Genomic DNA, 144,179 nt, shown 5'->3' with positions numbered 1-144,179 from the left:
TGAAAATTTAGTTTTTCCATGTAACAGAACATGTTCACAGACTCTAGGGATTAGATTGTGGAACTCCTTGAGGTTGGAGGCAGGGGTTGACATTATTCTGCCTACCACAAAATATAGCTCCGAACAAAAACTCTCAGTGCCTCTGATCATAAGACATACAGAAATATGAGAAACCCATGGAGAATTATCTCCTAACACTCTACGGAAGGAAAAAAAGTCACCAAAGCAAGCATTTTGAATGGAACAAGTTGAAAAGAAGAATCAGAAAAGAGTAGTACAACTGGGAGATGGGGAGGGGTGGGAAGTAGATATTTAAAACCAGTGCAAGTGTCAAAAGCTACATCTACATATGTTTAGATAATAGATATTTGTGCATCCATTAGATTTAGTAATTCAAAAGTAATTAGTGACTGTTCAAAACCAGTTTCAGCATAGTTGTGGAGATGTATGCCAATTGCATTGGGGATTGGAGTAAGTATTTAGTGAAGAAGAGATGTCACTATGCATATTACTCTTTGGAGAAGCTTATTAGTGATGTAAAGAAGACAGCAAAAGTTTGAAGCTACCGCATGTAAGTGAGATCATGTAGTATTGGTCTTTCTGTGACTAGGTTATTTCACTTAGCATAATATCCTCCAGGTTTATACCAGGTTCATCCAAACAATACGATTTCCTTCTTAATGTATTGCACACTTGAAATCTGCTAAGAGAGTAGATCTTAGGTATTCTCACCACACACACACAAAAAAGCTGACTCTGTGAGGTGATGGATATATTAATTAGCTTCATTATGGTAATCATTTCACAATGTATATATGTTTAAGAACATTGCATTGTACACCTTGAATATATACACTTTTTATGTGTCAATATACCTCAATAAAGCTGAAAAAATGTTGGAAGCTGGAAGTGGAGTCAATGGTGGGTTTCCTTGGTAGGGGTGTATGTGTGGGGGGGTTGGGTATATTTATGGGTGAGATGAATGATCCGTACACAGGTAAAATCAAAGTTGATAAATAGCAATGAGACATTGATGGAATAAAGTTCCAAAGAGACAGTAGTGGATTGAATAAGAATCACAACTATATTAAAAAGAAGGTAGAAATGATTAATGAGATGGATATACATTTATGGGGGAGTATGAGAGATCAAGTAAATAGCCCTCATGCCTGAATTTTATGTTTTAAAGGAAATGCAAGAAAGAAATTCATTGAATGAAGACACAGGTATAAAGATCGACTTTGACCTTGCACTTAAGAGTGAGTGAAATAAAAACATTGATGAGATACAAATAAGTTTATGGGAATTTGTAGAGCATGAGTTAAGAGTATTCATGCATGAACTTCCTGGTGGTATAAAGGAGGTAAGGGATGATAATAACATGTGCCAAAATTAAAGGAGGTGGAGGCTTGAAAGGAATATTATAAAGAGTTTTGATGATTATGGCTAATCACTGCAGGGGATGAGAGAAAAGGTTAAAAGACAAGGAAAAGTACTGTGAATCAGCATACAAGTTCAGTGAAAGAGTAGGCTATATATTTGAATTTTCAGCATTTAACATGGTTTTCTTCAAAAAATGCACAATACCTACTCCAAATCTCAGTTCATAAAGCATTTTGGGCTATATTTTCGATTTGTGAAGGAAAAAGAAACCTACTTCAGGCTAATAGAAATTGAAAAGATAAATCCTAGATCACAAATAATATTGGAGCTCAAAGAGTTAACCACAGGCTTAGAAAGGCCCAGCAAGTGGCAAAGTGATTGTAGAGTGGAAGCAAAGAGAATGTCTGACTTTTCCAGTTCCAGCTGGAAAAATATGTACATAATACCGTTATAGTCTATGGAAACCTATGATCATGCCAATGTTCTAACATAGTAATTTGGTGCTTCATATGAATAAAAATGCCAAACAAAGCAATTAGATGAATAAAGCATCAGAATTGGTATGCCCTTTTAACCTAGAAGCAGAAATGCAAATCGTACCTGAAGAAATAACTTCTGAATACAAACCCTTTAGTATGTCAAGAAAAAAAATCAGCCAAATGTTAACTCATAGTAAAAATTACCAAACACACAAGAAATAAAGCTACCATTAATGCAAGGTATCAGAAAAACACAAAGAACAAATTTGACTTTCAATTTTAAGTTTTTTCTTAATTGTATATATTACTAAAAGCCAGATGTCTTTTAAAATATATAACCACAGTATTATCATTGTGTCTAAAACAATTTTTTAATTATACTTTCAGTTCTAGGGTACATTTGCACAACATGCAGGTTTGTTACATATGTACACATGTGCCATGTTGGTTTGCTGCACCCATTAACTCATCATTTATATTAGGTATTTCTCCTAATGCTATGCCTTCCCCCTCCCCCTACCCCATGACAGGCCCCGGTGTGTGAAGTTCTCCGCCCTGTGTCCAAGTGTTCTTACTATTTACAAATAGCTAGTCAGTACTCAACATTTTCTGATGGCCTTATACTTGATTTTCTTGGGTCTACTCAAATTCCAGATAAACATTATAGTACAATTCATATGTCTCTTAATCCTTTTTTTTTAATTTGTAGGTTACCCACCCTATCTCTATCATGTTTCAATCTTGCTATTTATTTGTTGAAGAAGCTAGATTGCTTGCTCGACCTAACTGAAATTGAGAAAGATTGTATTGTAACATTGTGTTATATCATGTTTTTTTGACTCTTGTGTTTCCTATAACCTGGCAATCAAATCTACATGATTGAGCTGACTTGGAATTAATTATTATTATCATTTTATTTAATTTTTTGGCAAGAACACTGCAAGGATTGTAGTGTGTTCTCTCATCAGAAAGCATCTACTCTCTGATTGTTTCTTTTTGCTAATAGCTTGGATTTTTTATTTTGATAATAGTTGCAAAATAGCAAAATTATAATTTTATATTGTCTTTCTTATTTATTAGCTGAATTATATTTATACAGGTTGTTCCTTTAAAGGGAAAACATCCTTTCTTCCACAACTTGCTTGGGCTGTTTCACAGCATACAAAGGGAGGGAGGAATAAATGCATCTTTGTTTTATTTAATGAGAAATTAAAATGATGAGTTAATTGTCCTGCATTATCTAAAAGTGACCAGAGTGTTTTTTTTTCTTTTAGCCATTAGAAAACCATAGATTTAAACATAGTTGATATATTTCCTTCTATTGTAGTTTTTGTTTGTTTTTTCTTTGATGCTTATGTTATAGCATTTTTTGACAGTGGGAGCTACTTAAAGGTGGCCACTAAATCTTTTCAATATGACAAGTAGATTTTGATAGGTTTTTGCTTTTTATGACAAAGTTGTTTTAGGCCTATCTTGTACTTTTTCTGCTCAGATCTGAAATTTGTCATTTTTTCAAAGAATCGTTGCTCCTTTTGAGAGAGGAAGACAGGATTTAATGACCATCTTTTCAGCACTATAGCTTCTCATTGTTTCTGACTATCTTAGCTTTCACTGCCTGCCACCACAAAATACCAGAGACTGGGTGGCTTAAACAAAAAAAGATTTACTGTTTCACAATTTTGGAGGCTAGAAGTCCAAGATCAAGGTGCCAGTAGAGTCGGTTTCTTCTGAGACCTCTCTCCTTGGCTTCCAGATGGTCGCTCTCTTACTGCTTCTTCACATGTCTGTCTCTCCGCACTCATACCCCTGGTGTCCCTGTGTCCAAATTTCCTCTTATAAGGACACCAGTCAGACTGAATTAGGGCCCAGCCATATGACTTTATTTAAACATAATTATCTCTCCAAGGCCCCATTTCAAAATACACTCACATTTTGAGACAGTGGGGTTTAGTATTTCAACACGAATTTTGAGGGGACATAATTTAACCCAGAACACTATTTATTATTTTTAAGTTTTCTTAGTGGATACGGTGAGAGCAAATGTTATTCTAAAATATATAGTAAATAAGTTATTTTATATTTGTATATCTTCATTTTTTCTTGGTCTCTTAGTAGCTAAATGTTATCACTGGAAATACTTTAAGCATTTTTACATTTTTTTTCCTATCCTTGGATGTAACCCACAAGAGAACTGCCATCACATGTCTAGATCTACAATTAATTGAAATAATTTTTCTTTGTTATTTGCCATGGACTATACATACATTTGTTGTAATCTGCTTTAGATTTTAGGAGTTTCAATTTTGTTTTATGTTGTTAGCATGTCAAACATTTGTATGTTTCCAATGTCAAATTCATGAATGGTTTCTGTGAATGCCCCTCTCAATTCAGTTGCTCCTATCAGACAGGCCTACCTGTCAGCCTATCTGATAGGGCTTCTATCAGAAGACCCCTCTCAATGCACTTGCTCCTATCAGAGGGGTTTCATGCAGAGTATGAACCCCTCTTTTTAAGGATGAATTATTGTTGTGTTAAATTTCTGGATTCTCAGTTCCTGGGGCCATCAAATTTTCCTTTATTTCTTTCCTCTCACCTGATCACTGATATTACCACAGTTGGATTGCTGTTGGTAATTTGACAGATTTCACTTATAATTTGAGCCCCTCCACTTTGTAACTGTGGGATGTTTGTATGAGATAGAATTTTTTAAAGAGATCTGCATCAGTATACATCACATCTAGTAATATACTGGTAAATGTTTAACAACTGACTATGTGCATGAGGTGGAGGTATAGCGTTTGTTTCATTTGTCAATTTTTATGATGTAAGTACTGCCACCATGCTTATTTCGAGATGTCAATGTGATGCCACTGAAGGCAGATTTGAGAAGTAATGCTAACCACCCACCCTTGTGAGTCAGCTCCAGGATGTACTGATCCCACCCCACATGTTCTTCTTTTACAGTAATATTTACATTCCTCTATTGAGTTGTGAGAATTATATCCATTCTCATTGAACCTAAGAAAATTCTAATAACATCAACCAACAAATTGCAGCAGAAGTGCTGTTATATGACTTCTACATCTGTCATAAAAAACAACACAGCTTTCTTTTTTCAAAGCATGTACCTTAGGAGCCCTCATCCACAATGTTAGTAGTCCAGCTACCCTGAAGCTTCCATGATGAAGAGAGTATACGGAGTGACCAAATAGTGGTGGAGTGAGATTTCTTCAGCTGTTTGTTTTTTCTTCAGAGTGGGCAAATGTCCTGGCCTCCAGATGACTCCATCTCCAGCCAACATCCTCTGACTGAAACTGCGTGAGAAACCTCAACCAGGAAATACTTAGTTAAGCCCAATCCACTCTATGTCCTGTGAAAGATAATAGCAAATTACTATTATTATTATTAGTATAGCTTATTTACAAATAATTTTAGGCTTACATAAAGTTGCAAATATAGTACAAAGTATACCATTCAACCAATTTCCTCAAGGTTTCACAACTATCCTTTTTAGAGTTCAGGAATGTTTTAGTTCATTTGGGCAGCAATAACAAAATAATGTAAAATGGTTGGCTCATAAACCACAGATATTTATTTCGTACAGTTCTGGAGGCTCAGAAGTTTAAGATCAAGGAGTCAGCAGATTTGATATTTGATGAGGGCCCCTTTCCTGGTACCTTCTCACTGTGTACTCACTCATAGTGGAAAGGGTGAGACAGCTCTCTAAGCCTCTTTAATAAAAACACTTATCCTATCCATGAGAGAATGACCTAATCATTCCCAAAGACCCCACCTTCTAATACCATCACATTGCTGATTACACTATAACATAGGAACTTGAGGGAAGGGAGAGGGGACACAAATACTAAGACTATAGCAAGGATCCAACCCAGGAACCTGAATTATGATGCTTTTGTTTTCATCCCCTAAGTTTGAGGTTGATATTTTACATGCGGTTGTAGCATCTGAAACATCACTTCCAAGTTTAGGTCAATATGAGTTCCATTATGTTGATATCTGTTACAGATACCTTCTGTTTTAGACCCTAGATCCTCTCTCTGTGCCTCTTTCTCAACTGTTTCTTTGTCCCAACAAAGAAAAAGTGCCTCTTTCTCAACTTTTTCTTTGTCCCAACAACTGACATAATTATTACTCATAAAGCAGCTTCCTTGTCCTTACATTTGAAATTAAGTTCAACTGATCACAATGCCAGCAAGACACTGGAGAGAAGTAAGAGGGTATGATATTGTATATATTTCCCCTGTCTAATTCAATGTTTTAAGGTCAACATGAGCTATCTGCATCTCCTGAATAAAATCACAGCCACTAGAAGTTAACATCTACCCAAAGTTTCTGTTTCAAATTTCTGCATGTGTCCTTTCCTTTTGTTCTTTCAGGTTCCAGAATAACAGCCTAATTATTGTCATTCAGTAGTATTTGTGTTTTCCTTTCACACTGCTCATATCTTTGTAAATTGTTTCTTCATTAAACCCTACTCAAATGGCCTGATTTGAATATGCCATCTGGTTTTTTCTTAAGACACTGAATGAGTGTGTGTTTGATACTGACATCTGTCTAAGAATGCAGACCATGAAGATGGGGTTTTAAGATTTGGTGGCTTATTTGAGAAGTGCGTGGATAAATTTATGTCTTTTAGTCTTGGGTCGTCCATAGTATGTTGTTTTTTTTAACTTTAAATCAAGTGGTGATGGGATGCAATGGTGTAGGGATTGTAATAGCTATCATTCTAAATTATTACGGAGAAAGGAGAGATTATAAAACTGTGGGATTATAAGTTTCATAAGTAAGGGCTAACTCAGCTCTCCTTTATTGTGCTCATTTCAATTTACATTTTTTTTTTTCTTACACTCGAAGCATGTGAGGACTTTACCCCATTTTGCTGGCCAATCTTCACGTTTCTTTTTAGGGTACCGTTTTTTTTTTATTAATTTTATTGTTTGTTACCAGAGCTTGTATGTAGGTACTTACCCTCACTTTCGTCTCTTCCCCACTACAAAATGGCTAACTTTTTTGTAGTTCATTATGTCTTTCATTTTTTAAATTATAAATAATGCTTTAACCCCAAAACTCACACATGCAGGAAGTAGGTTTTAAAGGATTATAGGCTCATGCCTATAACCCCAGTGCTTTGAGTCGCCGAAATGGGCAAATCAGTTGAGGTCAGGAGTTTGAGACCACCCTGGCAAAAATGGAGAAACCTGTCTCTACTGAAAATACGAAAATTAGCTGGGGGGTGGTGGCAGGTGCCTGTAATCCCAGCTACTCGGGAGGCTGAGGCAGGAGAATTGCTTGAACCCTCGAGATTGCGCACAATTGCACTCCAGTCTGGGTGACAGAGTGAGACTCTGTCTCAAAAAAAAAATAAATAGATAAAAATAAAAAATAAAATAAAATGCAGACACCTACAAGAAGGAAATACATACCAGGGTCCTCTTTAGATGTAGCAATAGGGGAAGCAGAGGTGACAAAAAAACAATGGATAAGAGAGTTTGTCCCAAAGCTACAATTAAGGTCTGAGCAAGAAAATTTCCCCACTGCCAGCTTATGGAATATCATAAGTGAAACAGATAATATCATAAGTGAAACAGATAATGAAGCATGTGTGTCTCTTGTTTGTCTCTTGTCTGAATGAAATTGTTCATTTAAGTAATATTTTTTCCTATTACAATATCACAGAATGTATATATAGTGCATATTTTTATTAAGACACCAGGCCATAAGGACCCTTATTGAAACTTAATGGAGAAAACTAGTTACCATAAAGAGATCTTAGATTTGGGCTAAATCCAGGGATTAGATTGGATTCACGTCCCTTGCTAAGAGGTTAGTGATTACATGTGTAGTAGGAAGAGTGATATGGACATTTAGTGACAAAATGTGTGTTTACTCACCTTCAACAATTCTTATGACAGTTTAAAAGCATTGGCTTTACATTAGAGTGAACTTTCTTCCTTATTTTGTTGAATGCTTTAAGTTTTTGAATTTGCTAAAGAGTAATCACCTCTGAATCACTTTTGAATAGGATGGATTTCATTTTAAGTCACATTATGCTTCTTTACAAGAATCACAAAGACTGTTGCAACTAGAAATGCACATGGAAATAATTGTAATGAAATTAATAAAGTATTTCAATATTTCACATAACAAGTTTTAATAACTTCCATGTCAAATTTCTCATAATATATTCATGATTATTTACTCTTTCAAAGTAACTATAGACTATATTGTATACATAAATACTAATACTACATTTCCTTTAATATGATTTATAATATCTTTTTCTTAATAATGTCTGCTGTGCTTTTCATTGGATTGAGTATCTGCTATTAAGGTTTTTTATTAGTTTGTTTTTTTCCCTGAGAAACTTCCCCCTTGACATAACCTGAAGAATTCCATCACCATTGACTCTCCAACCTTGGATCAATATTTACCCCACCTTTCATTTTGAAATTCTGCTCATGCTTGGATTCAATGACACTGTTTTTTTGCTTTCTAGCTCTAAAATTGTACACTTTTCCCACTAGTATCTTTTGAAACGTTTTATTTCTTTTAAACATCAGGGAAACTAATTTAACAGACAGTATATTTATTTGAAGATTTAGGATCCATTATTTAAAAATGAAATTGAAATGGACATTTTATCAAATTTAACAATTTGTCATTTTGGTGCATCACATCAGGTATTTGTCAATTCTCCTTTACTTTCTTAAAGATGGTATTTTTTATATTCCTTTGTCTTCCTGCTCTAGTCAAAGGCTGCTTTACAACGAGTTTTCAGAACATGTATTTATTAATCCTCTTGACATTTTCATTTGCCTTTTATCCTGAATTTGATCTATAATTTTTGTTTGTTGCTTTTTAAAAATAGACACTGCATTTTTTTTTTCATTTTGGGTTAATCCTTTTTTCTTTAAATATATCCTTAAACAACTTCCCAAGAAAGAAAATATGCATGACAGATAGTATTTTTAAAAGGTGACATGTGGCTGGGTGTGGTGGCTCATCCCTATATCCCCCCACCACTTTGGGAGACTGAGATAGACAGATCACTTGAGGTCAGGAGTTCGAGACCAGCCTGGCCAACATGCGAAACCCTGTCTCTACTGAGATTACAAAAATTAGCCGGGCATAGTAGCACGTGTCTGTAGTTCCAGCTACTTGGGAAGCTGAGGCAGGAGAATCCTTTGAACGAGGTGGGCAAGGGTTGCAGTGAGCCGAGATGGCGCCACCACGCTCCAGCCTGGGCGACAGAGAGACCCTGTCTCAAAATAAAATAATTTTTAAAAAGATGATATATCTAAAAACGTAATTTTTTCTACCACATCCTTAATTAATAATTTAACAATATATTTTAAGCCGTATTTTTCTCCAGAAGGTTGAGAATTAAATATATATATTTATTCCTTTTACTTTCAATCATTAAAACTGACATATTCTTATTCTTAACTTTTTACTTTATCTCAGAATAAATGTATTATTTTCTCCTAATTTCAAAATGAAATTACATGTCATGATCCTTCTTTCATTCATTGTTCTGATTACTCAATTTAGTAAGACTTTTCTATATATTCATTAGTTCTGGAAAATTTAATTTTAATTAATATCTTTCCAATTTCTTCTGTTCTCTCTTAGTAGATATTTGTTATTAGTCCTTTATGCTTTTTTGTAACTTTTTAATCCTTATTTTCATAAATTATATTTTTATGCAGTCAAATTTTTGAGAGAATTTATCAACATTTCTTTCCACATTTTAATTATTTTATTAGTGTTATTATATTTTTTTACTTCTCAGAAACACTTTCATGTTTTCTAAATGTTATACTTTAATGATAAATTATTTACCCCTTAAATGCACCTACCTCTCATCTCTCTGGATTGTGTTTAGAGTTTGATTTCTTTCTGCCATTTTATCTGTTTTTTGTTTTTCCTTTCTGTTTGTTTTGTTCTTTACTTTTCATGTTGCAGCCTTCCCTCACACATTGTATATTGAAAAAATAAAGCAATAGCTTCTGGCAAAGTATTTTTACGATGTTTCCAAACAAATTCTCATTGACAATTAAGAAAAAAAAAATCTGGAAAAAAATGTCGAAGTCTTAGTTTGAATGTATCACACAAAAGTAAATAATTACAGGGCCAAAATCTAGGGAATGAGGAATCCAGAGTGACATGTCAGATCTACCTTACTGTTTTCCTCTTAATGTGACTGACAGTTTTTTTAAGTGGAGAATGACAAGCTAAGCAATGCTTTCAACAAATACTAGAGTTCATAATTGATGAAAGGAGGTCCCTGGTATCCCTCTAGTCTTTGTGTTGGAGTCCCAGAGGCCTACAATTTAGGGAAAAACGTGAATAGGAGATAGATAAACACCTATGATTGCAGCCAAATATGAATTCTCTAAATCTCTGAATGGAATAAGTAGATTTGTTATTTCTAGCACCTCTACCCTAGCCCATTACAAAAGTAAATTTTATCCAAGGAAGATAACATTATCGTTAAGTATATTACATACTGTATAATCTTTCGTGCTTAAGATATAGCATTTAGTTAAAAAAAAAAGCTAAATGAGACAGTGTCACTTTAGTTAAATAGCAGTAACAGCAACAACCAAACTCAACTAACAGATGCTAACCTTTAGGTTTACTATTAAAATAATATTACAAATATATAACTAAATTTGATGACAGATAAAATTGATACAGATCAAACTTGTCTTACAATCATTAAGGGACTCAAATCTATACTTAATAGCCCAGCCACAAAGAAAACATTAAACCTAGATGAGCCCATTAGTGAAGTTTACTAAACAATTAAGTAATAATGTGAACATTATCAAAATTCTTCCCAAGAATGGAGACTAAGTAATATCTCCCACTGAATCTTAGAAGGCCTGTGTAATGTTAACACTTAAACTTAAAAAGAATGTTATAAGAAAAGAAAAAATGCAGGAAAATAATTTTCATAATCACTTACGTAAATTAAGTACATTTATAATAAACTGAATCTAAAGTGACTATTGTATAAATAGCCAGATGTTATCAAATATATGTTTTGTTTGATTAATGTTTGAAAGACAAAAATATTTTTTACACATACTATGGAAGATTATCCAGGATTATAGCTCACAGTCTATTTCTCTTTGGAGGAAATAGCAAAAAGATAAAGATATTCAGACATAAACATTGCAGAAAACTTTCTGTAAGCTATGTGATATGGTTTGGCTCTGTGTCCCCACCCAAATCTTATCTCGATTTGTAATCTCCATACTTCCCACGTGTCCAAGGAGGAAACTGGTGGCAGGTGATTGGATCATGGAGCAGTTTCCCCATGCTGTTCTCATGATAATGAATGAGGTCTCACAAGATCTGATGGTTTTATAAGTGTTTGACAGTTCCTTCTTCACACACTCACTCTCTCCTGCTGCCATGTAAGAGAGGTGACTGCTTTCCCTTCTGCCATGACTGTAAGTTTCCTGAGGCCTGTCCAGCCATGCAGGACTTGAGTCCATTAAATCTCTTTCTTGTGTTAATCACTCAGTCTCAGGTATTTCTTTACAGCAGTGTGAGAACGAACTAATACACCATGTTGCTGATTTCACTTTTCTCAATCTTGACAAAAAAGTCTTTGCTTAATAAAACGCATGTATCTGACAGACGACATTTTTACTGCCAAGATAAATGACTAGAACTCTAGGTAACAATGAGGAAATGTGTCACCTGATTAGTTTTCTCAACTTATGTGCTTGCTGCCTTTTTTCTTTTATTTCAGTATATCTGTCTTTTCTATAGCATTTTTAACTCTTCCCAAGCTAAAACCTGCTACACTGAAACTTTGTGGAATATCTAAGAAAATAAAAAACAACAACAGTAATAATGCAACTGACATGACATACTTTTATGACTGCTTATCTTATCTTGTGGTGAAGAAACTACAAAGTAGTAACATTGTTTATTATGGTGGTAAAACAAAATGAAATAATATACAAATGCATTTTTTAGTAGCAGACTCATTTGGAACCTATAATTTAACCAGAGCAAGACCACTTATATTGAATACAAAAGATCTGAAGGGAAATCATTATGAGTTCAAATTCAATAAGGGGGAAAACTCTTAGAATTTTTTCCAGTATCATGAAGAAGTTCTCTGGGACTTCATGGAACACTAGATGGAGAGGAGTTTCACAGGATACTACTGATCCTCAGGAATTATGTAGGGTTAATACCACATGGGAGCATAAATGTTAGATTAACTGGAAAGTGTCTGTGCAGAATAAATGAATTTCAAATAAATACAAAAATTTAATTTCCTAACTGTGGATTTTTCCTTTGGATTTTTACATTTAAATTATATTTAAGAGTTGGGATAAATAAATAGAAATATACTTGTGTGTTAGTTACTGCATATTTTATGTATCAGACATTTTTAGCAATATGTTAGGCTTTGGCGTGTTTTATAACAAATTAAAATATATGATGTCTTCCCTTGAACAGGTTGTACTTTAAAGGAAAACTACATATTTTTCAGATAATGTATTTTAGACCTTTCTAACTTTATTATGCCTTCCACTGTATACTTGCTCATGTTGACAAACAAATTGTTTGATAATATTGACACAATGTGGTAGGAACTCACCTTTCATTCTCTGTCATAAATTCAGTGGCACCTTTACTACCCTTTTATCCTTTTCCTTGATCTCGGAAAGGTACCATTTCTTCTTTCCAAGGCAATGTACTCTGATGAGAGTCAGAAGCTATCTGCGTTTTGAAGAATTTTGCTTCTTGTATCATATTCTTGTTGGCATTTCATTACTTTCCTCTCTATTAAAATTTTCCACTTACTCTTCCACTTATTTAAATGTTTTCTATCCTAATAAAATCTCTTAGTCAACTGTGCAACCATCCACTTCCTTTGAGTCATTAAACTTGAAAAATCAGTCTATATTTACTGCTCCCGCTTTATTACTATACACTCATCTTTACTTCTTCCACAATAATGCTTTGCCTTTCATTCCTGTATTTTTAACTTCTCTTCATAGGACAGAGATTCAAAGTACTAACAACTTTTCTGCTATCTAGTACTGAAAAACCACTTGCAATCAGTTGTCATTTCTTTCTCTGCCATAGCTTTTATTTTTCTTGCACGGGTCTTCTCCAACTTATCATAGTTTCTAACAGCCTAGTTTAAATCTTTATTCCTCACACCTAAAGAATCAAAATTGCTTACTAACTTTGGGACTATCTTTGCTCTGTATGTCTTCCGATTTATTATATGCACAGTTGCTAAATGCACCTTTCTGAAACATTGACCTGATAAATATTGTAGTGTTGAATATCTCTGCTGAATTCTCATTGTCTACAGAATAAAGAGAAAAGAACTGGTTTGTTTTCCAGCACTCCATGACCTGACTCTAAATCACCTTTCTGATATTACTTTCCACTCTTTCCTTTTATGATCACTATAGTCCTGCTCATAATCTTTGCCTGTGTTCATACATTTGCTCCCATTTTTCAAATATCAAACCTTTGTCTATGCTTTATGGTACATTTCCAATTTTTCTTTCTTCATCAATCTTTCTTTGATGCTTTCAGCAGAAAATATTCTCCCTTTTTAACTTCCATCATATTTTATATATACATTTCTTTTTTGTAAAGATATTTTATTATTTATAAAACATAACAGGGTTAATAGTAGTGCATGAGAAACAACATAAACAAGAATTGCAAGAAGTAACATTTCTGTGTCATATTTTAAAGCCAATAATAACATTTTATTAATGTAATACCTTGGTTAAACATAAAATTTTTCTGTCTTCATTTTCTGCAAATTCATTGATTAGGTTTTCAAAATACATAATTAACCAACTTTATTTTCAATTTATACAAATAAAAATAATACTAGGCACGCTTGGCAAATGCAAGATCATGAATAAAATTTTGATATTTTTGAATCTGAGAAGAAACGTTGTGGTAAAACATTCTAATTGGATTTTTAAAACTTGTATTTTGAATTTAAAAATTTCCATGTAAATTCTAGATTCAAATCCTTTATCAGATATCCATAAAAAATAATAAGTTGGATTTTATAAAAATAAAAATATTTTTCTCTGTGAAAGACCTTGTTAGGAGAATGAAAATAAAAACTACATATTGTAAGAAAATATATTCAAACCACAGGTAATTTTTTTTTTATATCCAGCTCTTCCAGCACCATTTTTTGAAAAGACTATTCTTCCTACTTTTTATTACTTTTCTGCCATTGTAGAAAATCAGTTATCTATACTTGTGTGTGGCTGTTTCTGTGCTGTGTTGCATTGATACATATGTCTGCATATCCACCAGTACCACACATTCTTCATTGCTATAGCTGTATAAAAATCCTAAAAACAGGTAGAGTGATTCATTCATTCCGTTATTATTTTCCTAAAGTTATTTTAGCTATTCTAGTTAACTTTCCTACATTAAATTTAGAATAATTTCGTCAATGGATAACCTTGCTAAATTTTTTTTTCAGGATGAATTTACATCTTCATTATTTTGAGCCTTTTAATCAAGGAACATAGTGTGTTTCCTTGTTTATTTAGGTCATCTTTGACTTCTTTCACTAGCTTTTTGTCACGTTCGGCCTACAGATCCTATACATGAGTTTTCTTATATTTGTTTATAAGTATTTCATTGTCTTTGAATTAGGTAAATAATATTGTAACTTTAGTTTACATTTCTATGTTTTTATTGCAGTACATACACAATTGATTTTGTTTGCTGATGCTGTATACTGCAACCTTGATTAACTTAATTATTACTTCTAAGGGTTATTTTGAGTTTCTTTAGAATTGTCTACATAATCAATCATGTCATCTGCACATACTTTACCTATGTATTTATATTTATGTTAGTACTTATATGTCTCTTTGCAGTACTAGATACAGTTTTGGGAGCTGTATCATTTATTTCCAATATTAATATTAAAAATGTGTAAGAACAGAATTTTTTAGTGTTGCACATTAATAATTCTCAGTCAATAATTTTGAATGAATTGGGTGAAATTCTTCAACTTCTTATTTATTGAATTCATAATACTATAGCATATGTACTATAGAGTGAAATATAAATTAAATTATTATTTTATTAACATATGACATGTAAAATCAGAATATGTGGAAATTTTCTCAGCATATGTAAAATGATGCCTACACCAGAATCTGTGAATTTCTTAATATTAATAGGACAACCACAATTTATTATGAATGAGTCTTATTTATTAGACCTCGATTCTGTTATTTGCCAGTGATCCTTGTGATAATCGGGGAACACTCAAAATGACCAAAGGACCTTAACAACTTCTAAAAATGTAAAGTTCATGTTTCATATTATTTTTTACTGACATATAATAATTGCACACATTTATTGAGTAAAATGTGATGTTTTGATACATGTTTATTTCATGTAATGACTAAATCATAGGGTTACATTAAGCTACAAATACTATAAAATTGCATGGAGATGAATACACAAACACACACGTGCTCAGTGTTATGTGTAACTGGTGAAATCAGATTAGTTGTCAAGACTGTAACAATGTTATTTTTCCTGGTTTTGATTGTATTGTGGTGATGAAAGGTGTTGATATTAGGAGAGGTTCCGTGAAGGGTACATGCAACCTTCCTGTTCATTTCTTTGAAACTTCCTATAAATTACAATTATTTCAAAAAATAAAGCGAACTATGAAAAGGAAATTCCCAGGTTACTTTTATGCAGCCTCTTCACTCTGCTCTGACTGACATCTGGGAATCCTTGCATAGAAAACTTTTGGGAAAATTCATATGACTGTTACATAAACACTTCTTCCATTTGTGGCAAGAACATTATAATACTATTATTAAAAATATCATTCTTAGTTGGAGTGTTTTTGAAAAGCACAGAATCTCTATCAGGCGTATGTTAGAAACATACCGCTTAATTTAAAATTAATCCTTCCATCATTTTTTGTTCTACATTTGCCTGCCCAGACCTTTTATTATGGTGATAAAAGATAAAATGAATCTCTAACTCCCTACACTGGTACATAATATACCCAGGGTAAGTAATAGTTGTTAGTCATTTCATTACTGAGGAAGGTCACTGAATTTGCATGATTCTTCTTTTATTGTGAATGTATAATTCACATTTGATCCTGAAGTGATGTCTTTGGTTCTCTGGTTCATAATCCCAATTGTAGCTATTCATTAGCAGTGGGTAATAAGATGAACTAACAAGATGAACATGAGTGCACAATGTCATTTCTTAGTTATTAAAAACTGCAATACTGGGATTCATGGTGAGAAGAAGAATGTGTTGATACCGTGAGATAAATCTCCTATTATACTCAGCATCTCAACATGGTTAAAACCTTTCATGGGTACCACATTTAGTTTTGGCTCTGCAACTTAAAAGGGAACTTACAGAGGATTAAAAGAGAGTACCATAAATGATTAAAGGATTAAAAATATGACCTCTGAAAGAAGGTTAAAGGGACTGTAATTGTTTAGCCTGGAGACTAGAAAGGCAAGAGATAAGTTAGAATTATAGGCTAAGAATATAACAGACGGCAGACAATTATACAGAGAATGCTGTATTGTATTATCTAAGTCTTCTGACTATGTCTGAAACAACCGAACATAAATTGCAACATAAGGGAGTTCGGTTATATTTTAATGAAATTTCAAAAAATTAGTTTTTTTAGATATTTAAAGTTATTATCTATAGATGTTATAGCAATTCCATAGATGCAATCAAAATGTATCTAATTGAATTGACCTACTTGAAATAATACTAGAGATGGAGTGAGTCCTCTGTCATAGAATCCCCTTAGCAAGAATTGCTCTAAATGAAGTCAGTCATATTAAAAACAACAACAATCAAAGGCATTTATATAAATCATAAAAGCAGATGTGCTTTTGTGTAACAGTGGAAATAAAACACTTCCTGGCACTAAATGATGGTACAGAGAGTCAATCTTAAGTAAAATGATGCTCTCCACCTGCCAAGTTTGCTATCTTTCCTCACCTCTTGTATGGCATATTTTCCCTCTTTGTATTTTACAGGTTCAATGCATTCCTACTCTTCCCTCCTATTCTCCTATCCTCATAAATCATTCATTTCTGTATTTATTCTTCATATATTTACTAAGTTTCAAATATGCTACAGGAATGATGTTGGCTGATAATAATACAGTGGAAAAGAAATAAAAAGGAACAAATGTTGTCACTATAGAGTTAACAGCCTAGTAGGAATATAGAGAAGTAAACATGCATTGCAGTACAGGATGCTCACTTTGGTAGTGTGGCAATTATGATAACCTAACATGCCAGTAACCAAAGAAATGTAGATCCCACTTTGTGGGATGGCAGAGTAACTTAATTTTGCTTACTAACATTATCTAGCAGTTGCTTCTAATTTTGGTAGTTTCTGTTCAGATTACAGTAGTGATTTTAAGGTAGCTACTCAGTCTTTCTTAATATTAATATTTTCATCTTTTTCTTTCTCAGATGAAAAGTGCTCATTATATCTGCCTGACAAAGGGAGTGGAGTCTGGAATATTCACAATGAGTTTGTGCTACTCCTTGGGCCCCTGAGTGACTCTCAGATGAAGGTTTTCCTTGGCCATCTATTGCTCATGGGTCTCTGCCCTTGAAATCTGCAGCTGTTGAACACATGGACTACACTCTTTTATCTTGATCTGAGCCTGGAGTCCTCCTGGATGGCTCTATCCTATTTCGTTTTTCATGTATTCCCCTGATACCTGGCTGTGATTCCCATTTGATTTCTCATCTGGCTGAGGTCACACTAGGCTGCACTCATAGTCCCATTTAGTCCATTCCAAGACAAACTTCTGAAACACTGACAAGCCAGCATCATCAGCTACATTTTTATCTTGCCAAGGGTTATTCACAATCTTAACAGCTGGCTCCTTACGCTGGTAAATCAACAGCCAAAAAAGTGGCTTGCTGTATTTGCTGGTTTAAATGATTTTGATGACCAGGGGAAAATCAGATTGCTACTCCACAGTGGGGGTGAGGAGTATCTCAGAAGTGCAAAAGATCCCCTGGGGCATCCCTTAGTACTGTTCCTGTGCTATAATTAAAAAGGTAAAATTACAAGCCAATACAGGCAAATCTGCTAATGACCCACGCACATTAAGAGTAAAGTTTGGAATGAGCTTACCCCATGAAAAAAATAAACAATCGAAGATACCCACTGAAAATAAAAGAATATAAACTTCAAGAAAGCAGTTTTAAATACTAGTTGCAACCATGTGACTACTTGATATACACAGTTCTTCCTAGTTTTGATATAAATACATCCGTAACATTTCTTTTTCATTCCTATATATATATATTTGTATTTATTAATCAGGGTTTTCCAGAGGGACAGAACTAATGGGATATATTTATATATGAAAGAGAGTTTATTAAGGAGAATTGACTCACATGATCACAATGTAAAGTCCCACGATAGGCCATCTGCAAGCTGAGGAGCAAGGAAGGCAGAGTGGGTCAGTCGAAGTCCCAAAGCCACAAAAGTAGGGAAGTCAACACTGCAGCCTTCAGTCTGTGGCCGAAGGCCCGAGAGCCCTTCGCAAACCGCCGGTGTAAGTCCAAGAGTCTAAAGGCTGAAAAACCTGCAGTCTGATGTTCATGGGCAGGAAGCATCCAACACAGGAGAAAGATGAAGGCTGGAAGGCTCAGCAAGCCAGCTTCTTCCACCTTGTTCACCTGCTTTTTCTAGCCACTCTGGCAGTGGATTGGATGGTGCCCACCCACATTGAGGGTGGGTCTTCCTCTCCCAGTCCACTGATCCAAATTTCAATATCCTTTGGCAACACCCTCACAGATAGACCCAGAAACAATCCTTTGCGTCCTTAAATCCAAGTTCACACTTAATATTAACCATCACAATATAGCATTAAAATTATAATATATTTAGATGGTAATGTAATTTCTTATATATTATATATTGTTTATATATACAATAAAGGCTTTGTTATAGAAATTTGAACTTATCCAATTATAAGAGCTAATTAAGCAGTCTACTTTCTACCACTAACATAAGGCTGCTAGTAGTTCTACTTGCTGATGATCAAATCCTGACTGATACATGTGAATATTAATGTGATAGTAATAAGTAACATGTGGATAATAAGAGTAACTAATAGGATAGTTGTTAAAATTACATATATTAATAACTTACTCATAGAATTAATGTAGCAATTAGGTAATTATGTTAAACAGTCCTTCGAACACTCCTGGCCTAACAAACACTATTCATAGTATGATATTATTACAATTATTAATAGTATTATCCCAATTTTAATAAGCATTCTTATTCTTTCTTAAAAGTCTAACGATTTTTGTATTTATCTCTCAGTTGTATATTGTTTTAGTTTATCTGCTTTTGAAATTACATAAATTGAATTGTACTGCATGTATTTGTTTCTGATTTACTTACTTTCTGCAATAACATGTTGTCACTGCTACACTGTCCTCCCTTTCCTAAACACATATTTATTTATGTGAAAATATTACAATTAGCATCATGTATTAATATATAACATAACAAAATATTTAAACATATATTATACTTTACAGGCTTCATAGAAATTATCTAAAATTAAAAAATATTTATACATGTATATAAAATTCAAAAGAAATATGTACAGTAGGTGGTCACATGGTTACAACTAATGTTTATAACTACTTCCTTTTACTCGTTCTAGATTCTTCTTATGCTCAGCAATCATCTTGGCTTGGTTGATGCCTTCTGGGGTGAGCTGACCAAAACTTCATCCCTGAAGTATGTGGGTCACTCTCAGATCTGCTTATATTAGCTTGCTGTTATTTTACTTTGTTAATCACAGGGCAGGGCAGGACGGCACTAAGAATTGCCCCAGGGGCCAGGAGCGGTGGCTCACGCCTGTAATCCCAGCACTTTGGGAGGCCGAGGAGGGTGGATCACGAGGTCAGGAGATCGAGACAATCTTAGTTAACTGGGTGAAACCCCGTCTCTATTAAAAATACAAAATTTAGCTGGGTGTGGTGGCGGGCGCCTGTAGTCCCAGCTACTCGGGAGGCTGAGGCAGGAGAATGGCAGGAACCTGGGAGGCGGAGCTTGCAGTGAGCCGAGATGGCGCCACTGCACTCCAGCCTGGGCGACAGAGCAAGACTCCGTCTCAAAAAAAAAAAAAAGAAAAGAAAAAGAAAAAGCATTGCCCCAGGATATCTTTGGCATTCTAGAGAAACTCCTCACTTCCATTGTTTAGTAACAATCCAACTTTGTCTTGATCATCAATTTTCTACTGAAAATACCAGGTTATTTTTAGTTTTTCTGTATTACGGAAAATGTTGTTAAAAATTTATCAGTTATCTATTACAGGGTAACAAATTACCCCATAACTTGATAGTTAAAACAATAATCATTTATTTACTCATGATTCTTTAGGTTAGAAATTTAGGCTGGGTTTAGCCAGAACGATTAACCTTCTCTTTGTATAATGTTTGCTAGGAGCAAACGAATGTCTGGGGGCTCAGCTAGGATGACCGAGATGGCTGGACCTTTTCCTCCCTAAGGTCTTGCAAGGTGGAATTTCAGGCTTGTTCCTGTGAGGGAAAGAGCTGTAAGGTTTCTCAAGCCTGAGCCTTGGATCAGAGACAGAATAATGTCCACTGCATTTTATTAGTCAAGCAAGTCACACATCCAGCTTAGATTTAAATTCTAGGAAAATAGACTCCACATTTTGATGGGCGGAGTTACAAATAATTTTAAGTCACAACGTGTTCTCAGTGCTTCTTACATTAAAATAGCTCTACTTTCATGCCAAGATTACCAAAAGTTTTCTCCAGTTATAATATTTGGCTTAAAATCTATTCTGTCTTCATCTGTTTTTGGTCTAGATGTGGGTAAGACACTTGGGATGCAGTTTCTCCTCTTCAAAAGACCTGCGACTGAAAAAAATAAAGTATAATTCTCCCTCAAACTTATTACACAGTCAAGACACCATGCAAGACAACAGCAATACATCCTGCCAATCTAAAAGGGAAATAATAAACTATATCTAGAAGTCACTGATTCATAGCAATTTTTAAATCCCTTCAAGCACAATTGACAACTCCTCCCTGATTCCGGGGGCTTAAAGGAGTTTTTGACTAGCACCTCTTTCTGCAATCTGAGAGTGGTTTTCTAATTACTTTTTTTTTCCTCTACTTGTGAGACCCGTCATCTGGGTTCTTGGGTCTAGCTCTGAGGTATTGATCTTTTACATAAGAAATTGTTTCTGTTTTCATCAGTGTAGCATTTTTATCTTGCTTCTTTTCTAAAAAAGTAAATTTTCCAGAGGCTTGTTTTTGTGTTTTTACAGTTTTTGCACTTTTTTTGTTTTTATTCCCTTTTGTGGTTCTACAATTTCTATTCTCTTTAGGGTAGGTGGTGCTTTTGTTGGTACAACTCCCTTAAAGTTAGTATGGGTTTCCCCTGCATCTTTAGTCTACAGCATTTTACAAAAATGAAATCAACACTTTTTTTAAAAAACAAGCTTTATTCTGTTTAGATCCATGTGTCAGTCTATTCTGGCATGGTGTGCTTAAGATTCTTAGAAGTGTTTTCTTATATCATTTTTTAATATAATGATTACTTGGGCAAGTGATTCAAAAATTCCAAATATGTATATTTTCTATTAAACATTTTCATAATAATTGATTTGATTATCTGTTAATTATCTGTTATAGGTTTAAGGACTGTGTGCTCTACTGTTTTTGGGTGTAGCATTCTATATTTGTTTATTAGGTGATGTATATTAATGATATTATTCAAATATTCTGTAATATCAAGAGGTAAAATTCTGACAATATATTTTGATATGACTGTCAGCTTGTTTATTTCCTTCATTAGTTCTGTAAATAAAGTTTTATGTTCTAAGGCTATTTTAAATATTACCTAAATCAAAACTTCTTTTTTAGTTATTGGACTCCCTTTGACCTATTTTTTTCTTAACTAGATGTGAAACTCCTCTACTAATATTTTTTTAAGCACATAGTCATCCTGCCAAAGACACTTTCAGTCTAGAATGATAAATCCTGTGACCATGCTAGTCTTCAAATAAACCTTGGCTTTCAGTATTCTATAAACAAGAAGTGGGCTGAGAATGTCATGTTGTTTCCAGGGAGAAAGAATATTACCTAATAATGAGTTTAGCTACAACAAAGGAAAATGAAACTCTTGGAGAATAGGTAAGCAAACTTCTTTTATAAAGCGCCCAGTAGTATTTTAGGCTTTACGAGCCACACAATCTCCATTGCAGCTACTCAATTCTCACACAAAAATAGCTGTAAAAATATTTAAATCAATATTTGTGGCTATGCTCCAATAAATTTACAAACACATTTGGCTAAAGTTCAGATTTGACCCTAATACTCTGGTTTGTAACTTCTGCTCTAGAAGTTGAGCCAAGAGTCATTGAAAAAAAATTGTACAAGGGTTACTTCCCAAACAATACAAGTAGAATTTACTAAGGATTCAGGATAGCGGGTTGACATATAATTTAAAAATATATTCTCTCAGCCTGTTGATAAAGTAATTTCACATTAATAGTTATTGAGGGCATTTTTTTGTAAATATAAAATTTTTATCTTTATTTTGTGATTCTATTGAGACCTATAACACACTTTATGTTTTCTATTGTATGCCTATGTGCTGATGTATGTTTAATTTAATTTAATTTAATTTTTATTTATTTATTTTTTGGGGGGTGGGGTCTCACTCTGTCACCCATGCTGGAGTGCAATGGTGCAATTTCGGCTCACAGCAACCTCCGCCTTTCAAGTTCAAATTATTCTCCTGCCTCAGCCTCCCAAGCAGCTGGGATTACAGGCACATGCCACCACACCCAGCTGATTTTGTAATTTTAGTAGAGATGAGGTTTCACCATGTTAGCCAGGATGATTTCGAACTCCCGACCTCAGAAGATCCACTTGCCTTTGCCTCCCAAAGTGTTGGGATTACAGGCGTGAGCCTCTGTGCCCAGATGGTTGTCTGTTTAATTTAATCTAATTGAGATTTGTTGCTTTTCTTGAATTTCTGGGTTGTCATCCTTTGTAATTCCATAGAACTGTCACAACAATATTTTCCTCTGAAAAATTCTCTCATTCATCTCTTACAATAATCATGAAGAGACTGAAGATTTTCTCATATATTACTTCATATCACTTAAACTATCTTTCAGACATTAAGTCTTTTTTGTTTTTCCTCCGTAGGCCATGCTGTGGAAAATCACTTCTAATATTTATTCATCTTTAATCTTATCCATATATTTTTAATTTGAATTACTATGAACTCAATGATTGCAATGTCTATTACTGTTTCTAAACTATCTACCTGGTTATTTTAAACAAATTCTTTGTAATATAAAGATAGACTATATTTAGAGCAGTTTTAGGTTCACACCAAAATTGAGAAGTACAGAGATTTCACATATACCAACAATCTATACACAAGCATAGCCTCTCCCATTATCAACATTCCCCCACAGAGTGATACATTTGTTATAACTGATGAACTTACACTGACTTGTCTTTGTCACTAAAAGTCCATAATTTACATTAAAGTTCATTCTCAGTGTTGTACATTGTATAGATTCAAATAAATACATAATGACATATATAATATGTATAATATATATTATATGTATATAATATATATATTACATGTATATTATATATATTATATATATATACCATTAGAGGATTATACAGATTAGTGTAACTACATTAAACCTCCTCAATGCTCCACCTATTTATTCTTCCCTCCCTCCTCCCCTGAACAGCCACTTACCTCGTTACTATATTCACAGTTTTGCCTCTTCCAGAATGTCATATAGTTGAAGCCAAACAGCATATAGCATTTTCAGACTGCCTTTTTTCATTTAGTAATATGCAATTAAGTTTCATCTATGTTTTTTTATTTTTTCATAGATTGATAGCTAATTGGTTTCAGTCCTACATAATTTTTTATTATTTAGTTGTATCACAGATTATTTATCAATTTACCTACTGTTGCTTCCAAACTTTAGCAATTATGGGTAAAACTGCTATCATCATCTTTGTGTAGAGTTTTTTGTGAACATATGTTTTTAACTTTTAGGGGTGAATACCAAGAGGCACAGTTGCTAGATGACATAATAATATCATATTTTCTTTTGAAAAAAAAAAAAAAACCCTGCCAAACTATCTTCCAAACTGGCTGTACCTTTCTATATTCTCACCAATAATGAATGAGAATTTCTCTCACTAGCATTTGATGTTATCAGTGTTATGGATTCTGGCCATTCTAAGATGTGTGTAGTGTTGCCTTGTTTTAATTTGCATTTCCCTGATTATATATGATGTGGAGCATCTTCTCATAGGGTATTTGACATCTGTATACCTTCTTTGGTGAAGTGTTTCCTAAATTCTTTGGCCCATTTTTAATTAGGGTGTTTGTTTTCTTATAGTTGAGTTTTAAGAAGTCATTGTATATTTTGGATAACACTTGTTTATCAGATATGTCATTTGCCAATAGTTTCTTCCAGTTCAAAGCTTGTCTTTGCATTCTGCTGACATTATCTTTCACAGAGCAGACATTTTTAACTTTAATTAAGATCAGTTTATTAATTTGTTCTTTTTAAAATTTTGCCTTTGGTGTTGTATCTAAAATGTCAGTATCAAACCAAAAATCATGTATATTTTCTGCTGTGTTATCTTCTAGGTGTTTTATAGTTCACATTTTACATTTAGGTCTGTGATCCATTTTAAATAAGATTTTGTAAAGGGTATATATTATCCGTATCTAGATTCTTCTTTTTGTTGGCTTATGGATGTCTAGTTGTTCTAGCATCATTTGTTGAAAAAAGACTGTATTTGTTTCATTGAATTGCCATTGCTCCTTTATCAAGATCAATTGAGCATATTCACGTGGTTATTTGGGTTTTTTATCTTTCCATATAAACTTTAGAATTATTGGTGGCTTGTATGTCTTCTTTTGAGAAGTGTCTGTGTATACACTTTGCACATTTTTATTTTTTTTATTTTGGCTTGTTAATTTGCTTAACTGAACAAAATTAATATGCAAAAGCCCATCAATAAGATAAATGAAACCAGGAGACAACTCTTTAAAAGAATAAGCAAGGTTGGTTGACTGCTAGCTGGATAAATAAAAGAGAGAAGAGCCAAATAAGTGCAATCAGAAATGACAAAGATGATAGTGCAATGATCCCACAGAAATAAAATATCCTCAGAGACTATTATGAACACTTCTATGGACACAAATTAGAAAATCTGGAGGAAGTGGGTAAATTCCTAAAAACACACAACCTCCCATGACTGAACCATAAGGAAACTAAAAACATCAACATACCAATAACAAGTTCAGAAATTAAATTAGTAATAAGAAAGCCTTACCAACCAAATAAAGCCCTGGACTAGATGGCTTCCCAGCCAAATTCTAGAGGCATGCAGTGAAGAAATGATATGAATCCTACCACAACCACTCCAAAAAATAAAAAAAAAAAGAAAGAAAGAAAGAAAAGGGGATTCCCTCTAGCTCATTTTGTGAATCTAGTATCTTCCTGATACCAAAATCTGGCAGAGGCTCCATGAAAAAAGAAAATTTTCAGATTAATACCCCTGGTGAACATGGATACAAAATTTCTCAGCAAAATACTAGAACACCAAATCCAGCAGCACCTCAAAACTTAATTCACCATCAAGTAGGCTTTATTCTTGGGATGCAAGTTTGGTTCAACATATGCAAATCAATAAGTGGGATTCACCACAAACAGAATAAAAAAGAAAAAACAATGATTATCTCAAAAGACACAAACAAAAAACCTTAGAGAAAATTCAACGTTCCTTCAAGATTAAAACCTTTAGCTGACTAGACATTGAGAGAATATATCTCAAAATGATAAGAGCCTTTTAGGACAAGCCCATAGCCAACATCCTGCTGAACAGGCAAAAGCTAGAGCCATCAGACAACTGGAACAAGACAAGGATGCTCTTTCTTACTATTACTATTAAAAATAGTACTGGAAGTCCCAGACAGAACAGTCAGTCAAGACGAAGAAATAAAAGGCATTCAAACAGAAAAATAAGAATTTAAACTATCTTTCTTTGCTGATGATACGATTCTATAGGCACAAAACCCTGAAGACTCCACCAAAAGGATCCTAGAACTAATAAATGAGTTTAGTAAAGTTTAAGGATATAAAATCAATATTATACAAAAATCGGTAGCATTTCTAAACACCAAAATAATGTTCTAGCTAAGAAACAAATCAAGAACAATATCCCATTTACAATAACCACACACACAAATGAAATACCTAGGAATTCATCTCACCATGAAGAGAATTATAAAACATTGCTGAAAGTAATCAGAAGTGACACAGATAAATGGAAAAATATTCCATGCTCATAGGTTGGAAGAATCAATATTGTTAAAATGGCCATACGGCCCTAAGCACGAACAACAAACTGGAGGCATCACGTGACCCAACTTCAACCTATAATATAAAGCTACAGAAACTATAGCAGCATGGTACTTGCACAAAAACAGACATATAGGCCAATGGGATAGAATAGAGAAAGAGAAATAAACTCACACACTTACAGCCATCTGACCTTCAATAAAATTAACAAAAATAAGCAGTAATGAGAGGACATTTTGTTTAATAAATGGTACTGAGATGACTGACTAGCCATATGCAGAGAATGAAACTGGACCCCTGTCTGTCACCACACACAAGAATTCAAAGAGCTAAAAATAGAACTACCATTTGATCCAGCAATCTTGCTATTTGGTATCTACCCAAAGGAAAAGAAATCATTGTATCTAAAAGGCACCTGCATTCATATGTTTATCACAGCAGCATTCACAAGAGCAGTCATATATGATATCATATTTTCTTTATCCCATCTTTATCCCAAGATGTATTAAAAACTTTAATATCATACCTCAAACTACAAAAATCCTAGAAGAAAAACCTAGGAAATACCTTCTCAACAACAGCTTTGAGAAACAATTTATGGCTATGTCCCCCAAAACAATCACAACCAACACAAAATTGACAAATGGGACCTAATTAAACCAAAGAGCTTCTACAAATCAAATGAAATTACCAACAGAATAAACAGCCTAACAACTTCTGTCTCTGAAGACTCCTCTGTCTGAAATTAATATAGCTACTCTTGCTTTCTTTTGATTAGTGTAAGCATGCTATATCTTTCTCCATCAGATTAGTTCTTAAAAATATTTTACAGATTTACGTGATACAAATACAGTTGTATTACACAGATATATTGCATAGTGTTGAATTCCGGGCCCTCAGTGTAGTGATCACCCAAATAGTGTACATTGTAAAAAAAAGATAGTATTGTATTCTTCACCTTCTCTCACCCCTCTATCTTTTGTAATCTCCAACATCTATTATTCCACTTTTTATCAGTGTGTATTCATTTCTTAGCTCCCACTTATAACTGAGGACATGTAGTTTCTAATTTTCTGTTTCCGAGTCATTTCACTTAGAATAATGGTCTCCAGTTCCATCATGTTGCTACAAAAGACATGATTTTATTTTCTTTTGTGCTTGAGCAATATTCCATGTGTATATATATGTATACCTATGTATATGTGTGTGTATATATATATGTATATATACATGTATACGCATATGCAAATGTCTATCAGTGGAAGAGGGGATAAAGAAAAGATGATATCATATTTTTAGTAACAGTCATTCTGACTGGTGTAAGATGTATCTAATTGTGTTTTAATGTGCATTTATCTGATGATTAGTGATGTTGAGCATTTTCTCATGTGTTCTTTGCTTATATGTATTCTTTTGAGAAATGTCTGTTCATGTTTTTAGTCTCCCTTCTAAATTTTTTTTTCTTGTTGAGTTCTTTGAGTTTCTTGCGGATTCTGAATATTAGCTCCTTGTTACATGCATAATTTGTGAATATTTTCTCCCATATTGTAGGTTCTCATGTTACTCTATTAATCATTTATTTTGTTGTGAAGAAGCTTTTTAGTTTAATTAAGTTCAATTTGTCTATTTTTGTTTCTATTGTGTTTACTTTGGAAGACATAGTCATAAATTCTTTGCCTAGACCAGTGTCCAGAATAGTTTTTCCAAGTTTTGGTTTATAATTTTATAGTTTTAGGTCTTACATTGCAGTACTGTATTCTTCTTGTGTTAGTTTTTGTATATCATGAGAAAGATGAGTATAGGTTTATTTTTCTGCATATGGCTATCCATTTTTTTCCAGCACCATTTATTGAATAGATTTTCATCTCCCTGGTGTGTGTGTGTGTGTGTGTATGTGTGTGTGTGTGTGTGTGTGTGTATTTTTTTTTTGAGATGGAGTCTCACTGTGTTGCCCAGGCTGGAGTGCAGTAGCACAATCTCAGCTCACTGCAACCTCCACCTCCCAGGTACATGAGATTCTCCTGCCTCAGCCTCCCAAGGAGCTGGGATTACAGGCGCCCGCCACCACGCCTGGCTAATTTTTTGTATTTTTAGTAGAGACAGGATTTCACTGTATTAGCCAGGATGATCTCAAACTCCTGACTTTGTGATCCTCCAGTCTCGGTCTCCCAAAGTGCCGGGATTATAGGCATGAACCACGGATCCTGGCCTCCCTTGTGTATATTTTTGTCAGCTTGGTCAAAGTTTGGTTGCTTTTAGGTGTGTGGCTTTATTTTGGGGTCCTCTATTCTGTTCCACTGATATATGTATGTTTTTATACCAGCACCATGCTGTGTGGTTATTAGAGCCTTGTTGTATGTTTTGTTGTCAGGTAATGTGATACCTCCAGCTTTATTCTTTTTGCTTAGGATTGCTTTGGCTATTCAGGATATTCTGTGGCTCCATATGAATTTTAGGATTGTTTTTTCTAATTTCGTAAAAATTATCTTGGTAATTTATAGGAATTTCATTGATTTTATTGATTCTTTTGGGCAGTATGGTCATTTGAATTACACTGATTCTTTTGATCCATGAGCATGGGATGTTTTATCTCTGTGTTTGTGCCTTTTCTCAGTGTTTTGTAGTTCTTGTAGAGACATTTTATCTCCTTGATTGAAGGGTATTCCTAGGTATTTTATGTTTGTTTTTGTAGGTATTGAAATAGGATTGAGTTCTTAATTTGGTTCTCAGTTTTATAGTTATTGATGTATTAAAATTCTATCAATTTATAGCTGGATTTTGTATTCTGAAACTTTACTGAGGTCATTTATCAAACCTAGGAATCTTTCAGAGGAGTCTTTAGAGTTTTCTGATATAAAATTATATCATTAGTGAACAGATAATAGGATTTTCTCTTTTCCAATTTAGATAGTTTTTATAATCTACACGTGTCTTTATATTTAAAGTAGGTTCCTTGTTGACAACATACAGTTGGGTCTTGTTATTTGACCCACTCTGATATTGTCTTTTAATAGCTGCATTTAAATGATTGATGTTCATGCTTCACACCTGAAATCTTAGTTAGGTGTGTTGGCATGAACCTGAGTCCTCACTACTCAGGATGCTGAGACAGAAGGATCACTTAAGCTCAGGAGTTTAAGGCCGCAGTGAACTATGAGTGTGCCACTGCACTTCAGCCTGGGAAACAGAGTGATATACTTTCCTTAAATAAAAAAATAAAATAAAATAAAATAAACTATTGATGTTCAAAGTGAGTACTGATACAGTCAGATTAATATCTAACATATTTGCTCATATTTTCTATTTATTGCCTTAGTTTTTGTTTCTATTTTTGTTTTATACTCTTTTCTTCCTTTTGTGTTATTAACTGAGCATTTTATATGGTTTTCTTTTCTTTTTTAGTATATGAGTTTTTTAATGCCTAGATATTTGTCTTACTTGAAGTTCTCTAACCTTCCTGGTTCTGTAGTTTTCTATCTGACATCAACTTGTAAAAATTCTCAATTATTGTTTCAAATATTTCTTCAATTTCTTTCTCCTTATAATGTTCTCATTACACATACATAATACCTTTTGTAGTTGCCTCAAAGTCCTTGAATATTCTTATATTATTTTCCTCTTTTTAGTATTTTTTTCTGTTCGCTTTTTAGTTTTAGAGGTTTCTATTTGATATCCACAAGCTTACAGACTTTTTCCTCTGCTGTGCCATGTCTGCTAATAAGCCCAGTGAAGATATTCCTATTACAGTGCTTTTGATCTCTAGCATTTATTTTTGGTTCTTAGAATTTTTCTTTCTCTGCTTACATTGCCCATATGTTCTTGAATGCTGTCTAGTTTATCTGTTGGAATCATTAGCATATTAATCATAATTGTTTTGAATTCCCAATCTAAGTTGAACATCCCTGCCATGTCTGATTCTATTGCTTGGTCTGTGTCCTCAAATTGTGTTTTTATGCCTTTTAGTATGTCTTGTAAATTTTTTCCTAAATTACAAAAAAAAAAAAAAGAAAAACTGGACATGACGTTCCAGGAATAAAAAACTGCTGTAAATAGACCTTGAACAATGTGGCACTTCTAGTCCGACTCCTTCCTTAGATAGGACAGAATAGCTAAAGTGGGCTGGAGTTGGGTATTATCTTTTCCCCATGTCAATTAGGCTCTGGTAAAACTCCAGTAGCTTGGATTCTGGTTAAATAGTTTCTCCTGAAGGAATATTTGATTAAAAAGGATACATTTCTCTGCTATATTTCAAAATGGTTCTTTTATCCTCTTCCTGCTAGAAGCATTAAAGTTTTTCTCTGATACTCACTGTGAGAATCAAATAAAATTCCAGGAGGTAAAACTCAGGAAAGTATGACCCCTAACATGACTGGGTCCTTCTGGAGATTTTATTTCTCATGCTTGTCCACAGGGAGCCTCCAGCAAGTCATCAATTACAGTTCAGATTTCCAGATCCAGACACTGGTTCCTGCAGTTCAGATTTCCCTACCCAGACACTGGTTCCTGCAGAAGTTTTAACTTGTGCGCTTCTGTTCCAGGAAGTTGTGATTCTTATTATTCTCCTGCTGATCTCTCTAATTTGGGAAGCAGAGGTATGTTCCATTATTCCACTTTTCTTATAGATCTAATATTTGTTATTTGTTTTTTAGTTTGTTCAGGTTTTTACCTGCTATTAGGATACTTTTGATTTCCAAGCTTGTCAGATGCAAAAATGGCTTCTTAGTAATTTTTCATACTTTTATGTTCCCTGCAAATATATTCACATTTTTCTTTTTTTATTTGAATTTATTAAACAGATTTGTTTTCTAAAATTATGTTTGATAGTTCCAATATTTGAAATAATTTTTGACTTTATCCACTGTCTATTATTTACATTGGTTCTCAATAGTGGCTAATTTATTTGTGTCATTTTTGCCTGTGGGCTATTTGATTTTAATATAAATTTATCTGTGGTCACTTTTTTTGGTATTTCTTGATTTAAGTTTCTCCAGACAGGATTTTCATTTGCTTCTGTTTCCTGCCTGGAGCCACTAATAGCCAGGATGACTTTAAATTTAATTCCTCCTTTGATGTTTGATGTTTTTCAGAGAACACAGGTAGCATGTTGGGATAAAAATTAAAAAAAAGCAATGTTAGAGCCACTTTAGGATTTTAAAGTTGCAAAAGAGATTTTTATTTACTTTGCCAAAGTTGATGTAGTTGAGATTCATTTCTGTGTCCACGTCAATGCTTCTTATTTCTTGTTGAGTCCTACCCTGAAGTTGTAAGATTCTAAGTTTGGATTACTAAGTCTCATAAAGGGGTTCTTTAGGTTTTCCACCTTGTCTGGGATGTTCAACTGCCAATTCAGAAGCTTATGATCACAGAGTACAGAAAAAAAATAGGTAAAGCCATCTTTAAAACTTACTTTTTAATAAAAAACCAAGATTCTTATTCTCAATTAACTTCTGGGTTTCTTTCAATACACTTCATCAGAGTGTTTACCAAGTATCTAGGTACGTTTGTGCCTATCATTTTAGTTGTTTTATTTGAGAGAACTATTGAGAATTATATTATGCTATACTGTAAGAAGTATGTTTATTTCAAACATTTTCCCAATTTGTAAAGTGTTTTAGCTGTTTGCTTTGTGTTTGCTTCATGCATAACACATCAGAAAAGCAAGCATGTGTCTCTTACTTACCAATACATCTCAGCAGCTAGCAAAGAACCTACTACATAGCAGCTATATGCTAATTACTTATAGAATGGAGGAAGTTGGATAGAAGAAACTTTTTTCAGTTTCACCAGATTCTTTCAGACCCAAAAGGCAGCTGTCCCTGCACAAGTCTCTATGCCTATGTCTTCACTTCTCCCACAGCTGCTCTATTGCCATAAAACTAATAGGCTTTCTCTACAGACTTATAAATGTGATAACATGTGTGCTACAAACAGAACAGTGCATGGTACATAACTGAAAGTTTTGTTATTCATAATCTGCTCTGTCCTAAGCCACATTCCACACTATCCCAGTTCTGTCTCACAATATAAGATACACATTTCTCTTTTCTTGAGTTTTTTGATTTATTCTTCGGTTGCTTTTAATGATTCATTTGCATTATCAACCATAAAACACCTCTCATATATCAGGCAGTAAAATTGTACCTAAGAAACTTTATTTTCACCTGTGGTATGTAATTTCTAAACAAAGATATGTAATTGAAAATCATTCCCTAATAAAGGTTATTATGATTTATCAATACCTTTTTCAGATCTTTGGTGTTATATAATAGGATGCACTCAAGAACATATGAAGGATATTAAAATAATATATTATGTTTACTGTATATTGACTTTTTAATAAAATATTTTAAAAGTGAATTTCTATTTTGTTAAACACTGATTTCTACCATCCTTATGTTATTGAAATATGTTTAGTTCTTATTTTGGAAAATGTATGTTTAGATCTTATTTTGGAAAATGTGCCAATAATTGAGATTTGTAAACATTTATATTCAAAGATTTTCATTTAATAAGCAGTATTGTAGTAATGTTGACCTTTAATTCTACTTGTTCTCATTTTAAATACTTTTTGTAATCTCTGTTATCTAGGAACTTTTTACCCAGTTTCACTGAGCCCATATAGCATTTGCCCTTTTTGGGATGCTTCTTCCATTGATTATAAATATATCAATATCAAGTATAATTGTTAATTTGCTTGAAAAAAATTAATCCACTGAAAATTAAATTGCATTAATAAAGTTATAGATGCACTGCTGTTACACTGAACCAACAAATGCAATTTCAGATTTTACTTGTTTCTATGATACTGTTTCCTTGACTTCAAATGTATTCAGAAAAGAAAATATATGTCAAAAGAAAATGACAGAAAAAAAAGGTGAGGCACTTCTTAACAGAATGTATCAGAAAATGTGTAATCCTAGGCCAGTGCATATATGGGGTAAAATCTTAAAGCAATGAATGGAGTTTCCATTCAATGTACCTAGAAATCAGTGTGTATAGTATAGTAAGTAAGCTTTGTTGGGAGAATAGGACAAAATAAAATCTTTAGCAAAATGGGTTATAAGCAACCTGTTCTAAGTAAAAGGAAGGTATAACCCGTATTGCCTTGCAAATGTACACATTGGCCTAGTTTACACCAGTTGGATCTGAGTGAGTGGGAAATGCAGAGATGAAGAAAAATGACATTCTGTTGCACTTTCAAGAATAATGACTATTTTTAAAAAAAGGTAGTCTGAGAGAGATATGAAGTTCAGGAATTATTTTAAGGTAGGAGAAAAAATATTACGTAATTAAATGCTGAAAAATATTGACAGGAAGAAATTAGATTTAAAATAGCTAATCAAGCATTAACGGTTTTTTTTTTCTTGACACATAGTATCTCTCTGTCACCCAGGCTGGAGTGCAGTGACACAATCTTGGTTCACTGCAACCTCTGCTTCCCAGGTTTAGGCGATTCTCCTGGCCCAGCCTCTGAGTACCTGGGACTACAAGTATGTACCAACATGCCTGGCTAATTTTTGTGTTTTTAGTCGAGATGGAGTTTTGACATGTTGGCCAGGTTGGTCTTGAACTCCTGGCCTCAAGTGATTCACTGCCCTAGCCTCCCAAAGTGCTGATATTACAGGAATGAGCCACTGTATTCAGCCAACATTAACATTTTTAAGAAAGTGGGAATTTTGGGATCCAAAGCATAGATGGAAATATTGACCTTTGATAAGAAGTACTTCCTCTATTAAAATAGAGGTCAGGGGAAAATGAATGAATAAAATTTGGTCCTGTTCAATGTTTTATATTTAAGATGTAATTTAGGTGGTAAACTCATTTACTAAAAACTGGAAAGGTAGTGGTATTGAATTAGCTGTGAATGAGAGTTTTTTCTAATTGTTGCTAGCAACTTATCTTTCAAGTTATAAGAACTTTATACAGGAAAACTGTGCATTGCATTGAAAAAGGATCCACCAGGACAGACACAGTACGTCAAAAGAGCAGATGAAGGATGCTTAATGAAGAGGCTATTTTCAAATGTATGGCCAAGTGAAAGAGAAGCCGATAAGGGATGGTGGAACACCATGGGAATACCCTTAAACCTGGAGAAGCAAATGTAGCTAATACGGTTTGGCTCTGTATCCCCATCCAAATCTCATGCTGAATTCTAATCTTCAGTGTTAGAGGAAGGGCCTGGAAGGAGGTTATTGAATCCTGGTGGCAAACTTCCCCCTTGCTGCTCTTGTGATAGAGTTCTCATGAGATGTGGTTGTTTCAAAGTGAGCAGCAACCCCCACCCCCCACCCTTCACTCTCTTCCTCCTGCTTCCACCATGTGAGATGTGTTTACTTCCTCTTTACCTTCCACCATGATTATAAGTTTCCTGAGGCCACCCCAGCTATGCCTCCTGCACAACCTGTGGAACTGTGAGTCCATTAAACCTCCTTTCTTTGTAAGTTACCCAGTCTCAGGTATGTATTTATAGCAGTATGAGAACAGGCTAATACAGAAAATTGGTACTGAGCAGTGGGGCATTGCTATAAAGATACCTAAAAATGTGGAAGCAGCTTGGGAACTGGGTAATGAGCAGAGGTTGGAACAGTTTTGACAGATCGGAAGAAGACACGAAGTTGAAGGGAGGTTGGAACTTCTTAGAGATTGTTAAATTGTTGAGACTAAAATGCTGATAGTGATATGGACAGTGAAGTCCAGTCTAAGGAGGCCTCCTTATGGACATGAGGAACTTATTGGGAACTGGAATAAAGGTCACTCTTGCTATGCATTAGCAAAGACTGGAAGCATTGTGCCTCTGCTCAAGAGATCTGAGGTACTTTGAACTTGAGAAAGGTGATTTAGGGAATCTGGCAGAAGAAATTTTTAAGCAGCAAAGCATTCAAGATGTGGCCTGACTGCTTCTAAAAGCCTATGATCATTTTCATAAAAAAAGAAATGACCTGAAACTATAACTTATATCTAAAAAGAAAGCAGAGCATAAAAGTTTGGAAAATTTGCCGACTGGCCATGTGGTAGAAAAGAAAAACCCATTTTGGGGGAAGAACTTCAAGTGTACTGCAGAAATCTGCCTAAGTAAAGAGAAGCCAAATGTTAATAACCAAGACAATGGGGAAAGTACTTCCAAGGCATTTCAGTGACCTTCATAGCAGTCCCTCCCATCACAGGCCTGGAAGCCTAGGAACTAAGAATGGTTTTGGAGGCCAGATCCAGGACTCCACTGCTCTCTGCAGCCTCAGGACATGGTGCTCTGCATCCCAGACAGTCCAGCTCCAACCATGGCTGAAAGGGCCCTAAATACATCTCAGGTCACTGCTCCAGAGAGTGCAAGCATGGAGCCACCAAGACTTCCTCGTGGTTTTAAGCCTGTGAGTGTGCAGAGGGAGAGAGCTGAGGCTTGGGAGCCTCCATTTAGATTTCAGAGGTTGTATGGAAATAACTGAATGTCTAGGCAGAAGTCCGCTGCAGAGGCAGAACCTTGTGGAGAACCTCTCCTCAGGCAGTGGAGAGGGGAAGTGTGGGGTTGGAGCCCACACACAAAGTCCCTACTGGACTGCAGTCCTCCAGACCCCAGAATGCTAGATTCACCAACAGCTTGCACCATGCACCTGGAAAAGACATGGGCACTCAACACCAGCCCACCAAAGCAGCTGTGGGGGCTGTACCCTGTAGAGCCACAGGGATGGAGCTGCCCAAGGCCTTGGAAGCCTACCCCTTGCATCAGTGTGACCTGGATGTGAGTCATGAAATCAAAGGATATTATTTCAGAGCTTTAAGATTTAATGACTGCCCTGATGGGTTTTGGATTTGCATGGGGCCTGTAGCCCCTTTATTTTGGCCAACTTCTCCCATTTGGAATGGGAACATTAAACCCATGCCTGTATTCCCACTGTATCTTGGAAGTAATTTGTTTTTCATTTTATGAGTTCACAGATGGAAGGAACTTGCGCTGTCTCAGATGAGACTTTGGACTTGGTATTTTGAGTTCATGCTAGAATAAGTTAAGACTTTGAGAGACTGTTGGGAAGGCATGATTGGCTTTGAAATGTGAGAAGAAAGTGAGATTTGGGAGGGGTCAGGGGTGGAATTATATGGTTTGGCTCTGCGTCCTCACCCAAATCTCATGTCAAATTGTAATCTTCAGTGTTAGAGGAGGGAGCTGGTGGGAGCTGATTGAATTATGAGAACAGGCTTCCCCCTTGCTCTTATGTAAGAGTTCTCATGAGATCTGGTTGTTTCAAGGTGTGTATCACTTCCCCCTTCACTTTGTCTGCTCCTGTTCCCACCATGTAAAATGTGTTTGCTTCCCCTTCACTTTCTGCCATGATTGTTTTCTGAGGCCACTGCAGCCATGCCTCCTGTACAGCCTGTGGAACTGTGAGTTAATTAAACTTCTTTTCTTTATAACTTACGCAGTCTCATGGATGTCTTTATGGCAGTGTGAGAATGGACTAATGCAATACCTCACCCTGAGAATGTTTTTTAACATATTGAGTTTAAGATGCTCATTGATTCGTTCATCCAAATGGAGATGGGAAAAAAGTGTTTTTTCCCCAAAAACACTTGAGTGAAGAGGTGAAGAATAGTTTTGTGTAGTCTCACCTATTGTTTTGTAACTGTACTAAGAACTTTGATTTTCAGGCTTGATACAAATATTCCATTCATTTAGTATAAAATTTCAATGTGAAATACTTATGGTCTCTGAACTAGTAAAGTAAAAGATAATTCTTACTCTTTTTTTCATCCATGAGAATTACTATTCTACATCTGAAAGTACAATGCAAATTTTATAATGTTCTCAGCAGTGAGTTTTGCCACTTTTATTTGAGAGAGGCTGATAAAGGGAAGAAATGAGGGAGAGTCAGAGTTTGACACAGTGTGCTGTTTGTCATTGCCTAAAGTCATCATGAATATGGGGTTATGAGAGAGACCTGCTGCAAGAATAGAGATTTTACTGGAACACTTCAGATTTATATTAAATTGAAATTTATATTGATACTTAAGTTGAAAATTAATGCTTACTCTTTTAGCTGCTCTGCCATGAGGGAATGTACTGTGTTGAGACACATTATCTTTCCACCCAGAGCAAGTTATGTGAGGTATAAAATGGAATAGGGCAAATATAAGAGGAGGAGCTAGCAAAAGATAGACAAGTGATCTTTTAAGGGAATATAGATAAAAGAGAAGGGAAAAAATAATAGAGAACAGGCAGGAAGCCCCATAACAAAAATTTTGGAGATAAGAACAATAAACAGAAATCAAAATGGTCCTAATTTTGTATTTTTTAAAGCACAGAAATAAGAGCTGAAGGAATCATAATAAAATAGATACTAACCTGAAAATTTTCTCATTATTTTCGTTTTTATTATTTGTAACTCAAAACATGTTCTTTGAGAAATCGCATGTGGTATTTACTGTGAAGTTATGCTGACTTATTTCTTAACTCCATTTCTCAAAATTTAATAATTTAATTATGCTACTTTCAATCTAAATATCAGCTTAATTAAACATTTATTAAGCTTTCTACGAAAGAGGCTATGCAGCATGGGAGATAAAAGCTTGGGCTTTGCCTGGTTTCAAAGTTCTTGGGCTAAATAATTCACTCTATGTGCCTCAGTTATTTCATATGTAAAACGTGGATGGTACAATAGTACTTATTTCATACTGTGACCATGAGTGTTACATAAATTAATTCGTGAAATTAACTAATGATTGCTAAATAGTATGTGCTCAACCATGTTAGCATTATCATTACCACTTACAGTGTAGTAATCTGTGCCTGTGCATGAATAGTCCCAATAACTCTTATTAGATTACACCATTTCAACTTTTTATTTTAAATTAAGGCATGCAAAAAGTTGCCAGAATTGTGAAATGAATTTTCTTACCTCTTTATTATTTTTTTCCTATGTTAGCATTTTATGAAACCACAACCAGGATTACATAAAACCAGAAATTAAGATTGGTAAGATACTATTAACTATTTTGCAATTCTAGTTTCTAATAAAATTCCATCAGCTTATCTACACATGTCCTTTTTCCGTTCAGAATTCCATCCAGGCTCTACATTATGTATAGTTGCTATTTATCTTGAGCATCCTCCAGTCTCTAACATTTCCTCAGTCTTTTCTTATCTTTCATCACCTTGATACTTGTAAATCCCTGATCAATTATTCTGTAGAATGCTCCTCAATTTGGGTTTGTCTGATGCTGTCTCCTTATAGCAATGGTATGATATATTGTTTAAAAGAATACCACAGAGACAATGTTGTACCCTATTTATTTGGTGTTTCATATCAAGTGGTTCATAACGTAAATATATCTTACTTTAGGTGTCGTTAACCTTGATAATTTAACTCAGGTAGCTTCTTCCAGGATTTTCCATTCTAAATTTACTATCTTTCTCTTTGTAGTTGTTAAATAACTTAGGGGAGATATTTGGAATTTATAAAGCCTCATTCTCAAAATTTGCCATATAATTTTAGCTTCCATCAATGAACATGTCTTAAAGATTTATTATTACTGTGTTTGCATAACAGTACTTTTTTCTTACCTTGTACATATATCAATTAGAATTATATTGTAAGGAAGAATAGACTGTTATCCTCATATGTTTATTTAATAAACAATTTTGTTAATATAGACATGAATATTTATATTTTTATGGATTAAAGTCAAGTACTATCATTATTTATCTTGCTATTCAATTTTCTTTTTTCAGCTTTGGCCACTTACAGATTATTCAAATTGTTGGCATCTGTGTTCTTTCAACAAGATCTTATCTTTTCCTTCTTTTTGAGCCCTTTTTTATTTTCTGGCACTGTAAGACTTTCCAGCTTCCATTATATTTCTTCTGCCCTGAAATAACTCCAATCTATAAAAATTATGGTTTGTTTTATTGGAAAATGATGTTTAGAAAGCAAAATGGTATGTTCATTGTTACTAGCATGTTATTGCTTCTAGCATACATACATAGATATGCACATCAATATGTATCTAATAACCATATGTATCTCTTTGTGTGTAAATATACATACATACATATACATGCATGTATATACACATTAAAAATCATATGCTTATATTAAAAATTAAACTCATATTAAAAAATCATGAGCTTATACTGCTATTTTATAGCGCCTATGTCAGTATAAAGTTAACATTCTGACTAAATTTGGAATATATAGCCACGTATATACCCACTGGACACCTGACCATTGCAGCAGCTGGGGAAAACTCTGGGTCAGGTACAGGTTGCATAAACACATATGTGATAAGATATTAGCACTCTTGGGGAATTCCTAAATGCAATTAACTACAAATTATCACACTCGGCATAGTGGAATTGTGTTCATGTGTGAAAATAATGTGTCCAACTGACAGGTCCAATGACATAACCCTACAAAGAGTACAGATAGCAGAATAATAGATCCTCAAAGATGTCTGAATCCTAATCCTTGAAACCTGTAAGTATGTTACCAAACTTGCCAAAGGAAATTTACATATATGTTACTGTTATCAACCTTGAAATGAGATTATCTCTGATTATCCAGATGGGCCTTATCTAATTACACAAGATCTTAAAACTCAAGATGGTTTCTACCTGCCATTGCTGGCTTTGAAGAGGATGAAGATGGCTACAAACCAAGAAATGAGGAGGCTTCTAAAAGCTAGGATTGACCCATCGATCATAGGTGACCAGAAAATAGAGGCTTTGTTTCTATAATTACAAATAACAGCAACTGAATCTAGAACCCACAGAAAGGAGCCACACACTTCCAAAATCATGATCTTCGCCTAGCAAGACCCGTATCAGACTTCTACCTACAGAATTGTAGGTTCTTGATAACTGTAGGTCAGTAGATCATGGATTTATGTTGCTTTAAGCCACCAAGTTGGTGGGATTTTGTTACAGCAATAGTGAGGAATTAATACAGTGGAGTTTTCCTGAATTCTCCACACATTGAGAAGCCTGAGAGAATTCAGCTAATTGAAATTATTAAATAGACAGTGGAGTTATACCAAAATGGTAGAAAGAAAACGAATCTTTATTGAACACTGATTATGTATCAAATGTGTTAAGCACCTTAAACATTATCAAATGTAATCACCTCAATAACCCATTGAAATAGGTTTCATTTTGATCATTTTATACGTGTAAAAACTGATGCTTAATGGAGAGGGTTAATAATATTATGGATAATATATAGTTATGAAAGAGTGAGATTGCCATTTTTAGCTAATGCAGGTCAGGATTCAAAACCTATTTCCAATAAGAGGCCATGTTTTTTTAAAAACATCTGGTCTGTGTCAATCCCTGTGATATGTGCTTTACTTGCATTATCTTATTACTAATAACATATAATTTTGTTGAGACTGACTGTAACCAAGAGTTTTAAAGAAAGGAAATAATCATTAGAGTATTATTTTTTAAGATAATATTGAGACAAAAACTGAGCCTTGAAGGATGGGAGATGGGTGGCATTTAGGTTGCTGCAGAATAGCATGAAAAGCAGCAAGGATAAAAGGTGCATTCATATCTAGTGCATTTTGTTCTTTAATATCAAAAACGTCACACACTAATAATTACGTGTGTAAAATATAAATTGTATATATGTGACTATATACGTACAAAACAATCCGTTTGGGGGACTATTTTTTGATGTTATTTATGTAGGCTATTTTGTCCCTTATGACCATACTGATAAAGTGTGATTGTTCATTAAATGGACAAAAGATGAAATTCAGCTTATTGTTAAAGACAGTGTAAGAAAGCTTTTGGAACATGTAGCTAAGGGAGATTTTGGCTCACATTTATAGTCTATAGTAAAATATATTCAAGAAGTACAACCCAGAAGTAACTTTCAAGATACAGTTATAAGACCAAAAGCAACCTTTTGTGTTTTAGAGCAAATAACTCACTATGAAATTTAAATCCTAGCTAAATTTTGACTGCCACACCTTGAAGCAATGAGACAATTTTGCTCCATTTTCTCTCATATATTTTTCTGGTTTTGTCACCGGAATGAAGTATTGGCATTTGCATGCTTCATTTATTCTGTGAAGTATAGTAATATACTGTACTATTTTGACCTTTTTGAAAGGCTGAAATTTAATTAGTTGACTATTTTCCACTTGTCATCGTCTCAACTTCATTGAGTTGTGAGAAAGGATAGGCTAGCCATAAAATGTGTGAAAAATGATTAAAGATTTAACATTTCATATGTCTTTAATCCTTGTGATCCTCTCAGTTCTGTTTCAGGAATCTCAGATGCCTAAGCAGCGTTTGATCTTATTGAAGTCATGATAATACAGCATGGTGTTCATTACAACACCCGTATCATGATGCTTAACAAATTTAACTCTCACATTTCTAGGAAATAATGCCCTTTTAGTGAGCGTATAGTGTATTCGAGAGCGAGAAAGATATTCTGAGTGAAAGAAATTTATCATTTTGATATCTAGGAGTTTTGCTCTTTATTGCTACTGAAATGAAGGGCAGTTACATGGATGAAGAAATGCCAGAAATTGCATGAAAGAAATAGTTATCTGCTCTGTGCCTCTATTTTTAAAACAATCTGCTATTAGTATTAAATATGTCTCTCCCACTTTATGTTAATTAATATAGATGTCTTGGCTCCCACAAGATGATGAATAAAACACTTAAGCACTGGTTTGGATCTTGAGTGAGTGCATGGATAATAGAAGTTGGATATGCAGTACTTCAGTTAAATGCTACATTTCTAGCAAACAAGTCTCCTATTCTGAAATAACTTTTAAACATATGTGATATTAATCATAATGACATATATTTTGTATTCAAGAGTATATTTTTTGTGTAATGCTAAACTACAGACATCATTACAGCATGCCATTTCTTAAGGTTAATGAGATAATCCAGCCTTCTAATTCTTACATGAGATAGATCTTTGGAGAATAGGATAGTTTGTCACTTTCGAGTGATCATATATTTCTTTCTTGTATACTGTACAAATTTAGTTAAAAATAAGAGCGATATTTTTAACAAAGATACGTTACTGTAACTATGAACATTTAAAATGATCTGTAATGGCATATCAAACTTACTAAGATTTTAAAATATAGCATACTATTTTAAACCTGACATTTGCATGTTGCTTGTAGAACTCAGGAAGCAGGGGGATCTTCACTTACTATCACCTTGACTTTCTCATACAAACAAACAAAACAAATACTAGAGGATGTGGCATTATTCTGTCCCTAATGATTTGGGGAGACAGGCTTAAAGTCAGAAAGTATTTTCTTTTTAAAATCTTCTTAGTTTCACCTTCCCCAATATTCTCATTGGTCTCAGAGCTGTGCTGCCTGTGGCTAAATTCATTTCTCCATGCCACTGAATCAAATAGTAATCAGACTCTTTCCCCTAAAATGACAGATTTAAAAATAATTCTACTTCATTTGTGCACTTTGTAAGGATAAGAATACTTTAATTAAGCCAAGTGTGCAGGCCATGAATTGTTGCAAAGTAATTCACACCAAGAGAATAGTTATAAACAGCACAATAATTCAAGTTCATGAGTATATTTTTATTATTACAAAGTGATATTTTAAAAACACTCATTTGTTTGAGAAATCACATGAGGGCACATTACCCTTTATAACACCAGTTTCCTAAAATGAAAATGATTCTGTGAAATACAGAAGCTAAGGCCAGTGGAGGAATCTCTAGAAGCAAAATTTGTTAATCTTGCCTTAGAGTCAATATGTAGCATAATGATTCTGTTAGCTTCTCTCTTACAAGGGCAGAACCTAGGAGAGAAAACTAAAAACTTGTTTAAATACACACATTTTGATTTTTTTCTTAAGTACAAAATAACTATGTATTAATTGTAACACATTTGAAAAATTATCTTCCATCTTCACATAATACCTGATTTCATTTGTAATTATGTTAGCAAAGATCTGTCTTCTATAATCTAGACTGTAGACTGTGATATTCATGAGTGGTTGTGGAACATGGAAGGTATTGTACTATTTTTTTGCTATTTTTTTTTTGTGATAGAACACTTATTGGGTAAATGTGATTCTTCTAACATAGAGCATCCAGTAGATAATTACTTTTCCTTAACATCTTTTTTTTTTTCTACATTCACATTTGTAGGTAGTACTCATTTGTAGGCTGTACTCATTGTAGGTAGTATTCATTTATAGGTCTTACACAATTTGTAGGTAGTACTCGTATTATTCTCTTCCACTGAGATTCTCCCTAAGAAGTCTGGAATGAAGTGCCAGCAATAGGTAAGATATCCTCCTAGCAAATTCTAGGTGTCAACTTTGTGTAATTATCCATTATTAGAGTCTTATTTGGTGTTTGAGGGGGGAATTGGAAAACAGCTTTAAGTAAACTTATGTTTTATCATTTATATGTAACACTATATCAAAGTGCTACAAATATGCTAGATTATATGCTAGATTGTATGCTAGATAATTAGCTGATTAGTTAATTTAGAATAGTGTCTCCGCTACTCACCAATATTTCTGGTTCTTTTTTCTTTTGTTGCATTTTCCCATCTTTTTGAAATTATAGGAGGCATAGTGAATTGCCTTGTAATTGGAACTTATGTTTCACTTTTAAGTGGAAGCATTTAGTTTTTAAAAACCAGTTTTAGATTCTCCATGCTTGTTTCTCCCAGGTCACAGTAAAAGGGAAAACACTTATGGATATGGAGATGCCACAAAATTAGAGTATTTGGGATCGAAACCATCACCTCACCTGCCTGGACTCATAATGAGCAATACTCTGGGATCTTTTGATATTTGTGGATTACATGTTACTGAAAGCCAATTTACCTAATTCTGAATAATACCAATGCTTATTTCGAGGTAAGACATTTACCAGTTTTACAGATAGAAGGTCTGTGTGTGTGTGTGTGTGTGTGTGCATGTGTTCAAGTATAAACAAATTGGTTTAAGAACCATGGATGAGAAAATTGATACCATCGTGTAAATAGGAAGAGGTAATATAAACAGAGATCACAGATGAAATTTTTCATTGAAGATTTCTACACAAAGCCAAAGCTACTGATGTCAGAATTTCTCTCTTATGGGACAAATCTTTCCATGAGCTTCAGGTTTCTGTAAATATAGCTTATTGAAATTACCGGTGGTCTTTACATGCCCTATGTTTCAAAATCCTAACTCATCACTTCTCTCCCAAAAGATTCTATATTTTTAAATCTTACTTGGTGGTCCGTACCTTTCTCAGTCACTTAGTCTACAAACCCAGAAGTATGGAAATTGATTTCTTTTTCGCCTCTTGCCTTTTTATCCAGACACAAATCTTACAGATTTCAATTCCTTAACATATTTCACTTGTTCCTCTCTAATTTTACTGCTCCTGTGGTACTTCATTATCTCTTGCCTGGTCTAGCCAATTAACTGGCCTTCCTTCATCCATTTATTTTAACCTTTAACCAAGCCTCCACAAAAATCCCCAGAGAGATATTTCTAACTTGCAAATCCGCTCTTGTTATTTCCACATATGAACTCTTCAGGATAATTTTTAGTGGAATCTTAGTCCTGTGAGATATTCCTTGTAAAAAATTACCTTGAACAAATGAGTTTAGGGATAATGTTTGGTAATTTACAAAGCACACAGATATATTAAAAACTCAAAGAATGCCTGCTTAATCTTGTTTAATTTGTATTTCTCAAATTGACTTAACAATGAACTCTTTTTATTCCTTTATAAGATCTATTAACACCTGCAGATCTGCTTTTCCAGATTGGCCCCAGGATAATGTCAAGCCTCTTAACATGTGGTTCTAGCCCCTGTTTGCTTCTCTAGAATCGTCATGGTCTTTAATTTTATGCGCTGGGAATTATAAAATGCCTCTAAGCCTCTGCACCCCGTAAGTTATTTTTCATCTTCCTGCATTTGTTTTTAAATTCTATTTGGAATGTTGTCCTCACCAAAATAAGATCTAGGGCTTTGCTGATCAATCTTTACACTTCAGATCAGATGCAAATGACCCCTGGAAGCCTTCCTGATACTTACCTATTCCTAATATTGTGATTTCTATAATAAATACTAATTACCTATTCACGTATCTTTTTTTCTTAAGAATATCAACCTTTGATAGCAAGGACCATCTCTTCATTCCTTGCGTTTTAGTGCCTTGGAGATATTTTGTGCACAATAACTATTTATATAATTAATGAATGAACAAATAAATATACAAAAGAAAACATAATGAATGTACTAAATGATAATTTTCTAAATGACTGTATATCATACACAAATGTGAATAGTCATTAAATGTTTACATGGCAATTAGTTGAATTTATTTCAAGCCTCCTTTCTTGATTTTGATGTGCTTTTATAAGGACCCAAATTAGGACTATAAAGTTTCCACAGTGTATTCACAGTAAATAAATTTATTCTGGCCAGATAAAACTATCAGCCTCAGCTATTGGCAAAATTGTGGTATATTTTTTTCTATGCTTGCTTTTGATTCTTTTCACAATGTGTGTGCTTTTTTCTTGATGAATGTATGTTGAGTATAAAAGTTGCTGCTGCCCTAAATTTGCCACAATCTAGAAATTATTGGATTGTGATTTAAAAATAGGTGATAGGAATTTCTCAGCCTGAGGTAGTCTCACTCATAAGCATGGACCACTTCGATTTACCGGTTTTGCCTCTATTTTTCTGGATGGCAGGATGCAGTCATTTATTCTGTGGACCTCCTAAATTCTGGATATTGCCCTGATGCTGTTTTCATTTCCAGATTCCCCGCATTTCTTTTCACCATATTTAGCCTGCAAGTCATGACACATCTATGTAGAAGTCTTCACAATCTGTATTTCCTGTAGAAACAGTCCTGAGATAATGACCCTCAATTTTAGCAGGTCCCACAAGAACCACATACTTGAGAAATGATTTTCTCTGCTCCATTGCATCAACAGTCTACTTTCTTGTTTTACTGTTTCTCTCAAGGAAATACTATCCAAACAATCACCTAGATGTCAAAACTCTGACTTTTTGGCTGATTTTTCTACCTAGAAACTCAAGTTTTTGTGGTTTTTATCTTTACATTATAAATAGAGTCTTTGCCACCCAATATTTTTAGATTTCTAACTAACTTTTTTATGAGCCATAACAACAGAACCCACACATTTTTCCTTCTACATCTTTTTATTTTGCTTTCCAGCAGCTTATATAAACTGACAGCTTGGCTATACTAAATCTCAAGTAATAATTTTCAGCAGGAGTCCTGTGATATTTATCTAACTCATAATTATAATCTTATATAAAACAACAACAATAAAAGCAATGAAAAACAACTCTTTCTGTTATCTAGGCATATATTTTACCCAGAGTAATCTTGAAAGGCTTACTGGAATTTACATTTCTCAAAATTAAACAATGTATGGGTTCTCCTTCAAGTGGGGTGTTTAGTTATTATGGCTATAATTTAAATTTTTGGATCTTGATCAAACATATGTCTTTATGCTGAAATAAACAAAAACATACATCCTTAAAATATCTTCTAAAATTATATATTTTTATCTATCTGTTGATGCTTATATACATTTTCTTTATAAGTATTATGGTTTAATGGAACACTTAATTCTTCATCTGTATCAGTAAAGTTTAACTTATTTCAGTGCAATACTTACAAAAACTTCTGTTGTAAGAAAATATATATTTATTGATAATTATTTGGGAGTTATGCAGTCTATTCATTCTTTTTCTAAATCTATTTCTGAATTAAGTAAATCCACAGATTAAAAAAATACCCAGATTGTATTATTTTGATTCCCCAAGACTGCCAAAACACTGCTTCATGGTTCAGTACATCACACTTGTACTGCAGTGTGGATTCATCATTGCTTGAGAGGGCCATGCAGGGCCTGGGGTGGCTGTTCTCAGGCTGTTTGCTTCTGTTTATAAGCAGTATCTTTCTTTTACAGTGGGACGATACAAAGATGCAAGGTTATCATTCTCTCTTTGTAACTCAGTTTGAAACTGGCTGGAAAACATTCCTATCAAATTATTTAAATCAAGGGTGTTTTTGGTCATATTATGCCATTTATCTACATTGTGGTATTTTATATAAAAGATGACACTATAATAATACCAAATGTCTTAAAAATTTTAATTTACTACTGTATCAGTCAGAGTTCAACTGGAGAAACAGAAATAAGATAAGATTTTATATAGAGAGAGACTTATTACAAGGAATTGGGTTATGCGATTGTGGAGAATATGGCAAGTCTGAAATCAATAGGGCCATCAAGAAGGACAGGAAAAAACTTTCAGGAATGAATTGAAGCTGCTATCTGTAGGTGAAATTTCTTCTTCAGGGAAACCTGTTTAGTTCTTAAAGTTTCTGAATGGATTGAATCAGGCTTATTCTAGGACAACCTATCATACTTTAGGTGAACTGATTATGAACGTTAATCACATATACAAATGATTTTCACAGAAACACCTAGATTAGTGTTTAATTAAATAATTGGGAACTATACCCTAGCCAAGTTGATGCATAATACTGACCAACATAATCAAAATAGTTTATATAATGTTGATGAAGCTTCAGAGTGGACTTTGGGACCAGGAATGTATGATATGTTTCTGGGGAAGATATTTTTGTTTGTTTGCTTGATATGATTCAGTTTATTTTCTCTTATTGGTACCATGAATAACTGACCATAAGTTCTGTGATAGAATCACCTTCAGGTGACCTCAATGAGTCCCATCTGTGTATAGATTCCCCTCCTCTTGAGTCTTAACAGAATCTATGACTTGCTTCTAACAAATATAACATGGCAATTGTGATGGACTATCACTCCCATAATTATAGTACATTATGTAAGACTCTGACTTGGCAGACTGGAGCAAGAGATTTTCCTTCTAGTCTTGCAGGAGTAAAGAACCGTGCTGTAAACTTCTTACAGAGTGGGCCAAGAAGCAGGAAGCTGTCATGGCCTCTAAGAACTAATGGTGGTTTCTTCTCAATAGCCACTAAGAAATGGGGGGTCTATAGTCATATGGCTAGAAGAAAATAAATTCTGCCAACAATATTACTAAGCTGGGAAGCAAATTCTTTTCTAGTTAAGCCTCTAGATGAATATGCAGCATGGTGGCTACCTGAGAGCCCTGAGCAGAGAAGCCAGTTAAGAGATGCCTGGTTCCTGACCCACAAAAACTGGGAGATAATGAATGTCTATTGGTTAAGCATTTCAGATTCCAGTAATTTGTTATGCAGACATAGAAAATGATATAATTCTCTTTCTCTATTTATGCTTAAGGAGACCTAACTCTTGGCTGGTTTTTTAAAAAGACACTTTAGCGTTTCATTAAGCTCCATTCTTTACCCTAGTTTGTATCAACAAGAAAAGTGGTAATTTGACTTTTGGGTTTTTTGCTACTTGTCTTGGTGTTGGGTTTGTTCATAATTTGCAGTAAGTACAGAGATAGTTTTAATAAGGCTATCTAAGAGCCTGTACCATCTGGTGCATAATATGGGGAAACTGGGAAGTAAAAGAGGGAGTAGAATATTCAGGCCTAAATGATTGATGAAGAGGCTTTTGGTTTAGCTTCTGGACTCCAAAATCTTTGAACTAAATTATTTGATTTTAGTTAATTTTAAAACCCAATTTAAAGGAAATTCTCTTTATAACCTTTACAGGCATTGGTAAATTTAACAATTTTACTCAGTCTAATGATTTACCTGTGTGGTCTTGTTCATTAGAAAATTTCAGCCTTGGAACTACACGCATCGACCTGCTTTTCTCTGACTTCAATCTGAGAAACACTGTTCTTAAACATAAAAGGTAACAGATCACCCTACCATATTGGAGATAGAACCAATACTAAAAAAGAGATAGAGAAAGACAAATAACAATGTTAAGGCCAAGGTATCTTCACAGAGGACAGTACTTCTGAAATGATTTGATAATTAGTCACAGTGCAAAGGAAGCAGAACAAAAGACAAAGAAAGTATAGGATACTTGAAATGAGTAGATAGTGGTTCAAGAATGATAGTGGTTCAAGAATGATAGTGGTTCAAGAAATAGTGTCAGTACTAGATGGGGACAGGCAGAAAAATCAAAAAGTAATAAAAGAACAGGGGGGCATACTTCAAATGAGACCTAAAGCTTCAGAGGATAAATCTATTAGATCTATAATCTAATATAAATTGGAAAAGTAGGGATATATCCAAGATATTTACATATCAAATATGTTTTTCAAGGTAAGGTTGCAAAAAGGAAGGTTTAACTGTTTGCCTGGTAAAAGGACATGACTGGAAACCATACAACTCCGATTAAAAAAAAAAGGTGGAGAATTGGTTTAGTGAGATTGAAATGGCTACCTTAGGGAGAGACAGGATCCAGCAAGGGATGAAACACAATTATTAACCGTTGTTTTGATATCTGAAATAGGTTAAAATATAAAATAGCTTTAATAACTTGATCTGAAAGCAAAACACGATCTTTCCCAAATTATGTTGGGAGAAAAGTTCACTTAAACTTATTTATAGTCTTTACGAATCTCATTTTATGTGAATATTCATATATTTGCAACAGTAATATTAATATGCTTTATTATAGAGTACTCCCCCAGGTCCCATGGATCTATAGATAGATAGATAGATAGATATAGATCCCATGGATCTATATCTACCTATATATATACAGATATATAGGTATATGGATCTATATATGTATAGATATCTATAGATATCTAGATATATGTCTATATATAGATATCTATAGATATATAGATATATGTCTATATATAGATATCTATAGATATATAGATATATGTCTATATATAGATATCTATAAATATATAGATATATAGATATATATAGATATATAGATAGATACAGATATAGATATAGAGATAGATATAGATAGATATAGATCTAGATCTATATATAGATATATATATCTATCTCTATATCTATCTCTACATCTATATCTAGATATATAGATCTATATATAGATCTATAGATATGTAGATATATAGATCTATATAGATATATAGATATCTAGATATATAGATATATAGATCTATATAGATCTATATAGATGTATAGATATCTAGATCTATATAGATCTATATAGATATATAGATATCTAGATCTATATAGATATATAGATATCTAGATCTATATGGATATATAGATATCTAGATATCTAGATCTATAGATCTATATATAGATATATAGATATATAGATCTATATATTTCTATCTATATCATAGATCTATATATAGATATAGATATAGATAGATATAGATCTATATATAGATATCTATAGATAGATATCTATAGATGATATATAGACAGATATAGATATCTATAGATAGATATATAGACAGATATAGATATCTATAGATAGATATATAGACAGATATAGATATCTATAGATAGATATATAGACAGATATAGATATCTATATATCGATATATAGACAGATATAGATATCTATATATCGATATATAGACAGATATAGATATCTATATATCGATATATAGACAGATATAGATATCTATATATCGATATATCGATAGATACAGATATATAGATATCTATATATAGATATACAGATAGATCTAGATATCTAGATATCTATATATAGATAGATATATAGATCTAGATATCTAGATATCTATAGATCTAGATATCTAGATATCTATATATCTAGATAGATATATATATCTAGATATCTATATATAGATAGATATATATATCTAGATATATAGATATATCAGATATAGATATATCAGATATAGATATCTAGATATAATATATAGATATATATACATAATATATCTATATATTATATCTAGATATCTATATACGGTATATAGATATCATATCTAGATATCTAGATATCTATAGATCTATAGATATATTTATAGATATTTATATATATATATAGAGAGAGAGATAATATAAAAGTTCTACAATCTCAAAATGTTGAATTCTAAGATATATTTGACTCCATATGTACAGAATAAGAATTGTGGACTCTTTCAAGAAACACTCTTTCTAATATGAAAATAGAGAAGCTATTACCAAAAAAATCCCAAATTAGATAATTACTTGTTAATGTTTGTGCCAGAATATAGAAAATGTGGACAGATTAAAAGTGGTAGCATGTATATTGTTTGTCTCCTGAGAGAACAAGTTAAGATTGTTTATGGAGTTAGTACTCTAAAGGTAGAGCTCTAAAGGAGGGAAACAAGATACATGTTTAAGATGAGAGGAACTGCACAATTGATTATCATGCATTGTATGCCTGTATCAAAATATCTCATGTACCCCATAAATATATACACTGATGTACCCACGGAAATTAAAATTTAGAATCAATTTAAAAAGAATGAATAAGATCTACTATTTCACAGCACAACAGGGTGACTACAGCCAATAATAATTGTACATTTAAAAATAAGTAAAAGAGTGTAATTGGGTTATTTGTAACACAAAGGATAAATGCTTGAGAAGATAAATACCCCATTCTCTATGATGTAATTATTACAGATTGCATGTCTGTATCAAAACATTTCATATATCATATATATATACACACACATATATGTATATATACACACACATATATATGTATATATACACACATATGTATAGTATATATATACAATTTATGTATATGTATATGTGTCTTGTATGTATTTTACCAAGTGCTATAAAAATAAAATGTTATCTAAACAAAAAGAAAAAATCTATCAGTATCATGGTAGACAGAGTAGTGTTGCTAAAGAATAGTGAATACCATCACTATTCTACCAAGAAACACTTTATTTTATACCCATTGTTCATTCAACATTAAAGAGGCTCTACATTTCAACTTTCATATTCCACTACTTCCTATATCCACTCTAAAATTCATAAATCTTAAGTACTACTTTTAAAAACACATTGTACCATTCTGATAATTTGAATAATGAGTCTTAATTATTTATTTTAATTGCCAATTGGTGTGTAAGAAATTTCGCTAAAACTTAGTGCTGTAAGCCAACAAATTATTATTTCTTATGATTATGTGAATGAGGATTTGGGACAGGGCTTCTCCAGGTGTTTAGTCTTTTCCTGTGACATCAGCTGGAAAATATATTTGGCTGTATTCAGCTGGCAACTGGGTTAGGCTGAAAAGTCCAACGAGGCTTTACTCACATGTTTGGCATTCCGGTGTTCTTCCACATGGCTGCCTTCTTCCGTTGTGGCATCTTACTCTCCAGGGCTTCCTCTTGTTTTCTCTCACTCTAGCTTGCAGGATAGTTTGTATCTTCTTACAGCATTGCTGGTTTTACAAAATAGGATAAATTAAAGCTGCCATATTTTGAAGGCCTGGGTTTCGAAGCTGTAGAATATCACTTGTGCGGCATCCCATTGCTTAATGCAAGCTCAAATGTGTGTACAGGGAAGGGAGAAGTTGTTAGTGGCCTTATTTAGAGGCAATTTTTATTCAAAACTATTTATTTACAACCTTAGTACATTAAGCAATGAAATAAACACTGGAGATATAGGCATTGGAGATACACTTTTATTCAAAATTAATTATTTACATATATTGATAGACATAATCTTTATTGCATTGAGCTAAGTGTCTAATAATAACATAAATTAATCAAATAATCTTTAAAAACATACTTACAGACAGGAAGGGAAGGGGCAAGTGTTAAAAAAACTACCTACTAGGTGCTATGCTCACTAACTGGGTGACAGATTCATTCATACTCCATACCTCAGCATCGTGCAATATACTTTTGTAACAAACCTCCACGGGAAAGCCCTGATTTTAAAATAAACTTGAAAAAAAACATAAATTTTTTATAAATAATAAAGAAAAACTCCAGAGAGATATTTGAGGCATCATTTGATTTTGGGGAGTCAGTGAATAATTTCTGGGCTCATATTCATTCAATACAAGTAAAGATACTATATGATTTGATATGAAGTAGAGATAGTATGGTAGAATTTCAGGCAGAGATAATATGCACAGATAGAGGTATGAAAATGTACCAACATTCCTGTAGGCTAGTGAAACTAGACCAAAGAGGCTAAGAGGAAGAGTAGCTGGAATGAGGTTGGAGAGTCAGGCTGGAACAGACAATTTGTGGTCTTGCAATAAGGAGGAAGGATCTTAGTCTTTATTATTACAGCAATGAATTATCATGAAGATTGATATGATTATCTTTATTTATGTTAAAAGATTGCACTGGCTGCAGAGTATACAATGAATTTGGGAAAACATGCATATGCAGCAGAATATTTATATAAATGGCTATTGTCATAATTCAGGCAAGAGATGCTGGTAGTTTCTTTGTAGTTGAAGGTGAAAGTGGATAGAGACTCACATATGAGAGCTTTTTTCTTTTTAAGTCATGTCAACAGAATTTGGTGAATTATTAGACAGAGTAATTAGCAAGAAAGTTATATCAAGGATGTAACTTTCTCAGAGTCTGGAATTCTCTTCTTGGGTGACTCACTTTGGAAGCTGAGTAAATTTTGAACATGTGATTGGAGGCTTCTGTGATTTTCAAGCTTAAATGTTAAATAGTCTCTTGCATATGTAGGATATATTACATGAATGTTTTTGCTTTAAATTATAATTATTTAATCATTCATTTTATTAATTTATTCAGGATATGTTATTATATTTGTGTATACTTTCACCAAATCACTTATTGCTAACATACTGCATCTTCCAAAGTACTTTTTAAATAGAATTAACATATCTCCTGAGAAATATCTAGAGTTTAAGACTGGGCACTTTGGCTCATGCCAGTAGTCCCAGCAGTTTGGGAGGTCAAGGCGGGTGGATTACCTGAGGTCAGGAGTTCAAGACCAGCCTGGGCAACTTGGTGAAACCCTGTCTCTACTAGAAAATAACAATAATAATTAAAACATAGCCAGGTATGGTGGTGCATGCCTGTAGTCCCAGATACTCAGGAGGCTGAGGCAGTAGAATTACTTCCACCTGGGAGGAGAAGGTTGCAGTGAGCCAGGATTGTGACACTGCACTGCAGCCTGGGTGACAGAGCAAGACTCTGTCACAAAAAAATAAAGTAAAATAAAAATAAATAAATAAATAAATAAATAAATAAATAAATAAATAAAAATATCTAAAGTTTGAGCTCTTCCCTGGAATCTGGTCATGCATGTTAGATTGATCTTTTTCAATGCAATGCTTCTTAAGAATCATACTCTACTGCAGATTTCCCAGAGTTTACTATTCTCTTTTCCCTAGGTTCTTCCTACAGAAGTAAAAACACACTTAAAAGTTATAAGCATACAATATTGAATTGATTGAATAGGTTATCACTCCAAGAATACAATTATTTAAAACAGGGTAGAAAATAGAGAATCCCTTCTCTTTTCAGTGAATGTCACTCTAAGGATGCAATTTAAAAATCCATGTTTTCCAAGTGAGAAGATATATAGCTTAGCTCTATTTCATTTTGAAACATCATACTTCTCAGGTAACAATCTCTAATGCCTATATTTAAGGCAGAAGTTACTTTAGCAGTAGCCACAAGAACATTATTCTATGCTGTAGCAGAACAGATGTGTTTTGTTCCTCACATTAACTTAAAAAACCAAAGAATATATTACTAAATATAATGTGATCATACTTCTCAGTTTGTCAGGGACTCTCCTGTTTTACACTTGTCTCTACATACTTATTTCTAACCATTGCATTATTCTAAATATCATCCCTGTTTGGATGATAAAAGTATATGGGCACCCTACTTAAACATCGTGAATTTATTTTACACGCTACCATTTGTGTATTTTCCAAAGCCCTTCCTAAAGCTACAAATTTTCTTGGATTCTGCATTGCAGTGAGAAAATCCAATGTTTTGTTAAGTTCTGTGTAATGTACTCATCTGTTTTTATTAATTTACATCCTTAAATCTTGTATATTTGCGTCTTAAAATATTATATTTTAAAATTGTGCCTTACTTCATTTCTGTTTTTCTTGTTTCTCTCCCCATCATCAGAGCAACACTAGGTTCAATTGCCTTTATATATCCTTTCACTGCTTACTTTTATCTCCCTGGACCTTCTCCAGTACTCATTCTTAAATGTGATGACCAGAAGTGCTTGCAGTATTCAAGGTATAGGTGCACTAAGGTTTTCTACAAGAATAGGATAATGCGGGCTCTCTTGGGATTACTTTTGCTTTTATGTTTGCTGGCTTCCAAAAGCTCTCTTGAGGGTGTTAAGTATTGTGTTATCTCCTTTGTCTCCTGCAGCACATTGGCCTAATCTCCCTAGGGATGAATCTCTAGCTTCTCACATTAATACATATCGTATTGTCTTAAGGGTGCCATGAATGTGCTCAGCTGCTGTTAAGAACTGGCAATTCAAATATCCCTTTTCCCACCACTTGAACTAAGCCCAAGCTGATACCAGGATTGTGAAAGAACGAAGATGGCATGCTTCCTCTGAAAGTCAGTATGTTTGCCCAGGACACAAGTATTTTAGAAGTTGACATTTTCTACCCTCAACAATTGCAGTCTTCAGAATAAATGTGAATTTTTAAAAAGGAAGGGAAATATGATTCTGAAAACATTTAGTAACTTACTGGGATTTCATCTATATAAATCAAATAAAACTCTCAATTATTTTCTACAAAAATGTTTTATGTTTTATTCATAGTTGAGATATATTTTGCAAAACATTATGAAATTAAGACAAAGACATTATTTAAAAACTGTTTTCAGAACTGATATTCACTGTTTTACTTCTCAGGCAAAAATTGTTACAGTTTGAAAGAGCATTATCTCTATGAGTTTCTTTTTTTGTCCTAATAATGGGAGATTTTAAAGTTCTGTTTGAGGAGATTTTATGTCAGTACTTTACAAGCTGAAATTGCTAAGGAGAAAAACAATCTTGAGTCACTTTCTCTTAAAAAGAGGGATAAAAATTCCATTCTACGTGTCTTTAGCTTCTAACTCAGTTTTGCATCCAACTTTAGCAATGTGATTTGTAAAAGTAACTGAGAATAAAGACACTAGCATTCATCACTCTTTTATAAAATTATTCATAAGCTAAGCAAATCTCTAAGAATGGCTCTTTTCGGCCAGGCACGGTGGCTCACGCCTGTAATCCCAGCACTTTGGGAGGCCCAGACAGGCGGATCATGAGGTCAGGAGATCGAGCCCATCCTGGCTAACACGGTGAAACCCCGTCTCTACTAAAAATACAAAAAAATTAGCTGGGCGTGGTGGCAGGCGCCTGTAGTCCCAGCTACTCGGGAGGCTGAGGCAGGAGAATGGCGTGAACCCGGGAGGCGGAGCTTGCAGTGAGTGAGCCGAGGTCGTGCCACTGCACTCCAGCCTGGACGACAGAGCAAGACTCCGTCTCAAAAAAAAAAAAAAAGAATGGCTGCTTTTCATTTTAAGGTTACAGAAGCCATGGAAGCTACTTCTTCTTAGAAAAAATCAGAAAAAAAACATGAATAAATAAATAAATATAGTGTATCCATATTACAGAGGGTACTATCGGCACATAGAAATATAAAATTATAAATAGAAAAAAAAACTTCAGTAGCGACATTTTTTTCTCTTCCTGAAAAATACATTGTCCCCTACCTTTGCATTGTGCATGTGAAGCAAGGTTACAAGGCTTTAAGTAAAACTTCTCAGGAGAGCAGAAAGAGAGGTCGGCTATACAGATTACAGCCTTACAGATGGGACTAATTTCACGGACAGTATCGCTGGGTTAATGTCATAAATGACTGCAGGTGGTTTGTTTGCATAAGACACCTCCCTTTGGGCAGCACTTAAACATTAGTGATTACGAATCACTTTGGGAGCTGCTTAAAAATTAAACTGAGCAGGGCCGGGCGCGGTAGCTCACGCCTGTAATCCCAGCACTTTGGGAGGCCGAGGAGGATGGATCAAGAGGTCAGGAGATCGAGCCCATCCTGGCTAACACGGTGAAACCCCGTCTCTACTAAAAATACAAAAAAAAAATTCGCCGGGCGTGGTGGCGTGCCCTGTAGTTCAAGCTACTCAGGAGGCTGAGTCAGGAGAATCGCTTGAAGCTGGGAAGCAACGGTTGCAGTGAGCCGAGATTGTGCCACTGGATTCCAGCTAGGGCGACAGAGCGAGACTCCATCTCAAAAACAAAACAAAAAACAAATTAAACTGAGCCATAAATGGGAAAATAGATTTGATTAAGTGTGTTTAAGTTATAACCCAAGAATCTATTTTTAGCTCACTTCTGTTGGTAATTTTTATGCTCACCAGACGCCAAAACCCACCATTCTAGAAAGTAGATGATGCAAACTATTATTACAGTGGAGAGAAGAAATATTTAATAACAGTCAATACTAAGTTTGTGCAATGTCCCATGCAAATACTAGTACTCTATAAGTATTAGTTCATTTAAAACAGCAGTCCCCAACCTTTCTGAAACCAGAGACCAGAGTTCACTTAAAACAGCGGTCCCCAACCTTTTGCATCAGGCACCAGTTTTGTGGAAGACAGTTTTTCCATGGACCACGGTGTGGGGAGGGGTGCAGTTAAGATGGGTTTTTGAATGAAACTGTTTCAGCTCAGATCATAAGGCATTAGATTGTCATAAGGAATGTGCAACCTAGATCCCTCACATATGCAATTCACAATAGGGTTCCTGCTTCTATGAGAATCTATTGCCATTGCTGATCTGATAGGAGACAGGGCTCAGGCAATAATGCTTGCTCGCGGAGTTCACCTCTTGCTCTGTGGCCAGGTTTCTAACATGCCACTCACTGGTACCTGTCTGTGGCCAGGGATTGGAGACCCCTGATTTAAAACACACTCTGTTTTAAGATCAGAACTATTACCTTTATTTTAGTTATAAAAAAAAAAACTATGCATGAAATGTTTAAAATGACTTCTCCATGGTCACAAAATTTTTAATTGAAATAGTTATTATCAAACCCCAAAAATATGATTCCACAGCTGTTTGTATTATTGTTTGGAGAAGCTACCTACACATATATTAAGATAGAAATGTGGGAAGAGGAGCTGGAAATACACTGTGGCAATGTCATGGGGAGAAGTTCACTTGGGCAGGAGTCTGGGATAATAAGAAATCTTCACTCTTGCCTCATTTCCATCCATAAGTCTTTTGACATGTAGTAGAAATGAACACAGCTTAAAATTAAGGCATATTATTGGTATAAATGAATCACAAAATAGCTTTTTGGAGGGAAAACAATACAAGAAACCACAATATTTTTAGAAGTCTGATTTGTTTGAATTACATTATAGTTTTTACTAGTATAAAAATAAAAGAGAGTATATGTGACCTCAAAAACATAAGAATAAATTCTCGGTTTTATGTTGTCAGTTTTGGATTAGAAAACAGAATATTATTCATTTGCATTTCATACATTTAAAATATTTAGAAATTTATATTTTAGAGCTATTCGATTCTTTTAGGTAGTTAATGAATATAGTATGTATAAAAAATTTATTTTTTTCTTGATGCAATATGATGCTTATAGTATAAAAGGGTGGATGGTAATTCTTAGAAAAACAAATTAGATATTTTTGCTATTTTTTAGAGATTCACTGAAGACGTGTGTTTGTATATGTATATTAATGTGTATATGTATGTATACATATTCAGCCAGCTTTCAAGCAGACATGCCAATGCTGATTCATCTAAACTAAAATCATGGTTTTGACTTTGAAATTTTGAACACCTAGATTGTATGCATTATTATTGGCTTTATTAACTTAATTATCATATCAACTTAATTAACATATTAATAAATTCATCTTAAGTTGATTAATTTTAGCTTCAACATTTAATTTTTGAATTCCCAAGGAGTTTATCTTTGTACATATTACATGTCAAACTTCATTGTCACTATTCTACATATAATCTACAGGTTTCCCAAGAACATCTTTCCTGCTCTCTCTCTCTTATGTCTTAATATCCAACAAGCAAGTCTTCATCTTTGAACCCTTTTCCTCTGCTGTCAGAGAAATGTATCTTTTTATACAAAAGGCAAAATATGTGTATTAAATTATGCAAAAGTCTAACTGCAATATTTATTGGAGTTACAATAAACTTACTGAAAACTTGAGTTGAAATATTTACAACACTAAATTTTCCTATCCAAGAGCATGCAATGTTTCTCTAGTTGTTAAACTTTTGTGTGTAATTTTTTATAAAATTTTAAAAATTTTACTATAGATTCTGGACTTGATGTTAATTGTGTATTTAAGCTTTATTTTTAGATATTTTATAGCTTTTTACTCTTCTTATTGGTTTCATAGTTTAATTATATACACTATTTGTATTAATCTTTAGGACAAATAATAATTTTTATAATTGATTTTATATTTAAAATATGCTAGAATTCATTACATATTAAAAATTCTGAAATCACTTATTTTGCAAATTTTAAAATCTATTTTTAACACACATATTTGTCATTTCTAAATAAAAATAGATTATCTATTTTCTTTGTATGCATATATCTATTATTAATTTTGATATTCCTTGTTCTTTTGTCCCTGACATTTAAACAGAATATTTGTACAGGAAGTATCTCTATTAAGGATAATCATTGCTACAGATTTTTAAAAGTTTTATCTGTCTTAAATAAGGATTTTAACTTTGATTTTTAGTTTGCTAAGGCTTTCAAAAACCATAATTGAGGCTTAACACCATCAAATATTAATCCTGCTTCTATTGATATAATTCAAATGATTTTCTTTCTGATTAGCTTATTAATTTAAACATAAAATGTTCATTTAATACGTCATTGGATTCAGTTAGCTAATATTTTATTGACGATGTTCACATCTAGTTATAACTGAAATGGGCTCTTTAACTGCTGGTCTGGTTGTATAATGAAGGTTTGATTTTATTTTAAAATGAAATAAAGAATTTTCTTATTTATATTTTCTGCAACGTTGTGTAAGAGAAGAATAATCTCTTTCATAAAAGTTCAAAATACCTCATCTATAAAAATATCTGGGACTTTCTCTTTTCTTCTTGTGGAAAGGGAGGTAATTTCTGTTTCTTTAATATTTATTAAAATAATAAAATTTTCTATTTTGTAATGGTCCAATTTCAATAAAGTATTCTGTGATTATTAATTTTAGTTGTCAACTTGGTTGGATTAGGAAATATTTAAAAAGCTGAGAAAGCATAATTTTTGGGTGTGTGTGTGAGGGTATCTGTGTGGGTGTTTCCAGAGGAGACTAGGAAGTGAGCCTGAGTGGACGAGGTGGGGAAGAGCTGCCCTCAGTGTAGGCAGGAACCACACAATCTGCTGGGGACCCAGAAAGAACAAAAACAGAGAAAAAGTAAATGTGTCAACCTATCTGCTAGAGCTGGGATACGCTTTTTCTTTACTGTGATTTTGTTGTTGTTGTTGTTTGTTTGTTTGTTTTGAGATGGAGTTTCTCTTTTGTCGCCCAGGCTGGAGTGCAGTGGCGTGATCTCGGCTCACTGCAACCTCCACCTCCCAGGTTCAAGCGATCCTCCTTCCTCATCCTCCCGAGTACCTGGGATTATAGGCGCCCACCACCACGCCCGGCTAATTTTTTTTTGTATTTTTAGTAGAAACGAGGTTTCGCCACGTTGGGCAGGCTGGTCTCAGACTCCTGACCTCAGGTGATCCGCCCGCCTCGGCCTCCCAGAGTGCTGGAATTACAGGCGTGAGCCACCGTGTCCGGCCTCTCTACTGTTATTGGACAAATAAATTCTGGGCTCCCTGGCCTTTGAACCCCAAAACTTACACCTGTAAGCCCCTGGGTTCTCAACCATGAACTGAAAGTTACACCATCAGTTTTCCTGGTTCTGAGACCATCAAGCTTGCAGAGCCGTGCCACTGGCCTTTAAGGGTCTCCAGCTTGCACACAGTCTATTGTGAAACTTCTCAGCCTCCACAATTGATGAGCCAGTTCCCTTAATAAATACCCTCACATACATCTATCTATCTATCTATATCTATCTATGTATTCATCTATCTATCTATCATTTTGGTTCTGTCACTTTAGAGAACCTTGACTAATAGATGCACCTTTATAAGAATTTTATACTTTATAGCAGCTTTTAATGTTTTATTATTTTAAATATGTTTGGTATCAAAAGTAATTTCTTTTTTAATTCACATTTTGTTAATTCTTATCTCCACTACTGTATTCACTTATCAATCTCTGATAATAATATTAATAATATTTCAAATAACCCAAAATTTAGGAGTATAGTTGTTATTATTGCTTTTCTTTATGTCATTAATCTCTGTCATTACCTTTATTCTTTCTTTCTTTATTTTTTTTTGGAGAGTGCTCCCTTGCTCTTTATCTTTGTATCCTCTGTATTCAAGTTGAGTATGTAGTCTGTACTTTATTTCTTTCTGTTCTCTAATAGATACACTGGAACTCTCAACATTTTGATAAACACATCACAGTTTTTATTGAATTTACCTATTTTTGCTTTTGTTGCCTGTGCTTTCAGGAATGTATCTAAAAAATCATTGCCTAGACCAAGGCCATAAATATTTTTTTTTCCTACTTGTTAGTCCATTTTCTGTTTCTAAAACAGAATACCACAGACTGGGTAATCTATGTTTTGTTTTTAATAAAATATTATTTGCCTCATGGTTCTGGAGGCTGGGAAGTCCAACAGCATGGCACCCTAGGCACTTTGAATATAGTGTCCTACTCTCTCCTGGCCTACAGCTTTCTGCTGAAAAATCTACTAATATCTGTATTGGAACTACTTTGAATGGGATAGGTTTCATATTTCTAGCTGCTTTTAGAATTCTTTCTTTGGCTTTAATTTTTGGTAGTTCGATTGTAGTGTAAACATATTATATGGGGAACCCCATTTTGAGTTGAATTTGATTGGAAACCCCTTAGCTTCCTGTACCTGGATGTTGTCATATTTCCCCAGATGTCGAAAATGTTTAGCCATTATTTTCTTAAAAATGCTTTCTGGACCCTTTTCTCTAAATCCTCCCTCGAACTTTTTTTAAGTCCAGTCACCATATTATATAATAGATTTCTTAAACTTATTCCATGTACCTAACTAAAATTTTATATTCTTTGACAAATATCTCCCAACCTCCCACCAACCACCCCACTAGTAACCACTATTTTACTCTCTACTTTTAGAAGATCGACTTTTTTAGATTTCACATATAAGTGAGACCCTGTGGTATTTGATTTCCCGTACCTGGCTTATTTTACTTGGCATAATGTTCTCCAAGTTCATCCATGTTGTCTCCAATGTCAGTATTTTCTTCTTTTTTATAGCTGCATATTATTTTATTTGGCATATATACTAGGTTTTCTTATCCAGTTATTCAATGATGAAACACTTAGATTGATTTCCTATCTTCGCTATAATAAATAATGCTGAAATAAACATGGAAATGTCGATATTCTTTGACATACTGATTCTATTTTCTTTGGATATGTAGCCAATAATAGGATTGCTAAATAATTGAGAAGTTCTAGTTTTATTTTTTTCAGAAATTTCCATACACTTTTCCATGATGGTTGTACAAAATTGAACTTACTGATTCTTTCTTTTGCTTGACCTAATCTGCTATGAGAGCTTTCTATTGATTTTTTCAGTTTAGTACTTGTATTCCTTATCTCTAGGATTTCTATTTTTTTACTGTTTAATTTGTTAAACTTTTTATTTTGTTCATGGCCTTTTTTCAATTTTTACTTAATTTTCTATTCATATATTCTTGGAGTTCCCTGAAGTTCTTCAAAATTATTTTTCTTTATTGAATTTTTTGTCAGTCATTTCATAGATCTCCATTTCCTCCATATCCATTATTCATTTACTAGCACTTTTGATGGTTTCATATTTCATAATTCTTTGTAATTCTTGTGTCCTTGCATTGGTGTGTGCAAGTGAAGAAAAATGCACATCTTCTTGCCTTTGTAAGGTTTTTGGTAGTGATAGACCTTTAAGATTTAGTCAAGACAAGGATGCTGAATATGCCAGTTCATCCAGGCAGAACTTGTTGTCAGTTTGTTTCTAGTTGGGCTGGGTTGCTGAAAGTTGAGTACTTCTTTATGACATAATATTATTTGTCTTGCTCTTCCTTGCATTTTCTAGAAACTGATATTTAGACCAGTTTCTATAAAAAACAAACCTAAGAAATCTAAACCTAAGAAAAAACTAACTTAGTTAATTTTTTCATTAGGTAAAGATATTCCACAGATTACTTGTTATTGCATATTTTTATACGGTCAAAGTATTTAGTTTTCTTATTTTAGAGAGGCAAAGATTTATATGTTATTTCAGATTTTAATACCCCTTTATCTGGAAGAAATTATTTTTTATTCTTATTTCAGTTCTTCCTTGCAGAACGTTTTGTTTTTGTTGTTTTTTTTTTTTTGAGACGGAGTCTGGCTCTGTCGCCCAGGCGGGAGTGCAGTGGCGCAATCTCAGCTCACTGCAAGCTCCGCCTCCCAGGTTCACGCCATTCTCCTGCCTCAGCCTCCCGAGTAGCTGGGACTACAGGCGCCCGCCACCACGCCCGGCTAATTTTTTGTATTTTTAGTAGAGACGGGGTTTCACCATGTTAGCCAGGATGGTCTCGATCTCCTGACCTCGTGATCCGCCCGCCTCGGCCTCCCAAAGTGCTGGGATTACAGGCGTGAGCCACCGCGCCCGGCCGCAGAACGTTTTTTAAATGACCTTATAGTGAAAACACTTCTGAAGTCTTAAATGTCTAAATATTTGAAACACACATATAGACTACAATTTTGCAGAATTAGTATTCAAATGTTTCTGTTTATACTTTGAAAACATTTTTATGATAGCTCTATGATTGCTGTATAGGGCTGTATTATCATTCTAAATTTTTGTTACTTATTGTAGTCTTTCTCTGAAAGGTTTTAAAATCATTTATCTCTCAATTTCTAAAACTTTAATATAATATATCTCAGTATACCTTTCTTTTTTTATCTTATTTGGCATTCTTTGAGCAGTCTATCTTATGTTTTTATATTGTTTTCATTCTACAAATATTTTCATTAATTTTGCAAACATTTTCAATACACATATTTTTTCTGCAGAAACTTCAATTATTTATATGATTATATTTCTCCTATTTTTATCATTCTTAACTATTTAATTTAATTTTCTTTTTTTTACTCTAACTTGTCATCTCCTGGAAGAGTTATTCAGTATGTTCTTTTAGACTATAATTTTAATTTTCCCATTCGCTCTAATCTTCCTGTTCTCCTTCTAACATCTTCTGTGTGCTCTTTCTCACAATTTTGGACTTTATTTCACTTAATTTACAAATAAATGTATTTCCTTTTTTACATATACATGTATAATTATATATATTTATGTATAGCACATAGAACATATATGAAATATATGTGTTCTCCTTGATATCTATGTTCCACTGCTTCATTGCTTCTATATTGCTGTGTTTGCTGCTTATTTTTATAGTGGTCTTATGTCATTACAGATGTCTAATTATTTTTTATCTACAATTGCATGTTTTCTGGAGGTTTTGGCAACCTTGTTTCTGCTTGGATACTATAGTAAAAGCTGACCTTCAGGCTCCAGTTTTGTCCCTCTTGGTGCTATAAGATGTTAGGATTGTCAATAGATTCTAGGTAGTACAGATGGACTGATGTGCAGCTCAGTTTACTACCACTGCCTCAAACAACTTCTCTATTTAGAAAATCTCATTTAAACTTTTGGAAACAAATATTGCTAGAAAAAGATATACTCCTTAGCTTGTAATCATCAAAATTTGAATATTCAAAAGAGGATAGAGTATTGGGTAATTGATTTCCTATACCAGTTTTCATCAGTTATTTTCCCCAGCTGGGACTTAGCACTCCTTTTGTATCATACAACCTGTTCCCCATGGGATGGACTATTGCAGCTTATTTTCAACTCACAATGGAAGTGGGGAGTACAATGTTCCTTTCAAGAGCAGGAATTTAATCTGCTTTCCAATATATCATTCCTCTGATAAACCTACCACCAACATCCCTAGCTGGTGAAATGTATCCTACTTTTGCCTCAGTTCAAAAAAACTGAGTCTCTACAAGTACTTTTTGTTTGTTTGTTTGTTTGTTTGTTTGTTTTGAGACGGGGTTTCTCTATATTATTCAGGCTGGTCTCAAACTCCTACACTCAAGTGATATGCCCACCTCAGGCTCCCAAAGTGCAGGGAATACAGATGGGAGCCACCGTGCCTGGCCTAATTTTTGAAATTTTAAATAAGATAGGGTCTAGCTGTATTTTCCCAGGTTTGTCTCAAACTCGTGGGCTCAAGTAATTTCTGTCTCTGCTTCCCAAAATGCTGGGATTACAGACATAAGCCACTGTGCCCACCCTCTACAAGTACTTCTAACAGTTATTTTTAATTCCTTGGCTTCATGTTTAGCTATTTTTTTCATAGTTTCTACAGAGTAAATTATACTGGAAGGAGCTCTCAGTCTATACCAGTTTGTCATTTCGCTAGAAAGTTAAAAAAAAAAAAACACCCTAAGTTTAATTTCATGGTGCTCTCTTCATTAGCATCTTTTATAAATTCACATTTTTTGTTTATATGGGAAAGATATTTTCTTTAGCTATATGACATGTGTTTTTTTTATAAGTTTTAGTAGGCTTTAATTTAAATGTTTTCAACTGTAGCTAATTAATTATGGACACAATAATTTTTGAAGCCATTAATGAACATTATTACAATTAAATGCATATATACACATAAATGTTCATGAAACCTGCAATAACTTATGAATAAAAACATAACATCAACTGAATTATGCACTAATAATAGAGGTATAAGATTTTTATTAAAAAATATGCTTTGTTGAGTTAATATGATAGAAGATTCCCCAATAATTCAAAATAGATTCTTGTAAATATTTGATGCAGTAGGAAGAAAAAAAGAAATATCCCTTCAAATACACATCTAATCAATTTTATTTTTAATCCTATCTATAAAGCAAGCTATTTTTTCCTTATATCGCTATTCACCTTTCTTTTATAAACCACAATATTGATTGAAGTGACAGAGATAATGAAAGGCAAAAACAGACTCCTATATATTTGCAATTTATGGCCCTGATATTTTTAAAATTTTATTTGGTGTAATGAATAAATCTGATTCTAAAATATTTTATTTGCTATTATTCATAGGTTAAAAATGAACATATAAGCTTTATTAATGCACTGCAATTCATTAATACATCCCAGTTCCAAACCATTTACTCACCATTCTTTACTATGTATATCCTTCATCTTGTCTGTAAATTAAAATTTCAGAGCAGCATCAGCTTGCACAATATTTTCATTGAATTTTATTCAAGAGACACAAATTTGTATATAAAGTCTGCAAGGCTGCAATTACATACTGAACCAATGTTGTTAATTTAATTTTTATTTTTCCACGGACTGTCCCAATATGATACTTCGGGATGCATACCTGTAACCAAAGAGTGATTTATACAATTAATGCAAAATAAATGTTTTTATGTTTATTATTTTTATCAAACGTGTTAATAATGTAATGGTGTTTTACAAAGAGGACGACTAGTGTTGCATTTGTGGTCATACAAGTATGGTTCATCTATATAACTGTTAACTCAAAGTGAAATATCTACAAGAACCTGTATAAATGTATCTGAGAACAGTCAAAACGTGAATCAAGATTAAAATAATATGAAAAAACGTTGTGAATATTAATATCTAAATATATGCCATCTCATTTTAATTTTGCTTATTGCTTGATGCCATCTCAGTTTCAAGAGACAAATTTGCAATTGTAAAGAAAGCCAACAGCAAATACACTGTCACTCATATCAAATGACAAACTGAAGATGAAGGAATAGCAGTAACACGCATTATATTCTGGGTGCTTTATATGTATTAACTCATTAAAGACATACATCTTAATTCTTGTTTGATAAGTCGCCCAGCTTCAAAGATTATGCTCTTGACCACCAAAGTATGCTGAAGACACTTCATCTATCTGTGAGAATTGAGCTTCATAATTAGCATAGCTAAGGTTAATACTACTGATTTGTTTTTAAATTTCATTTTGCCTTTAAAATGTGTTTATCACTCACTTCTAGTTTCTAACTCTCGGTTACTCTTTGTTGATCTTACCCAGTCATTTGTACATGCATGTTTGTGTGTGTATCTGTGTGGTCTGTGGCGGGGGGGATAAAATGTGTTTACTTCCTACCATCCCATTTTTGGATATAAGAAGTTTCTAATTAAGGGCCACTGTCATTTTCTAGTTGTCACTAACCAGGGCGACCACCATTTCAATTTTCCTGGTAATAAAGAGGTTTCCTGAATATGGAAATTTTAGGTTTAAAACCAGAGCAGTCCAGGAAAAGTGGAATGAGTTAGTCACTCCATTTTTATGATTTGCTGTAGATAGCTAAAAGCAGTGGACTTTCCTAACTCAGTTTCGACCACAATGTTTTTGTTTGTTTGTTTGTTTCCTTTGTTTAAGTTGTGGAATAATCTAACTTAATCTCTAGTATATAGAGAGATGATTTATACTAACATCTGAAATCCCTGAAATGAATAAAGCTTTTTATTAACACTTTGACCAAAAAAAAAATGCATGGTTTAGATGAGTTCACAAGTTTTTACACACAGGCTTCTATAATAAAGGTTTTGTGCTGAAGAGACTTTTAAGGAAACACCTGAATCTTGTCAGGCTACTAATGTTAACCCTCTTCCCATAAAGGCAACTCATTCCATAAACTTTTGTATATCATCCTTAATTTCCATTTAAGAGTCATAAATTGTAAGTGACAGTCCTCTCCAGAGCTGGCAAATTATACTAGCTCATAGCTTTCCGGTGTTCAACTGAAGGGACATGTATCATGCACTTTGATGGCTGCGTGCTGAATAGCCATCAGGTAATAATAATGATGATGTAAAATGTATACTTGTACATTTTCAATGATACATAGGGAGAAATATGGATAAATTTTCTTCCTCCCACTAACAGCATTTATTCTTGAAGTAATATCTCTTTCAGATCCAGAAAATAGACCTTTGTAATGTTCTAAATTATTAGACAATGGGCTCTCAATCTTGACAGAGCTCACGGTACGCATAGAGAAATCATTTATTTTGGTAAGACCATCATATGCACACCACAAAGCTGAAGAACATTTGAAACCCTCTAATGACAGAAATTGCAGTTATAATCTGTGATTTATATCTATGTGTATATATGCATCTACGGAACTATTTGTCTCAAGGCTAGAATGTTATTTAGGCATATGTTTGGTCGTTTGGTCATAGAACTTGCATTCCAATTTTCTCAAGGATGTATTCCAAAAAAAAAAAAAAAAGAAAAGAAATCAGTGCTATGTAACAGTATTGTAATCACATGTGTATTCTGCTCTCAGCACATAAACATATATTATATAACGTTTCCAGACAAAGCTCCCCTACAGACTCTTAGGAGACCTCCTATGCAAGTATATAATAAATGGGAGGTAAATTTCAAACAAATAGCTTATTTTTATTTCGAATTCAGTCATCTATTATGTAGGTACATTATGTTTTGGCTCCTGTGGATCTCAGCACTGCAGGAATAATGAGTTGAGCAGTGCTGACTACCATTCTGATTAGACCAGAAGCTGAGACAGGATAATTTAAACAGAATAGGCTGGCCAATGACTGGATGGAGGGGGTTGAATGAAGTGAGAAAGTCATTTACAGAATTGGGCAGCATCACAAAGGCAAGATTATCCAGGCTCAATCCTTCATCCATAGCTCATGTGGTCCTCCTTGGAATACTGTGACCATCACCTGCTGCTAAAACTTACTTTGTTCTCTTGTAGGTTAGCAAATCACATCTATTTGGAACTATTACCATTTGCTATGGTTTCACTAAAGAAAAATCCCACAGAGCTTTAAATAAGAAACTGCACCTGTACTTATCTAATTCTATCTCCATATAATATACACTCTGGTAATTGAAGATCAAACAACAAATGTTAGCATGAAGGTTATTTAGGTCCAAGAGTTTAGAACAAATAATAGTAAAAGCTGTGATTCACATTGCTGATGGAAGCAGAGAAAATTATTGCAGATATTGGATGATTTTTCTTGCCTTTGGAAACATTAGGCAGTGAGATAGAACTTGAGGACAAAGTTAAAGGTGAATCTTGGATGACAAGTTTAAATATTTGTAGATGTATTGATCCAGATGATTCATTACAAATAATAGTAGTTTCTGTTGCTGAGGGCTGAATTTGAAACAAAATAAATGTCAATGTGCAAAGGGGAGCTATGTAGCGAAGGTTCAGTCTTGAATGGCTACCCTGTCACAGAGCAATATTGTTTAATACAACATTTTATTGAACTCTAACAATAATATGGTGAAATAGGTATTACTATCCATATTATACACAAAAACATGAGGAAGTGAAGTGCTACTGTACATTTCGTGTGTTTAGACAATAACTGATGTCTTTGAAAATATCTTTTGTCAATGGCATCAAAAAGCATGTCACAAATGACAAGTTTTACCCTCATCTTGTCAGTCCGGTTCAGGTATTTTAGGAATAATTTATCACCATGGATTTAATATTTTACTTTTCTTTATGTATTTTGTGCACAATTCTATTTACTGGTCTTATTATAGATCTTTAATATTAAGATACATTGAACTCTAAAAATGCATTGCATATTTTGACAATGATTGGAATAATTTTAAAAGTTTTCTTTCCTTTATCATAGTCAATTAATGCCAAATACTTGTTTTCTTAGAAAACGCTGTGGAGCAAATGTTTTTCTATTCCTGACTTCTGGTTTTTAGAATACAAGGAGGTTTTTTTTTAAGAAATTTTCTTTCTGAAATTAAAACTTCTTTCGTATGGAAAGTAGATCCAAAGTTCAAATATGGCATGTGCAGCTAGAATTTGGCACCTAAGACAGAGCTTTCCTAAATCCCACTTTCAAAAAGCTGAAGGCAAAATGATCTTGTGCAAAATATTTTTAGTTGGCCATTTTCTCATCTAGTGCAGAGTATTATTCTAAACCTTAGGGTAAAACTGGCAGATCATCATCAATCCTATTTTTGTCTCCCAATGCAAATTGAAAATATAAAATTTGGTGTGTATGAATTAAATTAATGGTAGGCAAAACACAGAGGCCTATTTTATCCAGTGAGATGCAAATATAAAGTTGACAATTATTACCACAGTCTGCTCTAGGGCCTTTTTACCATGGCTTGATTTATTTTATCTACTTTTTCTAGTATCAAAGATAGCCAACCTACAAGGCAGCAGACACTTGGCAATAGCCCTAGCCAAAATATACACAGTTGGAAGGAGAGAAAGCATGTCTGAGAGCTTGCTGTACCCTCTAATCCTATTATTGGGATTGAGGAGGAGAAAGATGTTTTCCGAAGAGCAGGTGCACACAATAAACCAGCCCAAAGTAGAAATACCTTATGAAATAATGTATTACTTTAACGAATACTCTACCTCTCTAAATCTCTAAGCGGAAAACTCCAACTTCCCCATCTACCACATAATACAAAGTATGCTTCATAAATTACTATTACAATATTTGTGACTCGTCTTACTACGTATGTTTCCATATAGTGAGTCCTAAAATCCACTTCTCTGCTCTTATATCTAACTAGAGCTGAACATTTATACAAGAAACAAAATTCCTCCTTTCCCTAGGCAGTATATATATTTCTTTGTAATGGACGCACTAAATTAAAATTAACCTTCACATCTGTTCTACTTTCTAATTACATATAGAAACAAAAAAGCACAATTCACAACTGTACCATAAAACATAAGTTGTATGTGATTTAAATTTATGTGCTGAATTTACTTTATTCCAGGCAATATACATCTGTTACGTTATTCTCCTATTGCAGACATAAATCAACAAGGAATGTTTTTCTCTGGGGAAGAATTTTCTGCTGCTTTTTCCTCTATGTAAAAAACAAACAAACAAAAAAACAAACAAAAAAACCAAACAAACAAAACTCCATACACAAAAAAAAACATGGTTTTCTTCCACAAACAGTATTTTCATTTCATTCATTTTAGAACATTGGTCTGTGAGTTTGATTCCGAGGACTAGCCCCGAACTTAAAAACAAAACAAAACAAAACAAACACTCAAAGGAAGCAGTTGGTTCATGAGAATTTTGCAAACATACACTAAAGAGACTTTTGGAAGCTATATATATATATATATATATATAAAATATAGAAATATTTTTAAATATGCTTTGTATTTGAAGAAAGTTAACAGTTGAGTTAGTTTAATTGTGAAAACATAATAGACAGTGATCCTCATTAAATAAGCCAAACTTCTGATTCCATTGCCTCAAACCATGCTAATTAATTGTATCTTCAGTGTAGTAAATCTGTGGTTTCTCATACTGCAGAGTCAGTTGCTTGGTTGAAGAAAGTTTAGCCATAATATTTTAATTTGATTTGAAAATTAATTGTTTCAAATACATGACATACTTTATGATATAATTATTTGTTGGCAAGTAGAAAATATCAGACAGTTAAATTTTTATTATGATAGGTTTTAGAAATGTGAGCTAAATGACTACATTCAACCAGAAGAATATGTATCTGCCATTCATTCCATCCCTCTTGCCCCCATTTTCACTCCCATTGCCTTGCACGCTGAGTTCTTTCATATAAGATGGCTATTTTAGTAGTCTTCTTGTTTCAAGATCGTTCTTTCAGTATATTTTTTATAGTACTCTGAGACTGAACATTCTCAATTTTAATTTTTTGTGTTATTAACTTTATTTTTGTTCACCGTTTAATGCTTGCAAAATTACATCCAAGTCCTGTGATTTAGATGAAAGCATGCTATAGATCTTTACCCTCTCTGTTATCTTCCTAATTCTGTAACTTTTTTTTAGTCATTATTAAATGACACTATCTAATATTCTATTTGGTGTTATCCCAACCTTTTTCTGCTTTCTCAATATGAAACCTCATCTCTACTACTCTTACTCTCTGTAGCTGACCTTTCTTATGTTTTCAGACTGAGGATATTTGAAAAAAAACTCATTTTCTAATATCATTATACTTGTTTCTTTACTCCTCCCCTACACCCTGGGTTCAGATGAATATCTATTAGTCTCACTTACCCAAACTAATATTCCCACTGAGTTTCTGATTCATCTTTTCATGTATGGCTTTTGTCTTTATAAATAACTTTTCTTTACTTCTTCCTTTCAATCTACTGAAAATATGTTCAAGGGAGACTTATTCTAAAAACTGGTAATAAAAAAGGCACAAATTGTCAACTCATCAAAGGTGATAGATGTACCACTCTACTACTGCAGTTAGACAAGTAGTGTCCACTTACCATAGTACATAGTAGAGTACATAACTACACCCAGATTCTAACTCTGTTGCAAACTGGATGGATTTCCATCCTTCTTCACAACTGCTCTTACAAATATAATCATGTCATTATTTTTAAACTAATATTTCTTGAAGGCTTTTTATGCCAGATAACACCTAAAGACTTCACATGGATTATCTAATTTTACCTATATACAGGTAAGAATTTAGAAGTGTAGAAAACTTAGAAACTATCACCCAAAGGCACAACAGAGCTAGCAAGTGTCAGAACGTGGGCTTGAATCCAGGTTGTCTAATTACGGAGCTTGCATAGTAACTGGCCCTTTCTTACTAGAAATCAAAATCCAAAATAAATAAGATATAGTTACCTTATCTTGAATTCTCTGTATCATTCATCACGATTGATGGCCACATTATGAAATCAATTTTCTAATCCTCAGCCCATTAAATTGCAATTTTTCTATTCTTGACTAATTTTTTTTCCTAGTGTCTCTTCCACTGAATTGTATTTCTCCTTTCCTCTACTAATTCAGGTGTTACCCAAGGAGTCACTGCATGACCCTTTGCTGTCTACAGTTTATTTGCTCTGTTCTATCTTTTTAACTACCACCTCTATGAGAATGACTCCAAATTTTATAAACTCTGTTCTGACCTTTCTCCCAAGATCTGAACCTGCATTATCAATTGACTCTAGAGCATTTATTGCTTCTTGCTGAGGCTGAATATAATAACTTCCCCACAAAATAAAATGATAAGGTACATATTGCCACCATAATGACGTCACACACATGGTTTTCTGGCTCCACAGCTACCCATACTGATACCCCAGTGAAGACTGAGGCGCTCACTCAGAGGATGTGATATACTGGTCAGGATTATAGGAAAAAGAGAAATCGAAAATAGGGCCAAGAAACCATTTTATTAAGTAGTAAAATATGCAGAATTTGTTTGTCACTCAATGAGTATTTTAATCTTTTCAGATAACATAGGCTATTAGGGCACATTTCTTAGGTTATATGCTTCCTATACCTATTAGTCCCTTGAAATCAAATCCTGGATTTGACCCTAGTCCTAATTGTCATCCTCTCCAATTAATTATCTTACAATGTACAAACTTTTTCCTATTACAAGCTATCCATGATGTTTACAATATTATTCAAAAATGCCTTATCTCATTAGGGTAGGGAATGGAGAAAGAGGAAATACATGCACAGAAGGTTGGAAATTTGTTTTAGATAGCTGGATGACCTGTAACGCTAATTGATATCAGATTCTATGTTCAGTTCTCAGGTAAGTGGCAGATGCATGCCATTCACACAGATAGTGGATATATATTTTTTCTTTCTTCCTTTTTTTTTTTTTGAGATGGAGTCTCACTCTGTCACCCAGGCTGAAGTGCAGTGGCATGATCTCGGCTCACTGCAAACTCTGCCTCCTGGGTTCAAATGATTCTCCTGCCTCAGCCTCCCAAGTAGGTGAGATTACAGATACACACCACCATGCCTGGCTAAGTTTTGTATTTTTAGTAGAAACGGGGTTTCGCCATGTTGGCCAAGCTGGTCTTGAACTCCTGATCTCAGGCGATCTGCCCTCCTCGACCTCCCAAAGTTCTAGGATTACAGGTGTGAGCCACTGCGCCTGGCCGAATGTACATTTTTTTATTTGATTTTCCTTGTGCTCACAACTATTTCATATGATGTATGCCTTATACTATTTTAGCCAATTCATGAGGGTCTTTTGTCCATATGCTTAAATAATCTATTTCCCTTCATGTGTTTCGTGGATTTGGTAGTACTGAGAAGTACAAGGAGATCACAAGATACAAATGTTATGTTCTTTCTTACATTTATGTGAGTAATTAAGGCAAGAACAATGTTCCAGATAGAGATACCATTGCCTATGGTTTTCCATTATTGGGTACATATGGGAACTGCATCTTTTTTTTTTTTTCCAGAGTCTTGCTCTGTCGCCCAGGCTGTAGTGCAGTGGTGCCATCTCAGCTCACTGCAACCTCACCTCCTGGGTTCAAGTGATTCTCCTGCCTCAGCCTCCTGAGTAGCTGGGACTACAGGTGCGTGCCACCATGCCTGGCTAATTCTTTTTGTATTTTCAGTAGAGATGGGGTTTCACTATGTTAGCCAGGATGGTCTCAACCTCCTGACCTTGTGATCTGTCCGCCTCGGCCTCCCAAAGTGCTGGGAGTACAGGCATGAGCCACCTCGCCCAGCCTGGAAACTGCGTCTTAACAAATATCAGGTCTTGACTGGTTAAAAAAAAAAAGTCAGAAGGAGGTTGACAGTTCAAGGGGATTGGATGATTAACATGTGTGAGCAGCAAGCTGAAGTCAATATGAGTAATAGATGAGACCACGTATTCAAATGCAGAGAAAGTCAGTGTGTTTAACCTGAGTAATTTGCAAGCTGATGTGTAGATACAACTATGCATCTTTATGTTATTGTTGTTTCTCTAGCATGGGTGTGCCAGATTATTTAATGGAGTTAAAACATTTTAGATTTCTTTATAACATTCACTCTGAAGATGAAGAATACTGAATATAGACAAGGAGGACTTTGAGCAATAATCTGTTAAAGTAAGAGTAAATTTTGTATTAGAAGCCATAATCAAATTTTTCTGTTGTAAGGGAAACTTTCACTATTGAGTAGAGTATTAGTTGCTGAGAGGAAAAAGTGACTGGTGCACTGGAGGACTCTTTCTTTTATTATTGAAATGGTGGGAAAGGTATGAGAGGGGATTAATCTGAAGTTAAGTTCACTACGGCAGGAATTCAAGGGTTCTTAGAAGTTGGAGGTTTTCAGCAATGGCTCATACTTTCCAGATCTGTTTTTGTTCTAGGCCCACATGTCATCCAGTATTTCAGGTACCTCCATAGAGGTGAACCAATATATTAATTTTAACAAGTGATTTAAATGCACATTAAACATTGAGGAGTATTGCTATGAGGCTCTGCCAGACGGTGTCCCAGAGAGAAGACATTTGGAAGAAGGCTGCCAGCCAATAACTATAAACATGTAGCATGAGTGAAAATAAACTTTAATTGTTCTAAGCCACATAGACATGGAGTCTTTTTTTCTGACTAAAGACTAATATAGCTTATTATGATTGAGACAGACATCGAAAGTTCCACTGCCACATAGGATAAGTGATCCCATACACGTACTAAACATATCATACCTAAACATGAAATATGAAACATTCAAATAATTAGGTGCTGCCTGAATATAGTGTCCTACATAAAAAGATTATTTAATTCTTTAAATTATATTTCCCAATTACACAAAAATGAAGACATTTACTTTACAATGCATCTAATTAATGTAAGAAGACATGACTTCACTAATTTATTGCAACTATTCTAGTGTTTGGAACTACTCAGGGAACCCATTTTTAAAATAATTATTGTTTCTCTTAAATTTAAAGAGAAGTTTTCCAGCACTTTCCTTTGCTATATAAAGAATAACAACCTTCAATCATTTTTTTAAGACAATGGCTTGGCAATTTTCAAATGGCAGGCAGATTACTAACAAAAATAATTCTATTAGGACATCATATGCTAATGACCTATGTCATTATTTGTCATTATATTTTTAAGGAACACTCATAAAAATGAACTGTTTTACTCTCAGTTCTACACTTTAAAAAAAGAAGACTTTCACAGAGTAAAGGAAGGTAAAGTGAGAGCTTACAGAATATGGCTATCACAATTAAATTGAGTCCATGAATGATAGGTATGTTTCTGAAAAATCACTAAGAAATAGCTTTAGTAAACAAAAAAAGCTTAAATCATGGGTTCGAATAACATCACTTACAAGTTGAAGGTGGGGGTCTGAGAGAAGACTAATGTAATCAGGAACTATTATCCCAATAGAAAAATTTTTTTGGAACACTGGATAATTAAAAAAGAGAAAAGTTGGGTCTGAGAAAAGCAGAAACTTTTGTTAATGCATGAACTCCATCACATAGGGAAGTCAGGCAATGCCCTAGTCTAAACAAATAAGATTGGGGCATAGTCACAAATTACTGCTCTTTCTCTCATTATTGTATGCTAATGAACCATCCTTTAACAGGGGAAGCCACAGCAGAAACCTCCACCTAAATATCCTTTACCTTCTATACAAATTATTCTACGAGGTGTAATGCAACTCCAAATTGAAAAGTTTTAAGTTAAAAAGTAAACGATCATGTAAAATAAGTTTTACTTACTTTGGAGAATATGTTCTTCTTTGAAATCTATAAAAATATAATCAACAACAAACCCATTTGAAATCGATTAGTAGAATGGCAAGAAGTATAATATTGAAATATTTATTTACATAAATGTTGCCCCACACAAATCTATTCTATCATCAGTCTGTAAAATCAGATTTCTGCAGAGGACTCAAGAGAATATTGAAATATGCCTATCCACCAAATTAATATCAACTTGATCTTATTTATCTTTACCTCTATTGATATCAGGTCTATGTAGCATGAGGCCTCTGCAACGTTAACCAGCTTACATATTCCAGCCCATAAAAGCAAGGCGTTGCCCTGGAAAACAAGATATAATCTGAGCAGAAAATTTATAAAGAAAACTGATCATTTGTACTGTAGAAATTAGAGCTAAACCTATGAGTAAATTAAGAACGGTGCCATAGAAGCCTTTGATGTGAGATTTCTTAGAATAGTCTCTGAACTTAAACTCTTATTGACATTCCAGCAATAAAGTTACATTGGTGCAAAAGTAATTGTGGTTATTGCAATCCTTTGCACCAATCTAATATTTGTGTGACCTTAATTAAGCAAGTCTCTTATTCTCTTCCAATTTCAGCTTCCTCATCTACAAAACTGAGAAGTCCTAAAGAGCACTTTATTCTGAGGGTTAAAGCGATGATAAGAGGAACTGAAAGACAGTAGATATTAAGTACTAGTACCTCTTCCTGAGATATCCCTAGCAACTTGAATTCAGTAGCATTATGGGGAAAAACTGACCATCAAACACACATGTATGTTTGTAAACACAAACTATTGTTTTTTCGCCCATCGAGAAAAGAAAATGTTTTCTGAAATTTATGAAATAATTTTCTCTCCAACATATTTATTTGACTTTTGCAGTTAGGTCAGACACTTCTCCTGTAGCAATTACTTCAGCTTGATTGATAATCTACACAGATTCTGGACTGCAAGACAATACATACTTAATGGATTAAGCAATATTTGAGATGAAATGTGTGAAATTATTTTTAATAATTTATCCTGAACTATCAACCAAGTATAGATGGCAAGTTTCAGAAAACATTATTTTCTTTGAACAATTAGACAAAATTATTCTTGGCACATGAGAATATTTTAAATGATATGTAAAAAGGTTTAATGGTTTGAAAGGCCCTTGAATATCTTCACTATCACAGGCTTCAAATGGAGTTGGAAATAAATTATTTTGTGATTCTCCTGGAAGAACAAACTAGTTTACTTTAGCTCATGTGCAATTAATTTTTAAACAATAGTTATTTAAAATATTCCTATTTTTTCCTCTTAATTGTATTTAAGGTCTGACACCAGTCCTTCCGTTTGAAAGAGCATCTTTCCTATGTCTTTCTCTACTGACAGGCACTTCTGCAATACCACTGATGTAAGAAAGGGTAAGTCAAAATGCCATCTGGCATCCTGGAAGAATTGACGTTGATCAACACAAATTTAATCTAGGAATCAGTTCAACAATGTGTGTCTGCAATGTACTCTTGTTCTTCCAAGCAACTTTAAGTCAGTGATGTCCTACTTGATATTAAAGATGACAGAATATTGTTGGCAAGTCTTCTTAAAAGCGTAAAAATCACACAAAAAAACTACATACAGAAGACATATTAAACAAATTGAAAAGGTGAGGTCGACTATACTATGTATCCACAATGAAAAGTAACCTGTTTATCAGGTACCAAGACTTAAAACAGTGTTTATAATAAAATGGACTTCTGTATCCATACATCAAAGAATGCCCAAACTGTCATATCCTTACTGTATTCTTGCTATAAAATACAGTAGATGAGAAAAAACTTTTTATCTACTTGATTTCTCTCTCTCTTTTTCTCTCTGCAAATCCATATTTTGCATAAAAGAAACATACTGCATTGAATCATTAAAGTGATAATGCATTTGTTAAAATGGGGGGGCAAGGTTATAGAGCGGTCTTAGGCAGCATTCTTTTCTAAGTAAAGGAAAATCTAATAACCATCTTCAGGTTAACTATACCCCAAACATTTAATACTTAAGTCAAGCAGAAAACAATTAAATGAATACACTAAAGAAAGACTCTCAAATACCAAAGAGAACATAGATAAAATGCTAGTCATAAAATAGAATTTGCAAACAGGCAAAATTACCCAAAAGTAAACAGTAGTTCAGAAAGCCACGTTGGCTTTTTATGTGCCCATCTTATGATATTTCCTAACATGGAAGGAGAGTGTGAGGCTACTCTAATCACTCTCTTTCCAAAGGAAAGTTTGGATTGTTTCATCATTTATTTTATTTGGATGTTAAGAATTTCTGGATCTGAGGCATTTTTTTTTATCTTGGAAAGCTTTACTATTTCCTGCCTTCACCTGTTCACTAACTTCACCTATGTGGTGTGGTTTGTTCTCCTGCATAACTATTGATCCTTCTTCTTAACAAACCTGGCACCACTTTGGATCTCTGTACTTCCACTGTTATTGTTGATAGTGCAGTTGGTAAGATTTTAATAACTTGGAAAAACTCCAGCCCTTTTATTCCCACATTGATCATGTACAGACCGTTCTGTCTCTGAAGCCTGGTTTAGAGCATGTGTGGAGTTGTCTCTGCTTTCAGAGGAGCTGTCCTTAAATTGAATGACTATGTATGAAGCCTTTTGTGTGTGAGTATCTGTGTATGATACTTAATGTAAAAGAGAAGCCGCCCATTCTCTCCCAGGAAGCTCATCATCAATTGATATGACACAGAGAATATTATATAATTTCATCAGAGGAAGGGACGAAGGAATGGCCGCAAACCTGTATTCATGTAATTCAACTCAGCTATGCCACCTGTGTCTGAGTTGAATTTTAAAGGAGAAGTCTCCACTGGCAAAAGAGGAGTGAGATGTTCATATGTTTGTGTTTTGGTGGGAGGACTAGTCGAACTGGTTGTGTTTCCAGGCAGCAAGAAAACTGTGCAAATGTGCATATGTGTAAGGTGACATGGCATTTTTTTTGAATACTGTAAATAGTTCAGCCAGGCTGGAGTATAACAGACAAAGTTGAAATGAAGGAGCATATGTAGTGAGCAAGAAAGTAAGCAGATGGTGTAGAAGAAATTTGACTGAGAAAAAATGAGCAGGGAAACAGATTATGATATATTCCGCTCTTAGTGTCTCTCTCAATCAAGGGGGTCTGAAATAGTAATAACTGTCGCTACTATTACCCTCATCAGTACCATCAATGAAGACTAAATATGCACCATGTTTTGTAATAAATGCTTCACACATGTTAAGTCCTTCAATAAATCAGGTATATGATATTTGTTATTATTTTAAAGTTTTGTGTTGAAATTTTAAACTTAGAGGTTATATAACTTGTCTAAATTGTGCAGCCAGTACCTGGTGGAGACTAGTTACAAATGTTCTCTTCTTGCCCAGTCTACTATGCTGTATCTGATATCTATGTTTTATTTGGGGGAGATTAAACTCATTATATAAATTTGTATTCTCAAGTGCCATAACTTGAACCTCCCTGCAAAAAATAACCCAGTGCTAATAATTTCTTGAAAAGTGGTTAGGGAGACTTCAGTCCTATCTGACTTACTCCCTCATATTCCCTGAAGACTTTGCCATTATACAATTTTTTTTTTGTTCTCAAACATCTTAGGTCTTTCTAACTCCCACAAGACACATGTTCACCTGATGATATTGCCACGGAATTCATTGTAAAAAATAGAAGCTATCAGATGGGAACTCCTTCATCTCCCCACCAGCAACTCTAGAAACCTACAGCCATATGCCCCAGTCTTTATTTTTTTCTTTCTGTCTTTTAAGAAGTAGAAAGTGTCTTTCTTTGTACTGGAGGCAAATTTTTTCACATGCGCTCTGTACTCCATCCTGTCTTGTCTTCTTAATGAATTAACACTCCCATTTTTTCCACTTTCTTCTACACCTTCAAGATATTTATTTTGAAGGTCCTGTGATCTTTCAGCCTATTTAATTGAATATACTCTCATATATCCCATTTATAAATCTTTCTTCTTTGTTCTAAAATATCTATTTTTTTTTGTGTAGAGGAGAGAGGACATTAGGGAAACACTAATTTATTATGCCTGGCAAGTGAAAAATTAAGTTTGGAATGAAATAATATACTGATCCTCAGCATCGCACTTGGAAAAGGTAAAATGCCCCACTTCATGCCACCCCTCACTCCACTGTTGTACTCACTGCTCTCATGACCAGGCCATTATGTCAGGAAAGGATGGACAGTTGTCATGGTTTGGAAGCATTAGTAGGCCAAAGATTCCTTGGTTTCAGAGCCATCATATCCTCATGGCCTTATAGTTTTTGTAGTTTTTGAATTCATATAGGAAATTCAATGAGAAGTGATCCCACTCGAAGCCAATTTACTGACTTTCAGCTTAGAAAATGTATCCCACTCATCAATCTGGTTGAACCATGGAACAACATAGTTCCCATATCGTTAATGCTCAAAAGCATGTGTGGTTCTCTACATGGCCCTGGATCTGAGGCTCAGCTATGCCCATCAACTATCTGATTCCCTGTACAACTTCATCTACTTTGCTCTCAGATGTCCCTTCGTACATTCCAGTATAGCACTTCCATGTTCAGTAATTAGCATGGTCATTGTGGGTGACCATCTACTAATGATGAAAGTTAAAGAGCTTAATTACACATTTAGCTTTGAATTTGGGTCCTGTGATCTTTCTTCTAGCAGAATGTCATACAGTGGGCCTACCTTTCTTGGAAAGATTGGACACAAAGTTTCAAGCATCCATATTCTATCATATAGTGTAAGTATTGTTTAGATGGCCAACAGGTTTTGCACAATCTGGTTTGCCTTTACTTCCACTTCACGTTTTTCATCTTCTGTCCTGCTTTATACTTCAGTCCTACTCGTCTTACATCAATTTCCTATGTGTTATGCTTTTTCCCAGGAAGAATATTACACATGATGTTTTCTGTATCTGAAGTTATCATCCCATTATCATTTCACCAATCTATAAATAGCTAACTCTTATTCATTAAGTCTTAGGTCAAGTAATACTTATGCAGAAAAATTATTTTTTTAGCTCAAAATCTCAACCTGAATATCCTTGTTATTCTCTCAATATATGTGGCCCTTTCCTAAAAAGATGTTACCACTTTTTCAAGTCTGATTTGTTTTTTGTTTAATTATCAACAGCTAGCATATTATCTTCACATAATAATCCCTTAATTAATATGTTAATAAATTGATAAGTGAATAAACATATATGTAAATAAAGAGTTCTTTATTTTTTGCACTCTTTACATAAACTGGCAGGAGATAGCAATGCGCAGCACCAAGCTTTTTATTCAAAACACCAAATAGGCTTCCCTACCATTCATTTTCTATTATAATCCTGACAAAACACTAAGAAATAATTAGGATAATTACATCAATTCTTTATATCAAGCCAATATACTCAAATAGATTCAAAAATGTACTCATAAGTAACTATTTACTTATTTTCAATTTAAGTAAGTCTATTTGATTTCAAACACAATGTTATAAAATAGAACATATCTACATTTACATTAAAAATACTTAATTCTGATGCTAAAGTTATGATCCATTAAAACATTTACGAAATATTCTTCATCAAAATTAAACACTAGAGTGACATCATCAAGAATGGCAGAATGGAAGATAGCCCACTCATATCCCCCCACGACAACAAAAATTCTATACCAATCCACAGTTAAAAGTTTCTCTATAGGAGCCTCAGGATTCAAATAGGAGTTTTTGAAACTGTTCTGGAGCCCAAGACCTAGGAGTATTGTTTTGAGAGTAGACAACACCCAGGTCGTTGTTCCTGGGTTTAGTCTGCACTCCCAAAGCAATCCACTGAGCTTGCTTCCAAGTTCAAGCCGAGAAATTGCCCAGTCCCCCATGCAACTTGGCTGTAGCCTCATTTGACCTTGAGTTTGCAAGCAAAACTATCTGCCAAGGGGTCCAAAAGTAATTGTACACGCTAGTGTCTTGGTAGAAAGGCTCCTCTGCCTGCCAACATTGGCCTCAGCAATGAGGCTGAAACTTGCCCTCTGGTTCTACTTCAGCCTTCCTCAGCTAAGGTTTCAACTCAGAGCTGCTGTTTGTACAAGGACCCAGAGGGAGACTATCACGTCTCCCAGCCCCAAAGTCTAGGCATCTCAGGTCGGTTTGTCAACCTCCATTTCACAGCAGATCTCAAAGGTGACCAGCCTCGGCTCTGACACTTCTTGCTACAGTCAGGGAACTATCTCATCTATACTAAAAACTGACAGGAGACACATACCTGTCCAGGCCAATGAGATGGGCTTTTCAGTCTCAGCCCCACAGCAGATCCTGAAGGGGCCAGACTCAGCTCCATCCTCTACCACTGCAGTTGGGGAACTATCCCATTTGTGCAGAGACCTGTTGGGAGATGTCTGTCTGTCTGTCTGAGCCAATGAGATGGACTGCCCAGCCTCCAACCCACAGCCCACAGTAGATCCTGGGAAGGCTCTGTCTCAGCTCCAGCCCCTCCTGCTTCAGCAGTCAGGGAACTATCTCATATGTGCAGCATCGTCTTGGGAGACAGGTCCCGCTCTGAACCAAAAAGACCAAGCTCTTCAGCCACCATCCCATGGCAAATTCTGAGGAGGTCCCATCTCAAAACTGGCCCTTTGACTGAATCAGGGAACGCTCCTACCTCTGCAGGAAAGTGCTGTGTGATGTACAGCCCTCTGAGTAAACACAAGGCTCTCCAGCCTTTTTTCCACAGCAGATCCTGAGGAGACCCAGTCTCAGATCCAGCCTCCCAGCTATAGTTGAGAAACTATCCTGTCTATGCAGAGACCTGCTGGGAAACACACGCCCATCTGAGCGAATGTGACAGGCACACCAGCCTCCACTCCACAGCATATACGAATAGGAGCCACTCTTGTCTATGAACTCTCGTACTGAAGTCAGGAAACTATCCTGCTTGTGCAGGGCCCTGCTAGATGATGCATACTCATCTGAGCCAATAAAACACGTGAAGCAGCCTTCTTCCCATGAGCAGGTGCCAGTTGATATAAAGGGATAGGTAGATTTCAATACAATAATAGTATGTGACTTCAACACTGTACTTTCAGCAATGGATAGCTAATGCAGGCAGAAAATTGACAGTCATTGGAGTTAAAGTATACCCTAGAACAAACAGGCCTAACAGACATTTATAGACTATTTTATTAACTTTAGGAAAAATTGTCTTCCACAGAACCAAAAGTTGGGGGTGAGATGGTTTCAGGATGATTCAAGAGCATTACATTTATTGTGTACTTTATTTCTATTATTATTACATTTTAATATGTAATGAAATGATTATGCAACTCACCATATTGTAGAATCAACTGGAGCTTTGAGCTTGTTTTTCTGCAACTAGGTGGTCCCATCTGGGGTTGGTGGAAGGGAGTGACAGATCATCAGGCATTAGATTCTCACAAGGAGCACTCAAGCTAGATTCTTTGCATGCACATTTCACAATAGGGTTTGTGCTCCTATGAGAATCTAATACTGCCTCTGATCTGACAGGAGATGGAGCTTAGGCAGTAATGTGAGCAATGGGGAGCAGCTGTAAATACAGATAAAGATTCGCTCACTTACCCATTGCTCACCTCCTGTTGTACGACCCAGTTCCTAACAGGTCACGGACCAGTACCAGTCTCAGGTACCCGTACCAACTGGGGGTGGGGAACCCTGGGATAGACCATATGTTAGACACAAAATAAGTCTCAACAAATTAAATAAATCAAAAGTATATCAAACATTTTTTTCTGACTGTATTAGAATAAAACTAGATATTAATAACAAGAGAAACTTGTGAAACTATAGAAATGCATGAAAATTAAACAGCATGCTTCTGAACAACTAATGGGTCAATGAATAAATTAAGAAGTAAATTTAAAAAAATGATTGAAACAAATGAAAATGAAAACAAAACATAGTAAAACCTAGGGGATATAGAAAAAGAGGTACTAAAAAAATTATAGCATTATATGCTACATCAAAAAAGAAAAAGAAAGCCTCCAAAGAAACAGCCTAACATTGCACCACAAGAAACTAGAAATGCAAGAACAAACCAACCCCAAAATTAATATATGGAAATAAATTATGAATATTAGAGCATAAGTAAATACAATTAAGATTAAATAAATAAGAAAGATAATAAAACAAAAGATGGTTTAAGAAAAAAATAAAAATTGACATACCATTAGCTAGACTAAGAAGAAAAGACACAAAAAAATCAGAGATGAAAAAGCACACATTATAATTAACACACAAATACAAAAGATCGTTAGCTTTTATTATGAGCAACTATATGCCCACCATTTTGAAAACCTAGAAGATATGGATACATTCCTGAACACAAACAACCTATAAAGATTGAGCAATAAATAAATAGAAGACCTGAAAAGACCAATAACAAGTAACAGGATTGAAAAACTAAGAAAAATTCTTCTATCAAAGAAAAGTTTAGGATGTGATTGATTCACTAATGAATTCTAACAAACATTTAAAGAAGATCTAGTGTCGGTTATGTTCAAACTATTTCAAAAAATTGAAGAGGAGGAAATACTTCCCAACTCATTCTGTGAATCAATCATTACCCTGATACCAAATCAAGATAAAGGCACAACAACAATAAACAAACGCAGTTGTGAAAGAACTCTACAAAGTAAACATAGTTGTGAAAGTACTCAACAAAACACTAGCAAACCAAATTCAACAATGCATTCAAAAGATCATTCACTGTGATCAAGTGGGATCCATCTAAGGGATGCAAGGATGCTTCAACATAGGCAAATCAATGAACATAATATGTCACATTCACAGAGTTAAAAACAAAAACCATATAATTACTTCAATAGATGCTAAAATAGCATTTGATAAAAATCAACATTTCTTTAAGATAAAAACCTTCAACAAACTTGGCGTAGAAATGGTGTACCTCAACATGATATAGGCCATATATGACAAGCTCACAGCAAATATTCTACTGAGTGGAAAATACTGAAAGCTTTTCCACTACGATCTGGAGTGAGACATACATGTCCAATTTCACAGCTTTTTTTCAACATAGTGTTGAAATTTCTGGCCAGACAAATTAGGCAATAGAAAACATTTAAGAACATCCAAATTCAAAGGGAACGATTCAAATTATCTTTACAGATACTTTCATCTTATATTTTAAAGAAACTAAAGACTCCACCAGAAACTTATAATAAATGAGCTTCATAACATTGCAGAGTACAAAATTAACATATGAAATTCAGTAGCATTTTTATACACTAACAGTCATCAATCTGAAGAAGAAATGAAAAAATCAATTTAATTTATAATAGCTACAAAAAATACCTAGAAATAAATTTAACCAAAGAAATAAATGATCTGTATATAAAAAATTGTAAAACACTGATTAAAAAAATCTAAGAGGACAAAAAAAGAAAAGATATTGCATTCTCATGGATTGGAAAAATTAATATTGTTTGAACACTGATACTACCCAAAGCTCTCTACAGATTCAATGCAATAACTATTAAAATACGAATGAAACTCTTCACAGAAATAGAAAAAAAAATCCTAAAATGTATCTAAAGTCAGAAAACACCCTAATAGCTAAGCAATCCTGAGCAAAACCAGCAAAGTTAGGGGCATCGCACTATCTGATTTCAAATTATACTACAAAGTGATAGTAACTAAAACAGCATGGTACTGGCTTGAAAACAGATAATATACTCATAAAACAGGATGGAGAACCCCAAAAAAGATCTACATACTTCCAGTCAACCCATTTTCAACAAAGTCACCAAGAACATACATTGGAGAAAAAGCAGTCTCTTTAATAAGTGATACTGGTAACACTGGATATCTATATGCAGAAGACTGAAATCAGACCTCCCTACTTGTCATCATACACAAAAATCAACTCAAAATGGAGTAAAGACTTAAATGTAGGACCCAAGATTATGAAACTACTAGAAAATAAAAACATTGGAAAATGCTATAAGACATTGGTCTACATTTTTTCATTTGTTTGTTTGTTTTTGTTTTTTGTTTTTGTTTTTTGATAAGACCTCAGAACCGCAGGCAACAAAAGAAAGAAATAGATGGGATAGTATTAATCTAAAACCTTCTGTACAGCAAAGAAAATAATCAATGAAGTGAAGAGACGAAACACAGACAAGGAGACAGGCAACAAAAGGAAAAATAGATGGGATAATATTAATCTAAAACCTTCTGTACAGCAAAGAAAATAGTCAACAAAGTGAAGAGACGAACCACAGACAAGGAGAAAGTATTTGCAAACTATTCATCTAGCAAGGGATTCATAAACAAAAATTCAAAAGCAAAGCAACAAATAATTTTGACTCTGAAAACAAATATGAGAATTGTTCAGTGTCATGGATTATGTTGTTCCACTTTCTTCCCTGCTAGTTAGGATATTCTTCCAAATCACAATACTGTCATTTTGAAGATGATGTAGCAATAAATCAAGATGATACTTTTCTAGACGTAATTGTACCTTTTGCTAATACCAAACTGAAAGTTAAGAAATCATGAATGGTGACTCAGAACAGCCCTATTATTAACATATTTCATTATTACATGGTTTGGAAATATTGTGAGTGAAATTGTATCCTGTTTCACAGCGAGTTTAAGTGACTTAACAGCACAATGCCAGGTGGCTACCTAAAGGAAGATATATAAGAGTGATTCGCGGGAGTGCCACAGTGTTTAGTGGTATCTGCAAAACCAAGGGGCATTTTTCTCATTGGACTTAATCATGGAGAAAAAAATGGTTTTTTTCTTCTAAAAAACAGAGACAGATACAATCTTTCTATCTATTTAGCACAGGAAACATGAGACAAAGCTGAAGCAGTACACTGACATGGCAAAGTCATCTTTGGGATAAAAAAAGTGTCTGACTTTTTTTATGTTTAAAAGTAGCATTGCCTATTAAAATGAATATATATATATATTCACATATATATAAAGGCACAGGAATACAGGTGATGAAAATAGTTAAATATCAACAGGATAATAATGTTCTATTTTAATAGTATGTTAATAAGTTTTAGCCACCAGTTGCATGCCTGAAAAAATTGCCAGCTAATACGTTATTCACTTTCATTATTCAAAAAGATCATTTTTGACAATTATTTAACCAGTTCAACATTCAAGTCCATAAAGAGATGATGATGTCTGGTATAAGGAAAGTTTTCTGTCCTGTTGGCATTGTATGTCGGGCTGCTGGGTCAATGGTCCTGTTTTGCTCCTGTCTCTGTTGTGGAGACGTTGAATTCTTAAAAACATATGCTCCACCTTATACCTGTTGTATAGATATGGAAATGCATGTTAGCTCTGTTATCCATTTGTAAATAATAATGCTTCTTTTCCTGATTTAATAGAATATTTTTCTACAATAAAGTATTTCTGAGTAGATATGTAATAAATGTGTATACGTGTGTATGCACTCTAAATGTGATTTCATATCTACACACGTAAAAGTCTATGTATAGACATTCATAAGTCAAGGGAAAACTCTGTCAATTCTCTTGTCTTGATTTTGTTAGGTTAATTATTGAGTGCCACCACAAGTAGTATTAAATTAATCGTTCAGGTACTTTCTTACACTAATACACTGCATCGTGTTATAAAAAGCATTTCTTTTCATGTCTCACTTTTATCTACAATAAAATAGAGATGATTTCAAGTAGGTCTTTTTTTCAGGAAATCTTCATAACAGTAGCAAATGCTTTAATACACTAAATGCTCAACAATATTAATGTTGCAATTATTGAACACTTGTTTAGAGGTAATGAGCTAAAGTTTTGGCAGAATTTGTGACCATAAAAGCCTAATTTTTGAACATGTTATCTACCTCACCATGGAAACATAGATCGAAAAGCTTGATCGCTCTAAATCCCTGTTAGCAGGTCATCCAGCAACATCTCCCTTTGGCTGGCAATTTATGTGGGATTCAGTTGTATGTCCTGAATGCTCCGAGTCCTCATAATCATATTATGTCTGCTCTTGCTCATTCTGGATCTGGCAGCTTCAGACGTGGTGAATTGATTTTTAGTTGGCTGTTCCCTGTTTTATTTCTGGAAGAAGAGTTAGTTACATAGATCTTGATAATAGAAAATAGACCTTCCCAAGTTTTAAGGTCAGGCTTTATACTTTCAATTCTTTATTGGGAAATCTCATACAAGGAGTTATTTTTTTAACAAATTTTTTATCTTTAAAATCTTATGTTCCAAATTTATATTAATCATTAACTTTGCTTTGAAGATTTGAGGGCTATTTGAAAGTCTTTAAAATAAAATAGTAACAGAGCATTATACTCAATTGATATTTTAAAACAGCAAATTTGTGAATAAAGTATCTATTTTATGAGTTTTAAAAATAGATTACTTCTCACAGCTTTCCAAAATCTACATATTGGATATGAGGATAAGCAAAATTGAAAGTAAACAATATGAAGGTATAGTACTTTCCTTTTTCTTATATATCTATCTTCATTTCTCTCAGCCTCAACAAGACCCAGGTTTAGAGAGCCTCTTCTTCCCACCCACAGGGCCATTACCAGAAGATATTAAGATGTTAGCAAAGGAGAACTAATCCTGGAGTCAAGAAAGGCAAATATCTTCTCAGCCTCATGGTACCACTGCTGCTCCTTGAAATCAAGAAGACAATGAAATCAAGAAGACATATACATATGTGCATATATTAGAATATAATAAATTAGGTTATATAATATTGGTCTTACCCAAAAGTTTAGAAACACTGAAGAGAGTAGTAGATTCAAGCTTGTGGAACCAACCAATATTTTTCAGTGGAGATGCTATCTGAGCTGCTGCTATGTGAAATAGTCTTGATAGTCGGGAATTGCAAGTAAATAGAACTAAAAATTTAGCCAGGGGTAAGATGTAAATGTTCTTTATAATTTTCACTGAAGACATTAGATTATATTTTATATTCTGCAGACAGAAAACAAGAGTACTTAAAACTGGAAATGGCCTCGTCAATTTTTATCTGTAGTATCAGTAGTGCAGCGGATGAACAGGAGGTAAAAATGGTCAGGGAGATGATTTTAAAGTTCCTGCAATGATCTAGGTCAGAGATTTAACAAGAGTGTGCCTAATTTTATGTTAATAAATATTTAGCAAGTGTTTCCTATTTTTATGACAGTAGGGTTTAATTCATCTATGAAGATTTCTCTAGTCTCTTTACCCATCTTGAACTTAACCAATTTTCGATACTAATATAAATTCCTATAATCAGCACCATGCCAAGTACAAATGTTCTTTTTGTATGCTGTTTGATCTTTATAACGTGATCATAAATGTATCACATAGACCACATGACAGATTGGCAGATGCATAGAATTATTCAATAATAAACACATATAGACTACTTAAAATTAAGTTTACACTTTATCACCAAAGTATAGCTTTAGTGATTTTATTTTGCATTTAATAAGAGCTCTGGTAATGCTACAACTAAAAGGAAAGTATGTTCAAAAGCAAAGGGTATATTAAGAGGCCATATAATCTATTTTCTAATAAGATTTTTTGTTTTGAACAAAAATGTATTCTACCAGGTGAGTTAATATTTACAATATTATCACAACATTATCATCTCTGACACTATATAAATAAGCTCAGAAAACTATACATTCTTAATAATAGATCTAGTCTTTGCAAATTTATGAAGAAGAGGCTTCACAAGTTTATTTTAGTGTTCTAACTTTTTTGTATATATCTTCTCCTATCCTGGGGGTGTTGGGGGAAGTAAATAATGAAACTACTCTACCTCATAATATAACTATAATTTGAATCTGTTACCTAATTAAAACTTGAACGAATTTCATTTACAATGATGAGAATTTTATTTGAGCAATAAGGAGAAAACACACCTCTCAATCAAACTGAGAATAATCAGAATCACAGAGCCTGAAGGGGGGGAAGAAGAACAACAGAGCTAGCCTGAACCAAAAAATCCCATTACTTACCTATTTTGTCTGGAAATTAAGAGTTTGTGATTTGTATTTGTCATTAGGAGTAATATCAAGAGATTAGCAAGAAATATATTTTTAAACTGTGATTCCTTACCATTGATTTTGAGAGGCTTTAAAGAAGCTTCTACAGGCATAATTTTTTTATTATGCTTCACTTTATTGTGCTTTGCAGACATTGCATTTTTCAACAATATTGAAATTAAGCCAATTAATAACCCTAAAATGGCCCCTAGTCTTCCAATGAAAGGAAGAGTTACATGTCTCTAATTTTAAATAAAAACCTACAGATGATTAAGATTAGTGAGAAAGGCATGTCTAAAGCCAGCACAGGCTGAAAGCTAGGCCTCTTGTGCCAATCGGTTAGCCAAGTTGTGAATGCAAAGGAAAAGTTACTGAAGGAAATTAAAAGTGTTTCTCAGTGAACACATGAATGATATGAATATAAAACGGGTTTTTGCTCTCATGGAGAAAGTTTTGTTGGTCTGGATAGAAGATCAAATCAGTAACAACATTCCCTTAATCCAAAGCCAAATCTGGAGCAAGGCCCTAACTCTCTTCAGTTCTTTGGAGGCTGAGATTGGTGAGAAAGCTGCAGAAGAACAGCTGGCAGCTAGCAGAGGTCAGTTCATGAGGTTTAAGGAAAGAGGCCAACTCCATAAATGTACAAGGTGAAGCAGCAAGCATTGATGTAGAAGCTACAGCAAGTAGTTATTTAGAAAATCGACATAGCTATCCGAAACAACAGATTTTTAATGCAGATGAAACAGCCTTCTGTTGGAAGAAGATGTCATCCAGGACTTTCACAGATACAGAGGAGAAGACAGTACCTGGCTTCAAAGCTTTGAAAGACAGGCTGGCTTTCTTGTCAGGGACGAATGCAGTTGATGGCATTACATTGAAGGTAAAGTGCATTTACCATTTCAAAAATGCCAGGGCCCTTAAGAATTATACTAAATCTACTCTGCCTGTGCTCCATAAATAGAACAAAGCCTGGATTACACCACCTCTGTTTACAGCATGGTTTACTAAATATTTTAAGCACACCGTTGAGACCTCCTGCTTAGTTAAAAAAAGATTATTTTCAAAATATTACTGCTTATTGAAAATGTACCTGGTCATCATAAGAGCACCAATGGAAATGTACAAGATTAATGTTTTCGTGCCTACCTACTTATACAACATCCATTCTGCAGCCCATGGATCAAGGAGTAAATTCAACTTTAAAGTCTTACTTAAGAAATACATTTTATAAGGTTACAGCTGTCATAGATAGCGATTCCATTGGTGGATCTGAATAAAGCAAATTGAAAACCTTCTGGAAAGTATTCATTATTCTATATGCCATTAAGAATATACACAATTCAGCTGGGTGCAGTGGTTCATGCCTGTAATCCCAGTACTTTGGGAGGTTGAGGTGGGTGGATCACCTGAGGTCAGGAGTTCGACACCAGCCTGGTCAACATGGTGAAACCGCCTCTCTATTAAAAGTACAAAAATTAGCTGGGTGTGGTGGCGGACATCTGTAGTCCCAGCTACTCGGGAGGCTGAGGCAAGAGAATCGCTTGAACCCAGGAAGCAGAGGTTGCAGTGAGCCAAGATTGTGCCACTGCACTCCAGCCTAGGCGACAGAGTGAGACTCCACCAAAAAAAAAAAAAAAAAAAAAAAAAAAGAATATACACAATTCATGGGAGGAGGTTGAAATATCAACATTAACAGGAGAAGAAGTTGATTTGATTCAACCCTCATGGATGATTTTGAGGAATTTAAGAGTTCGGTGAAGGAACTATAGATACGTTAGAAATAGTGGGAGAATTAGAATTAAAAGTGGAACCTAACGATGAGACTGAGTTGCTGCAATCTTATGCTAAAACTTGAACGGATGAGGAGTTGTTTCTGATGGATGAACAAAAGAAAGTGGCTTTTTGCGATGGAATCTATTCCTGGTAAAGATATTTTGAACATTTGTTGAAATGACAACAAAGGATTTAAAATATTACATAAATTTAGTTGATAAGACAATGGCAGATTTTGAGAGGACTGATCTCAATTTTGAAAGAAGCTCTTCAGTGTGTAAGATGCCATCAAACAGCATTGCATTGCTACAAAAAAAGAACCTTCATGAACGCGAGAGTCAATTGACATGGCCAAGTTCATCGTTGTGTTATTTTAAGAAACCGTCAAAGCCACCCTAACCTTCAGCAACTACCACACTGATCAGTCAGCAGCCATCAACATTGAGGAAAGACCCTTCACCAGCAAACAGATTATGACTCACTAGAGGCTTAGATGATTGTTAATATTTCTTAGCAATACATTATTTTTAAAATTAAGATATATATTTTTATTTTTGACATAAGGCTACTTAGTGCATTCTTAGTAGACTACAGTATAGTATAAGCATAACTTTTATATGCACTGAGAAACTGAAAAATTAGTGTGATGTGCTTTATTGCAATACTTACTTTATTGCAGTGATCTGGAATCAAATCCACAACGTCTTCAATGTATGCCTGTATTTATTTAAAGGGTGGCTCAAACCACCAAATATTTGCCTAGGCAAGTCTACATTAGCCTCCACATATGAGTTCAGAAAGGAAAAGCTGCACATTGCATCAAACTGAGAAACATTGAGATATCCATACAGGACCTAGTAACTGACAATTAAAAATGAGTTGAAAACAAATGAGAAATTAGAACCTCACGCTTGCCCCCATAAAGTGAATGAGAACTCTTGACAATATTTTTTTATGGTTTTCTAAAAGTACATGATACCTACTGTGTATATTGGTATGTATTTTCCTAGGTCAAATTTTATTTGATGCACTATAAGAAAATCAAATATCTAGATGAGATCAACATAATGCAAATTTTCTCTTGCAGTGTTCCCCTAAATGTAAGAGTTAGGAAATGTTAACATGGTTATGTGTGGGACCAGGGAAAGATGTCAGCTACTAACCACAACCACACTTCATAACATAGCTAAGTGCTTGCTGAAGAGTAGAGAATCTCCAGAGTTAGCAAAACTCACATAATAATAACAATTGGATTATAAATTGTTATATAAACTGTTTTATATAGCAATGTCCCTGTAGTTCAGTATTTTTATATTCTTAAAGATGCATGAATCCTCAATGTGTTCTCTTAGTAGATTTCTTCAATAATTTATTTATCAAATCATTTAATTTCATAGTTTATAGGCTTTTGCATTCAAGATGGGTATTAAGATCCTCTTCTCACACTTAAAAAACTATTAGGCTTTTGAATGTTACTGAATCAACAACAGTGTAGAAATATGGCATTTTAGAACAGTTTCAGCTTGAACACTTCATACAGTGAGAAAAAGTGGTATTTTCACATTTATGACTTGTGATTTACCACATACGCTGACCACCCTACAAAATAGACTGCCTAGTAGGTGGAAAACTCTATATGGAACCTGCTTCTGATTTGGCATATATATTTTAAATAGCTAACAGTTAAAACATATGCTTATCTATTCTTACCTAGAAGGAAAATAATTCATTTTTCACTTGTTTGTCTTATTTAAATACCTTTTATTTTCATAGAATTTTAGATAAAATAAAAATTTAAGATACAATACTGCATTTCAAATGACTTTATTGGCCAACATATCTTTCCAACTAAAAAGTAGTCTAGCAAAGAAAGGATATAGGACTGTGTCAGCAGCACACATCTAAAACTCTTGACAATCTGATTTATATGAGATTTTTCATTTTTAATAGATATATTATTAATTCAATGGGAAAATTTTCATGAGCGGATTAGAAGTACAATTTGCAGGAAAGCAAAAAGGACAAAAAATGAATTAAGAAAAAATGTAAAGCAAAGAAAGGAGTGAAAAGCAAGCTATAAACCCAGAATTATATAATTCTAGTTCCTTCCATATAAGCTATAGAAGAAAAACAAGTTTCGCAATAGTAACTGTTTTTCTAAAAAGATATTTGGAAACTGAATGCCGGGATTTTTAAAACAATTATTCCATGTAATTAAAATTGTATTTATCATTATGTGAATACTTGCCTTAGATTGAAAGAGTGGGTTCAAGTTTAAGATAAAAATGCAACATAGAGTCCTTTAGTTAAGTCATCAAAGTGGCATTTAAATATTTCTTCCATTGCAAAGGCTTATTCTTAAATGCCTGTTACTCTTGTGTAAAAATGTAGCCTACATTCCATTTTACCAAATGAATGAGGTTGAGATATCACTGATCAGATGACGGGGTCTGCTTTGATCCTAGCTTTTGTGAGTTCCACAGGGGCAGGAATTTGGAGGATGGCATAGGGTGACCACAGAGTAGAAATCTAGAATGCTGTGTGCAAGGACTCCAGCCTACTTTGTTTCAGGTAACCTGACAGTACTATTCCAGTGAACATTTTTTGACAGGCCTGTTGTAAAGAATGATGATTTCATTTGATCAGCTCTGTATGGTGTAGGTGGTGTAGCCTTGAGGCAGTGCAGCTTGGTAAACATGTTTTATTACCTGGAAATGTTTCTGTACTTTTAAGCGAAAACTAACAATGTTTAACGTGGAAACATTTTCCTAACCTGTACTCAAAAGCAAATGAAATATTATCACTGAGATGAGTTTGATCTTGGAATGTTCAGAAGACATGCTGCTACCTAATGGGTCATTTTATTTTTTAGAATAGTTTATGCCAGATGTGAAGTTAGCAAGAACTGCAAATACATCTAGTTGGGTGACAACTACTGTTGACAACCTTCATTTTATAGGATGTAATTAAATTTAATAATCCAGAAATTAGATTATTTCTAATCAATATAGCTATAGTGATAGATCAGGAATATCTATACACATTAACGTTTTTCTAAATTAAATATGCCTCCAGTAAAATAAACTTATATATCACATGAAACTTTCATAAAATAAACATTCAACATAGGCTGTTTGTCAAATATCTATAATAAAGCCAGTTCATTTTTAAATTGAAGTACATTTGACTCCATGACTTCTATGAAACCTTTATATGAAAGTCTAAATATTCTTGTTATTATATATATAAAATGTATATATGTGTGTGTATTTGTATACATGTCTATATACATATATACATATATAAACAAATATATATATTTCTATTTCAAAGATATTTATTTCAAAGGTTGTATATATGTATATGTATACATACATATACAAATACATATATTATATATATATACACATATAAACACAAATACATACACATATATATGTATGTATATATTTCAAAGATTTTACCACAAAGGAGATTAGGGTCTCTATTCTGAAAGAAGATACACAAACCAATCTCTGTGGGTCTAAAGGAACAAAATAAACAGTAATTCAAGATTAAAATATTTACATCTTCCATGCAAAGTCCTTTTAATTGACAAGTGGATTATTCATCTTGTTGACAATATTAATACTTTGTGGAATTTTTGTTTATATTCTCCCTTTCTCTAAAAACATGAAATTTTTATTCCCTATATTTGCTTCAAAGACAATGTTGAAATGTATTTCTATATGTATATCTGATGCTAATGTGGATCACTCTCCACTGAAAGGATATTTTCATGAACTGTTGGTGGCAGGCAATATTATTATCTGTGTCTTCCTGTTTCTGCCTCCATTTCATACAAATACTAAGTAAATCATGTATTTTCCAGACATCAGAACTGTGGAAAGTGAATTAGAAAAGGCAACATCAGCAGTAGCAAAATGAGCCCAAGTCAATCTTCTAGTACGTGTACTTGCTAGAAAAGCAAACCTTACTTTGACTTTCATTTTATGTAGTCATGCTCCCTGTTGAAATATAACTAAGCAAGAAACAGCAATACAAAGTGGTCTCTGAAATGAATACAGAAAGTTTACTGAGAAGTTTATATTTCTTCTAAGCACAGGATGCCATAGTAAGAGTTAAGTTGATACAATTCTTACAATTGATCCTGGGCTGAGATCAATATATCAAGAGTTTTTTGCCTTTAGTCATCAATGACGTTTCAATTTTGACAGGTTTTCTGTTATGGTAAGGAGGAAGAGAGCATCCACCAATCTGAGGGACCAAGACACTTAATAATTTTTCTTTCACCATTTTTGAGGTGGTCATGTATCTTTATATAAAACCAACTTTTGGCCAATGATGTTAACCTACTCAGACTTTAGTTGTTCCACATATAAAATGAGAATGATCAAATATTTTAACTTTTCCCATTAAAGATTATCCCAAATATTCTTTGATGAGTTGACAGAATTCCATGGCACTGTGTCTCAGAATATCACTGCTTCTTATGTTTACCTGCGGGAGTAATCGCTAGTTATAGCTAAAATGAGGTCAGAAGCTAAAAAATACATTTAGAAAAACATCTACTCATTTATTTGGGAATGAAATTTTTCATAGAAAGACCTATATGCGGAAAAACCTCTCTTACCCCATTTAAATAGATTTCAGTGTCTTGAAAACAGCAATAAAATGTTCTAGGTCCCGTTGAATGATTTACAAACCTAGGGCTACAAAATACCCTGTGATAAGATGTCTTTTCATCACCTAATATTGTTGTGTATGCCCATACATGAGTAGTAGTCTCCAAGGAAGAATATGTGCAAACTGAGGATATTGAATAAACCTTACCAATTTCTACCTCTGTGTGTTTCATAGTATCCCAAGTACTGCAATTAAAAAATACATGACAAAGATAATTAATGAATAATCATAGTTATGGGACCATGGTCTCAAAAGCTTTCTCCTGATTGAAATATAACATTACAAAAAATTGAAAGACCATTGTACTAAAGATTATTTATTTCAATGCTAGTATGCTTATCTATTTACATTTTAGTTTATTCTTAACTTGTGGTCATGCTAGTTTTTTTTAATTCTATAACGTTCTTAGAGAAATAGTAGATGTCTTTAAAAAATGAATGACATTAAAATCCACATTTTATTATCAAATAAAATCCAATTGTGTTATTAAGACTAATATCTGAATATAATTCCCCGATGTAATTCAATGAATTTTCTCTTTTGAAGTTTTTTTTTCAATGACATTTGAATCTGTGAAACTACACCTTCACACACACCAGGCTTTATCGATGGTTTCTTCCATGGTGAAATACTTATTACTCTTTTTTGTTGTTTGTTTTGATTTGTTTTTTGTAGTTGAAACAAGCATAAACTATAAGATTTAAGTAAACGTTACAAAATGCTCACAAACTCAAACATTTTAAGGTTCTTCATTTGAAAAACAATTTAAGGAAAGTCATGAACCTTTGACATTTGATTCAGATTTGAAAAGAACGATTTACTCTTTGAAATGTTCCTAATTCAATTTCAGTCAATGTAAAATATTCTTTATACTGGCAACTCATATGATGTTATCAACAGGCAAGATTTGCATTACGGCAATTATTGCAAAATAATTTTTGATATTTTTATTCTTTAAAAGAATAAAAGGCACCACAGTGTAATAGCAAGAGTGCATGACAATAAATGGAAACATGCTTATTTTACTGTTTATTTCTTGACTTGGTGGTTGTGTTACTTTGGATACGTCACTCAAATTTAATAAATCTCTCTTGTGGTTCCTAACAAACGCAAAATGTATTATTTCGTGTACAGGTTTTTAGGTGACACTGATTTGTAAATCATAGAACAACAAATGTATTGCTATTTCCACTACTCAGCCAGTTGATCTCATTAAATCACTCTCAGAGAAACCTTTCGGATTACTTGAAAATGAGAAAAGTAATAAAAACATATCATTTTTTTAAAATGACAATATATTTGTGAAAAGACCCAAAATATCTAGGCAAAATGGATACTCTATGGCTAACAGAAACACTTCAAATTTTAAAACAGAACCCGGCAGCCACAGTGAGGTGAGAAAGGGGTCACACACTGTGTTCTTGGAAGAAAACACAGCCCTTGACAAATATTCTGCTTGTACAATCCTGAGCAGGAGTAGCCCCGGTGACCAAGGGCTAAAAATTCCCAATCACCTGGAAATCTTTAATCAAAAAGGGTTTGTGGTTTCAGACTTGAAAATTACCCAATCAGGACTCTGCTGCCCTGACCAATCAGGACTCAGCTGTAACAAGTTTGAATCCAGCATTTCTGAAAACAAACCTGATGGGAAACTAGAGCAGGAGCTTTCTCTATTGAAAAAATCAAACCCTCCATTTGTTCTCTGCAGTGCACTTTTGCTTGCACTTAAGGCTGAGTCTCCCCAATCTATAGATTGTTTCTCTGAAAATAAAAGCTTGCCTTTTGCATCTGCAGATCTCATGTTATGATAACTTTTTGAATTTGTGAATTTTGTGAATCATGTTCTTTAATTTTCTATATCTAAATGCATCAAGTGTGCAGTCTGTCTCCTTCCGAGTTATTCTGAAGAGTAGACAAAATTTTTTGTATCTGTTACAAAAATTTTAGGACTCCTACCTTGTGTCAATGTCACATACATATATTCTCTGTAAGTGGCAAATGAGTACTTTGCATTTTTGAAAATGTCTCTTGAGATAGTGCCTAAAGTAGACAATAGACAAGAATGAATTAAAGTACTGGAAGGAACTGCAATAGTCTTTTCTTGAAGGAGGTTCTGTTTGGTTTTGGAGATGGGCAAAGCCCATAAACTCATCAATGGATATGTATTGTGTAATTAGTAAGAATGGTTAAGCAATTTATCAAGGTCAGTTTTTAATCACTGATTAACACTAAAGCTTTTCCAAATGCTTGAAGTACCATTTATAGCTTCAAAAATGTGTGTTGACAGTCTTTTACTTGAACATTGTGTAGCTAAATCTCTGCATTTCTAAAAACCCAATTGGGAAGTGAACTCAGTGAGGATGAGTCTTAATGTTCCACACTTAGAAGAATCTTATCAAATATTTGTAGCTCACTAAATATAGTTGAGAAGAACGGAGTATTTTGCTTCTAATTTATTAAAACAGCAATGGTTTAGTAAGAACAGAGAAAGAATGGAAGCAGCAATCACCAATTACCTTTTTTTGAAGAGTTGTAGATGAAGAGAGAGAAAAAATAGTCATAGAAGAGGAGATAAACTGGGGTAATGAGAGTTTTGGGGCACAGACCCAGGCGATAAAGGTATTTAGAAGTACTCTCAAGAAAACTATTTATTTGTAAATGGGCCCTGCTTATATTTTATATTAATGTCCAATGTGTAATATGTTATAGTCATACTCATTTTTTGCATTTACCTTTGCTCATATATTCGAACATTTCCACCAGTCCCAAAAGGCTAATTGTATCTCCCTTTTTCCTAGTCTTGCTTCTAGATCAATTGTTATATTGTTTCTCTCTTCAGTAACCTCCTTTTTAATCATAAGAAGCCCATTTTATAATGTGAAATATTATGAAAGCAAGTACTTTATAAATGAATTACATCAGGGTCAGCAAACATGCATGCCACCTCTCCCGTGTCTGGAGTACATAGCAGGCATTGCTAATGGATCTATGGAGTACATGGCAGGCATTGCTAATTGATCTATATACTTTTTTGTGTCTGTTAATCACTGAAGGAGTTTAAACAAAGACATTTGGTGAGCTGGTCCCAGCCAACAAAGCACACAAAGATCAGTCTCTTGCCATTCTTGTGATAGCAGTCATGTTTAAGTTAAAGTCATATAGCTAACAGGCCACCTCACAAAAAAAGCACCGTATTTTATATCTTAAAAGACTTCACTTTGAATGCTAGACAGTTATCTTCAAGGCATATCATTTCATTCACAGTAAGACAATATGCATTTATTCATTTCTCACAGTTTCATCAAGTTTATTAATGGCGCTGTGCTAGATACTTTGAGGGACACAAAGTATGAAATATATAAGTGTAAAAACTACTTTTTTCCTTTAATGACTCATTGATTTAGTTAACGTGTGAGGAAACAGTGTAGACTTCATGTGTATCATATATTTTGTTCATAATTTAAAACACATCTATCATTAATTCACAAAGACAGATACACACACACACAGACATACTTACATGTAATTAGGCAGCTGAGAAAAAATATTCCATCTATGTTGAAAACACTAAGATTTTCAGCCATGTTTTTCCTAATAAGTGACTAAACCCAGTCCATGTATTACACCATGTGATGAAGAATGAACAAAATAGACACATAATTTTGTGATTGCTTCATGCTCTGTAACTCTTCACAAGGGTATACATGTATTTCTCTCTTGCTCCTCTTTTCTCTATTCCATGCTTCGTTTGCCCTCGGCCAGAACTCATTTGGATTGTTGTACTTAACTGGAAGTTAAATTAAATTGAACCATCACTCCTAATATTTGAGCTTACTTTGTCCACACAGCATAACGTTGATAAGAGAGAAAGAACCTCAGAAATAACTATATATCATATCCCAAATTCCAAAAGTTGGGTTGATTTGTTATGATGCAGAGATGACATCCGGATGCATACTTTAAAACAATATCCATGAAAGTACCACTGAGGACACATTTTCAGGGATTTTTTTTTTCTCCTACCCTCTGGCCAGACGTCTCAGACCCTACAAAAATAGTAAAGGTAATAATGTAGCAATTACATATGGTCAATGAATATTGAACAAGTCTCCAGTTTCTAAATTTTAGCTTTAAGACTATGTATCCATTAGCCCCTCACTTGAATACAATACTGTACAATTTTATGTGTGTATTTGTTCATGACAACTCTAAATTCCATCTCTAACCATCTCCGAGTTTGTATTTATTCATTCCTTATTTGAACCTTCTAACTTACTTTTTTCTTTTATATATTTTTCATAGGTAGTTTGTCTTTCTGTTCACTTTATCGTCATTACATTTTAGCATTACATCAAAGAAAATTTCAATAATTTATCAGTTTGTCATTCTATCCACTTTCTCCCTCTACCCCCCCCGCCATTTCGACAGAGAAACATCCCAACTTTACCTAATAACTAAAAATATTTTTAAAAAATGTTTTTTCCCACCATCCCAACAAAAAGATTCCCATTACTAAGAACCCGTAATATATCTTCACTCCGTGTTCCTTCTTTTCCTTTGTGGTAGGAATACTTCACTTTGAAACCATTTATTTATTCTTTGAATCATCCATCATAATTCTTCTTATGCCTTGAACTCTCTGTTCTATCCTGGCTGCATCATTTAGAATGTCACACCTCCTTCTCTACATAGTACATTTAAATGCATGTTGTCCCCACAAGACGTAGAGCTGTGTGTCATTGGCCAGGAATTTCCAGAAGGTGTGCAGGATAAATGAATTTCATACTACATATCTATTATGGTTTTGACGTTTTTCCTTTGCAAACTTCATGTTGATATTTAATCCCCAGTGTTGAAGGTGGGGCCTAATGGGAGATGTTTGGGTCACTGGGGAGAGGGAATCCCCCATGAATAGACTAATGTGTTCCCTTGGAGGTGACAGAGTTCTCACTCTATTACTTCTCAAGAGAGCTGGTTGTTAAAAGGAACCTGACATCTTCTCCTACCTTGCTTCTTCTCTTCTCTTGTAGTCTCTGTACAGCTGGCTCCCCTTTGTCTTCTGACATGAGTGGAAGCAGCCTCAGTCCCTCAGCGAATGCCCAGTCATGAACCTTCCAGCCACAGAATGGTGAGCTAAATAAGACTTATTTCTTTATAAATTATGCAGCCTTATGTAATCATTTATAGCAACACAATACACTAAAAAATACCCCTATGGAGATTATGATATTTTATCCAATAGAGGCACCAAGCCAAGAGCATTCCTTCAACCCCACTGGATTTGAGAAAGGTAACACAACAGTGTCTAAGCATTATTCATGAAATGGCGCTGGCCAGATCAATTGTATTCAGACAGAAAATTTATTGATAACCTCTGCACCAACTAGTAAATTTATGGAGAGCAGCAGTATATCTTACCCTGTGAGACTCCCTCGTACCTGGCATCACATATTTTGTTAGAAGCCAATTAAGAAGTCACATATTATAAATATTATACAAAAAATCAATACACACTCTACATTCAGTGAATATCTAAATGTGTGCTTTTAAAAATTTATATTTTGAGAGGTTAAACATTGGTAAACAATTATGAGTGGCAAATATACAGAGAATTTATATAGTGCTTGTGTACTAGATAAAAAGATGATTGTTTTGAAATTATTTACTTTAAGATGCAATTTAATATACGAAAGCCAATTTTTTCTCTACACATGGAATAAATGATTTAGGAAATAAACGTGAGCAATGCCTGTAAACATTCAAGCACCATTCAGTTATATATTATACAACTGCTTTCAGGTATACTGTCTAGTACTATAACACATTAAAGTCAACATTACCCTGAATTTGGTTGTGTGTGCGTGTGTGTGTGTGTGTGTGTGAGAGAGAGAGAGAGAGAGAGAGAGAGAGAGAGATAGATAGATAGATAGATAGATAGATAGATAGATAGATACAAAATGAGGAATGAAATGTAAAAGTAAATCAAGGCATACAATATTATAGCAATATTATTTTGCATGCAAACATGCCACTATGAGTTCTGATTTAGTCATGTCATAAAACAGCAGTATCAAATCTGTCAGTTTTTATATAAATGTTCTTCAAGAAAAATTGAGATTTTATAGGAAATCGTGAGGTGGCATCATTCACTCTGAATTACAAATAAAGCAATTCGTGGGAGCTGATAGAAAGTTGGCATTATTTCAGTGGGACATAAAACTATATTCCTCCATATTTATTATGAGATGATAGTGTCACAACGAAGCTTTTCAAACTGGGCAAGATTTATTGGTAGGTAATTTATTTGAGGTTTTTTTACGTGTTTGCATACATACATGAATGTGGCACTTAAGTAAAAGGGAAAGTTTCTTAACATTTTAAAAACTAGCAAATAAAATATATTTTCAGTGATACTTAGCATATTTAAATTTAAACTATTATTTTAGTGTAATAAAATTTGCCTAATGTTTGTCCATACATTATTATTCTTTAGTGGAATAATTTATATAAATATATGTTGAATCATTAAATCACATGATATTAACTGGAGAAAATAATCAAATAATGGTTAGCAGGTGTACATTTAGGAATCCACTACCCCAAATGGCAGTTAATCTGCATATACTTTACCTAAAATAAAATGCAAGTTTACATTTCTGCTACTCAATCTTTACTTAATATTACCAGGCATGTCTCTAAACTGGCTACAGAACAACATTCTGCGGAAAGACAGAGAGGAAAAAAAAAAACGAACATTACAGCGAAAAGAGCGGCAAGAAATATCAAGCAAAAATCAAAAGAATAAGATTCCTTTTCATCAAGTCTAAAATTGATGAAATTATTTTATTTGGGTCACAGACACCAACAACAAAAACTTTCCATTACTCACTGCATATTTTGAAATATTACTTAGACTTCAATACTAACTTAAATACTTAAATTCTTCCCAGTTGTCTGTGACAATGCTCCATAAGTTGTACACAGTTATTGCTTAATAGAAGTAATACATCTAAAATCTAAAATTAATGAACATTTTGAAAGTCCATATTACTTCAGTAGAAAATCTCCAAATTCTTCCACAACTGATTGCCAATGCACACTTCATATTGCACACCTATAAACAAACTTTTTTCAGAAAATTGTTCTGAAGGGGTCTTCCCTCTAAATACTCTGGAATTTTTTCACATGGTGTATATAATTTCTTCACAACACACTGGATTAAACAATCATTTATGTTTATGAATATATGTTTGCAATTCTCCTTTTCTGTCTTCACCTTCCAGATAAAGGCAAAGGTTTAAACCACTGGTGAGGCTTAAGGCTTATGTTTCCCCTGCCATTATGTCATAGACAAATCATCAGTTAACCTGACCAAAGTTAAATGCGTGTGTCTTACGGAGTTTTTAATACAGTATATACACACATATATAAATACATTCACATGTATAAGAGTTGTTGTAATCTTGAATCTGAAATCTGCAGAGCAGGCAAGCAGTGGAAAATTCAAAATTTAGCAAGATTTGTATGTTGCACTCTTGAAACAGAATTCTTCTTCTGGTGTTGGGAAACCTGTCTTTGCTTATAAGACCTTCAATTCATTGAGCAAAGCCCACTCATATTATAGAGGGTAATCTGCCTTACATACAGTGAATAGATTTTAAATGTTAATTGAATAAAAAAAGCCTTCATAGAAACATCTAGACTGTTATTTGACCAAAGAACTGGGTGCCACAGCATAACAAAGTTGATACACAAAATTAACCATCACATCCACTGTCAATTCATTTACATGTGTTTGAACATATTCTACTTTAATAGTAAAAATTTTTAAGTAATTTATCTTTCATTTTCTCCTTGGAAATCGTATTTAGTCATATTTGAAAGGTTATGGATTATCTCATTATAAACTTCTGCCACCAAAATGTGTAAACTATTGTTTTAGTTTTAAGTTTTGTGTGATCAAAGTTTATGTTTTAAGTTTTGTATGAGCAATGACTCTGGGTACTAAAAAATTTTCTGGATTAAGTTACCATTACAAATATTACTAGTATAATGGATCAAAACAGCACAGAACATATATTTTGATAATAATTATTAAACTTTTATAAGCCAATTCTATTTAAAATGCATCTCTTAATAGGATAGGCTCTTTTAAAGCTTGATCATGTATTCAGGAATGAATATTAGTTATTAGAAGACTATTACCTGGTTGTCTAATGAAAAGACAGTTTGGAATCATTAGTAAAAAGGGAGTTTCTGGCCCTGCGCGGTGGCTCACGCTTGTAATCCCAGCACTTTGGGAGGCTGAGGCAGGCGGATCACGAGGTCAGCAGATCAAGACCATCCTGGCTAACATGGTGAAACCCCGTCTCTACTAAAAAATACAAAAAATTAGCCGGGCGTGGTGGCGGGCGCCTGTAGTCCCAGCTACTCGGAAGGCTGAGGCAGGAGAATGGCGTGAATCCAGGAGGTGGAGCTTGCAGTGAGCCAAGATCGTGCCACTGCACTCCAGCCTGGGCGACAGAGCGAGACTCTGTCTCAAAAAAAAAAAAAAAAAACAAAACAAAACAAAAAAAAGAGGAGTTTCTTAAAGGAGTATTAATAATTCTGGCTAAAAGTATTTTTAATAGAGAATATTCCTATGCTTATTACATTCACCTAAAATAATAAGCATAATAATAAAAGAGTAGAAGGATTTTTTTCTAGTGATTCCAAGGAACTCACCCACAAGGGAATTCCAAGCCTAAGGAAGAGCCAGTGCAGGGAACTAAGATGAAGGCATTGCCTGGTCCGATTGAAGAAGAGCATAGAGACCAATATGCTTTAGCAGAGTGACAGTGAGGTTGCATACTCAGGGACAAGGTCTAAGAGTTTACAGATTAAGTAGTGTGCAGTTAACCATTTCAAAATTTAGTTTTTACAGATAAAACGCTTTTAGAGTTGATCTGATCTGACTTGACGTTTTAATAGGATCATGCTGGCAACTGTGTGGAAAATAGGCTGGGGCCAAGGTGGAAGCACGATCAGTCACAAAGATAGTGCAATAATCCAGGTGAGAGATGATGGTGACATAGAGTAAATTCTTAGCAGTGGCAGTGGTGGAAACAGATTGCAGTAATAGTATGTTTTGACAGAATTTACAGGTGCAGTATGAGAGAAAAGGAAGTATCGAAATTGACCTCAAATGTTTTAATGTGAGAATCTGGAGGCCATTAATTAAGATAGGAAAGATTTCAAACAAAGAAAGTTTGGGGCAATATTCATGGATTTCTATTTATTTCAGGAAGATAGAGAAAATGAATATTCAGAGGAAATTAGCTACAAAATGTTTGTGATAAACTCACTAAAATATAATGCAGTATATTAAAATAGTATAGTATAATTTGCTGTAAATGTATAAAGAAGGGAATAATTCAAAAGGAGTTCATACAAATGAATGAAAAGAAAATTCTGTCAATAAAAATTGTGCAAATAACACCAATACATAATTCACAGAATTGTGGAAATAAAAGATAAAATAATTTAAAAATTCAATCTAAAGAAAATTATGTAGAAGTGTTGTAAAAGAAAGAAATGTTAATATTTACCTAATTTGCAGAGCGGTGTATGTGTGTGTGGGGTGTGTGTGTGTGTGCATGTGTGTTAATAATTATATGCAATAACAGGAAAAAGTGGTGAGATGAAAGAAGCATACTTAAACACAGCTGTTTGAGGATATATATATATGTTTAACCATCTTAGTTAAGAACCATTAAATATTGATTTACTTTTACTGATCAATTTAAATAATAATCCAAAATAGAAGATTAAGAACAGGTATTGTATGAATTTTTATATAAAGTAGAAAAAGGAGAACAATAAAAATGTCCAATAGCAGAGATTATGTTAATGTAAAACAGCTGGAGATATGGTTATATACTGTGTGAATTTTCTTTACCTTTAGGTGTTGAGATTCTGTGTAGTTTATTTCATTTATTTATTTTGATATTTTTATATTATTTTTAATAATTAACAGCTTTTACATTTATAAACAATAAAATTAACAACAAAATTACCATGAAATGAATTAGATTATATAACATAATATAGATATAAAGAGGTATAATAAAACAGTCTTACGAATTGTGAAATTAAAAATATTGATGTCATAGAACATAAAGCCATACATACAAAAAACTATCTGCTGCCATACATACAAAAAACTATCTGTTTACCTATGTATATTTCATCCTCATTATTGGCAGATTCCACATTTGTAAATTCATTTACTCACTAAATTTGTAACCCCCAAATGAATATTCATGTAACTTACATGCTCATTTGCAGTTATTTTGCTCAGAGTAAAGTTTGAGGCACTCATTGCTCAAATGTTCAGCTGATATTGAACAAAGTGATAACAAACTATCTTCTTTATTCAGTTCTAAAATTCAGTTCTTATACTCTTTGTTATTTTCTCTTTCATGCTTTTATGATTTTCGTTGTTCACTTTCTGTTTAACATGGCCCACAATCATCATACTGAAGTGTTGCCTTGTCTTCCTGAGTGCAAGAAGGTTCTGATGTGCCTTCCAGAGAAAATGCTTGTATTAGATAAGCTTTGTTCAGGCATGAGTAATAGTGCTGTTGAACTTGAGTTTAATGTTAATAAATCAACAACATATCTTTAAAAGTGTGTCTTTAAATAAAAACATACATAAAATAAGTTGCCTATTGATGAACTGATAAAATGCTGAACTAGGCTTGCAGGAAATGTGAACAGAGGTTTGCAGGAACCTAACCATGTGTTTCTCTTAGGAACAGTTCTTCAGTATTAGCTAATTCAATTTTAGTGATGACTTTCTTATAGAACATAATTATTGAAATTAAAAAGAAATGGCTGCCTATTTCTTTATATATCTGCATTTCCTAATGGCAATATGGTATTGCAAATCTTTGGAAATTCCAGGTATTATTTCATAAATGATATTAGCATAACCACTGAATAACTCTGGAAGCAATAAAGATTGACCTTATACTTTTTGGCATATGCACATTTGCCTTTTCTACATTGGGTGCAATATTGGTGGATTAGGATTCAGCAGCTTTTCTATGAATAGATATTTATTATCTTGAAGGGTTCATTGTGATGTGTTGGGGTAATTTTCTACCACAGGTGAAGAACACATATATGAATCTCTCAGCTTGGTACATACAGACAACACTTTTTCTATGTGGCCTTTGCCATCCTTGGTGTTTCTGTTTATTGATAAACAGAGAAGCATAAGAGGATTGCCTGGTACACTCATGATTCACATGCTGGAATACTGTCCCCTGGAGTGGGACTATCATGAACATGTGGAAAAAAAAATAAACACACATACAAACATCTTAGATATTGTACACCAAATGCAATTACTTTCCATTGAAAAGTTCTGCCACTTCAGTAAGCTCTGAATAGCAACACTGTAATAATTTCTTTGCATTTAATATACACAAAAAAACATAGATAAGTTTACCACTTGGTAAAGTGTTAGAATTAATAAACAATTCAGAAGTGTATTCTATAGTGTAAAAATTTTATGGAAACAGAATAATTTATATATTTAGTAGATTACTACAAGTTCTGATGCATTCGGTACAGTCTTAAAGAGGAAAAAATCTGATTCAAATATAATTTTTTGTTATAAATCAATTGGGTTCAACAAAGTAAACTAAGACTAAAGATTGGCAGTCCTAATCACAACAGACTATAGGATAAATTGATGATGTTGGTTTGTTGTTTCTGATAAAGATGCTTTAGTTTTCTTTGTTTATTTTGAAGCATTCATAATTAATTTGCAACTTAAATTTTCATTAATACATAGTACTAATATTTACTTTCATACAAATAGGAAAGACATTTCCTTCTTGGTTCATTTATCCTATTTTGCAAATTACCCAAGTAGATGAAAAAATAATACCTCCAAAGATATCCTATAAAACTTTGCTTTTATTTTAAGGTTCCCATACTAGTAAAATATAATTTAAAGGACTGTACTTTTAAAATAAGATAAAAAGGTAATAATTACTGAAAGAAACTATGCCAAAGAGATAATGTATCAAACAAAAGTCCCTAGAATATATTTTTATTCTCATTTTTCTACTCTGAAAAAAACTTGGCTCTCTGGCCAAAAAAAAAAAAAAAAAGAATTCATTCAGACCATATCACACAGTTTCTTTCAGAAAATCTCTTATTAGTTTACCATTATTTCTCAAAAGAATCATTGTATCAGCACAAGCAAAGTGCAAAAAAGCAATAGCTTCATACAAAACAAAATGAGAAATACTCTCTTACCCACCCAGTAGGAACTATACTATGAGAAAACAAATTAAATGCTACTTTCCTCTGTGCAACAAAAGTTACTGTAATCAAAATGGGTTTTTAATGGTACACTGAAATGACACGTGGCCTTGAATTCTTACAAAGGTTTTCAAAAGTCAAAATACTCTTCCTGAATACCTGTTGTTTCTTTTTAAATTCAGTGGAAAAAGCAACTGCTTAAGACATGTATTTCACGTGCGTTTTTCAGGGTAGAGTTACAAAAAAGACAGCATGAAACTATTCAGTAAAAGTTTAATTTTGCCCTAGGAAAAATTAGAGTCATATGCACACTTGTTTTATGGACAAAAATGACCAAATCCTAAACAAAAGCACATTTTCCTTTTTTGTTGTTACATTACACATGATTTTTACTTCAAATTTTTTGAAGGAAAAATAATAACACAGTAGGCTTTTTTCAAATACTACATGAGAGTTAAAAGCCCAATGCTGCCAGACTCCACACTGAAGTCATGAGAGGGGATTGTCTATAATTATTTCCACTATTTAGTTCTCTGAGGCTTGTCATTGAATCACACACAAGGAGATAAGGATTTAAATTGGTAGCCTTTTGCAGCATCAAGAAAAACTGTATTTCCCACACATAAAGTTGGAAAGCAAGGAAGTGAAAACTTTCATCTCAATCTAACATGATTGTACTCATGGAAAATGAGGTCCAAGAACAGGTCAATGTCAGTATTACCTTGTTCATTTTTTAAAGGAGATTCATACGATTTCTTTTATATTGTGGGAAAGCGTGTCGAAGGTTTTGAAATTCTGCGTAGCTTTCTGATAGCCTAAACTACCATTTTCCTGGAATAAATAATCTTGTTTTCAAAATTTCTGTTGAATATTTCAGAGGGAGAATGAGAGCAGGATGTAAAAAAAAAAAAAAAAAAAAAAAGTAACTTAGCTGATAATTGTAAAGAACTGTCGGAGTGATCACATATTCAAATTACAATGTTAACGTGTCAGGTAGAATTACTTGTCAATGTGAGTGACAAAAATCCCACAAAGAGCAATTTAACCAAGTAGCTCAGAGTTAGAAAACTGTAGGCACTGAATTAGTTGTTAATGATGTATATTTTATTTTTTTTTTATTTTGCTATATGGAGTGTGTTTTTGTGACTGAAAGACAATTCTGTCAGTTCTAATCATCCTATCCAACACTGAGGCTAACAGAAGAAGGAAAGAGAAAAAAATGTCCATTCCTGGTCATTTTATCCATTTTATCAAGATAGTAAAAATTTTCCTTGACACTACCTCTCCTCATTAGATATATATTGATAGATTAATGGCCAAACAGTGTCAAAAGGCTGAAAGAGAGGCTAGGGATCCGAGTAGTAAGATTTATAATAATTTGTATTAGGGACAGAAAAAAGAGAAGAGTTGGACCTTTGAACATGCATTGTGGGTTTCCGTTAAATTTTGGGAGTTTGGATATTTCTAAAGTTTGTCCACAAAAGCAAAAAAATGTGACTGCTTAGGAGCCTTGTTTTTACAAGTTTCTAAGTGAGCCCACCAAATAATCTTAACGTAATCAAACTATGCCAAATAATGTGGAACTTGTCCTATTTGAGATAAATGTGTGGTATTCATATAAATTATTTACTTGGCCCAGATATTTTGAATTGAATGATATAAAACTACACTCATGTTCTTATATATTCAAGATTTTTAAAAATCAAATACTTTCTGTGCAACTGTGTGATAGATACCAGTTTCTTCGAAAAACCATTGACTTCAAAGCTTTCAGAGAGATTGTTACACAAATGTGAAAACAAAACTACTGTTTATATAAAACAATGCATTCATTAAAGTTAGCATAAGATGGAGAAATAAAAAAAAACATAGCTAATAAATGCTATGAAATTTTAAGTTTGTAGTGATAACTATTATAAATATGGTTGCACCTAGCTGTAAAGGTCAGGAAATACGTGTGGAGGTTTTGGGGATTGAAGAAGGGTATTCTGTGATTTTCCAGATGGTCTTGTGCCACCAGTTACACATCGCCCTAGCAAAGAGTTTAAATTTGGCAAAGATGAGTATGCACATCGCCATAATTTATAGGACTTTCTAAGTGATTTAAACTCTCTTATTTGTAGAGTTGTGGATGGCTGCTTAAATGAGATAATGATAAACTTAGGAGTTTGGTTATCTCTCAAATCTGTCTAGGAAAAAATCAACAAACACTTTCTAGGTCATATGAAATATTGAAGTTTAAAATAAGAACATACAATAATGCGGTTAAACACTAAATGAATATACTCTGATGGATAGGTACAGAAGTCACGGGAACAATTAGGAAATAATTGATAGTATTATAGATTAAATTAATATCTGATAAAGGTGTTGGTAGTTGTAAAGGAAAATAAGTGAAAGATTAAAAGAATTTTCATAAGATTACATTTCAGGATTTTATTACATATGATGCTACTTGGCCTTACTATTAGGCACAGTTTTCTCTAGTAATAGTTTTATGAAAGATTTGTAAATTGTTTCAAACGACAAACCCACAGGCTAGGCTGGTTCGGTGGTGTTTTATAGAAGTTGGGGTGTAATGACAAACATACCTTTACTTTTTTCATGAGTCAGATGTTGTTTTCAAACCAGTCATCTCCAGACATCAGAAAGGCATACAAATTACTGTTAATATTTTAAAAAATCAGTAGATAGATTTTTCTCAGATCTCAGAGAGTAGAGATAATAAAAATCAATAATAGTTTTTAGTTATCTATAAAAATTTGGATACTTTCTACCACACACTATAAATTACATGAATAATTTTAATAACAGGAAGAATGACTTTTTCTTTTGTAAGATGGACTTATTAAATCAATTATGCAGACGTTGTGTGTACTGGAAAAACTGATGATCACTGGAACAGAATACATTTCATGTGTCTAAACTTAAATAGTCTTTAGTTGAGTGCACACAGACAATGCTAGTTCTAAGATAAACAATCTTCAAATGCTTTAACACGTCATAAACTGGTCTTTCCGGTTGTTAAGTATGAAGTAGGCAATTAAGGTGACTCCACCCCTGAGAAACTTCATAATCATAGTTATAACACAAAACAAAAGGTGCCCATTTTTTCTGACACATTTTTTTACAATCTTAACTCTGAATTAATAAGATAGAAGAATTAATTACTTAAAGATTGAATTTGAGTCCATAGAAAGAGTTAGTAGGTTTTAATAAATATGTTGAGCTGTGGACATCCTAAATAAATGGGAAAAAAAGGTAAATGTAAAATTTATTGGTGCATTTTAAGACATTTCAGCCCAGTCCTATGCAAAGCAACTAAACATCTTTTTCTTTCATTTTATAGCTGAACAAAGCATAGAAAAAAATAACGTCAGGGAAATTCCTATATTACGTTGATCTTTGCAGAATTAATGTATATTTCATCAAAACATATATGTATTTGTATCTAGATGTTGTATATGTAGAAGTAAATATTCTAGGTGTTGGGAATATAGGCATGAACAAAACAGATGTTCTTATTCTGAATAAGCTCACATTCTAGACAGGGTTATTTAACTACAAAGCTCTTTATCTTGCCAGAGCAAATAGGAAAGCTGTCGCCCACTCCAATTTGACAGAAAGGGTTACTTCTAACTGAAGCCAACATTTGGAATGAATTCCTCTTGGGGCAAAATGGATGAGAAATATGTTTCTGTGTAACAATATTAAGCATCTTTCTTGACTGCAGCAACTTGGGATATGTGGTTGTATAAGAATGTTGTATCTTTTCCTTATGTCATCTGTATAATTCTCTAACTTTTGGTTCCCAGACCTCTGTGGTCCAGGTGCAGAGATTTTACACTGGAGTATATTCATTCACTCATTAGTGATTACTACATTAGCTTCTTAAGTCTTTTAACAAGAATTTATGGAGTGACTAATAGGTGCCAATGAGAGCTGGTCAACAGGAAATCATTCATTTGTGAAACCTGGTGTGAAAGGTGGAGTGTTGTCTGCAGCAAGACAAATTGGTGTTCAAGCGTCAGATCCACAAGCTGTTATTTAAAGCTAAGGGTAAATTACCTGGCATTTCTGTGTTCTCGAATATGTTCTCACATATTCACAGGATTATTAAAAGCCTTAAATGATAAAATGTCTGAAAAGTATATAACTGATTTCTCAGTATATGGCACGTGTTAAGGAAGCATTGAAACAATCCACTTAAATAAGATATATTAACAAAGAGACAAGCTGATATCACAAAAAAAAGCACTAAGAAAGACATGGATTTAATTTCAGACCCTGCTGCTTATTTCTGATGTAACCTTGGTCATGTCACTTAAAATTTCTAGCCCCTATTCCTCATCTGTTAAATAGAAAGTATAACAGTCATACAAACTCAAATAGTTATTGAAAGAAAACATAAGAAAAGGATGATTAAAATAATCTACAAATAACAAAATGTAATACAATTTTAAAAGTGATATATTCTGTTGGCTTTTTTCTCATAATGCAGTATTTAGCGGAAAATATTTCAAAATTAAATCTACCTGTATTTTTCTCATGATATTTTCTCCCCTTTATTTTTTTCTTCCCATTACCTTTGTCTTAATTCACATTCTTACTTTTGAATTCTTTATGTGTCTTTTATTTTTACTGCTTTATACTCTCTTTCATTTTAAACGGGAACATGCCTTCTAGAATCCTCCCTCTGTTCTTTCAAGGAAAAAACTCACTTAAACAACCCATTCACAACTATACAGACCTAATAAATATATCGACATTCAAACGTCCAATAAATATACCAAAATTCTTCCCTTTCTCTCACAGAAAATGTATGCTTCTCATATAGAGAACAGCAGCCATTTACGACATTGATAATAATAGGTAACATTTTTCAAGCTCTTATTATGTACTAAGCGTAATGCTAACTGCCTCTATATGTACAAGTCTAATTTAACTCTCATAACAGCCTTGTGAGATTGAACTTTAGTTAGGTTAAATAATTTGTATAATAATCAAGCCAGAAAGAGTCCAATACTGGAGATTCCAGAGTAGAATGCTTGAATATCAAGTAATCTTTACTTTTTAATGGAGAAAATTCCAAAATCATAGCAGTGCCTTTTTATGGAAAACAAAATTACAATAAAATAAGATATTTCCATTGTATTTATCATTTAAACATGTCATTTTCCCCAATGCATAACATGTATGTATATTTCTATATTTTAAATTTCTTCCTTATTTTTACTCTTTAATTTCCTTTATTCTCTTTTAACCACGATGTTAGTTTTTTCTAAAAATATCTTTGCCTTTGTGACTACCACTATGTAAGAGATTTTACTGTTTATCAGTATGCTATAACAGTTAACCCTAAAAGCACTTTTTATTTTTATTTTTAATATAAGTAAAAGTGGTTTGGAATAAAATAACATACAAATAAAGTTCTATCCAGAGAACAAATGATTAGGGAATGCTTTGTAAATATTTATTAAATCAAAATATTATGTTAAGTATTAGGTAATATTAAGCCATTTTTATGGAAGTGCCAGCTACCATGTAAAATTACTTTATTAATATACATTGTAAAACTCTCTTTTAATTTTTAGTCACAGAACCTTTGATTTAAAGGTTTCATTAAAAAGTTCTCTGCACAGCAAAGTGTATGACACTCAATTTATCTACCTAGAGAAGATTGGTAGGTGTGATTGGAAACCCTGGCTTTAGGCAGTCTCCTGGAAATACAGCCTGGTAAGCTACACTTCTGACTTCTCACGTTGTTATTATATAAATGCTATTATTTTTTTCTAAAGAAGACTGAAATTGGCTGTTCTTTACCTTGAGACAAAGCATTTTAGATGGAAACAATACTATTTTTTTCTGTCAGAAAACATTTTGTCTAAGCATATTGAGTATTCTTCATTAAATCAGCACAAACAGCTACAAGAGCTGAATCAAACATCGCTAAATCTAGATTTTATTAGAAATAGGGCATGCTCCCATAGGTGGAAATGTTATGTAGGCTTATATAAGGGAGGGCAAATTTTGATCCCACCAAATTAAAATTACACAATACTTATATTTTTAATATATGAAGCATGTAGTTTTCTAAGTTCTGGGTTATTATTGGTAATAGAACAGTGACTAATTTGATTGTGTTTTTTTTTTTTGTTTTTTTTAACTACTCTGTGTTTTTGTGTATGTGTGTGTTTTTGAGTGTGTATAATAGGAACACTTACATATTACAAAATCATACAAACAGGCAGTTCACACACAAAAATACTAACAGTGAACATACAAAGGGGCCCAATTGTACTTATAGCAATGAAAATTGAAACTACAAGACACCTCTTACATAGATTGCCAAAAGTTAAATCATTTCTATAATCATTCTTATTGTTGAGAGTGTATGGAAAAAATGAACTTTTGTGCTTTTTATAGAAGGGTCTAAAATCTGAAGACATATTTTGAAGGGTAATTTGTCAGTATTCTTGCAACTGTTAAAATACAAAAACCTTTGGTCCTAGCAGTAGTAGAAACTTATTTTTCAGATATACATCTAAAGGTATACTAGTAAAAATGTTTGTGTTTACATTATTCAAAATGCTAATATCAAAAGTAGAAAAATATAAATATTCATAAATGAGGAGCTCATTAAATACATTACAAAATTACAAAGTATATTAATCTTTGATCTTTAAAACAGGCTCATATTTCTAGTATTGGAAGATTCATACAGTATATAAAAGTTCATCAAAATACAGAAGTATAGAAATAGTCTAATCAGTTTATGTTATAAAAAAGTGCAGATATTGTGAATGTTTTTAATGGTGAGTAGAGGTTTCTGACATAGAAAAAGCCTTGAATTTAAAAAATACATTTTTGTTGTTGTTCTGTTTGTTTTACTATATTTGTTCATAAGCATAGAATATTGAAAAAATCAGCTTCAAAAATCAGCTCAAAGTTGATATGTAAGATTGCAAAGTAGAGATTTGAAGGAGTTTAACTTTTCATATCATACCATTTAGTATCCTCTTGCATGTATTATTTTTAAGTGAGCAAATATTATACTAATTTAAAGAATATATGTAATTATTTCTAAATTATATCTGAAATGCATCAAATATAATCCTAATGAGCAAAATTGATAAATTATTTTTATTTTAAATTTTATGTGTTAGAATAAACCATCAATTTCATGAGAGTCTCCAACATATTTATTAAAAATAATAAATGATTCTTAATTCTACTCTTACAAAGGAATCACTACAAGACTTTTAAAAAATACAGACTGTTGGTTAAACTCCAGCTATGGTATATGAACCTCTGAGCAAATGACCTGAGCATCTGTCTTTTTATCAAATTCTTAGAATTAATTTTGAGAAAGGATTTAAGGTGTGGTCAGTAGATTGTCATTTAAAATATCTTTGTAAGAGATATTTCAGTCTCTTTTCTAGCTCTGTGATTCTCAAACTACTGTGGTAGTTTATTTCATGTATAGAATCTATTTCCCAACTCTTCTATGTACTGATTTAATTGTTCTGTTATGGATCACTGGAATTTCTGTTTTTTACAAGTATGTAAAGTGTATAAATTGATTCTTAAGCAAAATATAATTTGAAATATATCATCTAGCTGAGAGTTAAATTATGAAATGTTTGCCAAAAAAATCAGTAGTATATTTGAGACTAGAACAACAAATTCTCATTGTATACAACTTTTACCTTACTCTCCATATATTTTGTCTCTTCTATTTGCTAAAGATATACCATAGTATGGAATAAAAATATATGAATGACTTTGACTTTTACTAAAGTTATGGAATAACTTATTTCAACCACACAATAAAGGATGTTATCACAGGCTGAATAATAAATTATTTTTTCCCCTTTTCTGTATTTCAATTTAAGTTCTTGATAGAATACAAGAGGAGTGAGCCCCAGCAGTATTGAGAAGGAACGAGACAATGTATTGCTGTATATTGGGAAGACACAAGACTATAGGTTGCCAAAACATATGCTATATATAATCCTATTAGTATCCTATCACCTAAAACTTTTCAAAATTGGCCAAATTATATTGACATTTTTCTTCATTATACATTGAGCGGCATGAGGATGGCAGATGGAAACTGAGTTTCCTTTATCATGAGAGATGATTATGGCTAAAATATTAATATATTTTCTGCCACTACTTGTTTGCTTATGCAAATATATGTTATGACACATTTAAATATATGGCTAAATATTGACTGTTATATAGAATTACCAACACACATGATTCTATTTTTTTAAAGCAGTCGATATGAACAATTCATTTGTTTACAGTACTCTAATATTTAAACAAAGTGACAACACATTATTTAAAAATAAACATAGAAGATTACATGTATATATGATGGCAGATTATTCTTTCAGATGTGAGAAAAAAATTTAATCATTAAAGAAATGATAAAGTCAACACAAATCTCAGAAAATTATTCTGAAGTGATACAGACTCTGCTATTCAGGCAGATTGCAGGGAAAGTAAAAAAAATATTTTGTTTTGTTTCATTAAAAATGGCATTTTAAAATTTAGATTACAACAGTTTTACCTGATCATTAAAGAAATATACAGAATAGCCTATAAGAGTAAATAAAAAAATAAATACCATAGTCCTTTCACCCAGAGTTATTTTGGTGTAATTTTATTCACAATTGGGATCATACATTTTATTGCTTTTTGTTGTTAATACAAACATTACATATTCATTGTTTAAAAATATAGAATATATAATTAGAAACAGAATATAACATATCAAAGTTTCTTTGTTATAGCTATAAATACATTTATTACTGCTTATATGTCCTTTGGATATATATCCTTCTGAATCTTCCCTGTTTGTCTCTCTATCTTAATGAATAACATGAATAAGCCGGGAGAATTGCTTAAACCCAGGGGGCGGAGGTTGCTGTGAGCTGAAATTGGCGCCATTGCACTCCAGCTTGGGTGACAGAGTGGGACCCTATCTCAAATAAATAAATAAATAAATAAATAAATAAATAAATAAATAAATAAATAAACAAAACATTAATAACTCATTGTTTTTATTTTTGTTTTTCCAAGACCCAGTCTTGCTCGGTCGCCCAGGCCAGAAGGCAGTGGCGTGATCTCGGCTCACTGCAAACTCCACCTCCCGGGTTCAAGCGATTCTCCTGCCTCAGCCTCCCCAGTAGCTGGGATTACAGGCATGCACCATCGAGCCTGGCTAATTTTTGTATTCTTAGTAGGGACGGGGTTTCACCATGTTGGACAGGCTGGTCTCGAACTCTTGACATCGTGATCCGCCTGTCTTGGCCTCCCAAAGTGCTGGGATTACAGGCATGAGCCACCGTGCCTGGCACAAACCTCGTTATTAAGAGAAGCCTAAATATATGAAGATTGTAATTTTAAAAGTAAAAAAAGACAAATTTTATATTTGCATTCATAAAACATTTGGCAGCAAAATATATTACTTTTATTACATAATAAATATATGAACGGAATGAGCATAGCTGACAAAATTATATTTCATAGCTTCATTTTTTGCATCTGTTATGAAGCAAGATGAAGTTTACTTTTTACAGATGTTCTACAGTTTCTTACATGTACTTCAGTTTTGTATCTTACTCTCTTCTTTCACAGTTGGAAACAACACAGCCTTAATTTGAGCACATAAACTCTTTCATATTTGTGTTGATACACAAAAGTACAATATGTTAATATGCAAACATAATCAAACTTTCTGTTACCAATAGTTCTGTTATAGTTTTAGTCACCCATATTAACTAGAAACATAACCAAATGAACTAATCCCTATTGCACAGAGAAAATGAGGAGGTATTAAGTGTCAGCTACATATAACTATTTTAGCTGGCCTGGAAATCTCAAGCATGTATCATAAGACATCCTACAGTCACACACATGTTAATTTACACTTTAAAAGTGGCAGTATATTTAAGCAATTTTATAACATGTAAAAATAAAAAATATAGATTTTAAGACTGAATTGTGATTAATATTTCAGTACTGGTTTATTATAAATTATGCAGGTATCCCAAATTAAGTCATTAACTAACACAATTTTTAATATTAGCTCAAGGCTTTAATTTTTTATTTTATTTTACTTTAAGTTCTGGAACACATGTGTAGAACGTGCAGGTTTGTTACATAGGTATACAATTGCCATAGTGGTTTCCTGTACCTGTCAACCCATCAATTAGGTTTTAAGCCCTGCATACGTTAGGTATTTGTCCTAACGCTCTCCCTCCCCTTGCCCCTCACACCTCAAGAGGCCCTGGTGTGTGATGTTCCTCTCCCTGTGTTCATGTGTTCTCATCATTGAACTCCCACTTATGAGTGAGAACATGTGGTGTTTGGTTTCCTGTTCCTGTGGTAGTTTGCTGAGAATGATGGTTTCCAGCTTCATCCACGTCCCTGCCAAGGACGTGAACTCAGTCTTTTTTATGACTGTATAGTATTCCATGGTGTATATGTGCCACATTTTCTTTATCCAGTCTATCATTGATGTGGTTCCAAGTCATTGTTATTGTAAATAGTGCTGCAGTAAACATACGTGTGCATGTGTCTTTATAGTAGAATGATTTATAATCCTTTGGATATATACCCAGTAACGTGACTGCCAGGTCAAATGGTGTTTCTGGTTCTAGATCCTTGAGGAATTGCCACACTGTCTTCCACAATGCTTGAACTAATTTACACTCCCATCAACAGTTTAAAAGTGTTCCTATTGCTCCACAGTCTCATCAGCATCCGTTATTTCCTGACTTTTTAAGGATCGCCATTCTAACTGGCATGAGATGGTATCTCATTGTGGTTTTCATTTGCATTTCTCTAATGACCAGTGATGATGTGCTTTTTTTCCCATATGTTTGTTGGCCACCTAAATGTCTTCTTTTGAGAAGTGTCTGCTCATAGCCTTTGCTAGATCTTAGCAATTATGTTCAAATGACATGTTTCAAAACTTAATTATGATTCTTGTAAAAATGTTAGCCAGAATTATGATATGATGTAATTTAATACGGACTTTTATATTTTTCACAATCCCAGCATTTTATAGAAGTAATCTTAGCTTATCTGATCTGTGAACTAAGATATGAAGTTTAAGTTTAGAATAGTGATCTTCAATAGAAGGCAGATAGATATCTCATGCAAATAAAGACAAACATGTTCACTTGTATTATATTTATACTTGATAAAAGTCAAAGAAAAGATAAATAGCTGATTTTTAAAAATTATCAAACTAGATGGATTAATCAAAATTTTACTGTAATAACATATGCTTCAATTGTCATATAACAATGTTTCTGAGCTAGTATTTTCTGTATGATTTTTCCTTTTTCAAAAGGCTAGCACATTAACTTCAGTTTCTTTACTTTTTGGAAAACTGGGGAACTACTGATCCACATAAGTACTTATACATTTTTACAAACCAATTAAAAATAGTTCTTGAACTTAAGATATTTTATAATCTAACTTATTAACTTCTAAAAAAAAACAAAGTATTCTTAAATGTCACAGAAAAAGTAAGGAATTTTCTCAAATGTAGACATTCAAAGGTGTAGGAGATTACAGCTTCAGATTTCCAGTCTCAGCCATAGGTCAAAATAAACCCAGAAATTAAAAACAAAACAAAAGCTTGTCCAGATCTTAAAGATATGTTCTACTTTCTAGTGGTCATGAAATACATATTAAATGCCTTTGTGTTCATAAATATTCAAGCAAAAAAAAAAAGAAATTAACAAAAAGTGTTCTCTCTAACCTGTCACCTGGAAGAAATTAAATTCCCACTGTATACCCAAACGTGATAACTACATGGCCACAAGATTCCTTGTTATTTTGTCACATATTAATAAAACCATAATTACTCTGCTTTTATGGAAAACCAGAACCCAAAATGAAATAACTAGAACAGAAGAAAGGGAGAAGGACAGGGGAGACTGATTGAGAAAGAACTGTATAGGTTAAGTTCTGTTGCAGTACTTTGCTGCAAATTAATTTACATAGTTGTTCAGCAAAATTTCTCATAATTTATGAATGTAGTAACTTTAAACCCATTCAGCATTGTCTTCATTTTCCCAAGTCAGATCTCTCTAAAAATGTTTTGAAAACTATAACCTCAGAACGCACTAGGAAGGCTTTTCTGTTTTCTGTCACTACCTGTTAGGGATTGAATCCTGTCACCTAAAAAGATGCTGAGGTCCTAACTTCCGGTACTTGTGAATGTGACCTTACTTAGAAATGGAGTGCTTATAGAGGTAATTAAGATAATTATCTATTCCAATATGATCATGCTTTTATAAAAAGAAGGAATATAGACACAGAGAAAGACACAGAAGGAAAACATAAAAATACCGTTTGTCATCCACAAGCCAAGGAAACAACTGAGGCTACCAGAAGTGAGGAGAGAGACATCAAATAGATATGCCCTCACAGCTCTCTGAATAAACCAACCCTACCAACACCTTGATTTCAGACTTCTCACCTCCAGAACTATGAAAAATATATTTTTGTTCTTCTAAGCCATGAATTTTGTGGTATTTTGTTACAGTAGAACTAGGAAACAAAAACATCACCTATAGTTTTCATCATTTTCACAGAATGACAGCTGTGCTTACATCCATCTTTTTCTGCCTTGAAAATTTTGTAATATAAAGAAGTACAACCTCCAAATTGCTGTTGTATGAGAGATGGAAAGAAGGAAGCACTGATTCTCTACCTGAAAAAAAATTACTGTTAGTAGATGTTTTGTTTGTTTTCTTTAGGCATTTAAAAGAGTGAATGGAAAAGATAATTCAACTTAACAAATATCACATCCTAAATCAGACTACAAATATTTTAATTTATTTAACATAGAATGATGATGTATCAGAAAGACTTGCAAATTGTGGTCAGGTTGTCCAAACAGCATTGCTCTTCTAAAGATGAATTATGATTTAATTTCATTTCTAATATATCTGATAAATTTTGTTGTGGAAACAAATCTATTATTCGACTATGATGAATAACAGATTATTACAAAGCAGAATTGATACGCTTTGTCTCATATGTACCCTTGGAACATACCTTATAGGTTTCTGTGCCACTAAATGCTGCACAAAGTGCCCGCCTGTGGATCTTGGAATTGTTCAACACAAACAAACATGTTAATTAGGCAGTCTCAATGCAACAACAAAAGCAAGTAATTATAACTGAATACAAAGTCAATGAAAGCCTCTTTTCTTGTTTTATACAATAATGCTACCTAAAAAATAAAATAGTGTCAAACACACAAATCTATTCTTTGATAATTATAAGGTATGAATCCAGCCTATGAATGTGAGAACATTCAATTGGAATGTAGTTGTCTGCACTGAAAACCACCACAATTTGATTTCCTTCTCCAGGGCACAAAAAAAGTCACCCTGACATACCACAAAGCAAAAGTTTATATTGTTTATACACTGATTATACAGCAGGATCTAAGTGATTCTTGTATAACTTATAGTACTTAAGGGACAAAAGAAAAACATTCCATGGAGCTAAGTACTCTCCAACTGGCTTGTAACATTTTTGCTTATAAGTAGGCAATATATTTAATATCGGAATTTACCAATAAATAATAACTACTAATAATAGGCATATTTTTCTTTTCTTAAATACAAAGTATTATTTTAAGCTGAAAATATTGTTATAAGATCTTTTGGGTGTCATTTTTCTGGCCGGAAACCTCTGCAGCTGGTTGCACTTTTGCCTGAGTGCATGTCCTGTTTCCAGGAAGAATGAGGTATGCAGATAAGTAGAAGGTGAACAAGGCTAACAGGAGCTTTGCTGAGTGTTACAACAGCTTAGAGGAGACCCACAGTGGGTAGCGCCTCTCTGTAGATGGGTCATCTCCTCCAGCGTTCAGCTCTCAGGAGAGAGGGTAGCTCCTCCCTGAAGCTGGTCCTCCCATCATCTCCAGCTGCCAGCAGAGAGGGTAGCTCTTCTCCGCAGCTAGTCATCCTGTCCTCTCTCCATCCTCTCTGTCCTGCTCTGACCTTCCTCTCCCCTGTTTTGGCTGAGCCCTGGGCTTTTATGGACCTCAGAGGGGAGGAAGTGCATGCTGATTGCTCTGTGGGCAGGCATGGAAGAGGCACTACTAGTTCCCACTCTGGTCTTTGGGACTGGCAGCCTGGCCCCCAGCCTTCAGGCCCTCTCTGACCTGAATGAAGGTGGGGACTTACTGGATCCCGCCCTCTTCCTCCCAGAAATCCGTATGCCTCCTGCTGCCATTCATGGCCTGTAAGCTTGGCCCCAACCCTTCTCTAAGATCTGAGCAGGTGCTGGGAGCAGAGAGAGGCCAGGAAGTGGGAGCGGACACCCCTGAGCCTGCAGGGATGGGGTGGGGCACTTTTCTGGGCCCCAAGGGTGCAGGCTGAACCAAGGAGGGCCTCCGCAGCTGCACCAGAAAGTTCCTGGCCCACTAATTCAAAAAAGCTGGTCCCTAGCTCCTGCCTACTCCCTGGAGCAGGAGGCCGGGGTCTGCAGCCGACCTGTGGCTGCACCTTCACGCAGGAGGGCAGAGATTCTGCCTGCTTCCAGCCTCTACAAGAGCACAGGGGAGCTGGGATCCACAGCTGCAGTTTGGGTGGCTGCAGCCCCACACTCGTGGGCGGGGCTTCTGTCTGGTCCATGGAGCAGGAGGCCTGATTCTGCAGCTGTGGTTTGGGCGGCTGCGGCAGCACCTGGGATCTCTTGCCTTAACTCAGAAGGGGTGGGGTTCCCAAAGGCTCCATGAAATGTAGCCCCAGCCACGGCCTTGCTGCTGCAACCAGCGTGATGGTAGCCGCGGAAGTAGACTGCCCGCCACTGCCATAAGTATTATCTGAAAATATTTTGAAGTGTTACTTAAAGTGTAATAAATAAAAATATCTAAAAAAAATTAATGTACACCAAAGTAACAGAGTCATTGTCATAAAATGTGCATTTTTATAATTTGACCACTCCTATAATTCAACTCTACTTATAGGAATATGTCCTATGCTGTCTATATTTGATTATGATTATGTATTTGATTTTTAAAAAATTACTGATTCAATATTTCTACTAAAACAAGACTCAGTAAGGATGCACATGGAAGCCCAAGTTTGAGGCCTATTCTAGAAGAAGGTTCAGAGGAGCCAAACTGAAGTTTGGTTCAAGAGAAAGTTTTTGTCAGTGGGTAGGGGAGAGTTGGGAGTAAGTCCTAGAATGGTTAATATAATATAACATTTTTGAGTACGTAATTTCTGTTAGGTACCATTAAAATTATTTTTATTATGTAATTATAATTTAGCAATAAATTAATTTTTTAAAAAAATTACATAAATAAGGTGTTCAGCATTTTCGGTATTTAGAGATTAAAAGTAGAACTATTTTTATCATAAAATATACAGTTATTATATAAAAGAAACTTCTACTTTCAGCCAACATAGAGTAATGAGAAGCAGAGTTCCTATCCTGTCCAAAACAAAACAAAGCAAAATAAACACAAATATAAACAAACATAAAACATAAATAAAAAGGAAGTAATATATATGAAACTGTGCTTTGTATGATGCTGGGTATCAGCCAGTGAAGGAGAGTGAAACCTAAGAGACAGAAAACAAAATGGTTAAAGTGATCAATAATTTTGTTTAATGATTAATGGTTTAAAATGATTAAACCATACATTTACCATGGTTTACTGGCTTGAGAAGTTTTTAAGCCAGTATCCAAGACTGTAGAGAAAACCATCTGTAAAGATTTGAAGGTACAGTACCTGACACTCAAACAGGACCAGGGATGGCCCTTGTTACTAGGTTGCTTCCATCTCACATATTTTACCTCAGTTATCAAGCAAGTTCAACTACTTTCTCTTTATTAAGTGTTTGTACATAAATAGGAGCTTTGCTATGAAATTTAAACATTTAGTATTATTTCAGGAAAAATTAACATATGATAGAAAATTCTTCCTCCTCAAACACAGAATTCCATTTATCCTTTGCATATGTAGTTTTCATAATTTTTGAATTGTATGAATAAGAAATATTATAAAGGTAAGGTTCATAAATGTGCTGCATGCTAGAACTTATACAGACAAATTCATGGCACGTGCACATCATGAATATAGGAGCCCATGAAATGAATTTAACAAATACATATCATTTTAGGTAAAATCTTAGAATCAAATATAATAAAGTAATTGTCATTTATTTATTTTATTTTATTTTATTCATCTTAACATGATAAGACACTTATGTTCACCCCCATTGATTTATTTTTTATCAACCTTGAGTAATTGAGAATCTGATTTCACTTCAACAGCCTCCAGGTTTCCACAGCAAATGCTCATATTATATATAATTTTTTGAATTAGTATGTTCTTAAGACTTTATCCTTTACTTATTTATTTTTGTGTCCTAAACACTCCAAGTTCTTAAAACAACCAGACTCCTTTGAAATTTGAAATAACTTATGTAGTCTAAAAACAAACCAAATAAAAAAGATGAGCAAATAAACTAAAAAAGTTTCTTGAAATATACATGTTAACCCCAACTTTTCATCTCGTATAAGTGCTGTTTATGTTCCCATCTCATGGTTTTCCAGGTTTCCAAAATTTATTGATCCCATTCATGTAGATGAATAGAATCTAGCAATTGGATCATTGATCTAATTTTCCATTGTGTTCTGAAAGATGGTTCTCGAAATACCTTGTGGCATATTTTTGGTAAAATTTTCTGGGCACAGTTTTTTCCTCGTCCTGCATTAATGTGTATTATTTGAAATCCACCATGGAGATCTCTTTCATAACGCAGGAATATAGTTGAATAGGGAATTCACCTCCCTGGGTACATTCCAAGTCTCCTTTCTGAGTTAAAGACAATGAAGACACAAAAATAAGTTTAATCTTCAGATATGTTTTTCATTCTACAGGTCCTGTGGAGCTACTAAAGTAAAATTTCTCAGGGTGTACAGAAAATATATTCTCATTCTGAAATCTTTTGTCATATACAAATGGAAAAAAAATCATGTCTATGTCTCCGACAATACAATTTCAAAATTTCAAGTCAGGGTAGATTTTGATACTATGTTTCTGTTCACAGTACTCCCTAATCAATGCAAATTGATTTTTCTTTCTTGTATGGGAGCATTAATTTTAGCAATGGTGCAATAGTCTAGGCACAGCAATGCATTTAAACTATTCCATCACACATGCAGCTTTGAAAATGAATACATGAACACATATTCATACAATACCTTGACACTGATAATTAATTTTCTTGTGGCCAAAGAGTTAAGTCTTTCAAAGCATGTAGGATTTTTGTTTTCCAATCCTTATTTAAATATAATGGTTTCTAAGTATCACTATTAAATCCCACTTCTAATGGAAAATTTAAAATGACTACAAATTCTTTGACTTTTCTCCAGTTGAAAAACAGGATTTCTGCCACTTCACTTTATAATTATACAAATTTCATTACCGCTTTACACAACAAAAGTTAAGAGGTGACTGTGTACATGTATTGGGTCCAGTTCTTAAAAGGGTGACAGCTATGCATTCCTTGGAATCCTTTCTTGATGATACTCTTCTTGAGAATTCAGCCACCATAGTGTAGGAAGTTAAAATAATCCCATAGAATGATCACATTATCATCCTCTGGTAGTCAGGAACATAACAGCTACCAGGCGATAATGAGTATCAACTGCCACCATATGAATAAGCCTTCTCCAAAGTCCACTGAAGAGAAAACTTCAAATGACTGTAGTATCTTACCACAACCACTTGACATAACCCAAGGGAGAACCATATAGTTCTTCCATAGAAGAATAAAAGATAATAAATTATTGTCTGAAGCCACTGGGTTGTGATGTGGTTTGTTTGCAGAAGTATTGATACATATGTATGACTTAAATTAAATTTCCCAATAAGAGCAATTTGCTTTTATCCATTTAATTTACTAGAATAAGAAATTGTAGTTGAACTTTTCTCAAACTTATTTTTATTGCTATAGCTCTAATTTCCCAAGGTTAAATAAAGTAAAAAGATGGACAAAAGTGTGGATTTCACCCATTAGGTTGTAAAATTGTATACCAAACTCTTCTCTATTCTCATTTTGAATACCCAACCTATAGCATAGAATATTTATTGCATTGCCTTTCTCTCTGCTAACAATTCTTTGTAGCTAATTTGCTGTGCTCTTTAATCATTTCTATCAATGATGAGTAATTAAGAATCTGACCTTTTTTCATTACCTCTAATGTTTTATTATAAATAGTTCACCTTGTAAAAGTCTTCTGCCAAACCACATAGTCTATAAGCATTTCTACTTTAGTCACTGTTTTTGTTATAATCTTTACTCCAAGCTGTGAACGTTACTGGAGACGTTTTCACCTTCATTTGGGTTAGTATTTAGAAATTTGATATGGAGCTCTTCCATGCTCTCCACTCTCACCACACAGTGAATGAAAGCCTCAAGTCATTATGTACTGTGGCCAAAGAATTTTCGCATCTTGAACTATGGAACACATTGAATGTTTGGCCCTTGAGATCATCCAGCAGCTGCCTCTGTCACTCTGTATTGACATTTGCTACAGCTGTAATATTTCAGAGAATTGATTCAACTGGATTTTAAATGTTTCTCCCTTGATTTGGGGACAATAGCCATGTCCAAATTTAGTTCTCAGTATTTGCATGAACTGTATTTTATACTGTTTAACCTTGCACAAAATATGAATTTGCATAGCTAGAAATAGCATATTGTTTGAGAAATGAAAAGCACTCTCACCTTCTATAAATCCCAAGAAAATTTATTATTATTCTTATTTCTTTCTGCAAATCAGTATTTACAAATTATATTTTAGTTTCAGGCTAGTGATCTAGTCTCATAATTTCTTTTCTTTCTTTCTGGTGTTTTTTTTTTTTTTTTTTTGAGATTGAGTTTTGCTCTCGTCACCCAGGCTGGAGTGCAATGGCGTGATCTCGGCTCTCTGCAACCTCTGCCTCCTGGGTTCAAGTGATTCTCCTGCCTCAGCCTCATGAGTAGCTGGGATTACAGGCACGCAACACCACTCCTAGCTAAATTTTTTTAATTTTTTGTAGAATAGGGTTTCACCAAATTGGCCAGGCTGGACTCAATCTCCTGACCTCAGATAATCAACCCACCTAGGCCTCCCAAAGTGCTGGGTTGTCCCATAATTTCTAAAGGGTGAAGCATCATTCACTCATTTAGTCAACAGGTATTTAATGACATGTATGCAATTAACAGATGCAACTTGGTCAATTGGTCAATAATATTAAGTACCAATTAGATATTCAGCACTGTGATAGTTACTATAGTGGCTTTATCAGCAATGTAAAGTCTTGGCTCTTTCCTAAGCAATTTTGCAATGTAATTGACTATAAAAGAGTGTCATGTATTGTAAGCCAGGCACCATGTGGTTTTGGGCCCACAGATGCTTCAACACTCATGACATTATTAAAAGTCAACCAGTAAGTAAACACACAAACAAAATTTAATCATATTGTGATAAGAGCTAACCAGAAAACACACGAGGAGTTTTATATAACAATGTGATGAAGGAATGAGCAGAGAATGCTAAATGTGGAGAAGGAGGTAGCCATAATAGGAGTCAAAGGAAGTGCATTTAGGCAGAACAATAGCAAGTTGTACCTATTTAAGGGCAAAAATGGTGCACAATGAAAGTATGAGTTTAGTATGAAAAAGGGAGAGTGTTACGAAAGTTTGAATAGTAGGAAGAAGTTTATCTGTATCAGAAAACATATCCCATAGAAAAAAATATTTATATTTCATTCTTGAGATGTCTTCTTGGTAATTAAACCAAATAGACAGTTTTTAAAACTAGATTTTATTGTGTATATGTATATCAAGCTAGAGTATGTCTATTGTTAACCTAATATAGATAATGGATAGAGATGACAATGATAGAAGAGAACTAAGTATTTTATGGTCAATAAGATTTCAAGATTGCTTGGGGAGAGCCAAAGTTTTATTAGGGCTCAAATTCATCTCAGCAACAGCTACAGCTTGCTGTCCGTCTTTTTTTCTACCCTCTGGTTTATATTCAGCCTCTCTTTGGAGTGCTACCTATTCTTCTAGTAGCATTTGTTCTTCAGCTCTGCAATTCTCCTATATCCTAACTACAAATATGTTTGTTGTTTAAGATAAATTGATTTTTATGACATATTGGTTTACTTCCACAAATGGACTAAATATATATATATATATATATACACATACATACATACATATATATATTCTTCTATCAACAAAGAAAATATTCATCAATATTTCCTAATTAACTAATGCCAATTTCAGTATTAAGTATATTGGAAAAGTAAGTTAATTAAAGTATACTAGCATATTTGTACAAATATAAAATTTTTTAGTTCTAGAAAAGCACATTCTTTTTTCTATAAAATACAATCAAACTGCTAAACAACTATTTAGCTAGATATTTAGTTAAATAGATATTTTAGGAATTTGATGAAGGGCACTTTGATCCTATACTAATAAAATATAATTCTATTTCAGCATATGCAAGCATTTTATTTTCATTTACACTTAGGTGGCACATATAGGAGTCATCAATTGTTAGTCAACTAAAGGACTTGATATCAATGGTGTAATAGAAAAAGCATGAACCTTTCATTCCATCAGCGACACTGATCTACTCGTCGCTGACATATCTTACATTTTTCAACCCTATAAATTTCTTCATGCAAATTTCTCTCTCTCCTGTCTATACAATTCCTCTTAAACCGTTTGGGAGAAGATGAATTCACATCTTTTCCTGTAGAATACCTTTGACAGCTAGAATTGAGCGTTCTGAGGTCAGAACTCATTTGGCACTTTTAATTTTTCATATCTATTTGAAAGTATGATAATTCTGGTGTTTCTGAGTCACCAGATAGACTACAAGCCCAGTTGAGGGAGATGAATACTTCACATATTTTGATTTCCATTTGCATGGTTTTCCCAATTATTTAACTTATTTATTGGAAAGATATCTACAGAGCTAAGAAAACAATCAGACATCGTCTGGGGAGAAAATACAAGATTTATTGGGTGAAGTTGTTACATAAATGAGGAGGCAGAAGCTAGAAGAGCTATTTTCCCTACTTTCAAGTCTTCACAAATTTGGCCGGTACTTATGATAATCTCGGAGCAGAAAGAGGATCTCCTTATGTCTATTAAGATGTTTGTTGTGCCCATTAAGAAGTCTTCATTCTCCTCTGAGGGATTTTTGTACAATCCTCTGGCTCTCTTCACTGTTTTGGAAACTGACAACAAACTTGCCTATTTTCAAGTGCAAACAACAAATTGTAGACCCAGTCAATTCTGAGCAATTATTGAAAGACTGAATTAATCAAAGGTCAATTTCTTGGCTCTCCATTCTTCAGTAGGTCCAGTCTGTAGTCTTAACCAACACCATTTCTGGACCAGGCCAATATAGCACAATACCTTTTGCATATTATGAACTGAAATATCTGCAGGGTAATTCAAAGATATGTGTTCTCAGTGACTTCAAAGGTTTGGGTCACAGTGTATTATTTATTGCACATTCTTTTTTAATTTGCCTTAGAATTCCCCGTTGGCAATATTTTCAGGTGCCCCTGACATATTGAGGCTGACTGGAAAATAAGTTCCCATTTTCACCTTCTGCCCCTCTGTCTACGTTAAGCAGGATTTAACTTTCTCTGGTAAGATGCTTGAAGTTATTCTTTTTTGTTTTCTTTTTCTTTCCTTTCTTTCTCTCTCTTTTTTTTTTTTTTTTTTTTTTTTGAAACGGAGTTTCTCTGTCGTTACCCAGGCTAGAGTGCAACTGGCACGATCTCGGCTCACTGCAACCTCTGCCTACCGGGTTCAAGCCATTCTCCTGCCTCAGCCTCCCGAATAGCTGGGATTACAGGCATGTGCCACCACGCCTGGCTAATTTTGTATTTTTAGTAGAGACGTGGTTTCTCCATGTTGGTCAGGCTGTTCTCAAACTCCCGACCTCAGGTGATCTGCCCGCCTCAGCCTCCCAAAGTGCTGGGATTACAGGCATGAGCCACCGCTCCTGGCCTTAGTTATTCTTATTGTAACAAGATTGTGCTGAAGAAAATTTACAAAGTAGAGAATTAGAAAGATCTCATCTGAAGTTCTACTACTTGAACACAAATACTGTCTTTCTTATATGTTAACTTCTATCTGTTTGTGAAATGTGCATATATTTTAAACTAGTGGTTTCAAGCTTATTATATTATTGATTTATAGAGATAACAATATATTTTAAATTAAAAAAATTCTAGCTAATTTTTATGGTCTGAACATCAAATCATATGTCACATAATTACTGTTAGAATTTTGAATAAAACGTAGACTTCAAATTTATTCAATTTGTTTTTATTTCAGTTTTCACAATTTCTTATTTCAATATTTTCTTAATATTATCTAACAACATATTGTACTCATTCATATTGTAGTCATCAAATGAAGAAATACCATTAGTCATTAATTTGTAATTCTGATATTTTATTCTCTATAATAGGTCATTTCCACAACAAAGTTATTACATTTCTTTGACCATATGGCATTATATTTTTTTATTTTCTTATATAAAACAAAGACGTTAAGGATGCTCAACTGATCTTATTTTATTTTTAAAAATATTTCTACATTTATAATTTTAATAGATAGTCCATCTTGTACAGCTACATAAACACACGGTTTTTAAAAATAGTAAACTTGTTAGAAATAATTGTAAAATATGCAGTTATAAGAAATAATGCAGTCTAGGCACAGTGACTCACACCTCTAATCCCAGCACTTAGGGAGGCAGAGACAGTAGGATTTCTTGAGCCTAGGAGTTTGAGACCTCTCTGGGCAACACGGTGAGACTGGGTCTCCACAAAACGGAAAAAAAAAAAAAAATGAGAAAGACAGAATGCGAATGCAAAGAGACTCCTCGCGCATTTTGTCTAGTTTTCCTCGATGGTAATATCTTACATCACTAGTTCATTATTACAACTAACTTATTGATATTGGTAAGTCAAGATACAAACATTTCCATCACCTCAAGGATCTCTAATACTGCCTTTTATAATCACACTCACCACTCACTTCTCTCCATCCCATACCCACTCCTTAAAAATTGGCAACCACTAATTAGTCCTCCATTTCGAGAAATTTTTTCAGTTCAAAACTGTTACACAAATAAAATTTTTCAGAGATGATTTTACGGATTTTAGAATTGGCTTTTTAAAATTTTTTCATTCAGCAAAATCCTCTGGAGATTCTCTCAGGTCTATAATGTGTCAGTGGTTTGTTTTTATTTGCTGCTGAGCAGTATTTCATGAGAATATAACATGGTTAGTTTAACCATATGCCATTTGGAGAATATCAGGGTTGCTTCCAGTTTGGGGCTATTATAAAAAATTTTGCTGTAAAAGTTTTTGTACAGGATTCAGTGGGAATATAAATTTTATTTCTCTGGAATAAGTGCCCAGGAGTGTGATTGCTGGAATGTATAATATTGGCATGCTTTGTTTTTTCAAAAAAAAAAACTGCCAAATTGTTTTCAAGAATAGTTGTACCATTTTACATTCCCAGTAGAACTGTTTTCTTGATCCAGTTTATCTGCCTTCTCTTCTGTCTTTGGTATTGTTATTATTATTATTATTTTTAATTTTAGCCATTCTGACAGGTGAGAGTGACATATTACTGAGGCTTCAATTTGCATTTCTCCAACAATAATAATGTTATCTTTACATGTGCTTACTTTCCAGTGTATATTTTCCTTTATATGCTGTCTCTTAATGTGTTTGGTCCATTTTCATTTTTTTTAATTTTGCTGTTGAATTGGATGAATTCTTTATATATTCTAGTTACCAGTCCTTTGTTGTATACATGATATTAAAATATTTTCTCCTACTCTAGATCATCCTTTATTCTATTAACATAGTATGTCATATAGCAAACATTTTAATTTTAATGAAATACAAGTTATCAATCTTTCCTTTCATGAATTACTCTTCCGGTCTCAAGTTTAAGAATTTTTTTATCTAACGCTAGATTCCAAAGTTTTCTCTCTTCTTAAATAGCCTTATACTTTCATGGTTTCACATTTTACATTTAAGTTTATGATCTACTTTGAAAATTTTGAATTAACTTTTTAATAAAGTGTGATATTTAGGCTGAAGGGTTTTCATTTGTTTGTTCCTTTTATTGGTTTGTTTCTTTTTTTTTTCATTTTAACCTATAAAAATGTCCAATTACTCCACAGTCATTTGAAAAGGCAATCCTTCTTCAATTGAATTTCTGCCTTTGTAAAAAATAGTTGAAAATACTGATGTAGGTCAGGGGCGGTGGCTCACGCCTGTGATCTCTGCACTTTGGGAGGCCAAGGAGGGTGGATCACTTGAAGTCAGGAGTTCGAGACCAGCCTGACCAACATGGTGAAACTCTGTCTCTACTAAAAACGCAAAAAATTAACCGATCGCAGTGGCGGGCGCCTGTTATCCCAGCTACTCAGGAGGCTGAGGCAGGAGAATCGCTGGAACCCAGGAGGTGGAGGTTTCAGTGAGCCGAGATTGTGCCGCTGCACTCCAGCCTGGACAACAGGAGCAAAACTACGTCTCAGGAAAAGAAAAAAAAAAAAAACCAGATAAGAAAAGAAAGAAAGAAAGAAAATGTTGATGTAGGCCGAGCGCGGTGGCTCATGCCTGTAATCCCAGCACTTTGGGAGGCCGAGGCGGGTGGATCACGAGGTTCAGGAGATCGAGACCACCCTGGCTAACACGGAGAAAACCCGTCTCTACTAAAAATACAAAAAATTAGCCATGCGTGGTGGCGGGCACCTGTAGTCCCAGCTACTCGGGAGGCTGAGGCCGGAACGGCGTGAACCTGGGAGGCGGAGCTTGCAGTGAGCCGAGATCGCGCCACTGCACTCCAGCCTCGGCGACAGAGCAAGACTCCATCTCAAAAAAAAAAAAAAAAGTTGATGTAAGTATCTTCCTGGATTATTTGGTCTGTTCAATTTTACTTTGTTTCTATTCCTCTGACATTATGACATTCTTGGTTATGACATTCTTGGGGCAAGAGAATACTGTTTGTGGAATACAGTAGAGAAGTGAAGGCAATTAGGAGAAGCAACTGTGTGATTCCTAGTGAAATCAACATTTAGAAAGCAGCCACATATGCAGGGTAATTAAAAAAAGTTAATGCAAGCACACAGACTCAGGGAAGATGCATGTTCCATGTAAGTCTGAGAAGACCTTAAAAGTATGTGCCAGGGTAAAAAGTGAATGTATTTCCTTGCACAGAGCAATTCTATAAAGACTGGGATCAGTGGTTGTTTTGACAAATGCCAAGTTTCTAACAAACAGTCACAAAGCATACAAAGAAATATGAAAACATGGCCTATTTAAAGTAACAACATTAATATTCAGAAACCATCACAGAAGAAACACAGACATTATATTTTCTAGACAAAAAATTTAAATTAACTGTACTAAATATGCTCGAAGAGATAAAGGAAGTCAGGAAAATAACATATGAACATAATTAAAATATCAGCAAACAGCTAAGAATTACAGATAAAGACATAAATAGAAATTCAAGAACTAAAAGAAATAAAAGCTGGGATCTAACAGCAGACTTTAATAGGCAAGTAAAGACAGAGAGAGAAAGAGACAAAGAACTTATCTGAAAAAAGTGATGGCTGAAAACTTCCCAAATTTGAAAAAGAAAAGTCATGGATATACAAATTCAGGAAGCTCAATAAACACTAGTAGAATAAAATTCAAAGTTACTCATAATGAGACACATTATAATCAAATGGTTGAAAAACAAGGAGGGAATTTTAAAAGCAACAAGAAAAAACATGACTTTTTATGTACAAAGCATCCTCAAGTAGAGTATCAGAGGATTCCTCTGTGGTAAGCTTGCAGGCCAAGAGAGTAGAATTATATATCTAAAGTGCTGAAGGAAAGAAAGTCAACTGAGAATTAAAATGAAAAGGACGTTAGACAGCAATTAAAGTCATAGAAAAATATAAAATTCTTTGGTTTTAATTATTTTTTATTCTACTGAAATTTAAAGATAATCATAGAAATAATTTTAAATTTATCTTCATAATATTATAAATGTGTAATACAAACAATTGTATGCCAATATTTTAGGTAATCTAGAAGTAATGAACATATTCCTAGAAAAACACAACCCATCAAAATTGAATTGTGAAGAAATGGAAAGTATGAATAGATCAATAACACTATCAGTAATCAAAATCAGTAATCAAAAACTTCCAAACAAGGAAAATCCCAGAAACAGATAACTTTGCTGGTAAATTTGACAATACATTTAAAAAATAATTAACACTAATATTTCTCAAAGTCTTTGAAAAGTTGAAAATGAGGTGTTATGGACTGAATTGTGTTTCTTCAAAAATTTATATGCTAAAGTCCTAAACCACAATCTACCTGTATTGGAGATGTGGCCTTTGGAGGGCAATTAGAGTTCGATGAGGTCATGAGAGTGGGGCCCTGGTGGTGAGATTAATGCTTTATAAGAAAAAAAGACAGAAATCATTATTTCTGTACCACATGAGAACACAGCAAGGAGGTGGTCATCTACAAGCTAGGAAGAGGCACCTGGCCAGGACTTCTTCTTGGACTTCTCAGCCTTAGAACTGTGAAAAATAAATGTTTTTTGTTTAAACCACAAAAACTAGTATTTTGTCACAGTAGCCTGAAAGGACTTACATGAAAAAAAAATACTTCAAATTATTTTATGAGTTCAGTATTACCTTGATACCAAAGCCAGTCAAAGATAGTACAAAAAAACCCTACAAACCAATATGCCTTTTGAATATTAATATAAATGCTTATTAAAATACTAGGAAACAAAATTCAACATAAATTCATCAGATTGAAAGTATTATAAATGATAACTAAGTTACATTTATTAATGGAATGCAAAGATGGTTCAACATAGTAAAATAAACTTAAATAGCACGTTAATAGAATGAAGAAAAACCCCACATGACCTCCATTAATGCAGAAAAAAAGCATTTGACAAAATTCAACACTTTTATAATAGAAGCAGCAAATAAACTAAACATACAAAAACTACATCAATATTATAAATGTTATATATGAAAATCCTTCAGCTAACATTATAGTCAATGGCAAAAATTGAAATATTTTTCTAAAAGATTAGGAACAAAATAAAAATGGCTACTTTTGCCACTTGTATTCATCATAGTACTGTAATTCCCTAGACAGAGAAATTAAGATAGAAAAAATATAAAAAAGGTCAAAACTGAAAAGAAATAATTAACATTATCTCTGAAATCAGATGGCATATCCTTATATGTAGAGAACCATAATGTTTCCTTGAAGACAAGACTATTACAATGAATATGGACATTGAGCAAAATTGCAAGGTATAAGATAAAAAATCAGTTGTGCTTTTACACTCTAAGAATGGACAATTTGAAAAAAGTTTAAGATAACAATTTCATGTACAATGCATCAAAAAGAATAAAATGCTTTGGAATAAATTTAACCAAGGGGGTTGTATTAGTTTGTTTTAACACTGCTAATAAAGATAAACCCTAGACTGGAAACGAAAAAAAGGTTTAATTGGACTTACAGTTTTGCATGGCTGGGAAGACCTCAGAATCATGTCAGGAGGCGAAAGGCACTTCTTACATGGTGGTGGCAAGAGAAAATGAGGAAGATGCAAAAGCAGAAACCCCTGATAAAACCATCAGATATCATGAGACTTATTCCCTACCACGAGAACAATACGGGGAAAACCATCCCCAGGATTCAATTTACTTCCCACCGAATCTCTCCCACAATACATGGGAATTATGGGAATGCAATTCAAGATGAGATTTGGGTGGGAACACAGAGCCAAACCATATCATTCCGCCCCTGGTCCCTTCAAATCTCATATCCTCACATTTCAAGACCACTCATGCCTTCTCAACAGTCCCCAAAAATCTTAACTAATTTCTGCATTAACCCAAAGTCCACAGTCCAAAGTCTTATCTGAGACAAGGCAAGCCCTTTCTGCCTATAAGCCTGTAAAATCAAAGGCATGCTAGTTACTTCCTAGATACAATGGGAATACAGTTTTTAGGTAAATATAGCCATTCCACATGGAAGAAATTGGCCAAAACAAAGGGGATACAGGCCCCATACAAGTCCAAAATCAGCAGAGTAGTCAATTTTTAAAGCTACAAAATGATGTCCTTTGACTCCAGGTCTCACATCCGGGTCATGCTGATGCAAGAGGTTGGTTCCCATGGTCTTTGACAGCTCTGCCTCTGTGGCTTTGCAGTATACAGCCTCCCTCCCAGCTGTTTTCACGGGCTGGCATTGAGTGTCTGCGGCTTTTCCAGGTGAATGGTGCAAGCTGTCATTGGGTCTATTATTCTGGGGTCTGGAGGATGGTGGCCCTCTTCTCACAGCTCCACTAGGTGGTGCCCAAGTAGGGACTCTAACCCCACATTTCCCTTCTGCACTGAAGGTTCTCCATGAGCGCCCTGCCCCTGCAGCAAACTTCTGCCTGGGCATCCAGGTGTTTCTACACATCTTCTGAAATCTAGGCGGAGGTTCCCAAACCTTAATTCTTCTGTGCACTCGCAGGCTCAACACCATGTGGAAGCTGCCAAGGCTCGGGCTTGCACCCTCTAAAGCCACGGCCCAAGCTCTACGTTGGCCCTTTTCAGCCATGCCTGGAGTGGCTGGAATGCAGGGCAGTAAGATCCTAGGCTGCGCACAGCAAGAGGACCCTGGACCTGGCCCATGAAACCAGTTTCTCCCAGGCATCCAGGCCTGTGATGGGAGGGGCTGCCATAAAGGCCTCTGAAATGTCCTGGAGAGATTTTTTCCATTCTCTTGGGGATTAACATTTGGCTCCTTGTTACTTATGCAAACGTCTGCAGCCAGCTTGAATTTCTCCTTAGAAAATGGGTTTTTCTTTTCCATCGCATTGTCAAGCTGCAAATTTCCTGAACTTTCATGCTCTGCTTCCCTTATAAAACTGAATGCCTTTAAAAGCACCATGTCACATATTGAATGCTTTGCTGCTTAGAAATTTCTTTCGCCAGATACCCTAAATCATCTCTCTCAAGTTCAAAGTTCCACAAATCTCTAGGGCAGGAGTAAAATGCCTCCATACTCTTTGCTAAAACATAACAAGAGTCATCTTTTCTCCAGTTCCCAATAAGTACATCATCTCCATCTGAGACCACCTCAGGCTGGACCTTGTAGTCCATATCAGTACCAGGCTTTTGGTCAAAGCCATTCAACAAATTTCTAGGAAGTTTCAAACTTTCCCACGTGTTTCTGTCTTCCTCTGAGGCCTCCTAACTGTTCCAACCTCTGCCTGTTACCCAGTTCCAAAGTTGCTTCTGCATTTTCTGGTATCTTTGCAGCAACGTCTCACTCTACTGGTATCAGTTCATTGTATTAGCCTGTTTTCATGCAGCTGATAAAGACATACCTGAGACTGGGAAAGAAAAGAGGTTTAATTGACTTAAAATTCTACATGGCTGGGGAGGCCTCAGAATCATGGCAGGAGGAAAAGGCACATCTTACATGGCAGCAGCAAGAGAAAATGAGGAAGATGCAAAAGCAGAAACCCCTAATAAAAACATCAGATCTCATGAGACTTATTCATTAGTATGAGAACAGTATGGAAAAAATTGCCTCCATGATTCATTATCTCCCACCAGGTTCCTCCCACAACATGTGGGAATTATGAAAGCGAAATTCAAGATGAGATTTAGGTGGGGATACAGAGCCAAACTATATTAGAGGTAAAATATAAAACACTGTTTAGAAAAATTAAAGACAAAAGTAAATGTAAAGACATCCCATGTTCATAAATTGGATGCCTTAGTATTTTTAAGGTATCAGTACTACTCAAAGCAATCTACAGATTGAATACAATCACTGTCAAAATTCCAGTGATGTTTTGTTGAAAATATGAAAACATTTATTACGAAGTTTACATGGAATCCCAAAGGACCTCAATAACCAAAACTATATTGAAAAAGAAAAAGTTGGATGTTTCACATTTAGTTTTAAAACTTACTATATGGCCTCAGCAATAATTATAAGAACGTGTAGTACTGACATAAAGGCATATAAATATACTAATGACATAAAATAGAGATTCCAGAAATAATGCTTCACATATGTGTCCTATATGCTAATGTTATTCAATGGAAAAAAATACAGTCTTTTAAACCAATGATTTAGGGGAAATTGTATATCCATATTTAAAATAATAAAGTTGGAATCTTACCTTATGACATATACAGAAATTAACTCAAAATTGATTAAACACCTAAATTTATGCACTAATATTATAAAATTCTTAACAGAATACTGAGGAAACCTCATGACATTGGATCTAGCAATGATTTCTTGGATATGAAATCATAAGCTCAGGCAAAATTAAAAATATTTGTACATCAGAATATACTCTAAACAGAGTGAAAAAGTAACCCATGGAATGAAAATATTTATAAATTATACAGCTGATGATTAATTGATATCCAGAAAATGAAAAGAACTCCTACAACTTAAAAATATATGTATATCACATTAACTGGACAAAGGCCTTGAATAGATGTTTCTCCAAAGAAGACATATAAGTGACTAATAAGCACATGAAAGAGTGACTAATATTACTGATCATTAAGGAAATACAAAAAGAGTCCCCAAAAGATATTATTTTATATCATTACATTGGTCATTATTTTTTAAAAAATAAATAATCACAAGTATTTACAAAGATGTGGAGCTGGTAGAAAAGTAAAATATTATAGCTGCTATGGAAAATAGTACCACAGTTCCTGAAAAGTAAACACTAGAATCACTGTTAGATCCAGAAATTCCACATTTGGGTAGATACTCAAAGGGATGGAAATCAGGCAATAATAGATATTTGTACGCTGTTATTTTTAGCAGGACTACTCATAAGAGCCAAAAGGTGCAAGCAACAAAGTGTTCTTTAAAATGGATGAATGAATAAAATCAATGTGTTATTTACATACGCTCTGGCTTGAATGTGTCACCTAAAGTTCATTTGTCAACTCATTCCCCAATGCAACAGTGTTGAGGGGTGAACAATTTGAAAGTAATTAGGTCATGAGAGCTCTGCACTCGTGAATGAAGTAATGGTGTTACTTCAGGAGTGAGTTCAGGAGTGAGTGTGGCCACTTTTCTGCTTACCCTTTTGTACTCTCTTGCCCTTCCACCTTCTGCCATGGTGGTCCTCACTAGAAGCTGGCACTATGATCCTGAACATCCCAGCCTCTAGGACTCTGAGAAACAAATTTATTTTCTTCATGAATAATCCAGTCTATGATATTCTGTTATTGCAACATAAAATGGACTAAGACAACAAACAATGGAATACAAGATTCAGCATTAAAATGTGAAGGAAATTCTAACACATGTGACAATGCACATAAACCTGTGAGACATTCTGCTAAGTGAAATATGGCAAACACAAAAGGACAAATTTTGTATAACTTTACTTAGGTGATGTGTTAAAGTTCTCCAGAGAAATAGAACCAGTAGGATGTCCAGTAGGCTAGAGTCCTGGGGAATTTTTGTAGCTCAAATCTGTCTACAATCTGGAGGCAGAAATCTCTTTACCTCCAGGAACTTTGGTCTTTTTTTTCTTAAGAACTTCAAATGATTGAATGAGGTCCATCTACATTATGAAGGATCATCTTTTTTATTCAAGGCTTAATGATTAAATCTCTTCTAAAAATACCTTCACAACAGTCTTTGGTAGAGTGTTATTTGACCAAATATCTAGTTACAGTGTCCCAGTCATGTTGACATATAAAATTAACCATTATAATTCCATGCCTTTGTAGCTTGAAACCCATATAGAACTCCTTAATACCTAATCTTCAAATGAAAACAGCGGCAGGATCACACTTCTACTTAATATAATATACTATTCTTAAATATGTACTTAATATATACTATACTTAAATAATATATTATACTTAAAACTGTAATGCAAATTTGTAATTCTCACCTAAAAGAGTGACTCAAAAATTCATTCTTGAAGGGTCTGGGCCATAAGTGTTTTGCCTGAATAGGGTTATTGCAGTTTCCTCTTGACTTTAAACACAGGTAATAATGATACTAAGAGGCACCCTAAGGGATTTCTATACATATTTTTTTTCTTATCTCCATTTTAAGTATAGTAGTCTAATTTACCTTGATAGTCAGAATTAATCCAGCCACCTAGCACAGTTACTCCCTGTTTTCCCTGTTGATTCAGAGGCATGAGGAGCCCAAAATTGCCAGGTAGCAGTCTTAACTTCTAGTTCAATTAAATTATGGTGTATCTTCTGCTAGAACCATTCCTTCCTTTGGAATTAAGCCCTCTAGGCAGCAGAGAATAAGGTCATGGGGACAGAAAGCAAATATTTTGCTAGTAGGTCAACAAGGGCAATAGTGACTGGTTCCATTTCCATTTTTACCCCTTGACTCCTGGACCCATGAATCCCGTGTATTAGAAAAGTAGCACTACATTTTTGATGCTGATTCAAAGACCATAAAATCTCCTGGAGAGCCTTGCCTGAGCCCTACAAGGTATTCTAACCTAGCTGGCATTGTAACTGAATCTTCAAAAAGCTCTTTTCTTACTCTATAAAGTCAGCTACCTTAGAATAGTGGAGCACATGATAACACAAGTGAATTTTATGAGAATGGGCTCATTACAAGACTTTATTTCCTGTGCAGTAAATGTCTTGATCAGAAGCAATGCTGTTTGGCATACCATAATGGGAGATAAGCATTCTGTAAGCCCATTGATGATAACTTTTGCAGAAGCATTGCATGCAGGAAATGCAAGTCTGTATCCTGAGTAAGCCTCAGTTCCATTCACTAAGAATAACACACTGCTTTATTTGTGATAAATCTGTAGCTTTATATCTCTGGACAAAATTGGAACGTTTTAAGTCCTAATTTCTTCAAGTACTTCTTCAGCTCTCTCATGTTTTCCTCCTTCTGTAATTCCACTGGCATGAATGTTAGATATTTTGTTATCCTCTTACAAGTTCCTAAGTCTCTATTTATTTTTTAGTCTATTTTTTCTCTAGTATTTGCAATGGTTAATTTTTATTTTTCTGTTCTTCAGTTTATCAATTTTTCCTCTTTCCATCCACTGAACTTTTTATATTGATTATTATATTTTTCAGTTCTAAAATATCCATTTGGTTCTTCTTTATATCTTTTATTTTTCTGCTGTGGCTTTCTATTTTCACATTTCTTGCAAAAAGTTATAATTATGGAAGCATTTTTAATCGTAATCTGCTTTAAAATTATTTAGTCATTTTTCAATCATTATCTGCTTTAAAATTATTGCCAGATTATTCTAGCATTTCTCCCATATTAGTTATGCCATCTATTGTCTTTTTGCATTCAGTTTGAGATTTTCCTAGTTTTTGACATAATAGTTCATTTTTTATCAAGACCTTGTTGGATATGCTAATTAACTTGATTTAATCAGTCCACATTGTATACATGTATCAAAAGATTACAATTTATCCCATAAATGTATATAATTATGATTTGTCCGCTTAAATAATGTTAATTTTAGAAGATTTTTTAAAACCTGATTTTAGGCATTATGCTATAAGACTGAATCCTAACTAAGCTTTCTGTTTTAGCTGGCTTTTTCCAACGCCACTTTAGAAGAGCAAAGAGGAACACCATCTTGACAGTCCAGCTGGACATAAAAGTCTAGGCTCACTGCTTGGCCTGTAATTGACACACATGGTGGTGGAGCTCCTGACTGCTGCTTGGCAAGTGTAGGAATTTTGTCTTCCCATTGAATCTCCACATTGAGGGTGTCCTAGTTAGCTCTATGTGATAGTAAAATACCAGAATATTCAACAAGCCTTCTCTGACACCACTCTGGTGGGTCTATAAGATACCTCATTATATCGTCATGAGGGAGGGGGTCTCAGCTACCCAGTTCACTTTCCTGGCATGGGTGGTGGTGGTGCAACTGGCTTTATGGGGTTCTGTTGGAGTAGATTGTTTATCATCTAACAGTGTTTTTTTCTTTTTTTTATTGCTAAACTGCCCCTTTTTGCCACTTTTGTTGGGGATTTTTTTTTTTCTCTGTGTCACTTGACATTTCCAGATAACTGGATGCTTCAGCTCTATGTGGAGTATATGAGACAAGAAGAACATCAAAGAAACTTACCAACGCGTTAATATTTTTAATAGACTTCACTTTTTAGAGTAGTCTTAGGTTCAATTACCACATTATTTTTTTCTTTTATTTAACAAATAGATTAAT

At 33.9% G+C, this 144,179-nt stretch overlaps 1 long non-coding RNA gene across 2 annotated transcripts; it reads left to right on the top strand.

The window, feature by feature from the left end:
- Positions 1 to 30,781: 30,781 nt before the first annotated feature.
- On the top strand, positions 30,782 to 104,604 carry LOC129532429 (uncharacterized). 2 transcript variants are annotated; one of them, XR_008678161.2, is made up of 4 exons: positions 30,782 to 30,962; positions 44,040 to 44,229; positions 102,525 to 102,622; positions 104,182 to 104,604. It is a non-coding gene; the product is annotated as an uncharacterized lncRNA (long non-coding RNA). The 2 variants fall into 2 exon arrangements; XR_008678162.2 differs by lacking the exon at positions 30,782 to 30,962 and adding an exon at positions 39,925 to 40,061.
- The last annotated feature ends 39,575 nt before the right edge of the window (positions 104,605 to 144,179 follow it).

This window comes from Gorilla gorilla, chromosome 2 (assembly GCF_029281585.2).
Source record: "Gorilla gorilla gorilla isolate KB3781 chromosome 2, NHGRI_mGorGor1-v2.1_pri, whole genome shotgun sequence".
NCBI lineage: Eukaryota > Metazoa > Chordata > Mammalia > Primates > Hominidae > Gorilla > Gorilla gorilla.
Note: the sequence above shows the minus strand (reverse complement) of the source record. Positions and strands in the feature narration are given on the sequence as shown.